Below are 121,896 nucleotides of genomic sequence, written 5' to 3' on the forward strand. Positions count from 1 at the left end.
ATCATGCAATGAATATTTAGTGATTTAAGTATTAAGAATACAGCCATAATCGTACTGTAATGGAACTGTAATTTACTTTTCTCTCCTCAATTTCTGTTAGTGCCTTTTCCCTTTTAGCTGCATATTTTGGCTTCTGTCTGAAATGTGCTGGCATTTCTTGGTAAAGTATTCATTTTGTGCTCCAATGCTGAAACTTTTGTAAGTGATACATTATCGATAACTAAAACCATAATGTGTGTACTTTCAAGAATACGTACATCATTCCACATAAATCGGACTAGATGGTATCTGAAATGTCAACCCTGGGGACACACACACACACACACACACTTCCAGGATCTCTTTTGTCATCATTGATGAGTCAGTATCATACACACACACACACACACACTCACACTTCCAGGATCTCTTTTGTCATCATCGATGAGTCAGTAACACACACACACACACACACACACACACACACACACACACACACACACACACACACACACACACACACACACACACACACACACACACACACACACACACACACACACACACACACACACACACACACACACACACACACTTACTTCCAGGATCTCTTTTGTCATCATCGATGAGTCAGTATCATTGAATTAATGCTTCTACACCACCTTACACTAAACTTGAGATCTGTTTGTTTGACAGGTCTGGTTCTGGAATCATTTGCTGCCATGCATACTCAAAAAACCATGCACTTGGGTTCTCAGTAGAAAATTCACATTTTCTGAGATTTGAAGTTATACTGAGAAAAATTAGAGCCATTTTTATTGGCTGCTTATCAGTAAACTGAATATCAGTTATGCGTTTGGTAATGAGTGCCTTAAACTGTTAGCTGTTTACTGTTTAGAGGTAAATTGGGTTTGTTGGAACCACATATTTACCCCAACTAAGTATAAGTTGGAAATACTCATTTCTGAGCGGTGGCAACCTTCACATAAACATACACATCTAGCATATATCTTCTACATTGTTTTCAAGGCTTTTTTTTTTTTTTTTTTTTTTTTGGGTCCGGTCGTGGGGCCTGAACTCTGAGCCTGGGCGCTGTCCCTCAGCTCTTCAGCTCAAGGCTAGCGCTCTACCACTTGAGCCACAGCGCCACTTCCGGCTTTTTTCTTTTTGCTTATGTGGTGCTGAGGAATCGAACCCAGGGCCTCAGGCATGCAAGGCAAGCGCTCTACCACTGAGCCACCTTCCCAGCCCTCAAGGCTTTATTTAGCGATTGTTGACTGACCGACTGAAGTTTTGAAGCCAGAAGGAACAACATTTAAAGTCAAAATGGTGAGAATTCTCACTTTCCAATAAGGAACTCTTGAGCAAGTTAGGTAATTTATGTTACCTTTTCTGTGGAGTGATTTGGATTTTGAAAATTGATTCATTTAGAGGTAGAGACCATCTGTCAAAACAGAAGTTTATTATAGGCGATCCCCAGAGAGTGAAATGGGGAAACTGGGAAAGTGGACAGGGAACAGACCCATAACCACATAACCACAGCACTAGGTCTTACTACATTTTGGTTGTTGATCCCAGAAAATTATAAAGAAATACTGATGTTGCTTCCTTTGAAAGAACCAACATTAAGAAAGCATATTACTGGTCTTTTTACGTTAAAAAAATTACTGTATATTAGAGTTTCAGAATACTTTAATTCTTTTTGGAACATCTTATTTCTTTAGAATAAGACTATACTACTCTTATTTGTATCACACTGCAAAGGAATTCAGTAAATTGTCACTTTTTACTTCTTTGCCCAAATGTATACAAATGTCAGCTCAGTTTTTATGTATGCATCGATACTGTTTCACAACATGGTTCCATGCATCTTGAATTGTTCTTCTGTTTGTTCACAGATGATTGCGCTGTACACTTAACTGTAACTTGGAGATGTTTCCTTGGTTTGTTTGCAGTCGCATTGTTCTGAGAATTGTGCTTTCACAGCTTCCTTGCACTATTCATGAGCATTAACACTTAGCATGGCAGTTATACATGACCACGGGACTAAATATGAATGGCGTGGGGGGGGGGTAATTAGGTGCTTTGAGATGATCCTATGAAAAATCATTTTTAACTGGTTATTCAAGGGGAAAAAATGCTAACCTTGTCGCTTTAGTATAAAAAAGTATATTTAACTTAAGCAGCTGGCAATATTGCTTCAGCATTTTTGCTGTACCAACCAGCACCCTCTCATAAGGGTTAGATAAGGGTAGTGTGTGCATAATGTTTATCGCAAGGACCTCTCAGATCAGTAAGGACAGTTCAAGTAGGTCTTCGGTATTTTACCTACCTTTTTTTCCCTTACAATGGATGTTCCCTTCCGGCTGACTAGTTGTTGAGGATGCCTTATTTTGTGTCTGTTTCATTTAAATGAATTGAGTATCCCTTTATGTACACTTAGGCACAGATGTGTGTATATATACATATATATGTGCCAGAAGTTGTATTGTGTTTCTATAAGGTAATTCCCAGTTTTAAGTTTTTCTCTGGCATGTGCAAACATTTTTATACATAGTGGTATAGAAGTAATGGAGGGAAGTGGATTTGGATTTTTTTAATATGTATTTGTGAAGTTAGTGGTCCATTTTTAATTTATAAATAATGTAAGCTTTTATGTTCTCATAAATAACTTAGTGCATTTTATTTTATAGCATACGTGTTTCAAGATTTTTGTATTTGACTTTTAGTTCATTATTAAGGGCTAAGTGTTTACTAAAATACAAATTTTTATCTTGCCTATTTAAAACTTTTTAACAATATTTTATCTGTCCTGGCAGTCTATTCAGCCAGATGGGTGGTTGGGCAGCTTCTTTGTGTGTTTATTTGTAAACATTCTTCCTATTTTCTGTTTTGTAGAACACAAGAAATTAAGTTCAAAATAATCCTAAATAGACCCTAAGTATGGATGTGCAATATTACTGACTAGAATGCAAAAAGTTAAAGGTACTTTTGTAGCAACACATGCTTATTATCTTTTATTTAAACATGAATACTTCCAGACTCGGATATTTTTGGGGGCTTTTAAAATTTGTATCAAACAGACTGACGGTTAAAAAGAAAATGTGTTTTTCCTGATAGACTACAATGTTCTTTTAACTCTTTAAACATAGTAGATAATTATGACAGGAAAATGGGATATGGTAATTCCATAAATTATTTTAGAGCCCCCTTGACAAGGTTAGCATTTTTTTTCTTGTAAGACAAAACTGGTCTCCTTTCAGGTAAGTATTCGGACTCTGAAACTGCAGCAGATGGTGAGATTTTCGATTCTTGGCACATTAAAAATAATTTTTAATGGCCCATTCTGATATTCCTTTCTTTTTCTTTTTAACTTGAAAATTTCAAAAAAAAAATAAAATAAAGTTAGATCTCACAGATATTTCTCAGATCCTTCCAATGGGATTCAATTTGTACACATGTTTCTGATGAGGTCACTGCTTGTTGTTATGATACAGAAAAGCCTGTGTCTATTTTAGGCATTTACTGTACATTTCTCCCGAGAAAAGAGTGAGATCGTGTCATCTCATGCTCCCCATCCGCAGGTCACTTCCTGTAGAAATATGGACTAACTTAAACCTCGTGAGTACTGATCTGAGCATCTCTTGCAGCCTCTAGTATAAGAAACACACCCTGGGATTTTATAAACTGTGGCATGAGTAGAAGGCGGGAAATGAATTTATTTCCTGAATTTGTAATGTGCGTTATTGAGTGTTTTAATTCTGATCCCTTTATGATCCTTCTAGAAGGAAGAATGGGGTGCTTTTCAGTCATCCTGTGAGCCTGGGGTCTTCAGTTTGGCCATAACAGCCTTGACCTCCAAAGAATCTGATAAGCAGTACATTTGCATAGTTGTAAATGGTATCACAGCATCCTCCGATTTTTACAATAGCTCTGTTGCTCAGCGTAACATCTAAAAGTCTAATACAGCTTTCCATTCTTGTCAGTTGATACCTAGCTTTCTACTCTTTGTAGAAAATACCAATCTTAATATCACTCCTTTCTAAATAAATACAGGATATAACCTACAGAGTCTTAGTAGCTATTGTAGTTTTGGTAGCTGTTGTAGTTTTAATTACTTTGGAAACAGTTTCAATACTTACCTCTCAGGAAGGAGGGTTTTGTTCTTACAGAAGCTAATTGAAATAAAATGCCGAAAGTGCAGTACTACAGGTATCATTCCCTTAATAAGATAGACATTTTTGGCAAGTCCTGTGGGTGATATTTATCTGGTTCTTAAATGGTTTATACTATTAAGTGGAGTTTTGTATGAAGAAAAACTACATTTAAAATAAAAATTTAAGCTCTCTGACACACTAACAATAACTTCTAACAGTATGGCTGTAAGGGCACCTCGCTTTAACTCACTTTGGAACGCTCGTCCCTCTTAACTTAGAAATTATCCCTTGTGTAGTTTTCAACTTGTCTTAACATTTTAAGTGTTCTAAATATTAATATAAATTAGAATATTAACAAAATACATCATAAAGCTAAAAGGCAAAGCAAGAAGTAATAAGCGATTTCCAAACTTCAGGCGCACCATTGTCAGTATCTCAATGTGTCTTAGACATAGTAATTCCAGGTTTAGGTAGATTTGCGGGAGGGGTGTTCCATTTCATTTCCAGAATAAATAAGTTGTGTTTTTCTAGATTTAGCCTAGAATGTCTGCTTAGGTTATTAAAGTATAAGAGAAAGCGATACCATAGAACTGAACAGAATTCTAACTCATAAAGGATTGATAGCTAAAAAAGCCATAGATTAAGAATAGATTCTTTATCTACCCTAATACACTGATACACTAGTGTCTGTATTAAGTCATTCTAATTTGGGGGAGAGTTAAGCCAAAGCAGAGTAAGCACAAATTACTAATAATAAACATAATATTTTCTCACTTTGCTATTTTATTTATTTATTTTTGCCAGTTCTGGAGCTTGAACTCAGAGCCTGGGCACTGTCCCTGCACCTCTTTGTGCCCCAGGCTCAAGGCTAGTGCTCTTGTCACGTGAGCCACAGCGCCACTTTGGCTTTTCCTGTCTATGTGGTACTGAGGAGTAGAGCCCAGGGCTTCATGCGTGCTAGGCAAGCACTCTATCACTAAGCCACCTTCCCAGCTCTCACTTAGCTAAATTTTAATGCAATCTGTGGCATGTTGTCCCTGGAAATGAGTTTTAGTGAAGTGAGAATACCTGTTGTTTACATCCCAAAATATTTATTAATAGCACAGATACTAATTTAAATTGTTTGTTCCTAGTAATAATATTTGTTTGGTTTCTCTCTGCCTAAGATAGAGGGATTTTATGACTTTGAAGAGTATCATGGGCAGAAACTTGGATACTAAGTATTTTATAGAAGACATTTTATTTTAAAAAATAATTTTCAAAATTTTCATCTCGATCTTTTCAAATGAAGTAAAATAAGAGTTTTTCCTTAGATAAGCTTTTTTTTTTTAAGTTGGATATAAGGTTGCTTTGTTTTCTAAGGTTTAGTAAGAAGCAAATTAATTTTCCTAATTTAAAATTTATACAGAATGATAAGAATCATTGAGAAAATGCAGAATATTTTATTGGCTTTATGCCACTTAGGGTTTTGTTTTTGTTTTTTTTTGTCCCCTGTCTGTCTTACCATAGACACATTTAGCTAAATAAGTGGTCCAGCATTTCCGTGGCATTTGTAACGCCCCTGTGTTTGGTACCCAGCACCAAATGAAAAAATCATTAAATTGGGGATTGACTACATCTGTTTCCTTAAGATAAAATTTGAGTATCTAGGAAAAAAAAGTATAACTTTGTTTTCAATACTCTAGGCCACGTAAGACAGATATTTAAACTAGTCATTGTTTCGATTTTGCTTTTCTTTCCTTTGACCAAGACTGTTCTTGAAAAGAACCTCTTACTGAAGAAGAAAAAAAAAAAAAAACTTTTCCCTGACAATTCTGTTAAACATCCAAACTTTGTTATTTTAGTATTAGTTCATACTTCCAAAATTATCAATCCCATTCTAGCATATGCTTATGTACGTAGTATTAAAAACACTTGAGAAGCCGGGCGCTGGTGGCTCACGCCTGTAATCCTAGCTACTCAGGAGGCTGAGATCTGAGGATCGTGGTTCAAAGCCAGCCCGGGCAGGAGAGACCGTGAGACTCTTATCTCCAATAAACCACCAGAAAACCGGAAGTGGCTTTGTAGCTCAAGTGGTAGAGCGCTCGCCTTGAGCTGAAGAGCTGAGGGACAGCGCTCAGGCCCAGAGTTCAAGCCCCATGACCGACCAAAAAAAAAAAAAAAAGAAAAACACTTGAGAAATGGAAATTTTATAATCTTTACAAATTTATTACAGGAGTTATTAAACTAAAATTTCCCATTTATCTTGCTCTCTAAATAGGTTTTATTAGTGTATCCCTTTCTGTAACACAAGGCAATTTCTCTATCAAAAGGGAGTAAAATTAGGCTTAGCTAATTATCAGATATCATACAAGGGACACAAACCTTGTGAGATCAGATTTGGCTTTGAAAACAATTTTATTAAAATCATTTTGCCTGCCAGACACCGGTGGCTCACACCTGTCATCCTAGCTATTCAGGAGGCTGAGATCTGAGGATCACAGTTCAAAGCCAGCCTGGGCAGAAAAGTCCATGAAACTCTTATCTCCAATAAACCACTAGAAAACCAGAAGTGGCGCTGTGGCTCATGTGGTAGAGGGTTAGCCTTGAGCTGAAGAGCTCAGGGACAGCGCCCAGGCCCAGAGTTCAAGCCCCATGACTGACAAAAAAAAATCATTTTGCCTATGTAGATGTAAGCCATTTTGAAGCCAAGAAAGTTTTACGATTGGTTTCACACTATGTGCGGATTTAAAAAGCAAATTATTTCCAAGTACATCACAGCGATTTTGATCTGAAAATACTTTTAAGTGTGCTGACTGCAGTTTACCTTTCAAAAAAACAATGTGATTGACCTATTAGTATTCGATAGAAAGTAGTAAAAGTTAAGATCCTTAGACATGGGCTGGGATGTAGCTCAGTGGCAAAGCGCTTGCCTAGCAAGTGCAACGTCCTGGGTTCGATCCCCAGTACCAAAAAAGAAAAGACAAAAAAAAATACAGTTAAAAACCCAAACAAGATCCTTAGACGTTTAGCTCTATGTTTTCACTGAATTTAAAGGTCAGTTGAAAAAAAAAGTAGCTCTGATGTAAGTACTCTGTGGTTTGTGTGGCAGATCTAAATGTAAAAGCAAAGTATGAAAACCCTGCTTCGTGTAGATGAAGCACACTAAGTTCCCACCACTAAGACCACACATTGTTTGCTGCCCTTTTCCCCAAAACTAGGAAAATGGCAAGTAAGATAGGCATGAACCCAGAAACATCTACTCCAAGACCTTAATTGACTACCTGAATTGAGCTATCTTGAGGGACCACCCTTGGCAGCGGTGATGTTAGAGAAATTAGAGCTGCCTCCTGCCCCGACTTTCTTTCATGCCTGTAGAAGAGCAAAGGAAGTTCCCGAGAGTAACGTTTTGAACTTTTGAATCGTCCTGTGTGTTCTTCACGTGGACAAAGAGTAGATGTCTCCTCTGGAACCCTAATAGAAGCCTTACTTCTGTGACGCCATTATGTTTACAAGAGAAAACATCCCTGAGGCCGCACACAGTCTGCTCCATTTCACAGATGAAGACGTTAGTTAACACTGCTGTTTATGTAGAACTCCTTTTGAATGCAGTGGTGGGTGATGCACCCCCAAAGAGCCGTCAGAGAACACATGCTTTTTTTTAGCCTAGAACCCATGGATTTTCTGCATGTTGTCTAGAGAAGTGGGTTCTAAATTCAGTGTAGAGAGTCAAGAATACCCTACAGGGATACTTTGTACAGGTTAGAATTGTACTTTATGTACCATGAGATTTTTTTGCTCTTAAAAGAATCACTTGGTTAAGGTTAGAAATTGAAAGTTATTTAGATTGGAGGTAAAGATAGATGTTCATGGATATATGCATTTTCTAAATAAAAGTAAAATATAATAGTTTAAATGTATATTTTCTTTAATATAGAAACTAATTTAAAGATTTAAAGAACCTTAGTAGCATGTTCTTCGTGTTTTCTGGAATTCATTTTTAAACGTGTTTGTTTAGGTTTTACTGCGATCACTGCAACCAACCCCATCTGGCTAGTAAAAACTCGGTTACAGCTCGATGCAAGGTATGTTAAATCTTAAAGTTGATTGGATCATCTTTCCCGTAACTCCAACACAAGCATCTCATATTCTTCCCTTTATTTGCTGCTGAATTTTTTTTTCACCCTTGTTTTGCTTTATTTTGAAACTTGGGTCTGCCATCAGAAGAGAAGAATATACTATGTATATGTATTTTTTTGTTTAGTTTTATCTTTTGCCCAGAAAGTGACACTTTGCCTGTACAGGTGCTTACCATTGATCTCTGAGCAGCTGACTAAGCCACATTGTCAGCTAGTATAGAGTGAAATCTTTGAGGATGATTGTTCAAATTCAGTGATCTTATGTGTAGAGAGAGCCCCGGTCTGCAAGAAAACACTCAAATATGTATAGACCTCATCTGTCCCTACCAATCTCAGTTATAAATAGTAATGTTCATTCATTCCACTAGGCTGTAGTGAGCACATACTACTATGTACTAGAGATAGATTAGGAGTCTTTGGGGCCAACCTTAATGGAGTATAGATGGAGTGGTTACTGAGCCCTTTTTTTTGGGGGGGGGGCTGGGAGCCTGAATGCTGTCCCTCAGTTGTTCATCTTAAGGTGAGCACTCTACCACTTGAGCTACAGCACCACTTCCAGTTTTCTGGTGGTTTATTGGAGATAAGACGCGATCCTCAAATCTCAGCCTCCTGAGTAGCTAGGATTACAGGCGTGAGCCAATACTGAGCCCATTTTAATCAGAGAAAGCATTCAATGTAAACAAGAGAACCTGAGAATCTGAACTGAAGGACCTTCGGAATGAGACCAAGACTTACCCTGCGGGTTGAACCATGTTACAGTATCATAAAATGACCAAAATGATGTTTCAGGATCCTACAGGATTGCTGTACAGCAAATCCAGGAAATATGTGGCTTAAAATTGTTCAATACGACTGGGCACATGGCTCACACCTGTAAACCTAGCTACTCAGGAGGCTGAGAGCTAAGGATCATTGTTCAAAGCCAGCCCGGGCAGAAAAGTCTAAGACTCTGATCTCCAATAAACCACTAGAAAAGTGGAAGTGGTGCTGTGGCTCAAGAGGTAGAGTGCTGGCCTTAAGCTGAAGAGCTGAGGGACAGCGCCCAGGCCCAGAGTTCAAGCCCACGACTGACTAAAAAAAAAAAAATGTTTAGCTTTCTAGTGAGAAAGGATCTCTAGTGACAGAATCTTATTACAGCTGGTCAGTCCACTAAAATAAGTGCATATCATAGACTTTGTATCTATGAGAGTGGCTGCTCACCGAGGGGGCAGGCAGGCAGGCAGTGAGAGAGCATTGACATAACAGAACCGCCTGGGCTCATTCACTCTGTGAGGCTTCTCATTTGTCACTGCCTGTGAGTGATCCTGTGACGTTACTCCCCCCATTAGTTTTTTTTTTTTTTTTTTTTGTCGGTCGTGGGGCTTGAACTCTGGGCCTGGGCGTTGTCCCTTAGCTCTTCAGCTCAAGGCGAGCGCTCTACCACTTGAGCTACAGCGCCACTTCCGTTTTTCTGGTGGTTTTATTGGAGATAGGAGTCTCACGGTCTCTCCTGCCCGGGCTGGCTTTGAGCCGCGATCCTCAGATCTCAGCCTTCTGAGTAGCTAGGATTACAGGCGTGAGCCACCAGCGCCCGGCCCCCCATTAGTTTTTGAGGAGGACCTGATGGAGTTGGGGGGAAAAACCATAAGGTGCACAGAAGTTAATTACTCTTCTTGTCTGAAGAGTATTATAGCATTTCCACCATTGTTTTTATTAAATGCAAAGGAAATGCCACCTAGTAAGAACTGGAAGTGATAGCAGTGTAAGGGATTGTCTTTGAACTTGTTTGCATTGTATCTTGAATTGCACTCAAAGTAGAGTTCAGAAAGGAATTTATTGGTTATTCATCTTACCTGAACCCCAATCCAGGAAATCAATACTAGTGTGTTTTAAGCTATTCACCTGATAACCATCTAATTTCACAAATTGGGGACAAAAGGAGGAAATCTAAAAGATGACTTACAAAACTGATTTCACTTCATGAGTTAAAAGGTAACTCACTCACGAGACATATTCTTTCTGCAAATTTCATCTATTAAAGAACCTGTAGTATACAACGTCACTAACATTTTTCCTCTTGTGGTCTTTCAGGAACCGAGGGGAAAAGCGAATGGGTGCTTTCGAATGTGTTCGTAAAGTATATCAGACAGATGGACTCAAAGGATTTTACAGGGGCATGTCTGCCTCGTACGCGGGCATATCAGAGACTGTTATCCACTTTGTTATTTATGAAAGTATAAAGCAGAAGCTACTGGAATGTAAGACCGCGTCCATGATGGAGAGCGATGAAGAGTCTGTGAAAGAAGCTTCAGACTTCGTGAGAATGATGCTGGCTGCTGCCACCTCCAAAACTTGTGCCACAACCATCGCATACCCACATGGTGAGAACGGCCGCGTTCGGGAGTGGATTCCGCTTCCAGAGCACTTGTGCTCTTGTGACCCCAGCGTGCCAGAATACCATTAGTTTCGATGTAGGAAGTAGGTGACTTGCACAAGGTCCGATCAGTATGAAGCTGAAACTGGAAGCTATTTTACACTGCTTAATGTTGACAAATGCACATACATAGTAGTTTCTGTCTTTAGATTTGAAGCTATTAACATAGTTTACTAATAGCTAAACAAATCAGGAATTTATCTGTGACATGTTGGGTTTTGAAGCATTTTGGTTTGCTTTTTTTTTTGGTTGGCCATGGGGCTTGAACTCTGGGCCTGGGCGCTGTCCCTCAGCTCTTCAGCTCAAGGTGAGCGCTCTACCACTTGAGCTACAGCGCCACTTCCGGTTTTCTGGTGGTTTATTGGAGATAGGAGTCTCATGGTCTCTCCTGCCCGGGCTGGCTTTGAACCGCGATCCTCAGATCTCAGCCTCCTGAGTAGCTAGGATTACAGGCGTGAGCCACCAGCGCCCGGCTTTGGTTTGCTTTATATACTATAACCTTCCATTTCTGTCGTCGTCTTTTTTTTTTTTTTTTTTTTTTTTGTCGGCCATGGGGCTTGAACTCTGGGCCTGGGTGCTGTCCCTCAGCTCTTCAGCTCAAGGCTAACCCTCTACCACATGAGCCACAGCGCCACTTCTGGTTTTCTAGTGGTTTATTGGAGATAAACCGTAGGCTGTTTTGCCGTAGACTTTTTCCGCAGACCCAGTCAAGGGTGGTGGGAGGAGGGTGTTTGGAGGTTTTGTTGTTATCATAACATGCAAAAGGAAATTTTTATTTTGCCCCCCTCCCACCATGAAAGGGTGGGCATCAGACTCTGCCTCAGACTTGCTAGGCAGTTGAACTCCACTTAATGTGAGCCAGGCCTCCACCCCCTCCATTCTTCTATAGGAATCTCCACATTCTTACCCAGCGCCCCAAATTGGCTAAAGTATCCTAATCATTTTAGTTTCTCACCGTGTAAAATGAAAGAAAGATTGGGCTGATACTGAGATGTTAGGATTTTTGCCTACTTGACCCCCAGACCGGGCCTCATAGCTGGCAGCTGATGTGTTAACAGGTTTTTAGCTTTGTCCACACGGTGTTTTACATTGGTATATGTTAAATTGGTGCAGATAGGTTGACAGATGAGATGTACTCTGTGTGATTAGGGAGTCTGTAAAGTAAAATGGTTTTACTTCTTTCCTACACAGAAGTTGTAAGAACAAGACTACGAGAAGAAGGAACAAAATACAAATCGTTTTTTCAGACACTGTCTTTGATCGTTCAGGAAGAAGGCTATGGGTCTCTGTACCGTGGCCTGACGACTCACCTTGTCAGACAGATTCCAAACACAGCCATCATGATGGCCACCTACGAACTGGTGGTCTACCTGCTCGACGGATAGCGGCACCGGCTGCCGCACCGTGAAGAGGGAAGACCGGAACGGCACAGCGGACCACGGGATCTCGAGGCCAGTGAGGTGGACGGAAGAGAAGTGGTTCGGGAACACGTAGCTTTGCCTAAGTGGAAGTTTGGTTGTAGGAATCAAGGTAACCACGCCACGTCACTCCGTCTCTCGGTAATGTGGAGACGACCCGCAGCTGCCTCCGGGAAATGCCTTTTGAAGCACTCCTTTCGCAAATTGCCATTTTCTCTGCCACGTTCACCAGATACGGTTGTATTTTGTTGGTTTATGGCATTCGGAATATAGTATTGTTTAGTCCACGAGCATCTCTCCACTCCTCAACCAAGCCATCCCTGATGACATACTGTACTGTAACTATCCAAAGATAGTGTTGACAGTCATAAATGTCTAACTTCGGGCTTTTAATTTCTCTGACGCTTTAACAACAATAGAGCCTCAGTATTTCTCATTTTCTTGAGAGAACCGGACATGGTATTTTAAATTCAGTCGTTTGACATCAGGTAGTCGCTGTTCTTGACAACCAATGAGATAGTGTCCGAATACCTTGTGTATTTTTAGCTTTAAAGTGTTTTGGTTTCCAAGCTAACAGGTGCTCAACGTCTGGCATACTGTGGACTCGGGTTGTTGACATACCAAACGCGCATGCTCATAGTTTGGGACTGTTGAATAAACCAGTAAAGTACTGCTTCTCGGCCATTTCAGTGACTCGAACGTGTCCTGATATCTTCTGATTTTTTTTTTTTTTTTTGGTACATGAATGAATGAAGTGTCTTTTCATTAATTTCCTAATCATAAACTTGAATTGTCATGTATCTATCATACCTTGGTAAAATTTACATAAAGTAGAAATTTTTACTGCTTCAAAATCTTTCTACTTGCTCACACACTAATTTGAATTCTGTCCAGGTCTGTATAGATTATACTGACCTTGTAGGGAAAGAGGTAATTTTTGGTTCTGCCTTTATAAGATAGTCATAATGTCTGAGGACAGAGTAAAGAAGAAGAGCAGCCCTCTGTTGTGTGACTCGACAGATGATGCACTTACCTGTCTGTAAATGACGAGAGATTTATTTTGTCCTAATTTCTGGCCTCAATGGCCTATAACAAAGATTTAAGTTGTTTGGCTAAATGCACTAACAAGATAAAAGTTTTTCAAGTTTTTGCCATTGGGTCAACTGCACCTTTAACTCTCTTACCTGTTTTATGTATGACCTTACAAAAATGTGCCGATAGACTTTTCCTATGATGTTCCTTTACTGGTGTATGAAACTGTGATTCCACTTTGCTCCTCATTTCAGTGTACCTTTAGTGATAACATTTTGTGCAATGACTATCTGAAAAATGACTCTGAATGCACTTGGGCCTTTTTTTTTTTTTTTTTTTTTTTTTGAGAAGAATCATGTTAAGGGTTTTTTTTGTTGTGTTTTTGTTGTGCTTTTTTTTTTTTAATACATCGTCATGTATTAGTCTGTTCATAAAATCTTTGAGTCTTAGGTCTGTTTGACATCATCTGCTGCTTGAAGTATTCCATGTACCCCGAAGTGCCACCCACAAAAAGGCAGCCTGTGTCATGGAAGATTCTCTGCTGTCACTAGAGAGGACTCAGGCCCCCAAACATCCTACCCAGACTTCCTTGTGATCAATAAATAACTGGAGGTTTTTCAGGTGCTTGCTTGGAATTAGAATATTCCAATGTATTTGGAGACCAAAGGCAAATTCAGTTTTGTTACCTTTGTGATTATTGATACCTTTTGTGGCAAAGATCCACTTTGATTTTTTTTTTTTTATGCCAGTGCTGGGGCTTGAACTCAGGCCCTGGGCCCTGTCCCATCCCTTAGCTTTTTTGCTCAAGGCTGGTGCTCTACCACTTGAGCCACACAGCTCTACTTCCAGCTTTTTGTTGGTTGAGTGGAGCTAAGAGTCTCACACCCTTTACTGCCCAGGCTGGCCTCAAACCACGGCTCTCACATCTCAGCCTCCTGAGTAGCTAGCATTATAGGCATGAAACACAGACAGTGGCTGTTTCAACATTTATTGTGAAGAGCATACGAATCCCCCTCCCCTCCCCCCCCACCCCCAGCCAGGTATTTTTAACTTAAATCTACCAAGGACGTTTGCCTTTGCAGGTGCCATTGCCACCGCCTTCCACAGTGCCACATGCTCTTGCGAGGCCCCCCATGTACCATCTGGGTTGAATGTAGAGTACTGGTACCCAGGCACTGACTTAGTGATAAGGTCACTGTAGCAGATGCATGCTGAGTGTCCTTCGAGGGCGAACACGTGTCCTCATCTGTGTGTTTAGCGGGAATGCAGTGCAGGACATTCAGCCTCTGAAAGCCAGTTACATGAACGGGCGGGAAGGAGCAGACATTCTGGAGTGAGGTCCGTTTGTACCAAAACCTCAAAGGAGTACTCAAGCTGCCTTCGTCATCCTTCCCCTGCGCACGATCTGCCTCGTGCCATAGTGGAAGAAGAACGTGACATACAGATGTTACACGTGAAGTTTGTCTCTCTAAAAGACTTCTTTTGAAGACATTTTTAATGGGTTCTAAGATTTAAAAAAAAAAAAAAAAAAACGCATTCTGGAAGCATTGTGCTTATCTGGCGCTGTATATTCTCTGCTCTTGGGTAATGAGGGGGCTTTTTTAGTGGGAGTCAGCACTCCCGATGGGATTGCATTTCTGTTACAGACTGGATTCTGTTTTCGGATCAGATTGAACTTACGCCAGTCCGGCCGGCCATTTGTAAGAGCATGACCCATAGAGCCACCCGTGACTCTGAACCCATTTCCTAAACCTGACAGATACCTCGCAGTGCTTTCGATTCCCTAAATGCCCAACGGCCCCTGGACATCCTTAGTGATCCTCACTGGGTAACTTGATGGAAGCCACCTTGCCCAATGGGACCCAGGTTAATTGGCAGCTTTGGATCCATGCTAGAATGTTTGGTTAGCTGCCCTGCCTGGGGTCTCCTGAAACCACATGTCCACGGGGCCAGTGCCAACAGCACAGGGTCTTCCAGAAAAATGAACATTTACCCTTCTGGGTTTTAGGCAATTTCACTGATGAAAAGTACCAGTTTAGCCAGGCACCAACGGCTCATGCCTGTCATCCTACTCAGGAGGCTGAGATCTGAGGATCACAGTTCAAAGCCAGCCCAGGCAGGAAAGTCCCTGAGACTCTTACCTCCAGTGACACCAGAAAACCAGAAGTGAGGCTGTGCCTGAAGTGGTAGAGTACCTGCCTTGAGCTGAAGGGCTGAGGGACGGTATCCAGGTCCGGAGTTCAAGCCCCACGACCAACACCCCCCCCAAAAAAAAAGAAAAAATCCAGTTTGAGTCTGAAGGGTGTAAGAAGTGCTAGAGATCTGTCCATTCCTGTTCCTTGTTGTCTTTTTCTTCTGCCCAGACCTTTAGTACCATAAGGGTCTCTTGTGCTGGCCATGGTCAGCCCAGTTGCCTCTAAGACTGATCAGGACTTTAACATTCCAAAGGGTGTGGGTATCTCCCAGGGATTCCAATTGAAAGGGACTTGAAGATAGAAAACGCAACTGTCTTTCTGTCCATTCACCTCTCTCTTTCCTTTGTGTAAAACTCCCGTTCATCTGTACGATTTTTGTGCTGCCCCTTTAGGAACCGAAAGCTCTGTGGCTTCTCCTTTCTCTGTTGACAACCCTGTTGAATGTGTTACCCGTGTATGTGAACGAGGCAGTTATGACCCATCTGTCATGCGTCACGGATGACGGTTAACTTGGAAAGAGTTGCTCATTTTTGCCCATTCATGTGAGGTTCGCAATTCTCGTGTTTATATACATGGCTGTAAATTATGTGCATTTGTTCTGTTTTTATGTTAACTGGCAAACTTTTACTTGAATTGTTAAAATTCAGAAAATTAAAGTATGCTTATGAAACCACGGTGATTTTTTTTTTCCCCAATAATGTCTCTTGATACTTCGGCAGCACACTAGCATTGTGCTAAGTGAGATGTTAGGTTAATTTATTGATCCATCCAGCAAGAGAGGTTGGGCGGATATTTTTTTGGTTTGATGTTTTTCTTTCCCCCACCCTGCTTGTGGGGCTTGAACTCTGGTCCTGGGTGCTGTCCCTGGCTCTTCAGTGTTCTACCACTTGAGCCACAGCTCCACTTCTGGTTTTCTGGTGGTTCATTGGAGATAAGAGTCTCATGGACGGGGCTGGGAAGGTGGCTCAGTGGTAGAGCACTTGCCTTGCATGCATGAGGCCCTGGGTTCGATTCCTCTGCACCACATAAACAAAAAGAAAAAAGCCGGAAGTGGCGCTATGGCTCAAGTGGTAGAGTGCTAGCCTGGAGCTGAAGAGCTGAGGGACAGCACTCAGGCCCCACGACCAGACCGGAAAAAATAAAAAGTGTCACAGGCTTCTGGCTGGCTTTGCACCGCAATCCTCAGATCGAAGCCTTCCAAGCAGTTAAGATTACAGGTGTGGACCGTGGGTGGTGCCTGACTGGTTTGGGGGGTGTGTGTGTGCGTGTGTGTGCGTGTGTGTGCGTGTGTGTGCGTGTGTGTGTACGTGTGTGTGCGTGTGTGTGTGTGCGTGTGTGTGTGTGCGTGTGTGTGTGTGTGTGTGTACTTTGTATCTGCCAATCATCTAATCTATCTAGTAATCCCTAGGTCATACAATGCCTCCCATATGGGTTGATCAGAAATTCTGGTTCCTGTGTGTATTGCACATGCTCACCGATCCTATAAGTCCAGTGTTGGTGGAAATCGGAATTTGGCCTTATGTTGATTTTTGTTTTTGTTTTTGTTTTTTCTTACGTGTCTCAGAATTGTAGCTAACAACAAACTTGACCTTGCTTGTTATAGTTTATTTCCAGTGTCTTCAAGTGCCAGGAGCAAGCGAAGCGTATCGAATGGCTTCCATTTCTCCATAGTGCCTGCTTTGGTGTGTATATATATATAAATATATATACCAAATCCATTCCCAATTTACATCCATAGAGGTCTGTTTATACAGCAGTTCTGTGAGATGTCCCCACAGCCTAGAGATGGATATATAGGGAATTTAGTCATAACTAGGTCAAGGGAAGATCTGTAGGAACTGGCTCTGTAATACCTACTTTGGAGACTGAAGAAGCTGAATATGGAAATAGGAACAAAATGAACTGTTAAAGCTAGCCTGCTTCAACCTGAGGCTGCTAGGAATCCACCAGGCTCTTCCTTAAGTCAGACTTAACACATGGTGCTCTGTTCTACCCGAGCGCTCTTAATTGTATTACCTAAGCCTCAGAAATGACTGATGGTGGACTTCTAGAGATTAATTCTTTTTTTCTTTTTTTTTCTTTTTTTTTTGTCAGTGGTGGGGCTTGGGTGTTGTCCCTGCACTCTTCAGCTCAAGGCGAGCACTCTACCACTTAAGCCACAGTACCACTTCTGGTTTTCTAGTGGTTTATTGGAGATCCTCAGATCTCAGCTTCCTGAGTAGCTAGGATTACAGGCATGAGCCACCGGCGCCCAGCTAGAGATTAATTCTTTTGAAAGATCTGGAGAGGTTGCTTGGAGGAAATAACATTTTAACTATACTTTGAGATGGATAGAAATTCTACAGGCTGGAGGCTGGGAAGGTGGCTCAGTGGTAGAGTGCTTGCCTTGCATGCATGAGGCCCTGTTCGATTCCTCAGCACCACATAAAAAAAGTCAGAAGTGCTGGGTATTGGTGGCTCACGCCTGTAATCATAGCTACTCAGGAGGTTGAGGATTGCGGTTCGCGGTTCAAAGCCAACCCCGGGCAGGAAAGTCCTTGAAACTCTTATCTCCAGTAAACCACTAGAAAACCAGAAGTAGGCAGGGCACTGGTGGCTCACGCCTGTAATCCTAGCTACTCAGGAGGCTGAGATCTGAGGATCGCGGTTCAAAGCCAGCCCGGGCAGGAGAGAACGTGAGACTCCTATCTCCAATAAAACCACCAGAAAACCGGAAGTGGCGCTGTAGCTCAAGTGGTAGAGCGCTCGCCTTGAGCTGAAGAGCTAAGGGACAACGCCCAGGCCCAGAGTTCAAGCCCCACAACCAAAAAAAAAATACAGGCTGATAACAAGGGGCCTTGAAGCAAATTAGATCAATGTCTTAGTAGGCTACTTGAAGAGAATTTTATTTCTCTCAATTTGACACAGGTAACTTCCTTAAAATTCTCAAACTAGGAGGAGATCCAGAATCCCAAACTTCACAGTAGCCCAAGAGTTTGTTGTATGCTGCCTGGCAGAATTTAATCCTAGACATCTGTTCTGTTTCCTGGTCCCCCTTTTTTTTTTTTTTTTTTGTCGGTCGTGAGGCTTGAACTCTGGGCCTGGGCGCTGTCCCTCAGCTCTTCAGCTCAAGGTGAGCACTCTACCACTTGAGCTACAGCGCCACTTCTGGTTTTCTGGTGGTTTATTGGAGATAGGAGTCTCATGGTCTTTCCTGCCCGGGCTGGCTTTGAACCGCGATCCTCAGCTCTCAGACTCCTGAGTAGCTAGGATTACAGGTGTGAGCCACCAGCGCCCTGCCCTGGTCCCCTTTTCTGAATCACCTCATACCCTCAATCATTTCCTTAGCAAAGATGAAAAACTCATTTTTTTTTCAGCCACTCCTTAATCGGCTTTCAAGATTCCCTAATTTTTTGCATCAATTTAACCTGGAGAATGTAATAAAAGTTCATTAGGTGTGTTCTTGAAATTAGCTTTAAACATGCTTTTTAAGCAAAAACAGGAAAGCTTAAACAGGGCTAAGAAGTACAGGACAAAACCTGTAAAGACTTACAGCAGTGTTTATAAAACGAGCCTGCTTAGTACACTCCAGGAAAAGCCAGAGGCTTTATCAAACAAAATCCAATGCATGCCTATTGCGGGCATCATTAGTAAGCACTGGTGGCTGATGTCCTCGTGGGCCAGTAGCAAAGGAACTTGGGCAGCAGAAAAGGGAAAGAACAGATTTCCTCGTATCCAGGAGTCTGGTGAAATAGGCCACGCACACTGAAACACGACGAAGGCTAGAGACTCTTCATGATGCTTTGGGTGACATCACCTGTGAATCTATTAGTTGCCGGCCAATCACAAGCCTTCCCTGCAAAAGTGACCCCCCCCCCCACCTCCCTCTTGCTGCAGAGTCTGATACACGGATCTAACGATGAAGTTCTCAGATACTGGTGCTGGTGAGATTCTGCAGATGGGAAGAGCCAGACCCACTCGGAAACCCAAGTGTTGTGACCGGCCCTTGTCAAGTGAGACAGGCCCCATTTGGTCCACTTCAGCATAAGGAATGAATGATGGGTACCACACTTCTCATCACTCAGCATCCCGCTCTGCTGCTGGAAGGGAGTGTGGCCACTAGGTGGCAGCAGTAGCTTAGATCAGGCTGGCCGGGCGGGCATCCTGCTGCTGGGCACAGCCCGGGTCTCTTACTCCTGTGGTTGCTTTGTCACCGCACCTACAGCAGGCATGTTAGCAATGTCAGGGATGTCATCCACCCAGACCGCCGTGTGGTTTTGCTGGGGCCCCCAGAAAGAGCAGATCCGTCTTGGTGAGGAATCAAATCTTTTTTTTTTTTTGAAACTGGACTATGGAAGAACATCATTTCCTTCTTTAGGGTCAAATAATACTCCCTTATCTGTACTCCAATCTGTATACTGTATTGTGATCCTTTGGTCATTCGTAGGATACCTGGGCTGTTCCCACAATTTGGTTATTAATAGTGCTGTGGTGAATGTGGGTCACAGAAGCAAATGCACTGGAAGCCGTTGAATTGTGGGGGATTGAGTTAACAAGTGGGTCAAGTTCATTGAAATATTGTTTGCCTGTATGAAATGCAGTGATGAAACCCCTTTGAACAATTAACATATAGGAACATAAAACAGGTCCTGTACAGGTTTTCAGTACTATTGGCAGAGTAGGGGGAGGATAAATGGATATTTATGACATGTCAAAATGAAACTGCTGTGTACAACTGACTGATGCTAGAAGAAATGTGGGAGCCAGCCCTGGTGGTTCATGCCTTAGCTAATCAGGAGGCTGAGATCTGAAGATCATTGAAAGCTAGCCCTGTCAGTCAAGTCCACAGACTCTTTAGACTCTTTATCTCCTATTAACCAGCAAAAAGCTGGAAGTGGAGCTGTGGTTCAGGTGGTAGAGGACTAACCTTGGGAGAAAATTTTAAAAATTAAGGCATGGTGCCCAGGCCCTGCATTCAAGCATCTGTACTAGCACCAAAAGAAAAAAAAAAAAGTGCATAGCACACAGGCCAAAATGTGATCAGTAAGCCTACATTCAACCTTCGAACTGCTTTTCCTCAAAATACTTCACAAAGACTGGAAAAGCTCATCCAAAAACGGGGGGGGGGGGAATATCTTTTCAGTACCTATGACTGTCAAGGGATAGAATCAGGATCTACAAAGAATATTGGTTAAAGACAATCCAATAACTCTCTGGACAAAAGTTGTAAATAAGCATTTCCCAGGAGAATAAAATCTAATACATGGTAAGTGTGTGTGGGAGGGGGGGAGTTTGTCTCAGTCCTGAGGGAGCCGTAAATTAAACTGCCGTGACCTGTTGTGTTATACATTTCAGAAAAAGAGCAAAAGTTAATCAGACAGTATCAATGGATGCAGAGCAACGGATGTTTATGCGCTGTGATGCAGGGCACAAACGCCGACACTTTGGGAGAAGATGTGTACTGTAGTACACAGTTGTAGGCATTAAGAACATACACACCAGCCCTTCCATTCCTAGACACAGGCCCCAGAGGAAGCCATGGCTCACATGCTTGCTCTGAGAACCACAGGAGAAATGCTGGCCACAGCCTGATTTCCATAGCAAAGCCCCAAAAACACTCTGCTCATCCAAGAACACGTGTGAATGGAGACATTCTCATGAGGGAGAATCATGAACTATGGAATCAACGAGGTTCACTCTCTGAGACTGAAATGGGAAACGGAAAGCAGACATAGAAAGTTCAAAACCTGCAAAACTCATTATTAGGCAATGCTAATAATGATAATAATGTGTTAAATAAAATGTTAATAGATGTGAAAGCCAAGGTAAGGCCACACACACACACACACACACACACAATCTGGTTGATAATTACGTTCAGCAAGGGGAAATCTTTGTCTCCTGGTCTATCACCACGTTGATGTAATCACTTCACTGCAGGTATTTATTGCTTCAGGTTCCTGTGCTTTGGGAATGTGTGCCCTTCCTCTCCGGGGACTCAGAGGCTACCAGGTGCTAGCTGTGGCTAAAATCAGCTTGAAGCCTTGATTTCAGAGCCTTGCAGATGGCAGTTGGCAGGCCTCAGTTCTCCCCGAGCTGTTGAACTGAGACTTTTGGATTCTTACGAATCCCATCCTCGCTTTCTTAGACGGGGACTTTTCCTTTTGGCAGCTCCCAAAATAGCCCGGCTGCTGTCCCTGAGTTCAAGCCCCAAAAAAGGGGAGGGGAGGGAACCATGAGGAGAGATAAAGAATTATATTCTTCTTCATTTGAAAACAAATTAAATCTAAATAAGTGTATTTACCATCAGGCACTTGCCCTTTAACATACGACGTAGTATTGTCGAGTAGATCCAAATTCGGGTTGTGTGTTAGTCACTTTAGGATTGAGTGGCCTAATTTAGCTAGAATGAGATCATGAAATTGAAAGCAAGAGGTTGAGTACTCCCAGATTTCCCTCCGCAGAAGAGTCTGTGAAGAAATATGGACACTGTGTCTTTGAAAACAATTCAGTTCTTACTCTAATTGCTGTGGTGACAAGCACCTGCTCTTTCTGTGCTCCTTAGCCCCTCTGATTTGGTTTTATTTGGGGGGGAGGGATTTCATGCTAGCTTCAGTGGTTATTAGCACCAAGGCCTTGTCATATCCTACAGGAAATCAAGGATCTAAAGTGACACTGTGTTTATGGGTGCAATTTCCGCTTCTGTTCCATGGAGGAGGAGGAGGAGGAGGTGCACAGAAGCACAGAAAATTCAGACATCAGCCTTCTTCATTAGTGCTCATTCATCTTTAGCAAGTGCTGGCTAGGTCATAGAGACATTCTGGCAGAGACTGCCAGAATTGAGAATTTCCTTCCACACTTCTTCATTGCATGTAGTGAAAGACCATTTGACTGCACTTAAAGATGGTGGAGGGCTACAATGATTCGAGTATATGGCATGTGAATTTTATTTCAGGGCGATGAGGGGTGGGAAGGGTGCTAATAAAGTATTTGTCATGGTAGGGAGACATTTTACTGGGGTTCTTGTGCCTTTGATCATCATCTGCCTGGAGCTAAATCCCCAAACAAGCGTCCATTTCCCTATCTCTCTTCCAGGAATGGAATCCAAACAAAGGCAATCAGAGCTGGCATGACAGTTTCCCCCTGTGGTCACCAGGGACCCAGCCCCTTGCCCTGCTCTGTTCCCTTCCCAGGATGATTGAAGCCCTAGGCATCCTCTTGGCCACAGTCTAAACAGAAGCCTCAGAGAGGGAAGAAAGGGATGGAGGGCCCAGGCGCTGTCTGTCCCCTTCCAAAGAGCTTAACCCCAAAAGTCCTGTCCAACAAATGCTCCTCGTATCCCTTCATCTCTGCACCCAGCCACAAGGGAGGCTGGGAAATTATAGTCTTGGAGCTGAGCATCATTCCCTGGAACAAAATAATTGATTATAAGAAAGGAACAGGGCTAGGTATGTGGCTCAGTGGTAGAGTGCTCGCCTAGCATGCATGAAGCCCTGGGTTCAATTCCTCAGTACCACATACACAGAAAAGGCTGTGGCTCAAGTGATAGAGCGCTAGCCTTGAGCAAAAGAAGCTCAGAGACAGTGCCCCCAGGCTGAGTTCAAGCCTCAGGACTGGCAGAAAAGGAAGAGAGGAGGATATTGGAGTGGCATCTCGCAGTTTGTCACTTAGCAAGCCCCGATCGTCGAAAGAACACGAAAGAACACGATGTACAGAGTCCCAGGAAGTGCATCTAACTGCCACCCCTTGTGCTTGGCATGTGAGGAGATGTCTTTAGCCAAAGTGACTTAACCCTTGAACTTCTCTTCCTCATCTGGACAATGGGGAAGAGAATGAGAACCCACAACCGAGGGTTGTCATGAGGTTTAAATAAGAAACTGTGTGCTGAGGCCATGCTGTGCCTTCTGGGTAGCCATCCATCTGTCCTTCTCCCCCTCAACCCACCTTCCCCTTAAGGACAGATGCAGCCTTGTCCGAAGGAACACCCGCCTCACACCTGTCCCTTGGCCGGTTGCTCTGTGGGAAGGATGCAAACACAGCTGGGTTTCATTTTTTCTGGGCGTTTCTCCACGATCCTTTCCAGCAGGGCCAAAACCTTGGGCACTGTGAGGTTGCTCTGTGGCAAAGCCCTGCCACTTGTCCAGGCCAGGAAAGATGCAGCCAGTGACTAGGCCTCGCTTCCAGACCCTTCCGGCACCGTTTACCACCAAAGGGGCTGAGCCTTGTTGGAAACAGGGCTGGGGGCGGGATAGATCCAAATATGTCATTCTTGAGCCACATAGCGGCCAGGGAACTACCAGGTTGAAAAGACCCAGAAGCCAACCCAGAGAATGGCTCAGTAACCAAAGAACCACACTACTTAAGCCTCAAAAAAAAAATGATTAAAATATATGGATGGTTTTAAGTCGGCTATAAAGGATACTGGAAGCTTATTATCATTTCCCTGTTTGCTTAAGGTTAATAGAGAATAAGTATTCTGAAGGGGAAAAAAAGAAGAAATTGAATAGAAGTCCCATGTCTACTGTGTCTTTATTGGATGGACTTTATTTCCACATAGTCAGAGAGAGAGCAGACAAAGTTTTACTGCTATAGATAAAATCACAGCTAATGCCAGGCACCGGTGGCTCACGCCTGACATCCTAGCTATTCAGGAGGCTGAGATCCGAGGATGGTGATTCAAAGCCAGCTTGGATACTTAAGTCTGTGAGACTCTTATCTCCAATGAACCACCAGAAAAGCAGAAGTGGAGCTGTGGCTCAAGATGGTAGAGCACTCGCCTTGAGCAAAAGAGCTCAGGGCCAGCTCCTAGGGGCTCAGTTCAAGCCCCAGGACTGGCACCAGAGGAAAGGGCTGGGGGAAGAGTGAGAGAATCTGTGGTAAAGCAGATGTAGAATCTGAATTTGGAAGCAGACTGCCTGACTTGAGTCCTGAGAACCCTTTCCTCATCTGTGCAATGGGCCTTGGCTTTGGGCTGTGAAGATCAAATAAAGGACACTGGGTTTAGTGCCAGCTGGCCACAGATTTCAGGTTCTTCCCTCCGCCTAGCTGCTGCTCTGAGATGCACTGTTGGGACCCTGGGTGGGGGGGGGGGAGCTGCCTCCTTTGTGTGTCCCCTTTGTGACCATCTGTCCAGCTGGAGGTGCCGCCTGCCATCTGAGCCCAGCCTGCCTCCCCTTCCCCCCGCCCCCCATGGAGGGCAGGACAGGGCCTCCTTGGCAACAATGGCCAGGGCACCTTGTGGGGCTCAGGTCAGGGCTGGGCTCTGTATGAGCCTGCAGGGTCCTCTCTCTCTCTCCCCCAGCCCAGCCCAGATGGACGCAGGGGCCAGGGGCCTTTGTGGGAAGGGCTGTGGAGACACCAGGGTGGGCGGGAATGGCCCTGGGGAAGCAGTCCCGCCTCTCCTTGTCTCTGTTGGAGTCCAGCAGAGTCTCTGCGGGGACAGTTCTCGCTGTGGCCATGGGGCTGTCCAGGCTGAGCCAGTGTGTGTCACCGTGAGGACTTTCCACACTTCCTTCTGTCCCTGTCACCTCTGCAAAACTTTGGGAAGAATTCATTCAGAAGTTCAGGGCCCGGGATTTTTTTTCTTTTTCCTGAATTTTCTCCACAAGGAGAACCGTGGGCTGATGCACGAGAAAGTAGGAAACTATGTCAAGAAAAAAATAGTTTCAAGGCTGGGAAGGTGGCTCAGGCGTAGTGCTTGTCTAGCATGCATGCATGAAGCCCTGATTCCTCAGTACCACATACACAGAAAAAGCTGAAAGTGGCGCTGTGGTTCAAGTGATAGAGTGCTAGCCTTGAGCTTCAAAAGAAGCTCAGGGACACTGCCCAGGCCCTGAGTTCAAGGCCCAGGACTGGCCAAAAAAAAAAAAAGTTTCAAATAAAAGGGGGTGAAGTTCCATGCTAATTTGCATATATAATGTGAGACTTTACACCTTTTTGTTGTTGGTGGATTTTGTTTGTGTGTGTGTGTGTGTGTGTGTGTGTGTGTGTGTGTGTGTGTGTGTGCCAATCCTGGGGCTTGAACTCAGGGCTTGGACATTGTCCCTAAGCTTTCTTTGCCCAAGGCTAACGCTCTACCTCTGAGCCACAGCTCCACTTGTGACTCTCCTGGTGCTAATCGGAGATGAGGCTCACCAGCTTTCCTGCCCTGGCTGTCTTAGAACCACAATCGTCAGATCTCAGCTTCCTGAGAGGCTGAGATGACATGCATGAGCCGCGGGTGCCTGGCTAAATGTTGTTTTAATGTTTCAAGATGGATGAAGAAAGACACACATAAAAATCACAAGTAAGCCAATTTGTCTTTCATGAAGAGAGAAGTGGAATCTAATGGGCTCTAGAAGAAGGCTACATTGTGCATTTGATCATCATTCACAGGCCCGTGAGGCGGACTGCATTCTCACCACACTTCTGAATCAGATCTGAATCAGAGTCTATTCAGCAGAATTCAGATCACATCTGCACCCAGCAGTAAGGGAGCCTAGGAAATGAAGGGGATGCGTGCAAATGATTGTACCAAAAATGAAATATGAAGAGAGTTTTAAGGAGATTTGGGGGAGCTGGGTGCCGGTGGCTCATGCCTGTAATCCTAGCTACTCAGAAGGCCGAGATCTGAGGATCGAGGTTCAAAGCCAGCCCGGGCAGGAGAGGCCGTGAGACCCTTATCTTCAATGAACCTCCAGAAAACCGGAAGTGGTACTGTGGCTCAAAGTGGTAGAGCATTCACCTTGAGCACAAAATCTCAGAGACAGCGCCCAGGTCCTGAGTTCAAGCCCCAGAACAAACACCAGCTCACATACGCACACACAATCCTGTGGTAACTACAACCCTGCCAATACCTTTTCTATGACATCATGCCAGTGTGTTAAGGTATTTTATAACCCAGCTCTCTAGGCCTCTGTGTGTGTGTGTGTGTGTGTGTTTAGTATATTGCCCAACACCGAGCTCAATGCTGATTGATGAATTTGTCTCTCAATCTCATCTGTCTTCTTTCTTCACCCCATCATTCATTTGCATGCAAATGATTCTGGTTCAGAATAAATGGAGTTGAGGATCCCTGGTTGATCTTCCCCCTCCCCCCCAAAAAAAAACCCCACCTCCAAGAATGATACAAATTACTTTTGGTGCACAACCCACCTTGTATTGTGTCTGGATTGAAACCATATGCTGACGCACTGATAAAGAGGACACCAAGACTCAGTAATTCCACTCCCAAGAGTGGATCTAGGAAAGCACCTGCACTGAAGTGCCAACGGCCCTGTTCAAGCATGCCCACTGCGGCCCCAAACTAGAGTCAATCCACATAACTGTGGTAGCCACAAGGGAAGATAAATTGTGTATTTTCCCTAGCAAACTTCTATTTTGTGGTACTGGGTTTTGAATTCAGGGCCTTCCTAGGTAGTTAACTTTACCACTTGGATCACACACACACACACACACACACACACACACACACACACACACACACAATCTTTTTTTTTTTTTTAATTGTATTTTATTTTATTTGAGAACATACTATACAGGGGGGCTACAATTACATGGGCAGGATAATGCATACATTTCTTACCAAGCATTGCAGCCTCCTCCTTTGTTTACCCTTCACTTCCCTTCCCCGCCTCCCCCCTCCCCCCACCCAATTTTACCCCCCTCCCCCCACCCAATTGTACCCCCCTCCCCCCCCCCACACCGACATTGTAAAGCTGGTTTTGACATGACATTTTGTACTTCTCATTGTTGCAACAGGTCGACACACACAATCTTTTTTGCTTTTAGTTGGTTTTCTAATAGTGCCGATTTCTGCACCACAACCCTCCTATTTACACTTCCCATGTACCTGCGAGGACAGATGTGTTCCGCCCTACTGAGAGCTTTTACTGGTTGAGATTGAGAGTCTTGTCAAATTTGGCCCTAGCCTCAAACCACAATCCTAACCTTTTAGTCTCCGAGTGGCTAGGATTGCAGGCATGAGCCACTGGCTCAGTCCCAGAGAACTTTCAGAGTCTCACAAATGCTGCAAGGTAGGGTTGTGTGTATGAACATGAGTGAGTCTTGTTGATTCCAAATAATGAACCCTAGAAAGAAGTTTACTACCTTTCCAGAAAGTTTTTTTTTTTTTTTTTTTTTTGGGTCCGGTCATGGGGCCTGAACTCTGGGCCTGGGTGCTGTCCCTCAGCTCTTCAGCTCAAGGCTAGGGCTCTACCACTTGAGCCACAGCGCCACTTCCGGCTTTTTTGTTTTTGCTTATGTGGTGCTGAGGAATCGAACCCAGGGCCTCAGGCATGCAAGGCAAGCACTCTACCACTGAGCCACATTCCCAGCCCTCCAGAAAGTTTTTTAAGTGAAATTAAATAATGTGATAGTTTTTTGTGGGGATGGGGAGAGAAAGAAGTACATAGAGTGCTCTAGGTTTCTGTTGCCTTCATTATGCTATGAATAAGTAAATAAGGGCCTGATTAATCCAATTCTGATCACTCAATGCTTTAAGTGAAAGAAAGGGCTGGAGAAAGATAGAGAAGGGGGGGCACAGGGAGCCAGCCTTCCCTCCCACTGGCCTTTGTCTATTCCTCTTGCTTTGTCTTTCATGTCTTACCTCATAAGCTTTCCAGGCTCCATGCTCTGCACCAGGCCCCAGGCCCAGGACTTGGACAGATGATGGACAGACAGTGCGCATCATTAAACGTTTGCGTTTTTTTAAAGGAAAAGGTCACTGGAACTTGCTAGAAATGCACTCTCAGACCAGAAGCCAGTGGCTCCCACCTGTCATCCCAGCTTCTCAGGAGGCTGAGATTGGAGGATCAGGGTTCAAAGCTAGCCCGGGGCAGGGGGGGGGGAAACCAGTGAGACTCTTTAATCTCATGGAGCCACAGAAAAAAAGAAAAGAAAAAAGCTGGGGAGCAGAGCTGCAGCCCAAGTGGTGGCCCCAGCTCCCTATCCCGTGCGCCCCTGACCTCTCAGGGAGGTGGACAGAACTCAGGGCCAGGGTCAGCGCGAGGAGGGGGGGATGGGGGGCGGGGAGGGGGCATTCACCTTCCCTCACTCCCTCCCTGGCCTGGGAGAAAGGGGGGTTGTGGGAGAGGTAGTGGGGGGTACGGGGGGTATAGCCAGGAGAGGGAGCTGTCCAGTGTCCCCCTCCCTCTCCCCCGGCCTGGTGCTCCAGAACCTTTGGGATGGATGGATGAATGAATAAAGAAACAGAAATGAATGAATGAATGGGGGAAGCCCTGGAGCGCATGAATGAACGAGCCAGCAGGGAGCAAAGGTGCGCGGCGGCGGTGCTGGTGGCGGCGCTGGGGCGCTGAGGAGGAGGCCGGCTCCCCGGCTAGGTGGTGGGGCTGGGACGGCCCGGGGCGCAGGACAGACGAGGGGGTCCTGGGGCACGCGGGTCGGGGGGGGGGTTCCGGGGACGCGCGGGTCGGGGGGGGGTGTCCGGGGGCGCGCGGGCCGGGCGGGGGGTGTCCGGGGGCGCGCGGGTCGGGGGGGGGTGTCCGGGGGCGCGCGGGCCGGGCGGGGGGGCGCGGGTCAGGCTTGGGGGGGCCGGGGGTGCGCGGGCCGGGCTGAGGGGGGTCCGGGGTCGCAGGACAGGCCGGGGGGCGGGGGGGGCGCGCGGGCCGGGCGGGGGGGGGTCCGGGGGCGCGCGGGCCGGGCGGAGGGGGCCGGGGGGCGCGGGCCGGGCGGAGGGGGCCGGGGGGCGCGGGCCGGGCGGGGGGGGGCCGGGGGGCGCGGGCCGGGCGGGGGGGGGGGCCGGGGGCGCGCGGGCCGGGCGGAGGGGGCCGGGGGGCGCGGGCCGGGCGGAGGGGGCCGGGGGGCGCGGGCCGGGCGGGGGGGGGTCCGGGGGCGCGCGGGCCGGGCGGAGGGGGCCGGGGGGCGCGGGCCGGGCGGAGGGGGCCGGGGGGCGCGGGCCGGGCGGGGGGGGCCGGGGGGCGCGGGCCGGGCGGGGGGGGCCGGGCGGGGGGGGGCCGGGGGGCGCGGGCCGGGCGGGGGGGGCCGGGGGGCGCGGGCCGGGCGGAGGGGGCCGGGGGGCGCGGGCCGGGCGGGGGGATTCCGGGGGCGCGCGGGCCGGGCGGGGGGGGGCCGGGGGACGCGGGCCGGGCGGGGGGATTCCGGGGGCGCGCGGGCCGGGCGGGCGGGGGGGGGGTGAGGGCCGGGGGGAGGGGCGTTCCCGCGGCCGCCCCTTCCGCGGCTATTGGACCCGTGGCCTCCGGGATGAGCTCAGCGGGATCGGCTTTCAGCCGCAGCCTGCGGGCCGGCGGGGCGGGCGGGCGGGCGGGCGGGCGGCGCAGGGGGAGGCGGCGGCGGCTGCAGCATCCAGGGCCGAGCCGCGGGCGCCCCGCGAGCCCGGCGCACAAAGGTCCCCTCCCCCCCTCGGGGTCTCCCCGCCCCCTCCCCCGGGGTTAGGGGGGGAGAGGGGGGGAGGAAGGCGATGAGCGCCCCGCAGACCGGGGTCGGGCCGCCGCCGCCGCGTGCGCCCGGGGCGCGGGGGGAGACGACGCCGGGGGCCGGCGGCCGAGGTGCGGCCCGCGCGCCCTGAGCGCGGGGACCCGGGCGGCCCCGCGGGGGTCGGGCTCCGCGCCCTCCCGACCCCGCCCCGCCCCACCCCGCACCCGGCCGGACCTCCGCGCGGTGCCGCTCGCCCCGCCCCGCCCGAGCGCCAACTTGGCCGGGAACGCTTCCCAACTCCGGGCCGCCCTGCCGGGCACCGCGACCCGGGGCCGGCGCTCGCCCTCCTCCTCCTCCTCCTCCTCCCGGGCCGTGTATGGTGAGTACCCCCCCCCGGGGGCTCCTGGGAGGACTTGGTCCCCTCCCCCGGCCGGCGGCCGGCGGGTGTAGGTGCGGATGGTGTAGGTGTGCGGTGCGCGCGGCCCTGGGAGTGAGGGGTGAGGGGTGAGGGATGGGGGGGTGGGAGGGGTGGAGGGGGGAGGAGGGCGGCTTCTGGGATCGTGGGTTCGAGGCCAGCGGCTGCTTCTCAGTGCGGTGCAGACGCGCGCGCTCTCACCCCGCGCACAGCCCCGCGCGCGCGCGCACGGAGTCACCCCCCACCCCCCACCCCCGGCCTGGGGTTTGGGTCCCACGCCGGCCGCCGGGTGACCTTGGGCCGAGCCAACCCCGCTCCCCGCACCCCGGTGATCCCGCGTGTCCCCCGCGCGCGCAGCACGGGGAGGGCGTGCGGGATCCCCAGCCCCGCACGCCGGGCTCAGCCCGCCGCGCGCGCACGCGCACACACGCGCACGCTCGCCGGGCAAGTTCGCGCCCTGCGCCGTGGACGGGGTGGGGGGTGCGGGGCATCGTTTTGGGGGGGTCGTGTGATGCGGGTCACTCGCGGGCGCTGCCCCTGGGGTTCGCTTCCCCGCCCGGCCGGGACGCGGACTCGGGGATGGTCCGGGCTCGGCTCGGGGCCTGGGGGGGGGCTTCACGGGGCTCCAGCCCAGGACCCCCCCCCCCCGCACCCCACCCCTCTCCACCCACCCCACCTCCCTCGGCCTCCGGACCGGCCGGCGAAGCCCGGGGCAGGGGTCGGGCCTGCCAGAGACAGGAAGGCAGAAGGGCGCGCCCAGTGGAAGTGGGCATGGGCGGCCTGAGGCCTGGGCACGGGTTCGAATTCAACTTCCACCAGCAGCCCTGGAGCCAGTTCTGTCGCGTTTCCCCAGCTGTGCTGCACTTCCGCCTCCTCCTCCTTCCTCTTTTTCCTCCTCTTCCTCCCCCTCCTCCTCCTTCCTCCTTTTCCTCTTCCTCCTCTTCCTCCTCCTCTTCCTCCTCTTCCTCCTCCTCTTCCTCCTCTTCTTCCCTCTCCTTCTTCCTCTTTCCCCTCTTCCTCTTCCCCTCTTCCTCTTCCCCTCCTCCTTCCTCCTCCTCTTCCTCCTCCTTCATCCCCATCTTCCTCCTTCACCCCTTCCTCTTCCTCCTTCCTCCTCCTCCTCCTCCTTCTGCTCCTCCTCCATTTGGGGTGTGAACCTAGAAGAGGTCTCCTCTTAGAAACCTGAGCCCTCCATCTTCCATCCCTCCCCCCCTCCTCTGCAATTTGAGGGACCTAATTTGGAGGCGTTGGGATGGCCCCAGGAAATGCTATTAGAAGGAGAATTTGGAGTACGCCCCTCCTTTCTCCCCAGAAGAGGAGACCCTCACACCATCCGCACCCCCATCTCTCCCAGGTTCCCCCCCCACCATGTCACCCATAACCTGCAACTAAATCCTGCAGTTTCTGTCACTCAGGCTGAAGGGGGAGGACATCCCCCTCCCCCCTCCTTCCTCAACATCCCTTCTCCAGTCTGGACCCCCCAGGGCTGTAATTCTAGCCACTCAGGATACTGAGATCCGAAGATCATGGTTCGAAGCCAGTCTGGGGAGGAAAAGTCCCTGTGACTCTTATTCCTAGTTACCAAAAAAGCCAGAAATGGAGCTGTAGCTGAAGTGGTAAAGGAGTAGCCTTGAGCAAAAAGCTCAGGCCTGAGTTCAAGGCCCGGGGCCAACATACACACACACACACACACACACACACACACACACACAATTAATATTAACACCCATGCCAAGGTGTCTCATTTTATTCAATAGGAAAATTGCATGCTAAACTTAGAAGATTGCATTTTTCAGACCTCAAAATATCAAGCAATAATAACTTTATTAGCAGAATCTTTTAAAAATGTAAATATGGCCAGGTGCCAGTGGCTCACTCCTGTCATCCTAGCTACTCAGGAGGCTGAGATCTGAGGATCTTGGGAGCCTAACAAAAGCCTGACTTTTTTTTTTTGTTTGTTTTTTTGGTTAGTCCTGGGGCTTGAACTCAGGGCCTAGGTGCTGTCCCTGAGCTTTTTCTCTCAAGGCTAGTGCTCTACCACTTGAGCCACAGTACCACTTCTGGCTTTTTCTGAGTAGTTTATTAGAGATAAGAGTCTCAGGGACTTTTCTGCCTGGGTTGGCTTCAAACCAGGATCTTCAGATCTCACCCTCCTGAGTAGTTAGGATGACAGGTGTAAGCCACCAGCTCTCGGCTCTGAGAGAATCTTATATCCAGTTAGCCAGCAAAAAGCCAGACAAGGAGCTGTAGCTCAAGTGGTAGAGTGCCAGCCTTGAGGTGGAAAAACTAATGGACAGTGCCCTTAGTTCAAGCCTAGTCTGACACAAGTGCACACATGCACGCACACCACACACACACACACACACACACATACCCCTCCCATCTGGTTCTTCTCATGCCCCAGCTTGACCCCAGAGGTGTGGAAGTTTTGCTTTTTTTTCAGGTATTGTTTTCTGATGACCAGAGTAACATCTAGTGGGCAAAGTTCATCCAAGGAGATAAATGAGGTTGGATAGGAAGATAATTGTGATCTTAATAATAGAAAAATGTCCCCAGAGGCCTCCCCAGCCCCATGGCTAGGTCTGACTCCTGGGACCAGCTCAGCCCAGAGGAGGCCACAGGGCAGCCCTCCGCCCAGAGGCAGCCGCAGGCCTGCAGTGGCCTCACTCGCTTTCTGGCTTCAGGACTCTTGTCTCTTTCAAATGACCTTGCAGAGCCTTCTGGCTTGGTCCCTGCCCAGCAAACCCCTTGCATGGCACCTCCTTGCTCCCTTGCTGGCTGACAGTTAAGCTTTTTTGGGGGGGGTGGGGTGGGGGTGGCTCAGTCAGGCGTGGGAGGGTTCCCATGGCAACAGAGGGAGCAGAGGCCTGGGGAAGCCTCTTTGGCCGGAGGCATTCCCACTTAGAACGGTACAGATGGCTGCCTTTGGACAGGCAGATGCAGGAGGTCCCCTGGTCTCTATTGTAGGCGAAAGTGACCCACATCTGCGCATAAACCCTTTGTTTAGGCCTTCCGAATCCATTCACTGTTGACGAGTACAGTCTGCACCCAGAGCATCTTTTCATTAAACAGCCCATTCCAGACCACTTGAATCACATCTCCTCTTCCAGCTTTTTGCTGGTTAACTGGAGATAAAAGTCTCAAGGATTCCCGCCCCTGCCCCCTCCTCCCCTAGCCAGCTTTCAACTGTGAACCTCAGATCTCTATCTCTTGAGGAGCTAGGGTGACAGGTGTAAGTCACCGCCTCAAAGCCTCTTTCCTTTATTTTTATCACCATGGATCCTAGTCTGTCTCCGTTGGTTTCAGAGTTTTCTTTCTAGTTCTTTATTACAGCCATTCACCCACGTGGTTACTACTGTGGTCTTAGTTTTACTGCCACTTTTATGTGTTTATGTCCTTTTTTTGCTTCAATTGCTTCTTAAAACAAAAGCTTTCAGTATGTGATGTTTTTACTCAGTGCAGAGGGCCTTATGAGCAGGTTTGTGTTTTATTTTTATTTATAGGGGTTATCTCTATAACTATATAGAATGAACTTCAGTTAAAAATATTTCTTTTGAGCCAGGATTTTATTCTGTGGCCCAGGCTGACTACTTAAACTTCAGATCATCCTATGTCAGTTTCCCAAATACAGGGATTACAGGTGGGCACCACCACACCCAAGCATTTTTTGTTTGTTTTGTTTTGTTTTTTAATTTCTAAGTATTCTTTTTTTTGGGGGGGGGTCGTGGAGCCTGAACTCTGGGCCTGGGCACTGTCCCTCAGCTCTTCAGCTCAAGGCTAGCGCTCTACCACTTGAGCCACAGCACCACTTCCGGCTTTTTCTGCATATGTGGTGCTGAGGAATCGAACCCAGGGCCTCATGCATGGAAGGCAAGCGCTCTACCACTGAGCCACCTTCCCAGCCCCTTATGTGGGTTTTTAAAATCAAAGTTGTTTAAAGAGTTTTTCTTCCATAGCCAATTGGTAGTGTTTTCCCATCCTGAGCCTTTGAACTCGGGGCCTGGACGCTGTCCGTGAGCTTTTGTGCCAGAGGCTAGCACTCTACCGCTTGACCCACTGCACTACTTCTGGCCTTTTTTATGGGGTGTGGGGGGGTAGATTATTGGAGAAGAGTCTCACAGACTATCCTGTCCGGGCTGGCTTTGAACCATGATCTTCAGACCCCTGAGTAGCTAGAGGATGACAGGTGTGAGGCCGCTGACCGCCCCAGTGAAAAGAGGCTTTTCCTCGATTGTCCAGTTGGTAGTGTTTTATGATTCCATTAATTCTGTGACTAGTTTCTTTGGGGGGGGGTATTGGCTCAGAAACTAAGCTTGGCTAGGATGACAGCACCCCTTATTATTACTGTCCCATGGGGGGTGGACACAGGGGTCAGGGACAGGGGGTGGACGGACGGACGGACGGCGGGGGTCGCTGGCGGCTCTAACCCAGGCCTCTGCTTCCCTGGCAGGAGCTTGGGCCCCGGCCGCAGCCCGGTAGAGGCTGTGGGGGTCCCCACCCCGTGGGGCTGCCCGGAGCGGGGACGGCGGCGGCCCGGCCATGGGCCAGAAACTGTCAGGGAGCCTCAAGGCGGCGGAGGTTCGAGACCCGGCGGGGCAGCGGCGCTGCCCCTCCTCCTCCTCCTCCTCCTCCTCCCCGGCGAAGCGGGCGGAGGCCGCGGCGGCGCGAGGCCCGGAGGCCGGGAGGCCCGCGCGGCTGGACCAGCTGCTGGACATGCCGGCCGCCGGCCCGGCCGTGCAGCTGCGGCACGCCTGGAACCCCGAGGACCGGTCGCTGAACGTGTTCGTCAAGGACGACGACCGGCTGACGTTCCACCGGCACCCGGTGGCGCAGAGCACCGACGGCATCCGCGGCAAGGTGGGGCACGCGCGCGGCCTGCACGCCTGGCAGATCCACTGGCCGGCGCGGCAGCGCGGCACGCACGCCGTGGTGGGCGTGGCCACGGCGCGCGCGCCGCTGCACGCCGTGGGCTACACGGCGCTGGTGGGCAGCGACGCCGAGTCCTGGGGCTGGGACCTGGGCCGCGGCCGCCTCTACCACGACGGCGACCACCGGCCCGGCGCCGCCTACCCGGCCGGCCTGGCCCCCGGCGAGGCCTTCGCCACGCCCGACTCGCTGCTGGTGCTGCTGGACATGGACGCGGGCACGCTCAGCTTCGTGGCGGACGGCCGCTACCTGGGCGTGGCCTTCCGCGGCCTGCGGGGCCGGAAGCTGTACCCGGTGGTGAGCGCCGTCTGGGGCCACTGCGAGGTCACCATGCGCTACATCAACGGCCTGGACCGTAAGTCGGGGCTGGCCTGTGCGGCCGGGCTGGGCTGGGAGGTGGGGGGGGGGAAGGGGGAGCTGGGCCTCAGTTTCCCCATCTAGTGTGGGGGGGCCCTGGGGGACTGGAAGCTGGGCCTCAGTTTCCCCATCTAGTGTGGGGGGGGGCCCTGGGGGACTGGAAGCTGGGCCTCAGTTTCCCCCATCTGGAATCCTAATGTGATGGTGTGGGGGGAGAGGGGGAAAATGCAGAGCTGGGCCTCGGTTTCCCCATTTGCAGCCCTGACTTCAGAGTGGGCTGAGGGATTCAGAGCTGGGCCTCAGTTTCCCCATCTGCAAGCCTGATTTTGTGGTGGTGGGGTGCTGGGGGATTGGAAGCTAGGCCTCAGTTTCCCCATCTGGTGTGTGTGTGTGGGCCCTGGGGGACTGGAAGCTGGGCCTCCGTTTCCCCATTTGCAACCCTGACTTCAGAGTGGGCTGAGGGATTCAGAGCTGGGCCTCAGTTTCCCCGTCTGCAATCCTGATTTGGTGGTGGGCTGGGGGCTTGGGAGCTGGAATCCCAACTTCGTTGTGGGCTGGGGAATTCAGAGCTGGGCCTCAGTTTCCCCATCTGCAGTCCTGACTTCGCAGTGGTCTGAGGGACGATTCCGAGCTGGGCCTCCATTTCCTCATCTGCAAATGGCAGTTTTGGGGGATCCGACTCAGCCGCGGGCAGACAGCCGGGCGGCAGTGGCTCACACCTGTCATCCTAGCCATTCAGGGGACTGAGATCTGAGGATGGCGGTTCCAAGCCAGCCCAAGGGAAGGAAAGTCCATGAGACTTTAATAACCAATTAACCACCAAAAAGTGACTGTTGAGGTGTGGCTCAGGTGGTAGAGCACCAGCCTTGAGCAGAAAGAGCTAAGGGAGCACACTCAAGCCCTAGTACTGGTATACACATACACCCACACATACACACACACACACACACACACACACACATACACACATACATGATAATATATGCGCTTAGAACCCAGTGGCCTTGGGCAAATCTTCGCAGGTGTTCCAGGGTGGTAGAGCATGACCCAGGCTTACCACAGCAGGAGAGGCAGGAAGACAGTCCCTCGGCCCCAGCATGTCAAGGTCTCGCACCCTCCCCTCATTGATAAACTATAAGCAATGACAACTATGATCGCTGTCAACCTACCGCGTGCGGCGTCTGCCTGTGAGCTGTTAGGGATGAACTGAAGGAGGAGGTGCGAGGCGGGGGCTGTGCCATCTTCCAACCCCTTCCAAGACAACCTAGAAATCTCAGTGGTGGCCGAACACTGGGCAGACTGCAGACAAGCCCCGATGGCTGCAGTCTGAATGCCGACAGCTCTGAGGGCTACTCTGATTACACGGGTGCAATTGAGCAATCGGGACAGAGCCCAGGTCCTTGGAAGGGATGGTTGGGAGGTGAGGAGGCTTCTGGGTAGAGGCCCAGGTGGCTACAAGACCCCAGTGGGATCAGCTGTGCAGGGGTGGGGCTCAGGCATTTGCAGACTTCGCAGACTTCCTTCTGCACCCCTGCTGGAAATGGGGCAGTGCCTCATAGCATTCCAGTTGTGCATTTTTGGGGGCACCTGGGGATTGAATTTAGGGCCTTGTACACACTAGGCCCTAGTGCTCTACCACTTGAACCACACCTCCAGCCCTTTTTTGCTGCAGTTTTCAGGTAGGGTGTAGCATTTTTTGCAGAGGCTATCTTTGGACCTCAATCCTCTTACTTACACCTCCTGCAGAGCTGGTATCATAGATGTGTTACAACATGCCTACCTTGTTTGTTGAGATAAAGTCTTTCCAAGTTTTTATCCTGTGGGGTGGCTAGAGACTCAACACCTGTAATCCTATCTACTCAGGAGGCTCAGATCTGAGGATCGCAGTTCGAAGCCATCCTGGGCAAAAGAGTCCCTGTGAGACTCTTATCTCCAATAAACCACTCACTCAAAAACACCAGAAGTGGTGAAGTGGCTCAAGTGGTAGAGCTCTGGCCTTGAGCACAGAGAGACTCAGGGACAGCGCCCAGATACTGAATTTGAGCCCCATGACCAACCCCCCCCCAAAAAAAATCTTTATTGTGTCAGTCTCTGCCTTCCCAAGTAAGCTGGGATTACAGGTGTGAGCCACATACCTGGCCAGTTTATTTATTTATTTGCAACTGCCAGCCAAATGAGGCCACTTGCAGACTCCTTTAGAGAGATAAGAAAACAGAAGAGCAACCCTTCAGAGAGCCCGACATGGGGTTTCCCCCACCCCCAGATCTGTTACCTCTGGGACCCACTCTTTTCCCATGCTCCCTTCCTTAGTTGAGGGATGGAAAGTCAGACTGCAGAAAGCACTGAAGGGCACAGTGTGAGCCCTGCCAGGCTCTTGCATTTGCTTGAGCGAAGAGTGGGCAGATCACAAGTCAACAGAAATGTGAGTGGCAGGCGGGGCTCTCTGGCAGCTCGGCGGTTGTTGGACTGTGTTGAAACAGTTGAGCCTCCTTGTAGCTGCTTCAATCTTGGCAAGGTTGGGTGGGTCCTGAGAAGAGCTAGTTTAGTTAACCCGTGGCCTTGTGGGAAGTGTCTTAAGAATCACCTCAGTCTCTGGCTAGGCAGAGCTGGCTTGTAACAAGGTGGCAGAGTGCCTGCCCAGCAAAAAGCATAAGGCTCTGAGTTCAAACCCCAGTTCCACCAAAAGAAAAAGGAAAAAAGCAAGCAAGCATGGTGATCAGATAAATCCCACGGTGAAAAGAAGCAATGAGCATTCTGTGTCTTGTGGAATTAGGACTGGAAAAGTGACTGGCTGGGGGTTGGGGACTTCCTTACCCCCACCCTGTGCCCCCAGCCCCATGGGGCTCCCCGGTCCGGAGACTGACAGAAGAGGGGCTGTGTCTCATGGTCTTTGGCTAGTGGATGAGGGGTGCAGGAAGAAGAGAAGAGACACAGAACAGCGGGAGACCCCAAACAGCTGTGTGAGTGTGTGTGTGTGTGTGTGCGTGCGTGCGTGTGTGTACACCAGTACTTGAATTCATGGCCTAACCACTGTCCCTTGGCTTTTTCACTCAATGCTGGCACTCGACCTCTTGAGCCACAGCTCCATCTCTGGCTTTTTGCTGGTTCCTTGGAGATAAGAGTCTCAAGGATTCTCCTGCTTGGACTGGCTTAAATCTGCATTATCAGATCTCAGCTTCCTAAGTAGCCACTGGCACCTAGCTTTCTTCTCTTTATTTTTATTTTATTTTATTTTATTGTGGGTCGTGGAGCTTGAACTCTGGGCCTGGGCCCTGTCCTTGCTCTCTTTAGCTCAAGGTGAGTGCTCTACCACTTGAGCCACCACTTCCGGTTTTCTAGTGGTTTATTGGAGATAAGAGTCTCACGGACTTTTCCTGCCGGGGCTGGCTTTGAACCGCGATTCTCAGGTCTCAGCCTCCTGAGTAGCTAGGATGACAGGCGTGAGCCACCGGCGCCCAGCCCAGCTTTCTTTCTTTTTTTTTTTTTTCTCCTTCCAGTTTTAGCCACAGTAAGCTTTTGAGGCAATGTGACTCTTGCTTCCGTTTTCTGAGTCTTGGCAAGATGAAGTACTTCGGATGGCACGTGGGGACAGCTGTGCCTAAGCCCTGGTCCTTGCCATTTGTTCATCCTGGCCTCCTACTCTCTGGGCCCTCACGGCCTCCCTTCAACCCCCGTTAAGAAGGACCAGACTCTTTTGTTGGTGGTGGTGGTCGTGGGGCTTGAGCTCAGGGCCTGGGCATGGTTCCTGAGCTCTGTTTGCTCTAGGGCTCAAGACTCTACCACTTTGAGCCACAGCACCACTTCCGGTTTTCTGGTGGGTTCATTGGCGATACCATGGACTTCCCTGCTCAGGTTGGCTTCCAACCATGATCCTCAGATCTCAGTGAGGATTACAGGCATGAGCCACAGGCTGAACGGCCAGCTTTTTTCACAGGACTTAGGGCTGACTTTGGGGTGGGGACAGGATGCCCAGGTATCCTGAGATTTCCTGTCTGTTCCAGCTTGTCCACCTGTACCACACCAGAGAAGCTCTATTTCCACACATCGTTCCTAGATGGTTTAATCGATCTGCCAACAAGTATTTATTGGTTCCCCAGCCAAGCAGAGCAGCCTGGCAGCCGCCCAAGGCTTCCGGTATGGACGAAGGCCAGAGAGAACACTCCACCAGCACGGCTCCAAGGACACCCTCTCCTTGTCCCAGCCCTCCTCCCACGCCGCCCAGTGGCTCCACAAGCCCCGCATGTCCTTCCAGCCTCCGTGAGGTCTGGATTTGACCTCTCCATCATCTGGCCTCTGTCTCCCCAGTAGCTGAAATCTAAAGTAGGAGCCATGGCCCCCGGCTATCTGGTCAGGGAATTATTAGATTATATTATAGACATCGCTCTGCATGTTGGCAGCTGTCTAAATACCAGTTAATGCGGCGTACCCTCATATGCTAATTAATAATGGTGTGTATTTATGATATGGGCATATTGTAATTTAATTTTTCAGATTACTATTTTTGGAATTCTTTTAAAAATGTGTGTGTGTGTGTGTTGGTGCCAGTGTGTGTGTGTGTGTGTGTGTGTGTGTGTGTGTGTGTGTGTGTTGGTGCCAGTATTGGGGCCTCCTTCTTTCTCTTGGCTTTTTCCACTCAAGGTGAGTGCTATGTCGTTTGAGCCACACCTCTTCTACCAGCTTTTTGTTGGTTAACTGGGGATAAGAGACCCATGGACTGTTGTGCCTAAGCTAGCTTGGATCTCAGCCTCTTGAGTAGCTAGGATTACAGCTGTGAGCCGCTGGTTCCCAGAGCATTGCACCTTAGTCTTCTTGGTATCCCATGGTATATCTCCCCCCTCCCACCCTCTGTGGAACAAAATATACAGAAAGTACTCATTAAACGCCTGTTTATGGTTTGGTGTCTTATCTCCTGAATAGCTTTTCCTTCCTCTACCGGGGCAGGCAGGGCGTCACAGTTGGCTGGCACAGAGGGTGCTGCCTGTCCTGCTTGAAGTCTGGCCTGTCCTGCTTGAAGTTCTACCTCTCCTCTGTCCCCACCCACAGGCCAGCTGGAGGCCGTGTGATGGGCCAGACATAGCAATTCAGGACCCCAACATTCAGAAGCTGCTCCTCTCTTGTTGTTCCCCCAACAGGAGTGGCCCATCATTCACAGAGGGCCCAACTGCTCTGCTCCCTTGGCTTTGGGGGCCTGGTAGGGAAGCTCCCACATTGAGCCCAAGTCCTGCCTGCAGCTGCGGCCTTTGAAATGCAGATGCCAGCATCTGGAAGGAGGACTGGTCAGGAGGGCTGTTGCTCTGGCCTCTTTTTTTTTTTTGGTCCGGTTGTGGGGCTTGAACTCTGGGCCTGGGCACTGTCCCTCAGCTCTTCAGCTCAAGGCTAGCGCACTACCACTTGAGCCACAGCGACATTTCCGGCTTTTTTTTCTGCTTATGTGGTGCTGAGGAATCAAACCCAGGGCCTCTACCACTGAGCCACCTTCCCAGCCCTGCTCTGGCCTCTTACATGGCCACCCAGACTCACTTCTGATTGATTAGCTGGGATCTCAGCAAGTCATTTCACCCTGGACCTTCCTTAGTTTGCTGGTCTAAAAGAAAGAAATGGCCAGGATCAGTGGCTCATACCTAGCTACTCAGAAAGCTGAGATCTGAAGATCATGATTCAAAGCCAGTCTGGTTAGGAAAGTCCAGGAGACTCTTAATCTCCAATGAATCACTCAAAAGCCAGAAGTGGAGCTGTGACTCAAGCAGTAGAGTGCTAGCCCTCAGTTCAAGCCCCAGGCCTGGCAAAAAAAAAAAATTAAAAAATGCATATATACACATTTATAGATAGATACACACTCACTGAGGTGCCAGGATCATGAATAATATATGGACAATATACAGAAATTGCCGCAGTACCTGATAAGACAATGTATAGACCATTTTGTTAGCTCTGACTCTGCTTCCCACAGACTAAGAAAATCACTGTTATTAAGGCTGGAAATAACAGTTGTTAAATTACAGTGAGAGATTTATTTTATTTTTTGTCGATCGTGGGGCTTGAACTCTGGGCTGGGTGCTCTCCCTGAGCTCTTCAGCTCAAGGCAAGTGCTCTACCGCTTGAGCCACAGCGCCACTTCTGGTTTTCTAGTGGTTTATTGGAGATAAGAGTCTCACGGAGGGGCTGGGAAGGTGGCTCAGTGGTAGAGCGCTTGCCTTGCATGCATGAGACCCTGGGTTCAATTCCTCAGCACCACATAAGCAAAAAGAAAAAAGCCGGAAGTGGCGCTGTGTCTCAAGTGGTAGAGCGCTAGCCTTGAGCTGAAGAGCTGAGGGACAGCGCCCAGGCCCAGAGTTCAGGCCCCATGACCGGACCCAAAAAAAAGAAGAGTCTCACGGACTTTCCTGCCCGGGCTGGATTTGAACCAAGCTCCTCAGATCTCAGCCTCCCAGGATGATAGCCGTGAACCACCGGCACCCGGTGAGAGATTTTTTTTTGCCCGAGGAATCCAAACCTCAGGCTTTGGGAGGGTATAATAATAATAATAATTATTATTATTATTGTTGTTGTGTTAATAATAATAATAATTATTATTATTATTATTGTGTGTGTGCACTCATGTGCACATGTGCACCAATACTGGGGCTTGCACTCAGGGCCTGGGCGGTCCCTGAACATCTGTGTGCAAGGCTAGCTCTCCACCACTTGAGCCATAGCTCCACTTCCGGTTTCCTGGTAGTTAATTGGAGATAAGAGTCTTGTGGATTTTCCTGCGCTGGCTGACTTTGAACCTTGGTTCTCAGATCTCAGCATCTTGAGTAGCTGGGATGACAGGCGCGGGCCTTCAGTGCCCGGCCCCAGAGTGCTTTTCTAGCAAGCCTTCCTCCTGACCCTGCATCTTTTGATGGCCCTGCAGCCAAGCTACCCGGGGCCCCCTCCACACCTTGGTCTGTGTCCACGGCCTCCGTTGGACATGACCCGCTTATGCCAACCACCCAGCAAGTCCAGCATGGGCCTGCCTGGCTCTGCCAGCCACGCCTCCACCTGCTGAGGCCAGAACACCTTGCCATCTGCAGCTTCTCCCTTCCCACCCCATCCCCGCTTGTCCTCATCCTCCCCAGCCATGGTGTGACTCAATTTCTCTATTGTCCTGGGGGCGCAGTGGGGAAGGGCTTCTGTTTGGGAAGGGATTCCCGCAAATGGAATCTGCTCTGGGTGACCCCTTGGGAAAGGCCTGACTCTGCTCCCAGCGTCTCTGATTCCAATCGCGTTTCCCCACCCCAGGCTAAGGAGCCCTCAGCCCATTGGCCTGCATGGGAAGATAGAGACTGGGAAGGGAAAAGAAAGGGCCAGCCCATGACACCTGCTAGGGAGGGACTTGGCTGTCAGGACCAATCCAGGCCTCTACACCGCTTACCCTCCCAGGTGTGTGCTGTGCCCACCCCTCCCATGGTCACAGGTTTTGGGCTTCTGTGTGCTGAAGTCAGTCCTCTGCTGCTTCCCCAACCCCCCTGATGGGCTTGGCTTAGGACTCAGTGGGGATGGGGGAGGTGCTGGAAGACAATGAGGAGAACCAATGGCCTGTGACATGTATTTGCTGACATCAGGCTGCTGGCTCACTTGTCTTGGTTAAGGAGAGGGGGTGCTTAGCCGTGAGTTAGGGTCTGGTCCGACACTAATACAGCTGCTGTCGGAGGCCTTCCATAATTCACAGGCGGGCCGAGCTGTTTTAATGGCTCTTCCTGGTCAGCTCTTCCAAGACTTGGGGGTGGGGGTGGGCTCCTTTAATGATTTATTTGCCAGGGGATGAAATTAAGCCCCGACAGCCCGACAGGGCCCGGCTGGCTCTCCAGGCTTCTCCAGCCTTCTGGGAGACTGCCTTCTATAAATAGAGCTCTGTGAGAACCCTGGCTCCATGCTGGGAGCCCTGATTTGCCAGGGCTGCCCCTGGGCTCCTGGGATGGCCCTCCCCAATCTGGCCCCCTCCCTTCTGCTGGTTCCCCAGCGCCCAGGGTACCCCCCCCCCCACATGGTCCTGCAGAGCCCTGCTCTTGTCTCAGTAATGTATGGAGACGCAGCTGTGGCTGTTGGGGTCCACTCACACATGCACACACGCGCGTGTGGCCAGGTGTATGTGTTAGCCCGGGGGCTTGAACTCTGTGTCCCTGTGTCGCTGTCCTTTTGCTTTTTAACAAGGCTAATGCTCTACCAACTGAGCCATATATCTCATTTGATGGATCGCTGGAGATAACTTTTCCTGGCCCCAGCCGGCTTTGAGCTGCGATCCTCCAATCTCAGCCCCATGAATAGCTGGACGACAGGTGTGAGGCCCCAGCGCCCGATGATAGGCTGTGCTTCTTAGTGGCTCACTGCCGAAGCACAGTCGAGTTCTAGAGCTTTCCCTCTGTGATGTTTCTTTCACAATGCCTGACTGTCCCAGAGCCAGAGCAGGTTTGCCCTGGGCTGTAGTGACACGGGGGTGCCTAGGCCTTGCAGGGAGGGGCGGGAACGGTGGCTGGCAGTGGAAAGAGGGGCCAGGGCCAGGCTGGGGTGCATGCTTGGAGGGGGCTTGGGAACTCTTTCAGAAGTCCAGAACTCAGAAGACGCTTGCAGTTTGTGAAGGCCTGTCTGCTCCACTCTCTTCCCTTCCCAGCCCTCCTGCATCTTTTCCATCCTCTCACACAGTGTGGGGCTCCCCTTGAAGGGCTTGGTTCCCTGTGGCCCCACCTCTGGGTTGGAGAGTTTAGTAATGTCCCCCAATTTGTCAGGACCTGGAGCTCAGAGTCTGATTGGAGCCACAGACAAATAAGGGAGGTTATTATCCATCAGCCAGTCACTCAGGGACTAAGTTTGGTTTTTTGTTTTTGTTTTTTTGGTTGGTCGTGGGGCTTGAACTCTGGGCCTGGCACTGTCCCTCAGCTCTTCAACTCAAGGCTGGCACTCTACCACTTGAGCCACAGCACCACTTCCGGATTTTTCTGTGTATGTGGTACTGAGGAATTGAACTCAGGGCTTCATACATGCTAGGCGAGCACTCTACCACTGAGCCACCTTCCCAGCCCCTCAGTGACTTAAGTTTTGAACACCTCCTGCATGTCTAGCACTAGGGACAGTATGATGACAATTTGAAGGAGATAGACAGGAAGAATAATAATTTAAAGACAAATGGTTATGGTCAAATCCAATATTGTTTTTAAGAAGACAGAATGAAGCCAGGCCCAGGGGCTCACACGTGTAATCCCAGCTATTTGTGAGCTGGAGATAAGAAGGATTACGGTTCAAAGCCAGCCCAGACCCCCCACCTCAAAAATCATAAGACACCCCCTTCTCCCTGCCACCCAATCTCAAGTAGTAAAATCCCAGGCATGGTGGTGTACATGTATCATCCTAGCTATTTGGAAAGTGTCAGGTCTGTTTGTTGACAAGCTCTCCTTGTCTGGGGACTTGGAGTCCTTCCTATAGCCCAGGCATGGGCCCCCCTACCCCCCTTGCTGCGTCTTTTCCACCTCTGTGGCTGCTTCCTGGAAGGTGGCACCAAAACCTGGTTCAGCTCAGAGGAGTCTCCTGGGATGGCAGGGCCGGCAGGCCGGTCCGGCAGCGTGCACCTGCAGGCCTGGGAGGTGCGCGGGTTGGGAGTGGTGCATCGGGGCGTTCATTTCTTCTGGATCCGACACGGCCACCTCTGTTGGCTACAGAAGGTTCTTTGTCCGAATGGATTGTTCAGCTGTGTGAAACTGGAGGACACTTTTTTTCCCCCCAGTCGAGGAGCTTGAACTCAAGAGCCTGGGCACCATCTCTGAGCTCTTTTTTTGTTTTGTTTTGTTTTTGTTTTTGGTCATGTAGCTTGAACTCTGGGCCTGGGCGCTGTCCCTCAGCTCTTCAGCTCAAGGCTAGTGCTCTACCACTTGAGCCACAGCACCACTTCCGGTTTTCTAGTGGTTTATTGGAGATAAGAGTTTCACGGAGAACTGGGAAGGTGGCTGAGTGGTAGAGCGCTTGCCTTGCATACATGAGGCCCTGGGTTCGATTCCTCAGCACCACATAAGCAGAAAAAAAAGCTAGAAGTGGCGCTGTGGCTCAAGTGGTAGAGTGCTAGCCTTGAGCTGAAGAGCTGAGGGACAGGGCCCAGGCCCAGAGTTCAGGCCCACGACCAGACCCCCCTCCAAAAAAAAAAAAAGAGTTTCCACGGAGTTTCCTGCCCAGGCTGGCTTTGAACCGCGATCCTCAGATCTCACCTCCTGAGTAGCTAGGATGACAGGCGTGAGCTACCGGCACCCGGCTCTGAGCTCTTTTTTTCTCAAAGCTAGCACTCTATCACTTGGAGCTGTTAGGTTTTTAAAAAGAGGTAGCCCAGTAAGAACGGCACCACGCACGTGGTATTCAGGTAAGAGGTAGGTTTATTCAGTAGACCTGCTGGGACCGGACCAGGTTGGCACTCCACGCGGCTGGAAAGGCCTGGGAAAGAGCTGGGAAAGAGAAGAGAGAGCTGGGAATGAGAAGCAAGAGCTGGGAAAGAGAAGGGAGAGATGGGAAAGAGAGCTGGGAAAGAGAGAGCGCTGGGAAAAAGAGAGAAAAGAGCTGAGAAGGAAAGAGCTGAGAAAGAGCGTCTGGGCCTGGGCTAGGCCTTATGTAGGGTATGGGCGGAGAAAGGTGTGGCCACATCAAATTCAGATGTGACCTCAGCAGATGCAGATGTGACCTCTTCCAGGTGTGCCAGTGGCCTAGGTAATGCAGGTACTGGGTGGAGACTTTACTGCCAGGAGGGTGGAGTCTGCTCGCCATCCAGGAGCGGACCTTACAGGAGCCACAGAGCTCTACTTAGGTTTTCTGGGGGTTCATTGGAGATCAGAATCTCCCGGACTTTCCTGCTTGGGCTGGCTTTGAATTACAGTCCTCAGATCTCAGCCTCCTGAGTAGCCAGGGTGACACTAGGGAGCCACCCGCAGGAAAACACTCGTGAACGAACTTGACTTCCCCAGTCTAGTGTTGGGTGTCAAGAAGGGAGGCAAGAAAGCAGGTCCTAGCAGGAAACTGGTCAGCCACAGGCCGTGTAACTCCAAGCCATGCTACCTCCTCTGTCTGTGCCTTGGTTCCCCCTCAGACAGTGGCCTCACAGCTCTCCGTACTTCTGTGGTCTCTGATTTGTTGGATGACAGACACTCTTAGCATCCAATAGGATAGCCACCGGCCACGTGGTAGCTGCTTAATTAAGATGAAATCGCGTTGATTAAGCTGAAAACATCCCTGCCTCAGTGGCACTGGCTGAAGACAAAAACTCCTTCTAGGCACACTGGCCGCCGCCGTGTTAGATGGTGCGGCCGTGTAAGGAACCTTCCAGGGCATGAGAGATCTGGGCAGCGCTGCTTTGGAGCCTAAGGGGAGACGGATGGACGGAGAGAGCAGGGGCGCCAGTCCACATTGGGTGGGTGAGGGGGCAATCCAGGGAGGTGGGTCAGGACCTGGAGACCTCAGAGAATGGCAGAGGGCCTAGGTGGGGAGGAGGGCTGATAGTAGGTATGCCAGGAATTCAGAGGGAGAAGGGCCTGGGGCCTCTGTGTGTGTGGGGGGGGCACCTTTGAGATGGCTGTGAGGGCCCAGAACTGCAGGTTGAATGAGCAGCAGGGCCTAATGGTCTTGAGCCAACCCTCCCCCTCCCCCCCCAGCCCCCTAGCCTCCCATGGAAGGAGAGAGATTATGGAGATAAAACCAAGGAAAGCAAGCCGGGCGCTGGTGGCTCACGCCTATAATCCTCGCCACTCAGGAGGCTGAGATCTGAGGATCGCAGTTCAAAGCCAGCCCGGGCAGGAGAGACTGTGAGACTCCTATCTCCAATAAACCACCAGAAAACCGGAAGTGGCGCTGTAGCTCAAGTGGTAGAGCGCTCGCCTTGAGCTGAAGAGCTGAGGAACAGCGCCCAGGCCCAGAGTTCAAGCCCCACGACCGACAAAAAAAAAAAACAAAAAAACAAGGAAAGCCCTTGGCAAATACAAGGCTTGGGCGGTTTAGGGATAACTTCACCCACCTGGTCACTCACCTGTGACTTCTGTCCTGTCTGTCTGTCTGTCTGTCTGTTGAGCCCTGGAACTCTCTGCATCCAAGCCGCCCCTGCCTCAGAGCGGGTGGCACCCTCCCTTTTCTCCACTGCCTGGTGGCTGCTCCTCAGCAGGACACACACTCTGAGACCCCTGGAAGGCTTTCCTTGTTCCTCACACATGGATCCGTCTGGCTGTCAGCTCCAACTCAGCCCCAGCCCCAGCCTCCCCCCCCCCCCCATGTATAAACAAACCCAGGGCAGAGGTCAAAGGCCAGAGCTGGGCTTCAGCTGGATGTCCCCTGGGGTGACTTGGCAGGAAGTGGCCTGCTGTCAGGTTTAGCACAGCCCCCGCCCTCCCCGGGTCTCAGTCCCTGATAGCCTTTTTCATCTGTACTCACGGAATGCAGGCAATGTTTCTGGCAGGTTTGGTTGATGAATCGCCTGCTGCAGTCCAGCCCCAGATGGGTTCATGGCTCAGGTCAGGATTCTGATTTTGGATAGAGTCCCCACCATAACTGGGCAGAGCACTGACAGGGGGCTCGAGTCTTACCACAGAAGCTTTTTCGGCCAGGAGAAGCTGCAAGCTGCCAGGGGATGAAGGCCATCCGTGGATAAAGCTTTCATCTGCCCTGCCGAGTGTCTCACACGTTAGAAGCTCCACACGTAGGGTCCTCACATCCTCTTTCCGTGAGGAGGAAGTGCAGGCTGTGACAGGCTAGCCCATCTCAGACTCCATCAGGTTCTGAATCTCCCTTTCAGGATGTGCTGACAGCCCTTTGCTTTCCCCAGCGCCTTCTTTTTTTCTTTTCTTTTGTCCTGGTCCTTGAACTTGGGCTCTATGCACTATCCCCGATCCTCTTTGTGCTCAAGGCTGGCATGCTACCACTTGTGCTACATAGTCACTTCTGGCTTTTTTCTGAGTAGTTTATTGGAGGACTTAACTGCTTGGGCTGCTTTCGAACCGAGATCCTCAGATCACAGCCTCCTGAGTTAGCTAGGATGACAGGCTTGATTGAGTCACCAGCACCCAGCTCCAGGGCCCTCTTGTGTTTGTGAGCAGCAGCTGTCTCTGACACATGAGCAATGCCCCCCATAGGACCTCTGTTTTCTTTGCCTGGTCTTCTTTAGATTTGGTTTTCAGACAAGATTTGGCCAAGCTGAGTGACCAGAGCCAGCATGGACTCCCTGAGCTCTCTGGGGCACCTGGCTGGCTTGTTTCATAGCCAAGGAGAGAAAGATGGCATGCCAGGTGCTGGGTGCATGGCTTCCTCCTGTGGGCACCATGCACTGTGTGTCTGAGAGGAGATGTCCTCTGTCATCTCCACAGAGCTCACTCCCTTCCACCCCAGGACTCCTGCGTGGTGCTCCTCCCTGTCCCAGCCCGGGACACGGAGAGGGCCCCAGTGCCGCCAGCTCCTTGTCCTCCCTCAATACCACAACCTCTGCAGGCCGCCTGGCGAGCCCAGGAGAAGCTTTTTGGTCAAGCAGAACAGCAGTGTCCAGGATCGACCCAGGAAGCAGCAAGCACAACAAACCCTTGCTGACTTTTTCAGTACTGTCTTTTCTTTAGTGCTGAGTTTGAACCCAGGGACTCATGCATTTCTAGGCAGGTGCTCTACTATTTGAGACAGAACCCCCGCCCCCCCCCCCCCCCCGCCTGCCCCAGTCCTCAGTATTGTCCTTTTCTGTTTTCTGTTGCCCTTTTTTCCTCTGTTACAGGCAACCTGAGGCTTCAGAAGGCTGGAAGCAGCTGCTCAGCCCTGAGCACTCCTCCTTCCATTCATTACTCGCCCCCCCCCCCCACACACACACTGGGCCTCTCTCCCCTCCCCCAAATCCCAACCCCACACCCCACCTTATTGTGCCCTCCTAGCAGCCTGGGTGGCTGCACTGGTCCATAAATCAAACTGTTCCCTGGAGACCTTTGACCCAAACCAGATGGCTGCCCTGCAACCGCCAGCTCCCAGCAAATCAGCTGCCAACTGTGCTTGGCCCTTCCCCCACTGACTCCAGCAGGCAGCTGCCCTGTCAGTCACTTCCGCGGGCAAGGAGGGGGTGGGGCTAGCAGCCTCTCGGGGCTGAGACCTCTCCAGTCTGTGAGCCCCTTGGATGGAGACAGCCCATAAACATCTCTGGAGGCCTTGGGGTGTATGCTTTCTGGACAGGGCCCAAGCTGGCAGGGGCTCCCATAGACAGCTGCAGATCAGATCATTGTAGCCATGGTGAGAGAATCCCTCCCTCCCTCCCTCCCTCCCTCCTTCCCTTCTTCCTTCCTTCCTTCCCTCCTTCCCTCCTTTCCTCCCTCCCTCCATCCTTCCTTCCTTCCCTCCTTTCCTCCTTCTTTCCTTCCTTCCTTCCTTCCTTCCTTCCTTCCTCCCTCCCTCCCTCTCTCCTTCCTTCCTTCCTTCCTTCCTTCCTTCCTTCCTTCCTTCCTTCCTTCCTTCCTCCCTCCCTCCCTCTCTCCTTCCTTCCTTCCTTCCTTCCTTCCTTCCTTCCTTCCTTCCTCCCTCCCTCCCTCCCTCCCTCCCTCCTTCCAAGCTGACACACTGCTGTTGGGGCCGCTCACTCTTAGACAGTTCCAGTGCCCATCTCACAGCTCCTGGCACACACTTCTTGGCCTGATGCTTCTTCGTCTTTCCATGGTACCCTAGGAACAGCCCCCGCCCCCAGTCCATCAGTCCGCGGGGTGGGGTGTGCATACCCCGGCCTTGGGAGGCACGGCCCGGGTGGAGCCCCTGGCGGTGTCTGCATTGCCCGGTGTCCGGGAGGGAGCCCCGCCCGCGCGGCTGTGCCCTGGGCGTGTTCTGGAAGGGACTTCCCGGCTGCGGGAGGCGGGGAGAGTGAGGCAGAAGCTTCCCTGCAGCTGTGTCGTCCGTGCTGTTTGGGCGGCTGCCCGCAGCCCCGTGGTGACAGTGAATGCCAGTGCATCTCGGGCTGGGGGGGGCTTCCTGTCCCGCCGAGGGCGGTGGAGGGGCGCAGGGGGCGGGCGCTCCCGGAGGCCGGCACCGCTGCCTGTCCTCACAGCTCTAGCAGACCCGCTGGCTTCGCCGCCCAGGGCCTGGGCGGGCGGGGGTAGGGCCCGGGCAGCGTCTCTGCCGGGGACCTTTGGATGCCAGGGCCCGCGACATCCCGGAAGCGGCCGGGACCTGGGACACCGCGCCCCTGTGCTCTGTGCCCTGGGCCTTTCTGGGCATTGCACCCAGGGCTCCCTGCCTGGACGCTGGGCACAGAGCCAGGGCGGGGCCGAGTGTAGGCGGGGCCGCCCCGACAGCCCTGGCACTGGCGGACGGGGCTTGGCTGAGGGCAGAGCTATGGGCGGAGCTAATGGTGTGGGCGTGGCTGTCTGGGCAAGACTAACATTGGGCAGAGCTGGGACCGTGGGCGGAGCTAGTGGTGTGGGCGTGGCTGTCTGGGCCAAGACTAACATTGGGCAGAGCTGGGACCGTGGGCGGAGCTAGTTATGTGGGCGTGGCTGTCTGGGCAAGACTAACATTGGGCAGAGCTGGCACCGTGGGCGGAGCTAGTTATGTGGGCGTGGCTGTCTGGGCAAGACTAACATTGGGCAGAGCTGGCACCATGGGCGGAGCTAGTGGTGTGGGCGTGGGCTGGCGCGGTATTGGCAGAGCTAATCTTACAACATAAGGGAGATGAGGCAGTGGTGGCAGACTAGCTTCCGAAACAGAAGCACCGGGACCCTAACTCAGAGCCTCTCAGACCTTTCCCTGGACCCGGCCAGCCAGAGCTACAGGCTGGCATGACTAAGGTCACAAGTGGGGCTCGCTACCCCCTGCTACGGCAGGATGTTCTCCTCGCTTCGTCCGGACCCCGTGTGGCAGGCACACTGTCCCTCTGTGCTCACTCGCCATCACTGTCAGTGGCCTTGGCTCCTGCCCGGCGGGCGCCTCTGCTCCCACCATCTTGTGTTCCCACAGCCTGGGAATGGAAGGAGTTCCCAGGGCTCAGCTCCCAGCCCCCTGTGATGGGAGGGCGGCTGGGCTCTGGGATCCACAGTCATTATATTTGGGAGGGAGCACGGGATGATGAGCTGGTACCACAGAGCAGGTCAGCCAGCCCCTAATCCAGAGATCCAGTAATTAAGGTAATGGCAGAGGGGAAGAAACACTATAACCAATCCAGTAGCGTTCCTCTTGCCGGGTTTTACCTATTCCAGTTAACGTGTCAGCAACCACAGCCCCAAAATATTAAACTACGAAATGCAAAATTGAAGGGATAAGTGATTTCAGTTTAAATCGTTCGCTGTGCTGAGCAGTGTGAGGAAATTTGTCTGGAATGGAGTTGTCACTTCGTTCAGTGTTTCCTTGGGAGCTGTCTTGCTCATCTGATCAACTGTCATGGTATCCCAGTACTTGGGTTCAAGTAGCTTTTCATTTACTGGCTAATGGCCCCAAAATGCAAGAGGAGGGATGCTGTTCAAAACAAGGGATTTCCTGTTTGCCAAGATAAGTCTGAAAGTGTTCCTGCAATCTCAGCTTCTCAGGAGGCGGAAGTGGGAGAATCTTGGTTAGAGACTGGCCTGGACAAAAGTGAGTCCCTCCTTATCTAAAAAATGAACTAAGCCTGGCGCAGGAGGTTCATGCCTAGCTACTCAGGAGGCTGAGATCTGAGGATCGTGGTTCAAAGCCAGCCTAGGCAGGAAAGTCCATGAGACTATCTCCAATAAACCACTAGAAAACCAGAAGTGGCACTGTGGCTCAAGTGGTAGAGCGCTTGCCTTGGGCTGAAGAGCACAGGGACAGCGCCCAAGCCCAGAGTTCAAGCCTCATGTGGGACCAAAAAGAAAAATGAACTAAAATCAGCCAGGTACCTGTGGCTCATGCCTGTAATCCTAGCTACTTAGGAAGCTGAGATCAGAGGTTCACAGTTCAAAGCCAACCTGAGAAAGTTGGTAAGGCACTTTTCGCCGATTAAAGACCAAAAAGTCAGGAGTGGGGCTGTGGCTCAAGTGGTAGAACAGCACTAGCCTTTAGCATAAAAATCTCAGGGACAACACCTAGGCCCTGAGTTCATCAAATCACTAAATGTTGACAAGGCTCTTTCTCCAATCATCTCAAATAAATGAAGTGGCCATGAGACTGATCGTCCGAGCGTTAAATAACAAAACTCCCCAAGAAGACTGTGATCACCTACTTGTCCTCAGCTCATGCCAGGGAGCTGGCACGTGGGAGTGAGCAGGGACAGCTCTGTGGCAGGACTAGATGGAGGAGAGCGGCACCCCACTGCACCACCAGCCCCTCCCCCCCAGGGGGGCCACAGCCGGAGCAAAGGCACTGGGGCTGGACATCACTTCCCTCTTGGGGGAAGGGAGTGAACACACAGAATTCTGGCAGGAGGGGAGTTTGTGGATGGATTCCTTGAAAGGGGGAGCTGCTATGAGGCCAGACTGTGACCCCAACACGTGGGACAGCCCTCTGGGTGGCTGCCATTGGTCAGTCCATAGAAACTCTTTGAGTCTGTTGTGCGCGCACTCCCAGCGCCCCCTCCGCCTGGCCCATGGTGAGTGTTGTTTTTGGCAGTTTGGTTCTGGCAGTCTGTGAACAGATCCCCCGTAGGGCAGGGTTGAGAGGCCGCCCCCTGCCCCCCCCCCCCCCCCCCCCCGGCCCCGTGGCCCACACACAGGTGGCCGGCGTGACGCAGGCAGCCGTGTCTGCGGACTTTACTTCCCAGAGTTGTGCATCCTGGGAGTCTGCGAGGTGGGGCTGCATGGCCGGCCTATCACAAGTGAGTCTTTGTGGGCCCTGGCGTTACGGAAAACACGGCCAAAATATTTCCCCTGTCGCTTTATGAGGTGCAGCTTGGCCCGTTCAAGCTGGGGGAAATGAAGTGTCACAGGGTTTGGGCCGGTGCAGTTTTGAGGAGGTTTGAACTGAAACCACACAACTTTTTTTTTTTTTTTTAAAGAGAATTCTTTACACTCCCTCCTCTCCCCAACCCCCCAACAGGCCTGTCTGCCAAAGTAGGGGAGGGGAGGGGAGGGCAGTGCATCTCAGTTCTAGAAAGAGACAGGGACGCTATAAGCCAGTGGCAGGTGTGGAGATCCAGAGACCAAGGCCTGAGCCCGGCCAGCCTGCCCGTGGGATGGATCGTGTCATACACACAGACAGAGATCCTGGAGACTCCAGCACCGCGTGGCGGAACAAGCTGTATTCCCCAAAGGCCCTGGAGAAAGGGGTAGATGGCAGCCTTCCAGAAAGAGCGGCCTCAAGGCTGAGAGGGTGCCCAGAGGGTTTCACAGCCCAGACGCAGGGCAGAGAGGAGACGTAGCCACTGAAGTTGGAAGGAGACGGCATGCTAATCCAGTAGCGAATTTAGTGCGCAGCCATACACATGGCATTTTTCTGGGAGCTCACCAGCCCTCCCCAGCCCCCCCCCCCCCGCTTTTTCCCCCCTCTCACTCCCCAGGGCCTGTAGCTGGATCTGCTTCCTTTCTGCCTGTAGTAATCACGGCTAGATAGTTACATGACATTATGCCAAACATTTCCCCCCAGTGACACACACACAGTCATTCCACTGAGCAGGGAGGGTTAGAGCGCGTCTATTGTTATTTATGGCCGGTGTTTATTGAACACTTACTAGAACTGAAGATAAAGCAGTGGTTTCTCCTTTCCAGTGATTTCTCCTCCACACAGAGTGGTCCTCAGTCCACTGTCACAGAGGGGCCATTTGGGCTCCGGAAGGAGAAGGGACTACATGCAGTTAATAACTGGCAGTGTTGGGCCTTTTTTAGCCTGGCCTAACTGGCTGACGGTCTGGACTCATGGGCGGGGTTGGAAGTCATGGAACTGGCAAAAGATTGGTAATTGGCATGTAACCCTCTAGCCACTATATTACATTCAGTGGTTTGCCTTTGAAGTGATCATCAAATGGACCATCCTGGTTTTATACGCTAATGATCGTTTGCGATGAATCACCCATTTTCTTAAGAGTGAATTCAACGCTGCCTGTGGCAACTCTCTGTCGCCACCTGGTGGCATAGTGGTGGCATAACAGGGATGTAATACACCAGGGCAAAGGCTTGGGCCTGGATGGCAGCTAGCAAGGGGCAAAGTCTTTCTTAGTTAGGTCGCAGAGCCAGCTAAAACAGCAGAGCCTCGACAGGACACGATGGCGGATGCCTGCAATCCCAGCTACTCGGCATGCAGTTCTTAAGAAGATTGAGATTCAAGGCCAACCTAGGCAGAAATAAATGAAAAAAGGGAAAGCCAGGGCTGGGAGGGTAGCTCAGTGGTAGAGCACTTGCCTTGCATGCATGAGGCCCTGGGTTCGATTCCTCAGCACCACCTAAACAGAAAAAGCCAGAAGTGGCTCTGTGGCCCAAGCGGTAGAGTGCTAGCCTTGAGCTGAAGAGCTGAGGGACAGCGCCCAGGCCCAGAGTTCAGGCCCCACGACTGACAAAAAAAAAAAAACATGTGAAAGCCAATTTCATAGAATAGGCTTAGCATGGTGTAACTCTATGTCTGTATTCCCAGGAATGCAGAAGGCAAAGATAGGAGGATCATGGTCTGAGGCCAACCCAAGTTGCAAAAAGAAAAAAAAAAGGCATGGAACTCTTAATTAAAAACCAACTGTAGAGGGCTAGGCACTGGTGGCTCATGCCTGTAATAGGAGCTACTCAGGAGGCTGAGATCTGAGGATCGTGCTTCAAAGCCAGCCTGGGCAGAAAAGGCCATGAAACTTTCTCTTTTATTTATTTATTTATTTATTTATTTTGTCGGTCGTGGGACTTGGAACTCTGGGCCTGGGCACTGTCTCTCAGCTCTTCAGCTCAAGGCTAGCGCTCTACCACTTGAGCTACAGTGCCACTTCCGTTTTTCTGGTGATTTATTGGAGATAAGAGTTTCACGGACTTTCCTGCCCGGGCTGGCTTTGAACTGTGATCCTCAGATCTCAGCCTCCTGAGTGGCTAGGATTCTTGGCCCGAGCCACCAGCACTCAGCAGCCATGAGACTTTTTCTTTTCTTTTTTTTTTTTTGGGTCCGGTTGTGGGGTCTGAACTCTGGGCCTGGGCGCTGAGGAATCGAACCCAGGGCCTCATGCATGCAAGGCAAGCACTCTACCACTGAGCCAACTTCCCAGCCCCGAGACTTTTTCTTATATGCAGTCAACCAACAAAAAGCTGAAAGTAGAGCTGTGGCTCACATGGTAGAGCACTAGCCTTGAGTTGCAAGACAGCGCCCAGGCCCTGAGTTCAAGTCCCAACCAAGACCAACATCCAAAAAAATAAAGCAAAAAAGAGTTGGGGGTATGGCTCAAGTGGTAGAGCGCCGGCCTAACAAGAGCGAGAAGACCCTGAGTTGGAAGCCCAGTACTGAAAAGAGAAATCCCTCAAAGACCCTCTCCTTGACAGCCCCTTCCCAGGCTTCCCAGTGGCAGGGCAGAGACAGGAGGAGACACGCTGCCTTGCCCCACACAGTGCGCAGAATCCGCTAAGCCCATTAGCCACGCTGGGAGAGCGCGGCGGCCGCAGCGTGCCTGGCGGGTTCCCGACGGGACACCCTTCCTCGCTGCACTCCACTCCTGCTAAAAAATCAACTCCTGTAGCATTCAAATGAGGCCGAAGGGGGCCACGGTGGGGAGAGCAGAAACACGGGGAAGAGCCCCGGGGAATCTTCTGGAATAGACACACACTGAGCTCAGAGACGCAGAGATGGGGTGGTGGGCCTCGCCCGGTTCTGGGCGTGCTCTCCTGGAATCAGAAATGCAGGCCGGCCTCGAGCCAGGTGAAGGAGTTGGTGGCAAGCTTCTGCCTTCTTGCCTAGGGGTCAGGAAGCCCCAGAGAAGGCGCGAAGGCCCAGAGAAGGCGCGAAGCAGACCAGGGGGGGGTCACCCCGCTATTCAGGAACCAAGCCAGGATCTGAACTCAAGTCTCTGCCTCTTCCATCCACTCTGTACCACAGGTCCCTCCCCTCCCCGTCTTCCCCTTCTTCTTCCTCCTCTAACCCCTCCTTTCCTGGGCCCCAGCATCCGGGTCCTAGTGAGTGGTCACTATGGGAACCGGGGTCTTCCATCAAAGCGTAGCCTTCTAGGTATTTTATTTGGAGCCCCAATTAAGCAAGGCCAGCTGGCAGATTGGGTGGGGGAAAGGAAGGGGGGAGGGCGGCGTGGGGAAAGTGTGTTTTATGGCCCCTGAGAGAGTGCTGGGGCTATTTATAGCTCCCTAATCGCTGTTGCTAAATGAGTCTTAATGCAAGTCCTGAGCAGGCGCACATTTTCCTTAAGGATGAGCATCTTCCTGGGCCTCCCTCTTACCTCCCCCACCTCCCCTGGGCGGGGGCGGGCCTCCGGTGTGCTGGACAGCCACCCTGCAGGCTACCTGGTCCTTCACCCCGCCTCCAGACGTTCACCTGCAGGCCTTGGCAGACCGGCCTTTGGGAATATGGGTCCTGCAGTTATTCTGCCTAGAACTGGGGTTCTGCCCTCCACCCTTCACCACCTTCTCCCCTGCCCTGCCACCAAAGCCAGACCATGAGCAACACCTGTGTAAACACCCATTTCTTCTACCCATCAGTATCTCAGGGGTAAACACAGCCTTCCTCACTAAAACAGCAGGGTTAGCTGTGTGCAGTGGTCCATGCCTGAAATCTCAGTGAGTCAGGAGGCCAAGGCAGGAGGATCTAGGAGGATCTTGGGTTCAAGGTCAGTCTGGGCTACCTAACGTGTTCCAGGCCTGCCTGGGCTGCACAATCAACTGAGACCTTGTCTCAACAACTGAACAAACAGCCGGGTGCTGATGGCTCACGCCTGTCATCCTAGCTGCTCAGGAGGCTGAGATCTGAGGATCATGGTTCGAAGCCAGCCCAGGCAGGAAAGTCTATGAGACTCTTATCTCCAATAAACCACCAGGAAACCAGAAGTGGCGCTGTGGCTCACGTGGTAAAGAACTAGCCTTGAGCTAAAGAGCTGAGGGACAGCGCCCAGGCCCAGAGTTCAAACCCCACAACCGACCAAAAAAAAAAAAAAAGAGCAAACAAACAGTAAATAAAGAAACGGTAATAAAGCAGTGAGTTAGCCATCACCCCATAGCTGACAGAGGAAGAAAGGCCAGAGTGATGGAGGGCACAGACACCCACAGACACAGACAGGCGTTGTCTCAACGATGCGGGTCTCTGTCATGCCTGTTCTGCCACCGAGACGAGTTGCATCCGTCAGGACCGGCCAGGTCTTCCTGCAATAACGCACAAGGCCACAGCTCACTGGCTTCAAACAACAAAATGTTTGGTTTGTCCTGTATGAGGTGCTCAGCGAGGTCCTCATTTCAGGTCCAGGATAGGAAGAGCTGGCCCTAATGGTCAGCTGTGGGAAAGAAAAGAAAGCAACGCTGATCCTAGCTCCTTAAAGTTCCTAGCTGGCCAGCTGGAAGGGTGGCAGTCCCCTCTCTGGTGTGCCAAGTCTGGTGGCCACACCTAAATCCAGGTGAGCAGCTGGCTGGAGGCCCGAGGCTAGACCATGGGAGCCCAGGCTGTCTACAGAAGCAGAGTCGCAGAAGAGACATGAACTCGCTCAGACCCATGGATCCAAAGGGACCGGGCAATCGCATCTCTGATGATTCACCAGCCATGGGTCAGCTTTGCCGACCACTGAGCCATAATCAGGTAGCCATGAAATGAAGACACTAAGTAGGACCAACTCCTTTGGCAGAGATGCCACCTGAAGGGACTCAATCGTAGTTCAGTAAGCACCTGGCTTCAGACGGCTGGGCGCTGTCCCTCAGCTCTTCAGTTCAAGGTGAGCGCTCCACCACTTGAGCCACAGCGCCACTTCTGGTTTCCTGGTGGTTCATTGGAGAGAAGAGTCTCACGGACTTTCCTGCCCAGGCTGACTTTGAACCGTGAGCCACAAATCTCAGCCTCCTGAGCAGCTCGGATGACAGGCGTGAGCCACCAGCACCCTGCTTACTGAATCTTTTAAGTGAAGGAAGGAGGGAGCTAGGGAATAAAACCATGCAAGGATTAAGCATACTCACTAGTTTTGCTGAACTAAAGGAAAACAAGCTCTCTACCGTCTCCTCTGGGCCCACTTCTGAGCTCATACTTGGAAAGGTCCAAAGCACACAATCAGTGCATTGGCAGGAGTGAGCCCCAGGGCTAACTCCTAGGGTCTTCCCAGCGGGATGGTGTGTGTTGGTCCTCATCCAGCTGAGGAACAGGACAGCGGTGCCAGTTGTCTGCGTGGCTGCCAGGTGCTTGCCCCAGCTGACCGTTTTCTTTTTTTTCTTTTTCCCTTTTGGTCCAAGACTGGGACTCAAACTCAGTACTTGATGCTTTTTGCTCATCGGCTAGTGCTTAATCAACTGAGCTATGCCTCCAGCTCCTCTATTTCTTTTCTGTGTTTCCTTCCTTCCTTCCTTCCTTCCTTCCTTCCTTCCTTCCTTCCTTCCTTCCTTTGTGGGGCTTGAGTTCAAGGCCTGGGTGCTGTCCCTGATCTCTTTGGATCAAGGCTAGCACTCTACCACTTTGAGCCACAGCACCACTTCCAGTTTTTTTTTGGTGGTTCATTGGAGATCAAGAGTCTCACAGACTTTCCTTCCCTGGGCTGGCTTTGAACCATGATCCTCAGATCTCAGTCTCCTGAGTAGCTAGGATGACAGGCGTGAGCCACGGGCTCCCGGCTAGGATGGCAGAAGGACTATCCTGAGCATGGTTCCATGGTGCTCCCCTGGAGTTCTTTGCACATCTTCATCTGCATCTTCAGAGAGATGCCAAGCGGACTCCTCAGTCCTCCTGCATCGATGGCGATGGCATTTGCTTCTCCCCCGCTCCTCTTCCCAACCCCCCCTGCCCCACTCCTGTCCTTAGTGATACCCCCTGTGTAAGTGAAGTAACTAGAGATCTCTCACGCCTGGGGGAAAAAATGGGGGCCCCACCCAGGCTCTGGGGACGCTCGCTGACCAGGTCATGTGACCCTGTCCTTGTCACAGCCTTTGGCTGGGGAAGCACTAAAGCCCGGCACATTCCAGATGCTTTCTAGATATGAGCCCGGGCCTCTTGGCGGGCCGAGATCCTGTCCACATCTAGTTCTGTATTGTCAGACGCAGCGTGGCTGCTGGCATCGCACACGCCTGTCCATTTGGCGTAAACGATGACGTGGACCAGCAGCTGAGCGGCAGAGGGGGAGGAGACATAGGTCAGAGAGGTGACGCCAGATTTCGGTCCTGACAGTACCCAGGACTGAACCCAAGGCCTCACGCTTGCTAAGTACAGACTTTACCGCTTGGGTCACACCTCCAGTTCTTCGGTTGGTTGAGTGTTTTCGCTCCCTAGACCCCAGCCTCCAGTGCAGGATCTTCCTGCCTCCTCTTCCTGAGTAGCTGGGAGCATAGACAGGTGCAATCACACCCGTCACATGCCGTCCTCCTTTCTTTTCCTGAAAACAAATAGCGTGCAGGGCAGATCTACCAAGTTCAGAATTCCACGCTGTCATCAGACACACGGGTCTGAAATTACCACAGAGGAATTTTTACCTTGTGACTTTGAATGGTTGATCTTTTTTTTCAAACTGTGAGCTGAGGAATGAGGAGAGGGTGGTGCGTCATGTCTTGGCCAGTCCTTCTGCTGGGTGGGATGAGACCAGAGGCCCAGGGAAACAGCTGGAGCCACCAGATCGCCGTGCCAAGACCCCCACCCTCTTCCTTCTCAGACAGGACCATGGTGAGCTAAATCTCTCCGCTCCCCTTCCCCACTTTATATTCATTTGTTTATTTCTGTGTCCATCCTGGGGCTTGAATGCAAAGCCTATACGCTGTCCCCAGCCCTCTACCACTTGAACCACAGCTCCACTTCTGGTTTTTGAGTGGTTCATTGGAGATAAGAGTCCCTCGGGCTTTCCTCCCTGGGCTGACTTTGAACTTAGATCCTCAGATCTCAGCCTGCTGAGTAGCTAGGGTGACAGGTGTGAGAACCTGGCTAAGTCCCCCTATTTTAAGGATGGCAGCCGAGACCCTGGAAGCCCCAGGGCTCTGCCGGTCCATGCAGGAGCTTAGAGATGCAGAAGAAGGACGATGAAGTGGAGAGCTCCCGCAGGGTTCCCTTGCGCTGTTTTTAGCATCGATCTAGACATGAAGCTTTGGCTCCACCAATTCTTCATCCAGATGACATTGTTGTCAATTAGGATGGTGTGCTGAGAGATCTTTTTAGAAGCACAGTAAGCAAATCAGAACCTTTCTTTTTTTTTTGGTCGGTCCTGGGGCTTGGGCTCAGGGCCTGGGCGCTGTCCCTGAGCTTTCTCCACTCAAGGCTAGCGCTCTTCCACTTTGATCCACAGCTCCACTTCTGGCTTTTTGGTGGTTAACCGGAGACAAAAGAGTCTCACGGACTTTCCTGCCCGGGGCTAGCTTCGACCTGTGATTCTCAGATCTCAGCTTCCTCCTGAGTAGCTAGGATGACAGCCGTGAGCCACCATAGCGCCCATGTGGGAACATTGTTTGAGGCTGACTTGCAGAGAGAAGTGGAGAGGGGTTCTATTTACGTGGCGGACGCACTGGAACACCTGCACGGCAGAGAGCTTTCAGGAGGGCTTTCTTTGCCCTGGTTACCACAGCCCACCAGGCCCAGGGGCCCCTAACACTCACTTCCCCTCTCTCTACAGCCGAACCCCTCCCTCTCATGGACCTGTGCCGGAGAGCCATCCGCTCGGCCCTGGGCCGCCATCGCCTGCAGGACATCAGCGCCCTGCCCCTGCCCGAGGCCCTCAAGAACTACCTGCAGTACCAGTGACCGGTGCTCAGGGCGGTGGGCAGCCTGCGGGGCTGGGGTGCCTCACAGCCCCCACCGCGTTGACCCCAGGGCCCGGGACGCCCGATGCCCCCAGGATACCTGCAGGCCTGGGCAGGAACTGTCTGATAGCCGCCCCACCCCCTCTGCCAAGTGCGGACTGCCCAGAAAACAGCCTAGCAGGCCCACGCTTCCCCAAGGGCCTGGAGTTTTCCTGCTGCGGGGGGTCGGGGGTGGGGAGGTGGGGAGGGGATCCTGCATCCGGAGCCGGCCCAGCCTCCTGGACCTAGGAGAAACCCCCGCAGGAAACGTGATGTGGCCTCTTCCCACCCAGGAAAAGTGACCAGGACAGCAGACCGCCCTGACCGGGAGGAGCTGGGGCCACTTCAAGACCACCCCCAGACAGTGGACAGAAGGGCTTTGGGGCCGCCTTTGACTCTGAACATTTGAACCTCTTTGAACGGTGTCTTCTTTACCTCCCATCCCTACCCTTCCCAGCCATTGGCAGAACCCTGTGATCACCCCCATTCTCCTCCATCCAGGAAAGGGGGGGTCTGACTCACGGAGGCACAGTGTAGCCCTTGCTTCTGATCATTTTAAGTAACATTGGAATCTTCAAAAGCATTTTTAAAAATTAAAAAAAAGGAGCCAGGTGCTGGTGGCTCACGCCTGTCATCCAAACTACTCAGGAGGCTGAGATCTGAGGATCACCGTTCAAAGCCAGCCTGGGGCAGGAAAGTCCCTGAGACTCTTATCTCCATTGAACCACCAGAAAACCGGAAGTGGCACTATGGCTCAAGTGGTAGAGTGCTCGCCTGGAGCTGAAGAGCTGAGGGACAGCACCCAGGCCCTGAGTTCAAGCCCCACGACAGACCAAAAAGAAAAAATAAAAAAAGAGTGTAGTGAGTCCAGAGTCCAGGGGAGGCCTTGTGACCGCAAGCCCAGGGGTGTTGGAGAACGGGGTGGCCTCTGACCGCATCCGGTCAGGGCGTAATCTTAGGGTGTCACAAAGCTTTCTGTGAGCCAATTATTATTGTTATTGTTACGTGTGACGTGTTTTATTTATCAGCGGGGAGGCAGCTAGCCACTGGAGGGGTGGGGGGGAGGGACGTGGGCCTCTCACAGGTCAGTGCTGCTGCTGCTACCCTCCCACCACCATCCTAACAGCGCTGTGTGGTTCCGAGGCCCCGCCCCCTCCCTTTCAACTGGAAATGATCACAGCATTGGGGTGCCAGAGGTCCCCCCCACTCCGTGTCCTTCCCCCTCCCCCCATGGCTGCCTCTGCCCACTTCACTGTGAATTTGACTCAAGAGCGAGGTGCGTTTCTAATAAAGTTTGTCATCCAACCTCTCTGCTGTTTACGAGGTGTTCTTGGGAGGAAAAAGGGGCCCGGATTTCCGCTTCTATCTTTGTGCTTCTGTCTGGGGGTCCCAGCCTGAAGCCTGGATCCCTCACCCCTGCCCCCAGTGAGTCTGCAGAGGCCAGGCCCCGAGGAGAGGTGTGCCTGTGTCCTGCCATGCCGGCCATGGTGAAGGAAAACCAAGTTTAAGCAGGGTGCGTTGCTCATACCTGCCATCCCAACTTCCCCAGAGGCAGAGGTAGGAGGATCGAGGTCTGAGGCCTGCTCAGGCTCAAAACGTCAGACTTATCTGTGACTGCTCTGCGGTTCTGTTCTTTGTTTTTGTCCCACTGATCTAGCTGACTTTCCTGTGTTCACTAATGTATCATCCTGGCCCCTGTAGCTTCCCGTCACATGGTATTGCTTCTTCATCTTCGCTCTTTAGAACAAAGGCTTAAGAGAATTCTGCCCAGCTGGCTTTCCCTCTAACCTGACTAAGCAGATAGTCAATTTCTCCTGAAGAGAAAAGTCACTTTGATTTCAATAGGGATTTCACAAAATCGATAGGCTAAGAAGAACCAACTTCATAACAATAGTGAGTCTTTTAATTTGTGTAAAAGCCATGTGCCTCTGTTTACTTAACTCCTCCTCTAATTTCTCTCAGAAGTGTCTGATAGTTTTTGTGGGCAAATCTTTCACAGATGGTGAGATTCAGCAGTAAGCGTTTACTTGGTGGATGCTGTTATGAACTTTTTAAATAGTTTTCATTTTGGATCAGTGTTTACTTACTCTACAGCATTAAACTTTTTTTCATATCTCAGCTTTGTTTCCAGTTAACAATGGTGCACCTGAATATTCTGGTGTTTTGTGGTAGGGGTGTGTGTGTGTGTGTTTTGTGCCTGTACCGAACAGGGGCTTGAACTCAAAGTCTGAGTGCTATCCCTGACCTCTTTTGCCCAAGGCTAGTGCTTTACCACTTGAGCCACAGATCTACTTTTCGTGGCTAATTGAAGATAAGCATCTTATGAACTTCCTTGCCCAGGCTGGCTTTGAGCCTCGATCCTCAGATCTCAGCCTCCTGAGTAGCTAGGATGACAGGTGTGAGCCACCAGCACCTACCTCGGGACTGGAGTTTGAACTCCAGAACTGGTGCTTGCTCGGCTTGCTCTCCCACTTGAGCCACACAGCGACATGACAGAAACGACAGCCACAGTATGCAGCCATCCCTTATTGGGTATTTCTTGCAAGTCTAGCCGGCTACATGGCCCTTTAGAGGAGAAAAAAAAAAAAGACAAATGAGAGAGGGCTGATGGCCTGGGTGCAAAGAGAGAAAATTACTTTCCATGACCCGAAATGAGCCCAAGTTGCATGCTGTGTCTGGGGCACTAACTTGCTTTCTTTGTTTAAACTTTTGTGGTACTGGCACTAGAGCTTGAACTTGGAGCCTGAGCACTGTCCTTTAGCTTTTTCCGCATGAAGCGTACACTTTACATGTGCATGATCCATACCTCTACCTCTGCCACTTCGTTGGTTCATTGGAAATGAGTCCCCGAGACTTTCCTGCTCAGGCTGGCTTCCAGCTGCAATCCTCAGATCTCAGCCTCCTGAGATGCTCCTGAGATTACAGGCTTGGATCTACTATCTCCAGCCTTACTTGCTTCGTCTTGATCTTCAAGATGAAGGTTGCCTGGTCCAACCTTAGTGTGAGTGGACACTGTCCCATGACAGAGGCTGTGGGCAGCTAGAAGGGGACTCCTGGGCGTTAAGATGCCCACAAATTTCATGACTGAAAAACCATGCACTAGGAACACACACACACACACACACACACACACACACACACACACACACACACACACACACACACACACACACACACACACACACACACACACACACACACCAGGCCACACACACACACACACACACACACCAGGCCCCTCTCGAAGACACCGTCTGTTTGGAGGTCTGAATCTTTGGCTTGGTCTTTTTCTGAGGGCCAGAAAGCTGGTGCACATGCACACACTGCAGTGCCAAGGCTGCCTTCACCTTGTATACACTCGTCCATGATTTTACTGAACTTCTTAACACCCCAGGGAGGCCTGGCTTTCCGTCATTCTGTGGGGTGTTGGCCCCCAGCTGAACATTCACGCTACAAGGAACCAGGTTTGAAACGGGAACCGCTAATGTCGCCTACCTTAATATCATCAGTGTTTGTCTTGATCATAAGCCATTTGAATTCTAGCTGCTGTGGGAGTTCCGGTCACCCTGGTGTGTTCTCGCTGAGGTTTTTAAATAAGACATCAGTGTGGCCACCACCATAGAGGCCTAGGTTCATTTACTTGCTGTTTTTAAGCAAACTAACTAGATGGTGAATAGCTTCTTCATCAATAAAGTTTTAAATGCCATTTATGGTGCACTTGAAAGGGTGGGGGAAGGGCGGGGAAATGTGTTGCTAGCAGCATTTGTGGGTTTTGTTGTTGTTGTTTTTTTCTGAGTCAGCATTGGGATTTTATAGAAAGCCCAGCATGTGGCCAGAGGTCACTGCCTCCGCCCCACAAAAAGGCCATTGTCACAGAGAAGTACCACTGAGGCACAGCAGGATCTCAATAAATTCCTGTTGGACTTTTTTCTTTTTCTTTAAATGGCTGTTAAAAATTTGACTGTTCCCCAGCCGGGCGCTGGTGGCTCACGCCTGTAATCCTAGCTACTCAGGAGGCTGAGATCTGAGGATCGCGGTTCAAAGCCAGCCCGGGCAGGAGAGACCGTGAGACTCCTATCTCCAATAAACCACCAGAAAACCGGAAGTGGCGCTGTAGCTCAAGTGGTAGAGCGCTCGCCTTGAGCTGAAGAGCTGAGGGACAGCGCCCAGGCCCAGAGTTCAAGCCCCACGGCCGACAAAAAAAAAAAATTTGACTGTTCCCAAACCTGGCTATGTATCAAAACCACTTAAACTATCAGGTTCCGGGGAGGAGGATGGTGGTGGGTGGTGACGGTAATCTCAACTACTACTAAGAAAGCAGAAGTAGGGGGATTGCAGTCTGAGGGCTGGCCCAGGAAGTTAGCTGAAACCTTATGTGAACAAAAAAGAAAAGAAAAACTAAAGCTAAGTGCTGAAGTGTGGCTCAAGAAGTAGAGCATCTGCTTAGCAGGAGAGAGAACCTGAGTTCAAACTCCAGTACCATCCAATACCAAAAAAAAAAAAAAGTTTCTGTTGTGTTAATGGCTGACAAGAGAAAGATGAGAAGCCTAGCTACACAGAAGGCTGAGATCTGAGGATCATGGTTCAAAGCCAGCCTGGGCAGGAAAGTCCGGGAGACTCTTATCTCCAATAAACCACCAGAAAACCGGAAGTGGTGCTGTGGCTCAAGTGGTAGAGCACTCACCTTGAGCTGAAGAGCTGAGGGACAGCGCCCAGGCCCAGAGTTCAAGCCCCACGATTGACAAACAAAAAGGGAGGGGGGGGGGAGGCTTGCAGTTCATTTGTGCTCACCTAGGCCGGAAGCAAAACTGACCCTATATCAGAAGTGACCAGTGCAAAAACAAGGGCTGGAGGCCTAGCTCAGCGGTAGAGCAACTGTCCCACAAGCACAGTCCTGAGTTCAACCCCCAGTACTGCAAAACCAGGGGTGCTGGGAAATTTGAGTGCAGCTAGCTCCTAGAACTAAGATAATGCCAAAGGTTTATTTTGTTTTGTTTTCCTTGTTGGTCATGGGGCTTGAATTCAGGGCCTGGGCACAGTCCCTGAGCTTTTTCACTCAAGGCTAACTAATACTGTAACTAATAATCACCATAGCACCACGTCTGGTTTTCTATGGGTTGATTGGAGATTAGAGTCTCACACAGTTTTCTGCTCAGGCTGGCTTTGAACCACAATCCTTAGATCTCAGCCTCCTGAGTAGCTAGGATGACAGGCGTGAGCCATCCTCACCCAGTCTGTCCCGCCTTTAACTTAAAAAAAAAAAATCGCTGACCATACTGGAGTTTGAACTCAGGATCTCATGCTTGCGAGGTAGGTGAGTGGATGAGTGCCTATGGACAGAGGAGGATAGATGTGGATAGTTGAATGGACAAAGAGGCGGCTGGCTAGATGGGTAGATGGATGGATAGACAAATGTACCAGTGAGTGATTAGTTAGATGGAGCAGTGAGGTGACATCAGAAGGCACCATCCTGATTGGGACAATCGCTTTCCCTAACCTGCACGCACCTGGAGGTCCAGACCAGATCTGCATTCCAGTGCCCGGCGCAGATCTGCTACACAGTCAGCATTCAAAAGTGTTTGTTGACCATACGCATCAAAAAGAGAACCAGCAAGCACCCGGCAGCTCCGAGAGCTCAGCCAGATCTCCAGGCCTCAGTTTTCCCCCGGTGTAAATCAGACGTGAAAACACCTGTCATGAAGATGGAGACCCCAGTGGGGCCGAGCGGGGAGAATGGGTTGAGGGGCCCATCCCACTGCGTGACAGATCCCAGAACCGGTATTCCCACTTCTAGATCAGGTGTGGCGCTGATCCCATCCACGTGGCAGGCTATGGAGCCAAGCCAGGCTAACCAAGGTTGAAGCTGAACAGACCAGAATCAAAACCCTGGCTCGGCCGTGTAAACTTGGGGAGAAACTCTGCTGTCTGAACCACCCGAAGACCTGAGGAGTGGATGAAACCGTGTGGAAGGCCTGACAATAGGGAGGTGATGAATGAATGGTGGCTCTCTTGGTTCCCTAAGCTAGGAAGTTTCAGAGATTGGACTCTTCTCTTTCTACCAATCATTCATTAGCAGGAACACTTGAAGTTCTGTGTTGGATTTGGAGCTTCAACACACAGAAGGAGCATTTCAATACATTGTAGGAATGAACAACTCATCAGTGTGGGGCGTCCCCCGCCTTCCCCCTGGTGGTGAATGTGGGTACCACAGGCTGACCATCCTGCCCACCTTCCATGCAGGGAAGCCTGGGCTCAGAGCCGACTCAATACTGCCATCTGGTGTCTGTCAGCATTTCTGCAGGGGAGCAAAAACCGCTAAGAAAAAGATTGGAAAAAAGGCTTGGTCACTTTTTCCCTAAATGTCAGTGGGCTGTTTGTTTGTTTTTTTAATATTAAAATGAGCGCTACACTTATCGAAGAGATTTTTTTTATGATGAATAAAAATAAAAGTTGAGAATCGAGGTCCAAAGCCAACCCAGGCAGCAAAGTCCATGAGATCCTTATCTCCAATTAACCACCAAAAGCCTGAAGTGGAGCTGTGGCTCAAGTGGTAGAGCGCTAGCCTTAAGCACAAAAGTTCAGGGGTGGCACCAAGACCCTGAGTTCAAGCACCAGGACTGGCACAAGAGAAAGAAAGAAAAAAGAGAAAAAGAAAACGAATCTACAACCCATGCCAGGCCATCCTGGGCTATCCATAGCAAGACCTCATCTCCAAAAATACTAAAAAGCTCTAAGCTAAAAGTCCCCATGGAGTTTCCTCCCCATGTACCAGATGTGCTGAGCTTGGGGAGCTCCCTCCTTGCTCCTTCTGAGAGGCGGGGATGGGGGGGCATTGAATGGGGACTTAGCATTTATGAGGTCTTATCACCACGTTAATAATGCATCTGAAGAGAATAAAAAAAAACCCTGTGCATTCAGATAGCTCTTAAAATGATTCCATTTTTAAAGGGCTATTACTTCAGAGTCCTGATGTCTGAGATGCTGTTAAAGAACAATCTTTTTTTTTCTTTCTTTCTTTCTTGAAGCATCACCATGACAACAGAGAGAGAGAGACACACACACACACACACACACACACACACACACACACACGTCTCCTGGGTGGGATCAATGACCAATCTGCCTACACAGAGGATTAGAATGCATGCAGCAGATTGGGAATTCTTCCTCTTGTTTCCCTTTGGCAAAAGCCCTGGCTTCTTGTCCAGACTAAGCAGGAGCCCTGCTCCATCAATACTCGCTGATGAGTCGTCGCCATTCATTAACAGGAACTCGGTCGGCAGACGTTTATTGATTGTCAGGTATGTGCGCGGCACTCTGGAGTCCTGGGGGGGGGGACATTTGTTGTCCCAGGCAGCAGGAGACATGAGGGGTTGACCTACCTGCACAGGTGACCCCGTTACCAAGGCCCCCAGTAAAGAAGCATAGCTCCCATCTGACTGGAGGCCTAGGACAGAGCTCAGCAAATCCACCCAAGAGCCTAAATGTTATGCGAAGTCAACCATCCAGATGCTGTCACTCAGCATCTGAGATTAAGAGTCTCAAAAAGCTAGGTTCCAGTGGCTCATGCCTGTCATCCCAGCTACTCAGGAGACTGAAATCTGAGGATTGTGGTTCAAAGCCAGCCCGGCACAGAAAAGTCCCGGTGAGACTCTGATCTCCAATGAACCACCAAAAAGCTGGAAGTGGAGCTATGGTTCAAGCACTACAAGCCTTGAGTGAAAAAGCTCAAGGACAGCTCCCAGGCCCTGAGTTCAAGCCCCAGGAACTAGCACATACACACACACACACACACACACACACACACACACAGAGAGAGAGAAAATAATAACTACTTCATTATGTTAGCAGGTAAAAAAGAAGGGGAAAGTGTGGGAATGTGACTTAATGAATAGAGTGCTTGTCTAGTTCTCTTAGGCCCTGGGTTCGATTCCTTCTACCACATAAACAAAAATAAAGAAAGCAAGCAATTATTTAGCTCTGCACACCATGCAGGAGATGTAAGAGGCTGGGGAGGAGGTGGGGGGTGTAGAGAGTTGCAGGTTCTGGTCTGTGGTTCCACAGGGAAACTGAGGCTGGACACAAACGAAATCAGAACCCAACTCATCCAATGTTCACGACTCCAGGTGAGACAAATGGCCACTCCACATGGCTTTGGGAACACAAGTTTTGAAAACTGCAAAGTAACCAAAAGGTAAAATTGTTTGTTCCTCTCTTGGGTGTTGTTTCTCTGCAGTCAAAAAATCCTCTAGCTCAGTGAAAAGGGTCCTGGAATTTCCAGGAGGCCTGGGTTCTAGCCTTGGCTCTTCTCCTGGGATAACAGGCCTGTATTACCATGCCCAGTGTTTTCTGTTGAGTTTGGGCGGGCGGGGGGGGGGGGGGAGAGGGGGAAGGGAGGGGGGAAAGGAGGAGAAGGAGTGGGGGTGGGGAGGGGAGGGGATCTCACCAAATCTATACCCAAGGTGGCTAGGAACTGTGATCTTCCCGATCTTAGCATTCTGAGTAGCTAAGAGGACAGGCCTGAATTCAAGGCTGTCTTCTAGCACCCATCTCCTCTGCCTTGGGTCCAAAGTAGAAATGTGTGGTAGTATCTGGAATTTATCTTTCTATTCACCCAAGTTTTGTAAAGCACTTAGGCTGTCTGCTCCAGGTATTGTTTTAGATAAACAGCTGTCAGCCTTTGCTGTCCTCTTAGGAGTTCTTTCTTTTCTTTTATACCAGTCCTGAGTTTGAACCCAAGGCCTGGGCACTGTCCCTGAGCTTTCTTGCTCAAGACTAGTGCTCTATCACTTGAGCCACAGTGCCGCTTCTGGCTTTTTCTGTGTATGTGGTGCTGAGGAATCGAACCCAGGGCCTCATGCATGCAAGGCAAGCACTCTACCACTGAGCCACCTTCCCAGCCCCTGGCTTCTTTTTCTGTGTGTGTGTGTGAATTTAGAGATAAGAGTCTCACAAACTACCTTGCCTCTGGCTGGCTTTGAACCACAATCCTCAGATCTCAGCCTCCTGAGCAGCTAGGATGACAGGTATGAGCCACTTGCCCCAAACCTCCCTTTTATGCTTTCTAAAAGTGATGTGTGTGTTCATCTAATTCTTGTTTCTTTCTTCCTCCCCTCTCCACCGCCCCAAGAAACATCTTTTAGCTGAGTTAAGAGTTTAGAGGACACCAATAATTATTTAGCTCTATGATTCATCGAATGACTGCAGATTTTTTTTTTGTCTTTTCTTTTTGGCTCTTATTTTTATTTAATGTGGTTATTTTGTGTTCTGTTCTTCCAGATTTGCCTTTCTAATTAAATTTCACCCAGATCGATGGGAGGAGAGCAGGCCTCCTCGTGTTCTGGGGAGCGGGGGCCACACAATCAGCCTGTGGGGGGGGGTCAGGGGACCTCAGCTGGTGGCCGCTAAAATGAATTGTGTATACATAAATAATAGACAGTAGACCACCCTGGAACTGGGAGGGGGAGACTGTGGAGTCTTTAAAATATGCCTGTGTTCAGAAGAGTACAGCATCTCCGAAAAGTAAACCCTGAGAAATGACCTTTAGTCTTTTGGTTCTTTGTGAGCTGTGGCTGCCAGAAGAGGATTGGAAATATAACCATCCTCCCTCCCTGCTCTCTCTCTCTCTCTCTCTTTCTCTCTCTCTCTCTTTCTCTGTGCCAGTCTTGGGGAGATCAAACTCAGGGCCCAGGTGCTGTCCCTAGCTTTTGTGCTCAAGGCTAGTGCTCTACCACTTTGAGTCACAGCACCATTTCCAGCTTTTTGGTGATTCATTGGAGAGATGAGTCTCATACACTTTCCTGCCCCAGGCTGGCTTTGAACCGTGAACACTTTCCTGCCCCAGGCTGGCTTTGAACCGTGATCCTCATATCTCAACCTCCTGAGTAGTTAGGATGACAGATGTGAGCCACTGTCTCAGCCGTCCCCCCCCCCCTCCCCCCCCCCCCCCCCCGCACTGTTCCATCTTCTGGGTGTGTCCTTTGCTATAGGAGTTGACACAAATCCATCATAGGTGATTGTTTTTAATCTTTATTTTTTTGTGTTCTTTGTATTTTTCTAAGTATCTACAATGAATGGGCACTCCTTAACAGAAGGCCATGGTAAGTGGAGTTTTATCATTTATAATGTGTTTATAATCTGGACATTTTGGGGAGAGGACACCATAGAAATATGTCCTGTGTGGGTATATATAGTGGTCTAGGCCTTTAGAACTTAGAAAATGGTTCCAGTCCCACTTCCAGAGGACAACCCGGTATTGCCACCGATTCCTTCTGTCTGTGCCCTGCCCTTCTCTTCCTCCTCTTCCTTCTCTTCCTCCTTCCCCTCCTCCCCATGGCAAAGTTGACTCTCTAAGGTAGCTGGGCAGGGCAAAGGAAGCTGTGCAAATATGTGCTCAGTTCCCTGGGTGGAAGGTAGCCACCTGCTCCTGACTGTCGGTAGTGGAGATTGGCAAATGCAGCAGGCACGGGTACTTCACACCTGTTATCCCAGCGACTCAGAAGGCTGAGATCTGAGGATTGTGGTTCAAAGCCAGTCCAGGCAGGAAAGCCTGTAAGACTCCAAAAAAGCTGGAAGTAGAGCTGTGGTTCAAGTAGTAGAGCACCAGCCCTGGGCAAAAGAATGCTCAGGGACAGTGCCTTGGCCCTCAGTTTAAGCCCTACCACCCACACCAAAATATTTTCTGAGTAGCAGGCTTGGATGAATGAGCCTGGGCCTTTTTTCATGAGGGGATTTGGATGATGTAGAAGAGGGAGATGTTGAACTGAACTTCAGATTGGGGGTCCTGATATTTGTCCTAGGCAGGGTGCGGAGAAATCGGGAGTCTAGAGAGGGATGGAAGAGAGAGTGTTGGGTGGGATGTCTGGATTCTAGGCTCTAGACAGCCAGGTAGAAGTTTTGGAACCCTTGAGTTTTTTGTTGTTGTTCACGGCCTCAGCTTTGGCCTGCACACTGTCCCTAAGCTTTTGTACTCAAGGCTAGAGCCCTGCCACTTGAGCCACGGCTCCACTCCTAGGTCTTTTGGGTGGGTCTTTGGAGGTGACAGTCTCATGGACTTTTTTTTTTTTTTTGGTCCAGTTGTGGGGCCTGAACTCTGGGCCTGGGCGCTGTCCCTCAGCTCTTCAGCTCAAGGCTAGCGCTCTACCACTTGAGCCACAGTGCCCACTTCCGGCTTTTTTCTTTTTGCTTATGTGGTGCTGAGGAATCGAACCCAGGGCCTCAGGCATGCAAGGCAAGCGCTCTACCACTGAGCCATCTTCCCAGCCCCGTCTCATGGACTTTCTGACCCAAGCGAGCTTCGAACCAAGAACTTAAGCTCTCAGCTTCCCGACTAGCTCGGAGCGGGCTGAGCTGTCTTTGTAGGAGGAATCCTGGCTGGATTTCCAAGAAATATCCCACAGATGCCCACTGAGAGCCACAGAGATCAGCACGTGGGAAGGGGATCCCCTCGATCCGGGGTGGTGGGGAGGGAGGGCCGCTTTGCCGGGCGCCCCCAGGTCATTGGGACCAGCTGCAGGGAGGCTGGGGCCTGACCCAGGCCGATGGGGTCCCAGGGTGGCTTGGAATAGGGGAGACAGGATGGTGGCAAGGGTCGGCTGGAGTCCACGCCCTCCCCCAGGACACACGCACCCACCTTGGCAGTGCTCTAGGCCCGATGCTGAGCCCGGAGCCCGCGGATCGGCTTTGGCGCCCATCAGCACGCTCCACGCATCCCAGGTCCCTAGTGGACTGGCCCTTTGGCGAGCCCGGTCCCGATAAGGCCCCGCCCACCCACAGGCCCTGCCCTCGCTGATACCACGCCCACCGGCAGGCCCTGCCCTATCGGATGCCACGCCCTCTGGAGGCCCCGCCCCCTCGAGGACGCCACGTCCTCCACATCCACATGCCCGCTCGTGCACCCCACGCCTCCCGTAGGCCCCGCCCCTCGCGGACACCACGCCCACCAAACGCCCCCTCGTGTACGCCCCGCCCCTCACTCTGGAGATCCCGCCGCGCACTGAGCGGCCTGGGCCGGGCGGCTCCGCTGGGTCCAGCCGGGCCTCGGGGGAGGAGCTCCGGGAGCCCGCGCGCTGGGGCGGGGCCGGGGCCGGCAGGGGGCGCTGCGAACCCGGTGCGGCGCGAGGCCCGAGCGCGCGGGGCCGAGCCGCCAGCCCGGCTTGCGGTGGAGGCGGAGCCCGGGCCGGCCGGGGAGTCCTCCAGGGTGAGTGCGGGGCGGAGCGGGATGAGCGCGGGGCGCCGGGGCCGGGGCGGCGGGCCGGGGAGGCCTCGGGCGGGGAGCGCGGGGCGGAGCGGGATGAGCGCGGGGCGCCGGGGCCGGGGAGGCCTCGGGCGGTGAGCGCGGGGCGCCGGGGCCGGGGCGGCGGGCGGTGAGCGCGGGGCGGTGAGCGCGGGGCGGCGGGCCGGGGAGGCCTCGGGCGGGGAGCGCGGGGCGGCGGGCGGTGAGCGCGGGGCGGCGGGCCGGGGCGGCGGGGCCGGGGCGGCGGGGCCGGGGCGGCGGGCGGTGAGCGCGGGGCGGCGGGGCCGGGGCGGCGGGCGGTGAGCGCGGGGCGGCGGGGCCGGGGCGGCGGGCGGTGAGCGCGGGGCGGCGGGCCGGGGCGGCGGGCGGCGGGCGCGCGCGGCGGGGGCGCCGGCCTGGCGGGGTCGTTGCGGTTGGCGCTGCGTGGCGGCTCCAGGCGGGCGTCCGGGGTGGAGGTGCGCGGGGGGGACGGGGGGACTGGCGCTAGGCCCCCGGTGAGAGGCGGGACCGCGGGGGCGGGCCGGGGTCGAGGGGCCGGGGCTGGGGTCGAGTCGGGGTCGGGGCCGCGACGGAGCCGGCTCCCTTGAGTCGGGTCTGACTGAACCCAACCACTAGGCGCTCTCCCCTCCTCCTCCCCCTGCGCCCCCTCCCCCTGCGCCCCCTCTTCCTCCTGCTCCCCCTCCTCCTCCCCCTGCGCCCCCTCCCCCTGCGCCCCCTCCTCCTCCTGCTCCCCCTCCTCCTCCCCCTGCGCCCCCTCCCCCTGCGCCCCCTCCTCCTCCTGCTCCCCCTCCTCCTCCCCCTGCGCCCCCTCCCCCTGCGCCCCCTCCCCCTGCGCCCCCTCCCTCTGCGCCCCCTCCTCCCCCTGCGCCCCCTCCCTCTGCGCCCCCTCCTCCCCCTGCGCCCCTCCCCCTGCGCCCCCTCCTCCTGCGCCCCCTCCTCCCCCTGCGCCCCCTCCTCCCCCTCCTCCCCCTGCGCCCCCTCCTCCTGCGCCCCCTCCTCCTCCTGCGCCCCCTCCTCCTCCTGCGCCCCCTCCTCCCCCTGCGCCCCCTCCTCCTGCGCCCCCTCCTCCCCCTCCTCCCCCTGCGCCCCCTCCTCCTGCGCCCCCTCCTCCCCCTGCGCCCCCTCCTCCCCCTCCTCCCCCTGCGCCCCCTCCTCCTGCGCCCCCTCCTCCTCCTGCGCCCCCTCCTCCTCCTGCGCCCCCTCCTCCCCCTGCGCCCCCTCCTCCTGCGCCCCCTCCTCCCCCTCCTCCCCCTGCGCCCCCTCCTCCTGCGCCCCCTCCTCCTCCTGCACCCCCTCCTCCCCTGCGCCCCCTCCTCCCCCTGAGCCCCCTACTTTCCCCTGCGCCCCCTCCTCCCCCTGCGCCCCCTCCTCCCCCTCCTCCCCCTGCGCCCCCTCCTCCCCCTCCTCCCCCTGCGCCCCCTCCTCCCCCTGCGCCCCCTCTCCCTGCGCCCCCTCCCTCTGCGCCCCCTCCTCCCCCTGCGCCCCCTCCTCCCCCTGCGCCCCCTCCTCCTGCGCCCCCTCCTCCTCCTGCACCCCCTCCTCCCCTGCGCCCCCTCCTCCCCCTGAGCCCCCTCCTTCCCCCTGCGCCCCCTCCTTTCCCCTGCGCCCCCACGCGCGCTGGGGTCCCTGCCTCCGCCGCCCCTGTTTGCAAACCGCCCTCGCCGGGACCTCCCTCTCACCCCGGCCTGGTCCCCGCCCCCCACCCCTCCTCTCCGGCGGCGGGAACCGAGGCTCCGGACCCCCGGCCCGCGGTGACCCCGAGCTGGCCCGGCTCCGGAAGGGCGGCGCCCGGCCTCGGGCTGGGGCTCCCGCGCGGCCGGCCGTGTAGACCCGGGGCTTTCGCCTTCTGCTGGGAAGAAAGAAGTGCATTTCTGCGGAGCGGGTCGCCCTCGCGCTGGCGGCGGCTGTCTGTCAGTCCGTCACTTGAATGCCGCCGGCTTCTGCTCAAGAGCCGTGGGTGCCCAGGGCAGACATCTGGGGGGGCTGCCGGCACCCCTCTCTCCATCCCCAGGGAGGGGTGAGGACGCACCGAGACCACCCAGAGCCAGTGCAGACAATCGCCCCCTCCTTTCCAGAAACGCACTGGGCCTGGGGTCCCGTCGGAGGCTGTTTGCGGGACCGGCCGCGGCGGCCTTGCTCTCCTGTCCCGCTCCCTCCCTCCCTCCCTCCCTGGTCCTCCGGAGGAGGGTGGAGGTGGCTATCTGGGCACAAGGTTGGAACTCCGGGCTGTGAGGACTGTGGAACTGCGTACACACCTGTGCGCTGCTTGTGCATGCACACTTGCCGCTCCGGGGCTTGAACTCAGGGTCTGGGTGCTGCTGTCCCTTAGCTTTTTCTGCTCCAGGCTGGCACTCCACTACTTGTAGCCAGAGTTCCAACTTCTGGCGTGTGTGTGTGTGTGTGTGTGTGTGTGTGTGTGTGTGTGTGTGTGTTTCATTGGAGATAGTCCCACAGAGACTTTCTCACATGGACTGGATTTAAACCCTGATCCTGAGATCTCAGCCTCCCTTGAGTAGCTAGGGTGACAGGCATGCTGGTCTCCCCCTCCCCCATCTAGGATGAGTTGAATATTCCTTTATTGCCGACTAGATGTGCCGGGATCTCTCTGAATATCCACAGATTCCGTGGCAAGGCCTTGTTCCTCTCTGTGCTAAGTGTCTGACTGCTAGGAGTCCACCCTTCTGGATCACAGATGGGGATGAAGCCATCTCTGGGATCTTCAGCCCAGCCTGGTACTACCCACCTGCTGAGTGACTCAGTGTTGGTTGAGTAGAGTAGATCCGTGTCTGTCCTGTAGCCATTTTCCCAGTCTGCTTCCTTAGCTTGCAAACGCTTATCTTTTCAGTTCAACAGAGTTAAATATACATGTGCGTATTGGTAGCAGGAACAGAATGAGTGGGGGGGGGGAGGGGAGAAAGAGGTCAGTCCACTGCGGGGCTCTGACAACTAGGGGTCTACCTGTTGTGGGGGACCCCAAGATTTCCAGGAAGGACCTGGCTTATGGGTCATAGGAGGGACTGAACCCCTGGAGAGCTGCTAAGGCTGCTTTGCTGAGAGGTGGGTGAGGAGAGACAGGGTCACAGAACCCCTTTGGCCACTTCCAGTGCCACTTTCCCCCACAGCAGTGGGTGTCACTGCCGTGCCTCTGCTGGCAGGCTGGGAGTTCCCCTTTCTTTCTGGCTTTGTCGTTTAGGGAGGGGAGCTGTGTTTGGGGACATGCTTCTGCGCTATAAAAGGCTGTCCCAGGAACGGCAGCCTGGGGGAGGGGGAGGCTAGGGCGCTTACCCCCCTCCCCCCTTGCGCAGAATCCAGGGAGGGCTGTAATTCCCTGTGGGTGAGGGGGACCCGTCTTGCTCCTGGCTCCCAGAGTTTTATCTTTCCTACATAGACTCTGTCCTCTGGACGGCTCTTACCCAAAGAGTGTTTTCTAGAAGAGGTTAATTAATGCCTGCTATGTTTTTGGGAGGGGGAGGGGGAGGGGGAGGAGGAAGGATACCACTGGGTGGTGCAGGTTGCAGGGGAAAAGATGGGAGTTTATTTCAGATCCTGCCAATCTTAGTGGGGAGATTTCAGCCTCCGCACCTGCTCAGGACAAGGTAGTTGTTGGGAGAAAGCCATTTATTTGCCTTTTGGCCAAAAGATTCCCCAGCGAAGGTGGGAGGGGTCACAGGGACAAGGAAGAAGTTAATGATTTAAAACAACCCTGTGGCCCAGAGCTGTCAGGCCAGTAATTCTAGCTCCTCTGGAGGCTGAAATCTGAGGACTGTCCTTTGAAGCCTGGCAAGAAAGTCGGGGAGACGCTTATCTCCAAATGATCACCAAAAACCCACAAATGGAACTGAGACTCAAGCCCTGGAGCTCTTGCTGGGTAGGTGTTTTTCCCCTGGAGCCACATATCCACCCCTTTGGGGCTTTAGTTACTGTTCAGATGGGAACTGTCATTTTTTTTGCCCAAGGCCTGCATCTGATCGTGATCTTCTACCTATGCTTCCTACACGGCTGGGGCCACAGGCACCCCACCACACCCAGCTAATCAGGTGAGATGAGGTCTCCCTAACTTTTTGTCCAGGTTGGCCTTGAATTACCAATCTCTACCTCCTGAGTAGCAGGGATTATAGATGTAAACTATTGTGGGGTGTGTGGAGTGTGTGTGGGGGGACTCTTTTTGTTACAATCTAGCTCCATCCCGGCTTCTACTGGAAACACATACCCAAAAAATCAAAGCTTGGGGCATTCGTGGTAGAAGGCCTTGGCATGAACTTGGTCGTTTTCTTGTTTCCTTATTCTTTTTGGCTCCATTTCCAAGGTTAAAAAAAAAAATGCTGTCTTCTTGAGAAAGAAAGTGTATTTTAGGCGGTGGCTGACGTCAGCAGGCAGGCAGATCTGAGCAAGGCCGACTGATCCTCATTCCCGAGTCTCTGGCGCCTCCTAAGTTCACAGCGTATGATTTTCGGATTTCTTTTGTGCCTCTTCCCCTGGTGTCTGCCCATGGTCTAGCCAGCGAGCTAGCAGCTGCCTTGCGGGTGCTGTTTTTTAACGATTCTGCTTACAGTGAGTAATTGCAGAGCGCTGTTCTTTTCACTGGCTTTTTTACTGGGGTTGCCAATTTAAGAAGGGGCGTTGGGCTTCTCAGCTGGATGCCGGACCTCCTACCTGATGCCCACAGGGTTTGTTCCCCTCCCCTGCTCCCCCCCACAGCACACACAGCTCCCCTTCCTGCAGCATTGTTACTGCTCACCCAGGGGCCCGGTGTCCCCCTAGCTTGTCTGGCAGGCCCCCCAGAGAACACCCAGCTCATTCCGGAAGGTTCGGCTTTTAGCCTAAGGATTCCTCGCCCAGTTCCAGGAGCCCCAGGGAGCTTTATTTAGCAGGGCTGCTCACTGCTGATCAAACGAATCAAAGAACGTTTCCTGGCTGAAATACGGTAGGCATTTACGTTTTGCTTCCACAAGGCCAAAAGGGCCTGTTCCTGACAGCATCACTGGTGGGGTGGCCGTCCTCTAAGAAGTGAGTAGGGAACTTGGGCTGCAGGCTGAAAGGAAGGGACCAGGAGTAGGTTGTTGGAGTGGGGCTGGCAGGGGGGGATTTTACAGGCCCAGGCTCTGAGGTGTTGAATTGCTGCCCTGGCCATTCCATTGGCCGGGGCTCAGGCACGTGATCACATCTCTGCCAGAGGCAGGCTGGGAAATGTAGTCCAGTGGCATGTCTAGGAAGAAGACAGGTGCATTCCCCTCCCAAAGCAGGTTTACCTTAGTAACAAAAGAGGCATGGAGGGCTGGGAAGGTGGCTCAGGGGTAGAGTACCTGCCTTGCATGCATGAGGCCCTGGGTTCAATTCCTCAGCACCCCATAAGCAGAAAAAACGGAAGTAGTGCTGTGGCTCAAGCACTAGAGCACTAGTCTTGAGCTGAAGAGCTGAGGGGCAGTGCCCAGACCCAGAGTTCAGGCCCCACAACTGACAAAAAGGAAAGAAAAGAAAAGAGGCGTGGAGATGCCTTCAGGAGGCGCTGGGGCAGGGCTTCTCCGCGTGTGTCCATACTGGTGCCTGCCTCCTTCCTTTCCTGTGTCTGCCCCCATGCCCCAAGGCTGGGGAAGTGGTCCAAGAGGTGGGGACTGTGGTGTCAGTGGGGATGTGTGCCCTGGTGCTGATTTGAGAGGCAGGTGGCAGCTGAGCTGAGTTGAAGGTCGGGCAGGAGAGGTGAGCCCCAAGCCAGGAAAGGGGGTTGTGTGTGTGCACAGATGCTGAGTTAGCAGCAGAGATGCTGTGTCCCGAGAGCCGGAGCTGTTCTCAGCTCCCACGCAGGTCACCCCGGGAGCCGGGCCCGCAGAGCCCGCGGGAGCTCTGCCACGGCCAGCCCAGCAGCACAGGGCTGTGGCGAGGGCCCTCACCTCTCACGCCCTGTCGAGATCCCCGGGCGCCCCCCCCCCCCCCCCGTTGTTGTCTGGTCCTTTGCCCAGGAATTACTCAGGCTGTAAGAATAGAGTCTGGCACTGTGGCACAGCGGCGTGGGTTGGCGTGGAGAGCTGGAGCTGTCATCCCTGTCCAGAGATTTGGCAGCGAGACTTCTGATGGAACCCGGGCCTAGAGCCCTGGGGTGTAGCTCTGAACCCCGCTTTGTGGAAATAAGATGTGGAGTTTGGCCCTGCTTCCTTAGCGGGGCCTGGGACTGCGTCACAATTCAGGTTCTTCCCCAAGTTAATATCTAGAGCAGTGCGCCCTGCGCTCTTCTTCCTTTCCATCGCTTTGTGTGCAGTTGATCTATGCCCCTAGCCCTCTGATTTAGGGGTTTTCTTTTGGGGGGCAGGGCAGGGAGTAGGGAAAGTCTGACACTTTTTTCCAGGGGTAGCCTTGGATTGATACTCTCCTACCTTTGCCTGATTCGTAGCTGGGATTACAGGTGTATGCTACAACATCCAGCATCACTTGTTGGGATGAGGTCTTGTTAATGTGTTTTTTTTAGTGTGTGTGGGGGGGGGATGATCTTCCTAACTATGCCTCCCAAGTAGCTAGAATGATAGGTGTGAATCTTTGAATCTAGCCAAAGTACAAACACACAAAATTGTTTTGAGAGTGTATTCTGGGATCTGAATCAGAAAACTGTTGGGTGCCCACATCTGGGCAGCTCCGTGGCAGGATGGCTTGTTCCATCCCGACGCCGGCCTCCCCCCCCCCCCCGCCCCCCTCCAGGAGTGAGAGCTGTTAACTGAACGTGTTTCGAAGGCATGGTGTTCCTGCCCATGGGCAGTGGTAGAGGTCCCTCGAGCGTGTGGCTCCCGGTCCTGGAGGCCCGGCAGGGAGCACAGGGCACCCAGGGCCCCCCTGTAGTGAGCTTCTTTAGATAGAATGCCACGTGTAGCCACAGCTCCCATCCATGCAAAACCCTGCTTCTGTGCGCAGTACAGGAAATGCACTGGCGTGCGTGTACACATGTGTACATGTGTGAGTGCTAGGGCTTGAACTCAGGACCTGGTTGCTGCCCCTAAGCTTATGTGCTCAGGGCTAGTACTCTACACTTGACCCACAGCGCCACTTCTGGTTTTTCAATGGTTCATTGGAGAGAAGAGTCTCACAGACTTTCCTTCCCTGGGCTGGCTCAGATCTCAGTCAGGCATGAGCCACCGGTGCCTGTTTTTTTCAGACCCTTTTTCTATGCCATTTGCCTTTCTAGTTCTACAGCTGCCAATTTAAATCTCATCTGCTCTCCTTGACGTTTAAGAAACTGTTTGATATAGTTTGCTTGCACAATAAAAATCTGAAAAGAAAATAGTAAGGGTTTTTGTGGGTTTTTTTTTTTTAAGTAGTCTTGTGGGAGGAAATCTATGCCAAGTGTGTGTTCCCCGCTCTGTGGGCATTCTTACTGCTGCTCTAGCTATTCTAAAATCAGGACACCGGTTTCAGATGTGGCTGCTGCTAAAACTTCAGAAAGTCAGATGGAACACACACTTCTTGCATAATGCCAGAGAAAGTAACTGAAGAGCCCGCAAAAGTGAAGATCTTGGCTCCATGGCTTCGTTGTTGCCGACTCTCTCGGCCCCAAGAAATCATCAGCTGCCTTCACAAGTTTAGCCTGGAATTGAGAGAGAGAGAAAAAAAAAAAAAACCCTCAAAGGAGGACGGTGGTTGGAACTTGTACTTGACAAATAAAAAAAAAATGTAAAGCTATTTCATGGGTTTAAAAATTACAGAAGCTAGGCTGGGTGTTAACTCGCACCCAGCTGTGCTGCAGATTGAGATTGAAGGGGTTGAAGTTCAAGGCTAGCTTAAGGAAAAAGCAAAACAACCCCATCTCAATAAGCTTGTATGATAGTATATGCCTGCAGTATTGTCTACACAGGAGTCAGAGGAAGGAGGATCTCATTCTGAGGTTGGCCTTCAACTTTATCTTAAAAACAAGTAACACAATTACTAAAAACAAAACAAAACCTAAAGAAAAAAATAAAACTAAGTTAAGCCAGGCATCAGTGGCTCACTTCTGTAATCCTAGCTACTCAGAAGTGAGGCTGAAGCCGGGCGCTGGTGGCTCACGCCTGTCATCCTAGGTACTCAGGAGGCTGAGATCTGAGGATCACGGTTCAAAGCCAGCCCGGGAAGAAAGAGACTCTTTAATCTCCAATAAAACCATTAGAAAACCGGAGTGGTGCTGTGGCTCAAGCAGTAGAGCGCTCGCCTTGAGCTGAAGAGCACAGGGATAGCGCCCAAGACAAGAGTTCAAGCCTCATGACCGATAAAAAAAAAAGTGAGGCTGAGTTCAAAGCCAGGAAAGTCAACGAGACTCTTATCTCTAATAAACTACTCAGAAAAAGCCAGAAGTAGAATTGTGGCTCAAGTGGTGGAGCGCTAACCTTGAGCAAAAAAAGCTCCGGGACAACACCTAGGCCCTGAGTTCAAGCCCCAGGGATGGCACAAAATAAATAAGGGCCTGGCTCAAGAGGTAGAGCACCCGCTGTCTAGCAAGTACCAAGACCCTGAGTCCAACCCCCTCCCCCACACCCCCCTCATCCCCTGCCCTGTATTGCCAAAAACAAAAATCACAACTCTGCAGGTTATTAGCCTGAAATTCTTTTTGGAAGGAAGCGATAGGGAAGCCGTCCATGCTGCGTAGTTTGTAAACCATGTCAGATGTGGAATCGAAGGCTGGTTAGCTTCTGAGCGGGCCACGCACTGCTGAGTCTTAACCGTCAGCGTGACACCACGCGCTTTGATCGCTGCATCTCCACACCGGAGCTGGAGGACAAGGCTCTAGGATAATGGTTCGGCGGACACAGGCGGGCCCTCTGTGCAGCTCCTAACAGAGCCTCAGTTCTATTCAGGCCTTCTTTGTTCATCCTTCCCACCTGGGCCTCTGCCAGGAGGTAAAAGCAGTCTTTTTTTTTTGTCGGTCGTGGGGCTTGAACTCTGGGCCTGGGCGCTGTCCCTCAGCTCTTCAGCTCAAGACGAGCACTCTACCACTTGAGCTACAGCGCCACTTCCGGTTTTCTGGTGGTTTATTGGAGATAGGAGTCTCACGGTCTCTCCTGCCCGGGCTGGCTTTGAACTGCGATCCTCAGATCTCAGCCTCCTGAGTAGCTAGGATTACAGGCGTGAGCCACCAGCGCCCGGCTGTAAAAGCAGTCTTGATAGGGTTCACTCGGTGGTGGTGGTGCTGTTGCTGCTCCAGGCCTGGTCTGTGATTGACTTGGGCCTGGACCCCGGCCGGAGAGCCCCTGGGAGAAGGGCAGGATGGTCCCTTCCACCTCCCACCACGCGTGGCAAGGACACTGGGGGGCGTGGCCGCCATCGGGTGGCCCTGAGACAAGCAACCTGGGGTAGGACAGGTTGTGGAGAGTGCAGGCAATGGAAAGATCTTGGCTTCCCAATGGTGTGTGTGTGTGTGTGTGTGTGTATGTGTGTGTGTGTGTGTGTGTGTGTAGAAGTTAACTGGACTTTTCTGCCCAGGTTGGCTTAGAACTTTGATCCTTAGATCTCAGCCTTCCCAGTAGCTGGGATTACAGTCTTGAGTCACCGGCCCCCAGCCTCCAGCGAAGTCTTTGAGTCCCTGAATGACCCCACTTGGAGGCGTGCTTCTAAGCTGCGTGGCTTGTTCAGGAGAATGTCAGGGGTCTTGGGGTTAACCGGAGTTTTTCTGTCACCTCCTGCCCCATCATCTTCCCAGACATGTGAATAATATATAAGAGCAAACAGCGGAGTTCACAAAGAACAAAGGCTCCTGTGATGGAGTTCTCGTTCTTGTCTTATCTAAGCGTGGCGTCCAGTCTGGTGAATCAAGGCCCCGCCAGGGCTGCCTGGGCAGCTCAGAGTGTGCCTGTAACCACCCCGCGCACGCGCTCTGTGAGAATGATCGTGTCCAGTGGCTGAGCTGGTCTGGCTGCCTTAACAGAAGCAAAAGAATGACGCTTCAGGAAGGTCGTAGAGTTGGTTGTCTTCCAAAGCAATCGGAGCCAGTGGGCCAACAGGAAATGAGTGTCATCCAGCGTTCCTGACCCTCATCATCAGCTCAGTGCTTCAGAGGATAGGGGAAGAGAGATCAGGATGGGAGCTGGGCTCTGGTGCTCATGCCTGTAATCCTAGCTACTGCCCCAGGCAGGAAAGTCCGTGAGACCCTCATTTCCAATGAACCACCAGAAGTGGTGCTGTGACTCAAGTGGTAGAACACCAGCCCTGAGCTCAAAAGCTTAGGGAGAGTGCCCAAGTCCAAGTTCAAGCCCCAGGACCAACACACACACACACACACACACACACACACACACACACACACACACACCAACGGCTCAGACTTTGGAAACTTCTAGTCACTTGCATTAAAAACAAAACAAAAAAACCCATGGCATTGGCATGTTCCTTTTCCATTCAGAAGCAGTGTCTCCCACAGTATAGTGGGAACTGCGCATTCACTTGGACTCTTCAAGATTGGGCTCTAAAACGTTTCTTTGAGCCGCTCAGCTTTACTGTGGGGCTCACTGGAGTTAGCTGGGTTTTCTGTTGGTCAGTGTGTCAGCAGGATCTTAAAGCGCTTGTCAGAGTCCCGAGTTTGAGGTCTTAACCGTGTGGGTTTGGCACAAGGGACCAGTAGCACCATGCCTGGCTGGCATCTGAGGACGGAGCACCCCTCCAGGTCCAGCCTGGAGTTGGGAAAGCAGTGTCCCCATGAGTGTTTGGGGCAAACAGATGTCTGGGGGTGAAGGGCCTGCGGAGGATGGCGCCGGCGGCTCACGCCGGTCATCCCAGCTACTCAGGAGGCTGAGATCTGAGGATCATGGTTCAAAGCCAGCCCGGGCAGGAAAGTCCATGAGACTCTTATCTCCAGTGAACCACCAGAAAACTGGAAAAGTGGTGCTGTGGCTCAAAATGGTAGAGCGCTCGCCTTGAGCAAAAGAGCTGAGGGATGGCGCCCAGGTCCTGAGTTCAAGTCCCAGGACCAACATACAGAAAGAGTCTAAAAGAGGACCACCCAGAAACCCAGGAGAGGGAGCGAGGGCATCGAATGTCTGTAATTCATCAAATGAAAAATTATAGTCAGGCAGAAATGACAGGAGTCCAAATATCGACAGTGGTTTAAGCAGCATTAACACCAGCCCAGCCATCTGGCTCCCCGGCTCCACCCTCCTTGTTTTTTACATCTAAGACCTAAATATAGACACTTTCCCCAAAAAAAGGCGGATTGAAGAACCGTGGACACTGAGCAGAGACCGGCACATGCCGCCCGCTGACGGGAGAGACCCGATCCCATAGAACTTCCCGGCCAGGAGGGCCAGCAGCTCCCGGGTTTCAGTCAGTTCACCTTGTGCTTCTCCCACGAAGCTCCCAGCACTGAAGCTGGCTGAGACGCAGCAGCTGGTGTCCTTGCTTGCCATGGGCCTGTGGAGTGCTGGCCAGTTCCTCATGGTAGGGGAAGACTTCACTAGGAGCCATCCGCTGGGCGCTGGGCTGGAGCTGCATGCCATGGGCGGCTTCATTCGCCTGGCTGGCTGTCCAGCCAGCTGGTTGTTTGAAGAGCCCCTTCTGGGGCTGCTTGCTGGGTTCCAGCACACCAGCCCGCCCCCCCTCTCATGCAGCCTCAGTAGTCTAGGAGTAGCAACACAAAATGAGCCCCACAGCTGGGCGCTGATGGCTCACGCCTGTCATCCTAGGTACTCAGGAGGCTGAGGTCTGAGAATGGAGGTTCAAAGCCAGCCAGGACAGGAAAGTCCCTGAAACTCTTATCTCTAGTGAACCACCCAAGAACTGGAAGTGGTGCGTGGATCAAAGTGGCAGAGCGCTTGCCTTGAGCTGAAAAGCTGAGAGACAGCGCCCAGGCCCAGAGTTCAAGCCCCATGGTTAACCAACGGAAAAACAAACAAATAAAAGAAGACAAGCATGCGTATAAGTCTTACTGTTGCAGAATCTTCTCCCCATCAGCTGGCTCACTGTAAAGGGATCAGCAAGGTGGACGCAGTGGCACCGGCTACGTAAAAATGTCAGTGGCGATCATCACCGCCTAAGCGGAGGAGGGAGGTCTGGAACGTGTGGATCTGAAGGATCATAGTTAGAGTCCGCGGACTGAAGGTGTAAAGGCGGCAAGAGGCCCTATCCTTGTGAGCCAATCCCTGCGAAGACTTCCTTGTCAGGCACATTGTAAATGCTCAATAAACACGCCTCCGACTTTTCTGTGGAAATGGCATGTCTATGAGTCGTTGGTGAACACAGCACTCGAGAACTGTTCTCTTCCTGTGGGAGCCATGACACTTGGACTCAGCAGAGGGCAAAGGTAGAAAACATGTTAACTGTCCTCAGGGTTGGGGATCCCTGCCTCTGTTGGGGGCGGGAGGAAGATAGGCTAACTGGACGGTGTTCAGCTGACAAGGTGGATTGCTTTCTCTCCCCCCGAATACTTTTGTCATTGTTGTTCTTCACTTCTGCTCTATTGGCAGGACGGGCGCGCGCTTTGAGGTGAAACCATGAGGAGAAAGTAGAACAGAACAATAATGCTTTTCCGCAATCGCTTCTTGCTGCTGCTGGCCCTGGCTGCCCTGCTCGCGTTCCTGAGCCTCAGCCTGCAGTTCTGTGAGTCCAGCGGGGGGCGCGGGCGCGGGCCCTGGCGTGGGAAACAGAGGCCCCCAAGCCTTCGCTTCTGGAAAGAACAGACATCTGAACACCAAGGCGGGTGGGGGGGTGTGTCTTTGTGCTATCGGTGCTCACGGAGGATGGTTGCAAGCAGGAGTCTTAAACTACAGAGCGAAGAAGTTCTGGTCCGCTCTGCCCTCCTGGTTGTGAGGATAAAGCCCAGGCCTCCCCCCACGCATTCTACCTCTGCACAGATTCCGAAAACGGCCTGGTGATTGCCAGGCTCTTTCTGTTTTCTTGTTTTAGTACTGAGATTTTTGAACTCAAGGCCTCACACTTGCTAGGCTGGTGCTCTGCCGCTGAGCCGTGCCTCCCTCCAGCTGTGCTTTTTTTGCTGTTTTTTTTTTTTTTTTTTTTGAGACCTCAGTCTCCCTTCCTGCCTGGGTACGTGCTTGAGCTGGTGACCGGCTTCCAGTTAGAGCTGGGATGACAAGTGGACAGGCCCCACATTCAGCTTCCCTCCACGATGACAAGGGTCTCACAGACTTTTCCTGCCCAAGCTGGCCTGGATTTGCAATCCTCCTTCTCTCAGCCTCCTGAGTAGCTAGGATTACAGAGTGACCCACCCGCACCCAGCTTCTAAGGTAGAGAGGGACCTTGAGCCACCCACAGCCCACAGATGGTGGGCCCCTGGCTGGCTGCTCCTTGAGGGTTGCGGGTCTGTGATTTATGTTCAGTCTTTCAGGACTAGAGTCGCTGAGGCCGGGTCAGGAAGATGGGTCACCAGTACTGACCTTCCCCTAGGCCAAAGTTCACTGGTAAAGGGGACCCCGTGGACCTCTCGCCATCCAGCCTCCTTCACCCAGACCTCCGAGCTCAGGCTGCCTCTCAAATCTGTGCTGTCCCCATGCATACATCCCTCCTGGTCCCGTGGCTGGCCACGGTGCCCTGTGACCTGTGCCCCCCCCCCCCGCCTGGAGCGCGGCCCCTTCCTCCCGGCCATGCCTGCAGCCCTTGCCTCTTCTCCAGGAACATCATGGCTCCCAAAGGTTCCGTGCGTCAGTGCTGTACGTCAGGGCCTCCCTGCCCCCTTTCCACTAGCCCCACAGAGTCTACCCCTCTGATTCTGCTGTTGGAGTGGAGTGAAGGCAGCATGTCCTGGTTCCCTCTATTTCCCAGAAGTCCTTGCTGCTCTAGCTCATGGCGGCCATCTCCTGGATGTTGGTTCAATGAATGCATCTCAACCTGTTCTTCAATGCAGGCTGAGCCTACTTCCCCTTCCTCTGTTGCTGTGCACTTGAGGCTGAGAAAGTGTCTGCGATGCTAGGAATCTTCTTGTCTCTGCTGTCACCCGCCTCCTGTTTCACCATTTCACCCCGATGGGTAGGAGACAAGGGCTTGGCACCCATCACTGCCCGGGATAGCTCTGTGGGGAGGTAGCCTTTCCGTCTCAGGTCGGGTGACAGAGACAGAGATACAGGTGACCCTGAGTCAGTGACGGTGAGGCTCAGAGGTGGGATGGGCACTGGGCAGTGGAGGAGGTGGTATGAAATGCAGACGGCTCACAGCCAAGCTTCCTGACTCCAGGCACAACCCAGAGTCATGTGCCGGGTTGTTCTAATGGTGACGACAACTAAAAATCCTCATCTCAGGTGGGGTGCCGGTTGCTCACGCCTATAATCCTAGCTACTCAGGAGGCTGAGTGCTGAGGATCACAGTTCAAAGCCAGCCCAGGCAGCAAAGCTGGTGAGACTCTTATTTCCAATGAACCACCAGAAAAGAAAACCAGAAGTGGAGTTGTGGGCTCAAAGTGGTAGAGTGCTAGCCTTGAGAAAAAAAAAAAAAAAAGAGCTCAGCACCCAGGCCCTGAGTTCAAGTCCCACAAGTGACATCTGCTCCCCCCCCCCCCCCCCGGCCCCCGCTCCACAAAAAAAATAATCCTCATCTCATCCTTCCAGAATTTGGAAAAAGAGGTCAAGAGAAGCAGACACATGAGGTTTAAAAATATTTCAGGTGGTTAATGAACTGTTCAACAGGAATCTTTTATCCCACACCCTTCCCCCCTCCCCTGAAAAAAATGTGGTTTGACGTTCAGTAGTTTAATTGTGTGTAGCTTTTCACTGGACATTTTTCATGCTTCGGGCAGTTAAGGGAGTCACCGGCACCTAAGTTTTCCCCTGAGACCCCAGCCGCTCCGAGGGACGTAAGTGGATGTGTCGGCAGCGTTGCTGCTGCAGAAGCTCACGCCGTGCCACTGAATGGCCTTGTGTGTCTTTGCTTATATAACGCCTCTGAAAGTACCTCTGTCTGAGGAGAGCTTTTTTTTGTAGGAAAGAATTTGCAGGGTTAGGTGAGGCTGGCGGGAGCTGAGCTGGTCATTCTTGTCCCGATAGGTTAGGACGGCGAGAGACCAAGAAATGCATGTTCTTTCTGCTCTCCTGCTTCTAGGTAAAGTGTAACTTCCTCTTTTTTTCTTCCCATTTCTATAGAAATTTCGAGTTCAGTTGCTTCCTTTCATTGCTCTATTCATTACGCTTATTATGATTTTTTAAAACCACTCATTCATAATGTAACATCTTTTTACCTCTTTGCTGAAATATATGGACTTCTTCATTTCTCTTGACAGTGTTCAATGCCAACCGGCACTGATAGTAAGGAATATCTGAGCAGTATCAAATACAACTTGCTTTTCTTATGTGTTCAGTCAACAGTATGGTTTTGTTTTTCTGGGATGAATGTGGATTTTATTTCATCTGATTGGTAGTTGTTTTTGTTTTTTTTTTTAATTCTTTTTTCTGTTGCTATTTGAATACACAAAGGCTATGACCAGGGTTATGATTCATTAATCAAGTCTTTGAAATCAGCACATTTCTTCTTCTGGGTAGAGAAATGCGTGTGGTGAACCCACACATTTTTATTAAGTGCCATTATCTGTGCTTACCGTGGCTTACCATGGGCTAATTGCATTTAATGAACAATCATCTGTTTCGTGCATCCAAGCCTTGCATGTTGTTGTCGTTGAAGAATGTACAAGTGAAAGGCGGCTGCCCAGGCCAGAGGAGAGAGCCAGGGCGGTGGGGAAAGACAGATGGATGCTGTATCGTTATTTGGGGTTTCTGCTTTTTGGGCTCTTTTGCAATCACGACTTCCCTGCTGGCCCCCTGCCGGCATTTCTTTTTCTTTTTTTCTTTTTTTGTTGGTCTTGGGTCTTGAACTCTGGCCCTGGGTGCTGTCCCGCAGCTCTTCAGCTCAAGACTGGCACTCTACCACTTGAGCCACCACAGCACCACGTCCGGTTTTCTGAGTGGTTTATTGGAGATCAGAGTCTCACGGACTTTACTGCCCGGGCTGCCTTTGAACTGTGATCCTCAGATCTCAGCTCCCTGAGTAGCTAGGATGACAGATGTGAGCTGCCGGCGCCCAGCCCCTGGCATTTCTTCAATGCTTGTTCTGTGCTGGTCTCTCTCTGTTGTGCTGGTGTGGCCCACATGGGGGCATTGGGCATGTAGGCTGTGAGAAGGTGGCCCTCCCCACCCAAGACCCTGGGGGTTGCTGCTGCTTCCTAACAGACTTGATGGTCACCGTGGTTCGAGACCTTTAGGGAAGCCCTGGGCTCGGGGAAACTTTTCTTCCATAAAATGATTGTTGTTCCACTATACAAAGAGACTTCTGGGAAAACTGTTGGCTCATGGAAGCCTCTGTTTCTTCTTCTGTAAAAGGGTCGGTTGGTGTTGTTGTGCAACATTGGTGTAAGGGCAGAAAGTTTCAGGAAACCTCTTGATCCATATGGACCCATAGCTCACATAAATTTATTTTTTTAATTTTAATTTTACTCATTTTTTATTTGCCGGTACTAGGCTTGAACTTGGGGCCTGAGCACTGTCCCTGAGTTTTTTTTTTTTTTTTTTTTACTCAAGGCTAGCATGCAACCACGTGAGCCATAGCTCCACTTCTGGCTTTTTGGTACTTAAAAGAGATAAGAATCTCACGGACTTTCTTGCCTGGGTTGGCTTCGAACCACGATCCTCAAATTTGAGCCTCCTGAGAAGCTAGGATGACAGGCGTTAACCTCCGGTGCGCAGCTCCTCACAGAAGCCTTTCAAGACCTGCAAACTGGACAGAGTCCAGGAGGCCGTCAGCGTTGGCAGCAGAAGCTTTTGAGATAGGCAGCATCCATTCCCTTGTTTCTCACAGGAGCTCACTGACGGTGATGGGCGTTCACCTATACAGCGCACACGGCACCCGTACCTGGGGGTTTCCCGGTTGGGCAGCACCCAGCTGACCAGAGGGCCAGGGGTCGGTGAGAGCCACACTGGGCTTCCACGTCTCAAGGTGGTCATGGAGACATTTTATCATGCACGTGGCAGAACTTCCCACCAGTCGAGGCCATCCCGAGGCAAAGTGGGAGTTTGGGGTTCTGCAAGTTCTAGAGTGCCCCCCGCCAATGCCAGAACAAACTGTGATTCCTTAGCACACCATGAAGGAGAAAGAATTCCAGAGCTGTTAAAAAAAGTATTGTTACTATGAAAAAATAACACATACTATCTTATATAATATATACAAATGCTGTCTATGTTTATCACTTTATTATATAAAGTTACGGGGCTGTACAGAGGGGTTACAGTTACATGCGTCAGGTAACGAGTGCATTTCTTTTTTTTTTTTTTTTTTTGGGTCCGGTCATAGGGCCTGAACTCTGGGCCTGGGCGCTGTCCCTCAGCTCTTCAGCTCAAGGCTAGCGCTCTACCACTTGAGCCACAGCGCCACTTCCGGCTTTTTTCTTTTTGTTTATGTGGTGCTGAGGAATGGAACCCAGGGCCTTATGCATGCAAGACAAGCGCTCTACCACTGAGCCACCTTCCCAGCCCCAATGAGTGCATTTCTTTTGGGACAGTGTCGCCCCTTCCCTCGTGTTCTTCCGGTTTCTCCTCCTGTCCCCACCCACAAGTGGTATAGTTCATTTTCCACATAAGCTCTGGTGAGGACCACTGCTTCATTTGTTTGACGTTTGTCCCTCTGTTTCTGTGACCCCCTTCTCCTCCCAAAGACAGATAAACAAGACAAAAAGAAAAAAACAACAACAAACACAAAGAAAGAAGTCTCGTTTCCATTTCCTGGAGTTCATTTTGATACAGATTATGCTATGTGATCAGATGCTCGTAGGCGTTGGGCCTTTGTGCTCCTCCCCTACGAGCATCCTCCTTTGGTCTCACTGTGTGTGAATGCCTGGACCCCGTCTGTGTACATTCAATCCAGCGCCGATGGTCTCTCGGGGCTTGGCTTACCTCACTTCACATGCTCAGTTCTGGGCCCATCCATTTCTCCAGGGCCCTCTGATCAGATGACTGGGAGTTGGGAAGAAGAGAGACGAGGTGGCCGGGCCTGGGAGATGGTTTAGCCCATGAAGAAGCGCTATCCCCGATCAATGGGAATTTATTGAAGGGAAAGTCAGAAAAGCTGGCTGACATTGGAGAGCACTTGGCCAGGGCGTGTGCGCACACACACGTGTGTGTGTGTGTGTGTGTGTGTGTGTGGTCATCACCGGCCTGCTTTCCTTGCAGTCCACTTGACCCCTGTGTCCTCGGCTAAGAATGGAATCAACGGCAAGAGTCGCAAGAGAATCATGGCAGACCCCGTGACCGAGCCCCCCGGGGCGGACCCCGTGTACGAAGCTCTCCTGTACTGCAACATCCCCAGCGTGGCTGAGCGCAGCATGGAAGGTAGGGACGGTGGCCCTAAGCTCCCCCCCCCCCCCCCCCGCGTGGCTGCTGCTTGTGCCCAGGACGCCCTCAGGCGCTGGGGTGAAAAGCTGAACGGCCGGGGCCAAGATGCTGCAGCGGCCACTAAGGCTGCGCCTTCACATGGGGTTCTGGGGTTGTAGTGGCTGGCTCTCCAGCTCCCTGTGCGTGAGGATGTGGGGGTGTGAGGGATTGAGGAACTGCTCTGAAGAGCCCGCCCTTGAGACTTGGGCAACAAGGTGGGGAGGGGGGGTCCCAGCCAGGTTCCTGGGGCTCACCCCAGCCACTCCACATTCCGAGGTTGTTGTAGGATCTGCCCATGGCCTTGGGGGTGTGGGGAAATGCCATTTCTCTGGTTGTGCTTTCCTTGGCTTTTCCTTGCTTTTCCTTGATTACGTCCATTGTTTGTGCCTGGCTGTGTTTCTGGAAGGGTTTAAACCAGGGGGCATCTTTGCATTTTATTTTATTTTATTCTGGTCCTGGGGCTTGAACTCAGGGCCTAGGCTCTGTCCCTGAGCTGCTTCTACACAAAGCTAGTGCTCTACCACTTGGGCCACAGCACCACTTCTGGCCTTTTCTAAGTAGTTTCTTGGAGATAAGGGTCTCATGGACTTTCCTGCCTGGGCAGGCTTTGAACTGTGACCCTCAGATCTCAGCCTCCTGAGTAGCTGGGATGACAGGCGTGAGCCACGGACACCTGGTTTAGGGGTTCTTCAGTCATCCCATCCCACCCAGCCTAGTGGCTCTGCCCACAGCTCAGACCCCAGGACAGGGTCACTGTGACCTCTTCCTCCTCCTCCAAGGGAGGAACCTCTTCCCCTCTCCCCCCTCCTCATCTCCACCCCACCCTCCTCCTTCCCTTCCTTCTTCCCCTTCCCTCCTTCCCCTCCTCCTCTTCCTCCTCCTCCTCCAAGCTATAAGCCTCTTCCCCCTCCTCCTCCTCCCCCCTCTTCTCCACCCCCCTTTCTTCCCTTCCTCCCCCCCACCCCCTCCTCTTCTCCTTCCCGTCTCCCCCCTCCCCCTTCTCAGGCTGGTCCCACTCCCTGCAAGAGTCCCCACCTGCTGCGCCACTGGTGGCCCTCTGCTTCGTCCCCAGGTCACGCTCCCCATCACTTTAAGCTGGTCTCGGTGCACGCGTTCATCCGCCACGGGGACCGCTACCCTCTCTACTCCATTCCCAAAACCAAGCGGCCCGAGATCGACTGCACCCTGGTGGCTGACAGGTAAATCGCACGCGTCCTGAAACCTCCGTCCTCAGCCCTCTGCCAGGCCCAGGTGGGGAAGGGCCTTCAAGACTGCCTCCGGCTGCTGGGCCTCCCTGGGGGTCACCCGCAGCCTGTGTGGAACACCCCGTCCACCTGCAAGACCCGAGGCTCAGAGATGAGGACACCGGGCAGGCTCACCTCCAGCCCGGGCCTATCCGGAGCCCTTCTCCCCCATCCTGCTCTTGAGACATTTGACCCAAGTTGCGGGGGGGGGGCATGGCTTTAATCCAAGTTCAGGGAACAGCAGGCATGTCCCTGGATCTCAGGGAGCCCCCCCCACGTGTGAAATGGGGGTGGCTACACAGAGGTGAGGTGAGGAGAAAGAGACCAGAGGAGGGGGTGTGCACAGATCCAAAGCTGAGCTAGAGGCCCGCCATTAATCTGTCGGGGAGTAGAGACAGCCTGGTCTCTAGGATGTCGCAGAGTATGGAAAAGGCCCGGCCCTGTGGTGAGAAGCTCCGTCAGCGATGAAGGGCCAGGCGCCCCTCCCTGATGTCAGTAGACTAGGGCAGGAGATGGAGAAAGCCCAGTGGGGAAGATGTTACTCTGATGGAATGCTGCCAGGGGCCAGCCGCCTGCATGGTGCCAGCCAGGCTGGAGCTGGGGAGGAGGCAGGCAGGGCCCTGACCATTCATTCCAGGACTCAGGCGAACTCTCAGTCTTCCTCTCTCATTTAAATAAGAGAGAGAGCGAGAGCACCACCATGTGCTGGTGGCATACATCTGTAATCCTAGCTTACTTGGAAGGCTGGGAATGGGAGGATCATGGTTTGAGGCCAGCTGGGTCAGAAAAATTCATAAGACTCCCCCTCTTTCCCCCCACCCCTTCAATCCATAGCTGGGCACAGTGATGTGTGTCCATCAGCCTCGCTATGATAGGAAGCCAAAAGCAGGTGGATCGACGCCCATGTGTGCACCTGGGCAGGAGGAGATAGCCTGTCTCAACAATAATTTCAAAGGGGGGGTGACTTAGTGGTAGCATGGCTATCTAGCAAGCGTAAGATCCTGAGTTCAAACCTAGTTACCCCCCCACACACACACAAAGACACAGCTATTTGTTATCTATTCTGTATTTTTTTTCTTCCACAACTCTTCATCTCGCCCATGAAAGCTGTAATGAGCACGCTTTAGATGTCGCGGCATCATTAAGCAGTCAGCTGCCCTGAGAACCTGCAGGCCCCGCCAAGCACGTTCAGGGTGAGCTCCATTTCTAAAACCGGCCGCATAATTTCCTCTGATCCTCACCAGTCGCCAACCTGAAATAAGGGTCTGGAACAGAGTATGAGAGCGGCGTGGATGGCTAGCCCCGGCTGATGGGAATTTGTATTGGCAAGCCTCACTGTCGGTCTGGATATTTTATTTCTGAGTTTATAAACATTTATGTGCTTCAGCCTCGGGCAAAATAAAATAATTCTGTTTTTATGGAGAAAGACAATTCCCTGAGGCCATTCAGGGTGAGTTATTAATCTCTGCTGCCTGCCAGGATTAGCATCCTCTGATGCAATTTTTTTTAAAGATGGATTTTTTTCAGCTTTATGTTTTTGAAAGATAATAAACTCATCTTGGGCAGTGTGTGTGTGTGTGTGTGTGTGTGTGTGTGTGTGTGTGTGTGTGTGTGTGTGTGTGTGTGTGTGTGTGTGTGTGTGTGTGTGTGTGTGCGCACGCGCGCCAGTCAGTCCTGGGGCTTGAACTCAGGACTTGGGTGCTGTCTCTGAGCTTTTTTTGCTCAAGGCTAGTGCTCTTCCGCTTGAGCCACAGCTCCACATCTGGTTTTTTGGTGGTTCATTGGAGATAAAGGTTTCACGAGGGCTGGGAAGGTGGCTCAGTGGTAGAGCGCTTGCCTTGCATGCATGAGGCCCTGGGTTCCATTCCTCAGCACCACATAAGCAAAAAGAAAAAAGTTGGAAGTGGTGCTGTGGCTCAAGTGGTAGAGCGCTAGCCTTGAGCTAAAGAGCTGAGGGACAGCGCCCAGGCCCAGAGTTCAGGCCCCACGACCAGACCCAAAAAAAAAAAAAAAAAAAAAAGGTTTCATAAACTTTCCTGCCCTTGATCCTCAGATCTCAACCTCTTGAGATCTCCTGAAATCCTCATGAGCCACCGGTGCCCAGCTTAGCAGCCATTTTTAAAGGATTACTGAAATTGATTAGGTTTTCAGACATCAGGATCAGCCACGAGAACAATTTGCCTTTTTGCTTCTTTCTCATTCGGCGTCACATGCAATTTGGATATGAACTTAAGTTCTGCTGGATAATACAGACATACTCATGGGCTGTTGCGTTACTTTGAGGAAATGTGTGTGTACTCGTAGGTCATCTTCATTATCAGGGGAAATGTTGTATGTGTGACTAGAGAGGTCAATTATATCTTGACTTGTCATAGTGCCTCACAGTAGAAACATCATAATCTGACTCCATAAACGTTCTTTTTAGCTGTTCCTTAGCCCACCCCACATGAAATGAGATATTGTATGTGCCAAGTGCAGAGCAGCTAGAAGACAGACCTTGAGTATCTTATTCAGTTAACAGTTTTCCTCAAGGAAGACTCATCCCCGAAGGTGCTGGCTGAGACCTGCCAGGTTTTCAGGGCAGCTGACTACTTCATGCAGGCGGAAAAAATAATATGTAGAAAGGGGTGGGACAGGGCTGGGAAGGTGGCTCAGTGGTAGAGAGCTCGCCTAGCATGCGTGCATCCCTGGGTTTGATTCCTTGGTACCACATACACAGAAAAAGCCAGACATGGTGCTGTGGCTCAAGTGGTAGAGCACTAGCCTTGAGCAAAAGAAGCTCAGGACAGTGCCCAGGCCCTGAGTTCAAGCCCCAGGATTGGGAAAAAAGGAAGGAAAGAAGGAAGAAAGGAAGGGAGGGAGGAAGGGAGGGAGGGAGGGAGGGAGGGAGGGAGGGAGGGAGGGAAGGACAAGAAAGAAGGAGGTGTGGGGGAGGAAATGGAGATCAGAGTGACTGAGGTAGGGGAGGGAAGAGGCAGGGCCAGACACAGTGACAGGCGTGCAGGCTCTCTGAATGCAGCCAGGTGCAAGGGTAGAGATGCTTTTGGAGTTGCCTTTGAAGCGCTGGCCCTGTGGCTCTGGAGGAGACAGACGGGAGGGGCAGGAAGACCAGTTGAAGGCCCTGTAGCCCAGGAAGTGACGTGAGAAGCAGCAGGTGAAAGGATTTGCAGGCTGAGTGGGTAGGGGCAGGGGAAGCGGGCACAGGGTAACCCCCAGCCCTGGTGCCTGTCACTGCCCCGTCTGCACATCGCCTTTACAATAAAATTTAAAAAAAAAAGAAATTGATGGAGCTAAAATAAAACCTGTTCTGGTGGGCAAGAAAGGCCATGACGCATATGGGGTTTGCTTGGTGAGGCCAGGAATGTTCTGAAACCCTCTGATGACTAATCCTCCGGTGTCTCCTCAGGAAGCCCTATCACCCCAAACTGGAAGCCTTCGTTAGTCATATGTCGAAGGGATCTGGAGCCTCTTTTGAAAGCCCCTTAAACTCGCTGCCTCTCTACCCTAACCATCCTCTGTGTGAGATGGGGGAACTCACGCAGACAGGTACGTGTGACCACTTCCCCCCCAACCTTCTGTTCATGTCCGCTCGGAGCCAGTTCCCCGGGGATGGAGCCCAGAGACCCCAAGGTGTCTAATTGAACATCTGCTTTCTGCAGGTTAAAAATAACCTTTCAGAGCCAGGTGCTGGTGGCTCACGCCTGTATACTCCTTGCTACTTAGGAGGTTGATATCTAAGGATCGTAGTTCAAAGCCAGCTTGGACAGGAAAGTCTGTAAGACTCTTATCTCCAACTAACCACCAGAAAACCAGAAGTGGCTGTGTGGCTCAAAATGGTAGAGTACTAGCCTTGGTCAGAAGAGTTCAGGGACACTGCCCAGGCCCTGAGTTCAAGCCCCGTGACTGGAGGAAAAAAATGCTTTCAGGTTTGAGTGCAGTGGTGCATACCTGTAATCCCAGCTACGAGAACATGAGAGATAAGGGAACTGAGGTCTAAAATGAGGCAAAAATAAAACCCTATCGGGAAAGTTAACTGAAGCAAAGATAGTTGGATGGATGGCTAGATAGATAGATAAATAGACAGATACTTAAAAGTGTGGCTCAGATTAGAGCACCTGCTTAGCAAGTGTGGCTCTAAGTTCAACCTCCAGTTCCACCAAAAGACAATCATTTTTTTTTTAATTTTATTTTATTTGAGAACATACTGTACAGAGGGGTTACAATTACATGGGCAGGATAATGCATACATTTCTTACCAAGCATTGCAGCCTCCTCCTTTGTTTACCCTTCACCTCCCTTCCCAGCCTCCCCCCTCCCCCCCACCCAATCATAAAAGACAATCATTTTTAAAAAAGGATTTAAAAAAAAAAAACAAGAAACATTCCTGAAGATAAATTCCAAAAGACAATAAAGTAAAAGAAAGCACCTGCCATCCCATCCAAGAATCAGACCCTGACTAGTAGTTTTTCTACCTATGTGCATGTTTACTTGTGCACGTGGACACACACAGGCGCACTCACGCACACAAAGTAGTAGCTCACATGTAATCTTTTGTCATCCACTTGTCACACGAGTTATGTGGTGAATGTCCCTCTCTGTAACTCACGTCCGCGGATGGAGGCGTCCGGACACCGTGTGCCTTGGGCTTGCCCTCCAGCCAGCCCCTGTTGCCCTGTCTTCTAGGAGTCGTGCAGCACTTGCAGAACGGCCAGCTGCTGCGGGATGTCTACCTGAAGAAACACCACCTCCTGCCCAACAACTGGTCTACCGCTCACCTTTACTTAGAGACCACCGGCAAGAGCCGCACCCTGCAGAGCGCGCTGGCCCTGCTCTACGGCTTCCTCCCGGACTTTGACTGGAAGAAGATTTACTTCAGGCACCAGCCCAGCACCCTGTTCTGCTCCGGAAGCTGCTACTGCCCGGTGAGAAACCAGTACCTGGAGAAGGAGCAGCGCCGTCAGTACCTCTTACGGCTGAAGAACGGCCTGCTGGAGCGGACCTACGGCGAGATGGCCAGGATCGTGGACGTCCCCACCAAGCAGCTGCGCGCCGCCAACCCCATAGACTCCATGCTCTGCCACTTCTGCCACAACGTCAGCTTCCCCTGCACCCGGAGCGGCTGCATCGACATGGAGCACTTCAAGGTGATCAAGACTCACCAGATCGAAGACGAGAGGGAGAGGCGGGAGAAGAAGCTGTACCTGGGTTACTCGCTCCTGGGCGCCCACCCCATCCTCAACCAAACCGTCGACCGGATGCAGCGAGCCACCGAGGGCGGGAAGGAGGAGCTCTTCACCCTCTACTCCGCCCATGACGTCACCCTGTCCCCCCTCCTCAGTGCCCTGGGCCTGTCGGAAGCCAGGTTCCCGAGGTTTGCGGCCAGGCTGATCTTCGAGCTCTGGCAGGACAGAGAGAAGCCCAGCGAGCACGCGGTCCGCGTCCTCTACAACGGCGTCGACGTCACGTTCCACACCTCCTTCTGTAGGGACCACCACAGGCGCTCCCCCAAGCCCCTGTGTCCTCTAGAGAATTTGGTCCGCTTTGTCAAAAGGGACATGTTTGTGGCCCTGGATAGCAGCAGTACGAATTATTTCGAGGCATGCCACAGGGAAGGAGCGTGAAAGGTACTCAGCAACAGCACTGGGGGCCAGTGCTCACATGCCAGGCAGGAAAGGGGTCTGCTTGTAGTTTGGTTTTGAAAGGTTTCAAAGTCTTGATTTTTTTTTTCTTTTTTGTACACATGTGCCAGTCGTGGGGCTTGAACTCTCCTTCTTTTTGCTCAAGACCAGTGTTCTACCACTTGAACCAAAGTTCCACTTCCAGCTTTCTTCTTTCTTTTTTCTTTTTTTTTTTTTGTCGGTCGTGGGGCTTGAACTCTGGGCCTGGGCGCTGTCCCTCAGCTCTTCAGCTCAAGGCGAGCGCTCTACCACTTGAGCTACAGCGCCACTTCCGGTTTTCTGGTGGTTTATTGGAGATAGGAGTCTCACGGTCTCTCCTGCCCGGGCTGGCTTTGAACCGCGATCCTCAGATCTCAGCCTCCTGAGTAGCTAGGATTACAGGCGTGAGCCACCAGCGCCCGGCTCTTTTTTCTTTTTTTGAGTGGTTAATTGGCGATAAAAAGTCTCATGGATTTCCTGCCTTGACTAGCTTTGAACCATGATCCTCAGATCTCAGCCTCCTGAGTAGCTAGGATGACAGATGGGAGCCACTGGCTCTGAGTCTTGGTTTTAAAAGGCTGTAATTTGGTACATGAGCTATTTGGTACGTGAGCTATTTGGTACGAAATGGCTAGTTCACAGAGCAGAAGAGAAGGTACTCGATCCCAGCCACACATTTCTTAGAATGCCAGAATAATCTCTAGTACCCAAAGTTGCCAATCCAAGTTTGTATTCTTATAGCCTGCCAAACCAGAGAACCAGCAAACCTCAGCCACAATTTTCTTAATCTCGGATGCTTTTACCTTTCAATGAAAATTTTGTCTAAAACAAGGATTGGCACAGTTTTTTTCCTTAAAAGATCAGGTAGTAAAGATTTTAACCTGCAGACCAAAAAGATCACAGACAATCTCTGTCGTTAACCACCCAGCTCTGCGGCAGTAACCTAGCAGCCCAGGATGAGAGTAAAAGCTTCAACGTGTTTGTGTTCACAGGTTGAACCAAAAGACTAGTAAGGCCAGTGTTGGCCCTGAAAGGCTGAGATTTGCTGACCTGGTTTTGAAACCAGTATCTACTACCAGTTGCACGAGCAGCACTTTGTAAACCAGTCGACTACCAAGAATGGGTTAATGGTCCATCTGCTAGAAAGAGTTTGATCACACACGGAATCAGAGTGAACCCTAGATGATGACTAATGAAATACTTGACGTCCATCGTGATCATGGTACAGGATTGTTTCACGTACGTTTCAGGTATTTGTCTGCTGTAGTCTATCTGCTGTATAGGCTGAAATTTTTGTATTCCATGTAGTATTTTTATAGTCTAGGAAAATATTTTCAGGGGCCAGTTTTAGATGTGTTCTTATACCTATGGTAATATTTAACTTACTGTTCGGTGGGTAAAAGGAGGCCAGAAGCTGAATTCAAGCACTTTCCACCCCCCCCCAAAATCAATAATAATAATGGCGTATTCCTTTTGACAAGCCCTAGAATTGAATCAATTTTTAAACCATTTTCACCAGTTGTAAATGGCAAATTCCGATTGATTTTTAGACACGTTTTTAGAAGAACTTTGTTACTAGAGAGTTAAATAATCTTTCTAAGGTATTTTATATACTAGAACAGTTGTAATCGAATCTGTGGTCTAAATAATGGTGCTAGTTCCATCAGAAGAAATGTAATGTTTGTGAGTGCGATTTTCCAAAACGTTGGCATTCCAACCTCTTCATTCTTGTCCAAGTGTGACATTTGAACACGTGTTTCTATAAATAAAGTTTTGAAGAAATACTTACCCTGTACAGCTCATGGTGTGCACCTGTGAGACATGCAAATTCTTCTCAAGTGAAAACATTTTTTTTTAATTGATCTTCAAGATCGATTAAAATTGAAGATTGAATTCTCTCACTCGAGCCTTTCCAGGTTACAACCATGAAGACCATCCTAGAGGCAGAGATAGGTGGATCGAGGTCTGTGGTCAGCTGAGGCAAAAGTGTGAGACCCTATCTAAAAAGCAAATTGGAAAGAGCAAAAGTAGTTGGGGAAGAGGGTGTGGCTCAACTGGTAGAGTGCTTGCCAGAAGATAAGAGGCCTGAGTTCAGTCCCCAGTACCACAGGGGGAAGAGGGGGAAGGAAGCAGCAATCACCCTAAGGTGACCAATGGTACTTGCAATAAGTACAAAGATGGAGGAGTTGTAGGTAGACTGTAGTCGTTGGTGTATCTCCTGCATGCTCAGGAGAGAGGAAGATACTGTCAGTGTCCCCGTATAGGCGGCCAGATTTTCAGGATCTCTATCAGCGTCTCAGCCCTCACTCTCCATCTGCTCTTCCCTACCAGTGGTCTTGGAGTGTGTGATATTCCCACAAAAGGAGAGCCTGAGAATCACCCAGACTAGGTTTAGATCCAGGTCTCCACCACTTTCCCAGGTGGGAGACTTTCCGCAGAACACCTAGAATTTCCATGGGATCCTCATCTGAACACTGGGACAGTGGCTGCCATGACTGTATCCACGACACTGTAGCACATGGGCGTCTCCATGTGCTACAGAGCCATTACTGCTCCTGTGTGACTGTTCTTGTCGTTGCAGCGGGCCACTGGAACCCACCTGCAGGCACTCGCCCTACTCTAGATGCAACTAGGAGATAGAACTCCTTGGGTGCACACTTTTCCCTTGGGGGTTGCAAAGATAGAACTGGCTGAGTTCTGCTGTTTGCATTCAACGTTTACTATAAACAAGTATTACCCAAGGAGCCTCATCCTTTTACCCATCTTCCCTTACTGGGCTGTGTAATGTCTTTGTGTGACAGGATTGTCCATTCTGAAAGGCTGCTGGCCACAGGGTTCTAACAGAGGCTTTAAGCTGCTGATCTGGCCCCGCCTGGCCCCTGGAGAAGCAGCCCTGGGACATGGCACGCTCCTCCTACAGAGGGAGGGCCCAGCACCGCCACTAAAAAGCTAGAACACAACTAAGGCCTCACCCTAGGCGGAGCCACACCTGTCTTGGGTAGGCTCTTTCTGGAACAAGAAGCCCTTCCAGGGGACCTTGGCCATACCTGGGGCTCCCTCACGCCTGAAGTGGAGGCCTTGGCCACCAGGCAGGAGGAGGATGTAAAGGGGGGTGCCACATTATTCCCTAGAGCCACCGCCACCAGATCCCTGTTCTTTTCCAGCACACTGAAGGCCCCCTCTGCTGGCCCCAGAGGGGGTCAGCTCTTCTCCCCACCTGTGTCCAGAGATGTAGCGCACTCCTGTCCAGGTGGTAGGACAGTGACAATGATACAGTGACGTTGGTGGCCAGGGTCCTTTGCTCATCTGGAATCTCAACACTCCCACTCCTGCAGTCTGTCCTCATCCTAACACCCCAAGATGGATAGCCTGGGAGACACCCCCCTCCCTGAAGATCCTCCCAGCCTGCCTTAATGGCAGATCTCCCAACCCAGAAACGCCTCCAGGCCTGCACAAGGCCACAGGCTCACAGAATAGAAGTGCGCATGGGGGGGGGGGGGGGGGGAAACGTGAGAGGAAGCGCGAACTACAACTCCCAAGTGCCTCTTGGCTAGGACTCCATTTCCCAGAAAGCCTCACTACTTAGGTTTTCGAAAGCGAAAGGTCGCGGGAGACGGTACTTTTTCTTCTTCTTCTTCCTTCTCGAAGTTTCTGCCTCCAGGGGTCGTTCATGAGTCAAAGAAAACCCAGCGTTTGGAAGGAGGACTGACCGCAGCTTGGCGCCTGCGGGCACAGCTGGGGCTGCAGGGGGCGAGCGCGGGCCGTGGGGACAGGTAGGGGCTGGAGCCCACGGGGGTGACCCGTCCGGTTGAGGACCCCCTCCCCCCAAAGCCTGGATTCTGGGGGTCACCAATCCCCTTCCTAACCGCCTCCACTCCCCGTCACCCCTGACAATGGCCTCTGTGGGCCCCAGGCCCCATTTTCACCTTTTCCTTGAAGAAAAAGCTAGTAGGCCCCTGTCCCCCCTGACCCCCCACACACACCCCACACACCCCACCCCTCAACCAGGAGCAGCTGGGTGCGGTGGGGGCTCTGGAGCTTTGGGAGGAAGAGGGAGGGAAAAGAAATGGAAAGGACGAAGTGAACTAAAGAGGTTGCTTAGGACCTGTGAGGGCCGGGGAGCCCCTGCGTCCTGCCAGGGTTGGGGTGCAGGGGTGAAGGAGTGAGGGACTGAGGCCTCAGGTCACTGCTGCGGGCCCAGAACAAAGAAATTCGTGGTCCCAAGCAGGCAGAATTGAGTTTCTGCATGCGCGCACACACTCCGTAGTAATGCAGCTGTTTTCTAAACACCTCCTGTGTCTGTGTGTAGGTCCTGGTGTTTGAACTCAGGGCTTGCGCCCTGGTCCCTGAGCTAGTGCTCTATCACTTGAGGCACAACTCTACTACTACTACTTCTTTTTTTTTTTTTTTTTTTTTTTTTGCCGGTTGTGGGGCTTGAACTCTGGGCCTGGGCGCTGTCCCTCAGCTCTTCAGCTCAAGGCGAGTGCTCTACCACTTGAGCCACAGCACCACTTCCGGTTTTCTAGTGGTTTAGTGGAGATAGGAGTCTCACGGTCTCTCCTGCCCGGGCTGGCTTTGAACCACGATCCTCAGATCTCAGCCTCCTGAGTAGCTAGGATGACAGGCGTGGTGAGCCACCGGCGCCCTGCTTTACTTCTTCTTCTTCTTCTTTTTTTTTTTTTTTTTGGTAGTTAATTAGAGGTAAGAGTCTCATAGCCTTTCTTTCTTGCCCAGGCTAGCTTCGAACCACATTCCTCAGGTATTCTAAATATTTAACCACAGTCTCCCACCTCCTTTAAGGAGCTACAGCCATCAGTAACTTCTACCAGGCAGATAAAAGCGTACAATACAAACTTTGCAGAGTTTCTCCCTGTCCTTTCCTTTCTCTCCAGCTGGACCTGTAGAAGTCCCTGCAAACCCTTTTAGGAAATCTACAAAGTCAGAACTTTGCACAGCAAATACTATTTGCTTTTCTTTTCTTTCTTTTTTTTTTTTTTAAAGCTGTGTTGATATTTACACTTAAAATGGTGTAAAACTGTTGGGGCTGAGAAGATGGCCCAGTGGTAGAGTGCATGAGTACCTGGGTTCAATTCCTCAGCACAACATAAGCAGAAAAAGCCTGAAGTGGCGCTGTGGCTCAAGTGGTAGAGTGCTAGCCTTGAGCTGAAGAGCTGAAGGACAGCTCCAAGCCCAGAGTTCAGGCCCCAGGACCGACCAAAAAAAAAAAAACCCCAAAAAACTGATACTTTACCTCCTAAAGGGAAGATATCAAAAGAATATCTGGAAGTATTTTTAAAACTACGTTTAGAGCTGGATCCATTATTACTCAGGAGACTGAGATCTGAGGATCATAGTTCAAAGCCAGCCCAGGCAGAAAAGTCTCTGTGAGACTCTTATCTCCAATTCACCACTCAAAAAGCAGAAGTGGCACTGTGGTTCAAAGTGGTAGAGTGCTATCCTTGAGCAAAAAGAGCTCAGGGACAGCTCCTGTCCCCTGAGTTCAAGCCCCATGACTAATAATAATAATAATAATAATAATAATAATAATAATAATAAATTTAAAAAATCAGAATGGAATGTGGAAGTAGTTCTTTTTAAATTTTCTAATTATTTCCTGAAAACTAATTTATCAATTGGTCAATCTATGATAGTTGCTTCTTTTGCCTATTTAGAAAGTTTACAGCCTATCACATTGAATAACATTCTTTGAAGTTTCTTTTATTTATTTATTTATTTTGTCAGTTGTGGGCTTGAACTCTGGGCCTGGGCGCTGTCCCTGCATTCTTCAGCTCAAGGCGAGTGCTCTACAGCTTGAGCCACAGCACCACTTCTGGTTTTTCTAGTGGTTAATTGGAGATAAGAGTCTCACGGACTTTTCTGCCCAGGCTGGCTTTGAACTGTGATCCTCAGATCTCAGTCTCCTTAGTAGCTAGGATGACAGGCGCTAAAGAATTTGTTTTAAACATTTCTACAGATTATTAGTTGGCCAGCATATTAAAATGTCTAATGGCATTGTTTTCCTCCAGTCCTGGGACTCAAACTCATGGCCTAGGCACTGTCCCTGAGCTTCTTTTCCTCAAGGCTAGCACTCTATCAGTTCAGCCACAGCTCCACTTCCGGCTTTTTCTGTGTATGTGGTACTGAGAATCGAACCCAGGGCTTCATGCATGCTAGGCAAGTACTACCACTAAGCCACCTTCTCACCCCCCCCCCCATGACATTTTAAAGAATACTAGTAAGTATTCTTCAAGAGACATGGTGTCAGTTCTATTTGATAGAAGTCTTGGGATGTGGACAGGGGGACAAGATTTATAAAAGGTAAAAACCTGAGTCCAAAATACATAACTAAATAGAATATACACAAGCAGTTCACAAAATCAGAAACATAAGTTGACTGATAAGTCTATGACAGAGTTTCATTACGACAAGGGCACCAGAGAATAAAGCAGTGAGATGTTTATTTTTCGAAGCGCCTCTTGCAACGGGGTTGGGTGAAGAACACTTTCACAGAGTTCAGTGTTGGGGTGAGTAAGGGAGGAGATATTTGGTTTGAGGGAAGAGGAGGAGGGGTGAGGAAGAACTTGGAGGGACTGGGTGCAAAGGGGGAGATGATAACAAATGAGGTCCATTAGAAGTGACTAAAGAAGCTTGCTAGAGAGAGGGACAGGTAGGGAAAGGTGGCCGCCCCCCAACACACACACCACTGAGACTACAAAGGTACATGCAAACAACTGGCTTTCAGTGTAGTGACCTAGGCCCCAGCCCAAGGCCCAACAGGGACCTGTGAGATTGAGCAAGACCCCTGGGCCTGAGTGAAGTTGGTTAGCAAACAGGAAGCACTGAGTTTTCCCAGTGCTAACTGTGCCTGGCAAAGTTCTCCTCCTCCTCCCTCTCATCTCGGCTCCCTTAGGACACCAATCCTTTGCTTCTTTGGCGCCTCCTTAGTCTGAAGCCCCTGCTGGTCTCAAGGGTTTCTGTCTTTTCCTTGTGATCCTAAGACACAGAGTAGACAGTTCAGCTGCTGTTGAGAGGAACTTTTTTTCCCCTCTGTTAAAGCCCAAGAAGCTTCCCCCACAGTGGGGTGAGGGCCAGAGCCTCTCCCTCCTTCCTTCTTGGTTTCAAGTGGGCATTCCTTCACAGGAAGCAGAGAGCCCCGAGCTTGCTGGCTTTCCCTGCGGTTCATCGCAGTTTCCCACACAGCGAATCACAGCGCAGCCAGAGAGCAAGAGTCTGCAGGGCGGGCATGTTACAGACAATGAATTGAGTCTCATCAGAATGTGTATGTTGAAGTTCTGAAATGAGGCTGTGAAGGCAGGTCCTAATCCAGTATAACGTTTAACTGTGCCCCTGCTCATTTTCACTTTTTGTTCAGGAGATGGGACACCATTTGGCTCTTATACCATCCTGAAAGATGCGGGGTTCAGTAAATTGATTTGAAGGTGGGAGTGTCAGGTGACCCAGTAGTTACCAGATCTTGTAATACTGCTCAGGTATTTAGTTCTGGGCTTTGTAGATTCAGACTTTTTTTTTTTTTTTTTTTTTTTTTGGTCGGTCGTGGGACTTGAACTCTGGGCCTGGGCGCTGTCCCTCAGCTCTTCAGCTCAAGGTGAGCGCTCTACCACTTGAGCTACAGCGCCACTTCCGGTTTTCTGGTGGTTTATTGGAGATAGGAGTCTCACGGTCTCTCCTGCCCGTGCTGGCTTTGAACTGCGATCCTCAGTTCTCAGCCTCCTGAGTAGCTAGGATTACAGGCGTGAGCCACCAGCGCCCGGCAGATTCAGACATTTTCATACTGCTTCTAGGTAATGAATTCACTGGTTAACAAGAAGACAAGTGCTGGAGTTGGGGGGGGCTACTCTGGAGGCTGAGATCTGTGGATCACAGTTCAAAGCCAGTTCGAGCAGGAAAGCCCATGAGACTCTATCTCCAATTAGCTATTAAAGGTCTAGAAGTGGAGCCGTGGCTCAAAAGAGGTAGAACTTTAGCTTTGAGCAAAAAGAAGCTCAGGGACAGGACCCAGGCCCTGAGTTCAAGCCCTAGAACCAACAGAACAAAGCAAAAACAGGAAGACAAATACTCATGGTAGCTGTAGACAATTTTCAAGAGCCGTGTGGAAACCAGGACAATTCCACTTTGGGAAGGCATTTTGGTTTTTTGTTTTATTTGTTGATACTAGGGCTTGAGCTCAGGGCCTCAGCTCAGCTTGCTTGCTGAGCTGGTGCTCTATTACTTGATCCATGCCTCCACTAGTGCTATTTTTTTTTTTTTTTTTTGCTGGTTAATTGGAGATGAACGCTGATGGATTTTTCTACCTGGGCTGGGCTGGCTTCAGACTGTGATCCTCTGGACCTCAGCCTCCTAGTTGCTAAGATTACAGGTGTGTGTGAGCCACTGACACCTAGCAAGACCTGTTCTGTAGAACTCAGTAAGCGCTTTCCCTCCGTTTGTTATGGAATATTGGATTTACTCTGCTCTGAGGTCCCCAGGAAACGTGCATCCGAACCCCCAATTTGTCTCATAGTATCTAGGCCACAGTAGGTGCTTTAAAAAAAGAAAAGGTCCCAGGAGAACAAATGATTGATTCCTTCTAGTGACTTTTATATGGGATTTTCCTTCCAGATGGATCAGAAGACCTGTCAGTTACCCCAGCCTTCCCAGTGCTGGAGGCAGTGTTATGGTGTGGGTCTTGAATGGCTCCCCGGGACTCATGGGGTGGGGCTGGGCCCCAGCTGCTCTTTCTGCTAGGAGGGGGTTGAGCCTTTTGAGGTTTGGAGTCTGGTGGTAAAACACATGGGGAATGTGCCTTATGGAGGGCCTGGCTTTGGCTCTGCCTTGCCAGAGATGTGGGCTGGAACTTAAAACCCAAATCAATCAATCAACTTATTCTCCTTTGATTTACTTGTCTCAGGCTCCCCACCCCCCCCCCCCCCCGCCCATGCTAACAGGAAGCTGAGTAACAGAAGTTGTCATCAGTATTCCTCCTTGGCTCCTCCAGACTCTTTGGGGACAGTCACCCTTCACAAGCAGCCGTCCATGCTGTGTGCCTCTGTTTTGTCTGATTTTATCTACAAAGAGGCCCCTTACCCTTACCACACACAAAGCCAGAATCCGGGGTGCACGCTCTCTGGCAGTGTCAGCTATCAGCAGCGTGTTTCCCGTAGGTTATGGCATTTCTGCACTGTATCCCCTGGCCCTGGCTCAGGATGTTTAACCCTTCTCACTTATAGCTCTTCACACCCCTGTCCATGGACTCCGAACTACCACAACCTAGACGGTGGGCCCAGTTCTGCCAGGGCTACCTTAGGCAATTGAATGGAGCCCTGTAGACTACCCCAGGTGAGTGAGGCAGACGATATTGCCAGAACAGAGAGCAGGGGCACTCGGTCTTTAGAAGTTAAGAACAGCGAGGCAGGAAATTCCGGAAGTTGATTTCTAGGCAAGTGCAGAAAGCCATGGGTCTCAATGGCCTGAGCGTAAGCTGTGGATGCTTACAGAGCACTACAGACCAGAAACGAAGGGGCGGAGGCCAAGTGTGTGCCACCTGAAGATTCTTCTGCCAAACGAACCATAGTCCACAGAGCCAGGTTTCCACATTGCCTTTTCCTTCCCATAATCTTTACCTACATGGCCACCATCACTCAGCGTGAGAGTCCGGAGCAGTAGCAATCAGCTGGTCTCTGGGAGTTGATCCACAGTGTGTGTGCGGTCAGGTGGATTTGTGGGCACGTGGGTGGTGAACACACCTGCACGGGTACCACGCACATTCCCGGTTCCCACAGCCTTGGGTTATTCTCCCTATGATTCCCTCGCTCTGCCCAGCCACCTGCCCTGACTTATTTGCCTCCAGTGCCCTCACTTTGCAGACTTAGCTTCTTATTAACTAAACCGTTGCACCACTCACTCTGTAGCCTCAAATTAATTTGGGTTAATTCTTAACTGTTTCCCTTCTGTACATTTGCCGTGCCATGGTTGGCCTTTATCTGATGTTCCCCAATTTCCTGTGCATTTGCGGTTTTCTATGGGAGCTCTTGAGCCGGGGCCTCACGCAGACACACCATATGAGCGTGGGCACGTTGCATTTTCTAGGAGACTTCTGCTGCCCAGAGTCTCATCCTGCCGATGCAGACACTCGCGCCCAGGCTTCCCAATGCTAGACGAGGAATGCCCACCCAGAGCCATTTCTTGGGGAAGAGAAGAACCGTTGATAACAGCCAGAGCCCCCAAAGAAGACTACAACAGCCAAAGGTGGGTGGCATACTTCCCTTCCCACCCAGGAAAAGCCTTCCAGGGTGGTTTATTTCCTTTCCCATGAATTCCTTGAAACAGAAAAGAGGGGAGGGTTGTTGGTTGGCAGGCCAAACTTCCTAGAGACCAAGAGTTTATCTGCTATCGACTGGCCTGTATCAGGTGTAGTGGCTGACTAATGTCTGATAAAGGGAGGGAAAAAAAGAGGGAAGTAGGGTCAGGAATTAAAAAAAAACAAACAGAGGGAAGGCGGGTCAGGAAGAAAAAAAAAAAAAAAACATGGAGGTCCATGGAGACTGGGCATGGATGCAAAGAATGCACTTGTTCTTATTCGGAAATGCTGTGATGATAAAAGGTGGTGCTCTCCTGTGCGGTAGCACACTCTCACTCTGGAATCCAGAAAGCAATACGCGCCACTTTGTATAGCCAGCTGTTAGCAGACAGCAGAATAACATCAAACATGTCCTCTTTGGAGATGACATTCCAGATCAATCCAACACCCCAAAATCAGATCATCTGGTCTGCATCAGTTACCAAGAACCAGTTAGAGCCTGGCTGGTGGCTTATGCCTGTCATCCTAGCTACTCAGGAAGCTGAGATCTGAGGATCACAGCTCAAAGCCAGCCCAGGCAGGAAAGTCCATGAGACTCTTACAATTAACTACCAAAAAGCCGGAAGTAGAGCTATGTGTAGCTCCAGTAATAGAATGCTAGCCTTGAACACAAAGGCGCAGAGATGACACCCAGACCCTGAGTTCAAATCCCAGCATCAGCACCAAAGGAAAAAGAAAAAGTGAATTCAAGTAATCAAGAATTTCAATTTGGGGGCTGGGAAGGTGGCTCAGTGGTAGAGTGCTTGCCTCACATGCATGAGGCCGTGGGTTCAATTCCTCAGCACCACCTAAACAGAAAAAGCTGGAAGTGGTGCTGTGGCTCAAGTGGTAGAGCACTAGCCTTGAGCTGAGGAGCTGAGGGCCAGAGCCCAGCCCCAGAGTTCAACCCCCACAATGGACAAAAAAAAAAAAAAAAGAATTCTAACTTTTGGTCAGCAAACAGGTGTTTTATGGATAAATACAAGCTGTTTGTGGAGGTGATAGAATGGAATAGACAGTTCTGTTTGGTGGGTAGTGAAGGTCAACTAATCACATCCAGTGTGCAGAATTTCCTAATATCTCAGCTTCCTAACATTGAGAGAGATTAGCTACATGGCAATTCAGCTAGTGCTCAGAGGCATTTAATCATGGGTCAGTCCAGGAGGATGAAAAGGTTAAAATAGTAAATGTCTTAGTATCAGTCATTTGTTTATTTGAGATTGTGCAGCTATACAATTCAGACCCAGAAAGCCAGCTTTGAATGAAATGAATGTTGTAACAGTGGAGATGAAGGGGAGTGAAACAGATGTATTTTTATAAACTCCTTAAGATAAAGATACAATTTCTTTCACAACCCAGATGGAAACCTATTTAAAAGTTCTTGGGCCGGGAGCTGGTGGCTCACACCTGTAATCCTAGCTACTCAGGAGGCTGAGATCTTAGGATTTCAGTTCAAAGCCAGCCAGGGCAGGAACATCCGTGAGACTCTTATCTCCAATAAACCACTAGAAAACCGGAAGTGGTGCTGTGGCTCAAGCAGTAGAGCACTATCCTTGAGCTGAAGAGTTCAGGGATAGCACCCAGGCCCAGAGTTCAAGCCTCACGACCGACAAAAAAAAAAAAGAAAGTTCTTGGGTCACGTACCAGTGGCTCACGCCTGTCATTCTAGCTACTTAGGAGGCTAAAATCTGAGGGGCACAGTTCAAAGCCAGTCCAGACCAAAAAATTCTTGAGATTTTTATCTCCAACTAATCACAGAAAGAGCTGGAAGTTGTACTGTGTCTCAAGTGGTAGAGTGCTAGCCTTGAACACAGAGAGGCTCAGGGACAGCGCTCAGGCCCAGAGTTGAAGCCCCAGGACTGGGAAGTAAGGAAGGAAGGAAGGAAGGAAGGAAAGGAAGGAAGGAAGGAAGGAAGGAAGGAAGGAAGGAAGGAAGGAAGGGGAAGGAAGGAAAGAAAGAAAGAAGCTCTTAATGTTAGGCAAATTCCCTATGGTTTTGTGTTACCTTATGTAGGGGTAAATACAACACAACCTAGGAGAGAAAATAAACACATCTCCAAAGCAAATCTGTTGAAACCTCCCCTCTGTACCAGCTTTTCCAAGATTACACTAATGAAACATAGGCTTTAGTGAATTGAAGGGCTCCCCAGGTAATTGAAGTGATCAGAGTCACCATGAACACAACTGTACTTAAAAACAAGCAAACACCCGTTGGTAGGATAGGTAGTCAGTGGCTGGTGACTGGCAAGAGGAATACACACATAGCTGGGCATGGTGGCACACACCTATAGTCCTAGTTACTGGAGAGGTGGAGATGAGGATGATCACAGTTTCGCCAGTGCTGACAAAACAACCTACGACACCCCATCTTAACCAATAGGGGTTGGGATGTAGTAGTGCACCCTCATCATTCCAAGTACTCAAGAAGTGTAAATAGGAACATTGTAGTTCAGGCTGGCTCAGGCATAAATGTGAGCCCTTGTTTGAAAAATAATGAAAGCCAAAAGGGCTGGGGACATGGCCAAAGTAATAGAGCACCTGCCTTCTAAGCACAAGGCCCTGAGTTCAACTCCAGTACTGCAAAAAAATAATAATAACAATAACGAGAATAGTTGCTTAGTTGCTGTGGACTTTCTGACTGATGCTTTCTGCATGCAAACAAACAATTTCACCTGGGGCACAACACCAGCAAGCACACTGGGCATCCAAACCCCAGCCAGAGGTCATTTTTGCCTACTTTTGACCACTTGTAGTGCTATTGATCACAAGGTTGCTTTCCTTCAAATAAAGAAAAGTAGATTTTTAAATATATTTAAAAGGAAATTTTGTCTAGAACTCCTGACGATCATCCATAATAGGTATTCTTTGGAAAACATTTTAGTAGCAAATTAATACGGAGACTATTTGAAAATGAGCTCTGTGAGACAGAGAGACACATTAAGAGACAAGGCAGAACACTTAAAGTCCACGGGAAAACCTCAGGGGGTGGGGAAATCATAGTCTCAGATTAGGGTTTGCTCTTTGTGACTTTATTTAAGAAGCAAGTTAATGTTTACACGACATTGGACTTCAAAGTGCAGGCAATAAGGAGGGAGGGAGGAAGAGGGATTAAAAGAAGAGAGAGAGAAACCGGTTCTGTGTGTTTCCTCCCTGCTCCTCCTCACCTGTGGAGAGGCCGAGGAGGGGGCGGGGGAGGCCAGGCCACTGGAGGAACCAAAATAAAGGGAGAATGTCTTATGGGGTGCAATAATTTTTTTTTATCAAACTGCAAAACTTTATTATGTTACGATACATATTCATAGCAGGTGTCTTGCACGCATGTGCTCAACCTGGGGCTTGAACTCAGGACCTGGACACTGTCCCTGAACTTCTTTTGCTCAAGACTAGCGCTCTGCCACTTGAGCCACAGCGTTACTTCTTGCCTCTGTTTCCACTCCGTTATGGGACCCCTTTCAGCTTTCTCCCCATACCATACCCCTCCTTGGCTGTCCGTGCTGCACCCGAGCTCTCCTTCCTTGGAAAACCTTCAGAGTCCTCCAGACAAGCCGTTGGGGGCCCTTCCAGCCTCCTTCCCGGGGGTCTCTGGAGCCTCTCCTCCCGCTGTGCCCCACCCTCCCCTCCATCAGGCTTCACTCTGGTGCTGCACTCAGTCACTCCTAGATGGCTAAACACAACAACTGTAACTGTGAACAAAAGCATGGTCCATTTACGCAGCAGAAGCTCTTCACGGAGGGCTCAGCTCACAGGAATCCCCATGCGGGGGTCTGGAGATTCTGTCCCTCTGTCCGTCATGCCACTCAGTGACAGGAATTAGAGAGCTGTCTTCATCATGCTACGGAAAAGAACCAGTACCTCACTCCATCCCATTCCTGCCTCAAGTCCTTCTGCGATGTAGTTCATTTATCTGTTGGTTTTTCTTTCGTTTTTTTCTGTTGTGGTGTTAGGGCCTCAAACATCCCCCCCACCCCCAAGCCCTGTGAGTGGCCTGCAGGTAGTGACAGGCTAGTAGATGCCTTCCTTAAGGGTCTTCACTTGCCTCCGGATGAAAGAATGCTTCCATAGTCTGAGTATTGTAAAGTGCTGGCTTTTCTTTTTTATTGGTTGGTCGCGGGGCTTGAACTCTGGGCCTGGGCGCTGACCCTCAGCTCTTCAGCTCAAGGCGAGCGCTCTACCACTTGAGCCACAGTGCCACTTCCAGTTTTCTGGTGGTTTATTGGAGATAGGAGTCTCACGGTCTCTCCTGCCCAGGCTGGCTTTGAACCGTGATTCTCAGATCTCAGCCTCCTGAGTAGCTAGGATGACAGGCGTGAGCCACCGGCGCCTGGCAGTGCTGGCTTTTCTTATTTAGTTTTTAAGAGCCAAGCTCTGGACGAAGCGCCTTTGTATTTCTGGAGTGGAACACGAAAGTTGTTATACACATTGGTGCTAGCTAACCACGATGCTGAGAGGGTGTGCCACGGTTGAGAAAGGGGGTGAACAAAAGTGGGAGACACAGAAAGCAGCTCATTTCCTGGTTGTACAAAAGTGTGAGTCACGAGATGCTGGCATATTTAGCTGTGTTAAGAACTTGCTGGGCATGGTGGTGCGGCCTGTAACCCCAGCACTAGGGAGGCAGAGCGGAGAGGATCATCATGAGCTCCAGCCCATCCTGGACTTCACAGCCAGAGCAACACAACACAACCAACAAGAGAAAAGGAGAACCAGAAAGTCACAAGGATTCCCCTGTAGTCAGTGGCTACAAGGCTCCCTGCAGATAGCAAAATCTGTCGGGTGCTGGCCCCTAACAGGAAATGGTGCCGTAGTTGAGCCTCTGTGATACGTTAAATCACCTCCTGGTTGCTTTTATGCCGGTGTGGTGTGAACGCTACTGTGCCGCATTGTTTAGGAAATAATGCCAAGGGAAAAAAAGCTTTATTTGATGCAGATGTGATTTTTAGTATTTTGATTCTCAGTAGATCTGGAGGGCTCCCTGCACTACACTGTCCGTTCCTTTTCCTCCGATCAGACAGCCGTGGGTACCATCTGTTTTCCCCATCGGAGCAACTAGCTGGGTGGACAAGCAGAGTAAGGCAGAAGTACGTCTCCCGAGGAGAGGGGCAGCCAGGGCCCGGCTGCTCTGAGAGCCCCATTATCTTGTCTGGTGGATGAGGTCGGCCGGGCCGCACCTCAGCTGGGGACGGAGCCCGGCCTTCCCATCAGAGCTGAGTCACTGGTTGCTGCTGACGTGGCTGACGTGCACTGCTCACCAGTGCCAGGCCCGCACGGTGCCTTGGCTTTGGCGCCTGGGGGACATTCCCAGTAATTCTGAGCCCCATGCCCGGAAGTCATTGCAGTGGTGCTCACCCTCACCCCTCTCCCAATTCCCGGGGAACCTGAAGACCAGATGAGAGAGGCCCCTAGATGTGGGTCTCCTCTGTGGGCAGTAAGGGTCCCGGGCGACGGGACAGAGGCCTTGGTTGACACACGCAGGGAGGCTCCATCCCTCTCACTCCAGAAACCAGACAAGAGACCCAGATGGAGAGAGCCGGCTGGCACGATGGCATCACCATCACATGGTGCTGGTGAGGGAACCGTGTCTCATAACCATCTTCCCCACAGAAGCTGGCAGAATTGGCGCCCTGCTTCCGGGGCAGGCCCGCAGCCGGTCCCCACCGCCCAGAACGCACTGCTACAGCAGTCGCTGAGCTAGTGCATGTGCACAGGCCTGTGTGCCTGTGTGGGTGGTTCTAGGAAAGCCTGGCACGTCCATCCATTCCATCCGCTCTCTGGGGCCTTTGGCTGCAAACGCATCATAGGAGGCCCAGACGGGGGCTGAGGTAGGGCCAGGAGAGTTGGGCCTTGCTCTTGTACGGTGTGAGCTGAAGAAGAAAGTTCTAAGACGCCCTGATTTGGTCTGGAGGCCGCTCTCAGGGCCCTGACCGCACGCGTGGTGAGCACGTGTCCTTGCCAAAAAGGAGCCTTCTGGGAAGGCCTGTGAGTCAGGGCCCCTGGAGACTTGGCTGGGTGACTTGAGATGAATCACCAGGTTTCCTGATGCCCACAGACTAGATGGAGATGAAGCAGCCGCTGTCAGCAGCCTGGCGGCTCGTGACCCTTGGGGGAGTGAGCTGACGTCAGGGAAGTGTGTCGCCAGCGCCTCCCCAGCCGGCCTTAGCCTTTTATGCAAGTCCATGTCCCAGCAGCAAGTCTTGATGTCTCCCTTTTGCTCTTTCTTTTCTTTCTCCTCCTAGTGGGATTTTTTTCTTTTCCTCCCCTAAGTTAAATCACTGAGGGTTCTCAATGGTGTTGAAATGAGTTGCGTTTCCCCTGCCTTCCATTCCCATTTGTAGTATCCTGTCACTCAGCCAGATTCCTAGCAGAGCAACCTGAGCACAGTGCACAGAGCAAGGACTTCTCCATCCCCCCCCCCCCCCGTCCTCCCCACCCTCTCACCTCAGAGTCCCGAGTACAGACAGGGACACTGCCACCAAGAGTGAACTTCCGTGTAGAGCGGTGAGCATGGGAGGCAAGGCATTGGGATCCCCACTGGCGCATACCATGTGCCGGAACCACATTTTCCTATAATATCGGTTAGCTATGAGAAAATCCCTCAATTAAGGTTGTGGCTACCAACCCATCATTATTGATAATAGTGTACTTCTTTATCTATTGATCTGTTGAAGTCATAGTCACTTTCACTAAAGATTTAAAATGCCTGGATATTATCAATACTTGTAATTTCCACCATCCCCAAGTTTTAAAACAATGGCTCAAGTTTTACTCCATATGGTCATATAATAAATGTAATGGAAATAGTGCCTTACAAGGCAATGGCTATAGATTGTAATAAGTTACTTCCGTATTCTAAAAGGAAATATCCCAAACTCACTATTATATAGGCACTGTCCCTAAGCTTCTTTTGTACAAGGCTATCAGTCTGTTGCTTGAGCCACAGCTCCATTTCCAGCTTTTTGGTAGTTTATTGGAGAGAGGAGTCTCATGGACTTTCCCTAGCAGGTTGGTTTTGATCCTCAGCTTTCAGTCTCCTGAGTAGGCTAGGATTGCAGGTGTGAGCCACTGATGCCCAGCTTCACATTCATTCTTGAGCTAAATTGCATACTGATTTCTAGCAGTAATATCATCAAGGAATAATCTAGCAGTACTTACAGTAAAAAGAAATACTTATAACAACTTCAGAACTTAGAAGTAATCGTGTCTTCCTCTTGAAGTAATTTTTAAAAAAATAATTTCTTGCAGTGTCTTTCCTGAACCGTTGCCTAAAATCCTTTCCACTACGGATTGTAAATTCAGGCTGTCTGTATGCGGAGGGAGCACATTAGTACACTCTCTCCAGAGGGCAGGGCTCTCAGCCAAAACAAGTCACACCAGCTACCACCTCCTGTCTTCTACCCCTTCCCCGCCTTTCCCAGGCTTAAGGGGCCAGAATAGTCAGAGGAGCACAGACGTCTTAGAGCTTGGACTTCACACATGGGGCCTGACCCTGTTTACCTGTCAGGAGAGTACCTAAGTGTCTGATAAAAGAAAGCAGATTAAACAGGCTTAGTTTCTCCTCCCCAAGAAGTGTAGCTGGAGCCAAGAGGTAGAGTACTAGCCTTGAACAAAAAAAGCTCAAAGACAGCACCCAGTCCCCGAGTTCAAGACCCAGGACTGGTGTGCACGCACGCACACACACACATTGGAAGGTAAATGTGGGTTGCCAAATTCAGCAAGCATAGTCAAAAGAATCCTTGACAGAGAAAGAGAGGGATGGTCTTGAGTTTAGCCAGAAAGCCTGCCATCTTTACGGTGTGTGGACAAACGGTCTAAAGGTGTCACATGGCTGCCCTTCCACTACAACACCACAGGGTCACCTCTGTAATGTTGATTACGGGAAGGGGTGAGGGAACGGGGGAAAATTCTTACATGTTTTATTATATTGTTTTTATTTATGGGTATGTACTGTTTGGGGATCTTTAAAAAGCCATTTTAAAAGCCGTGAAAGATTAAAAAGAGAGCAGGCAGCTTGAAGCGTCATAACATGTGACTCAGTAGTGCAGGGCCCTGGGGGCTCAAAGCTCCTCTCCCCCCTCCCCCCCCCCCAGTGCAGCCCATGGACTGACTCCCCCAGACCGTTTCCTTCCAGAGCCACTAGGGGGAGCACTGTGGCCCACGGACAGGCACAGCCTGGACCGCCTGTGTTCCCCGCAGCTCCGGCTTAGATAGATGGTCTTTGATGATGGAGGTGATGACCCTTCACCATGAGGCATGAAGAGCTATTTGTCTTGCAACTGTTTCTTAGCTATGATGAGGGAAAGTAAAATGGTCTTTGCTTTTTTTTTTTTTTTTTTTTGGTCCAGTTGTGGGGCCTGAACTCTGGGCCTGGGTGCTGTCCCTCAGCTCTTCAGCTCAAGGCTAGCGCTCTACCACTTGAGCCACAGCGCCACTTCCGGCTTTTTTCTTTTTGCTTATGTGGTGTTGAGGAATCGAACCCAGGGCCTCGAGCATACAAGGCAAGCGCTCTACCACTGAGCCACCTTCCCAGCCCTGGTCTTTGCTTTTAAAACATTCTTCCCACAACATCAGATGAATCATACCACTCAAAAATCCCCTTTTGGGGCTGGGTGTGGGGGGGAGTGGGGAGGAATGAGGTCGAACCTGTGGACCATCTAGCCTGGGAGGAGAAAAATCTAGTTCTCCGGTCTCTTAACCTCTCCGATTCTATGTGTAATGGAGTTAGGCCTATATGTAATGGAGTTAGGCGACAGAAGCTGAGACTGATTTCCAGTGACTGATCCACTAGCTTTCCCAGGACAACTGTGAGAACCACCTCAGGGGGGCCATCCACCTAAAACCTGCCCTCTCCTTTGAAATGGTAAAACTTGGCACCTCTCTGTGAATGGGTAGCCACGGGGGTGTGTGGGTGAGAGGCTCCCTGAGGAAAGCCCTTTAAGGCGCACCTATTGTCTCTGAGGTCACCTATTGTCCTAATTAGGGTAGGCCTAGGGACATCTCCATATTTTAGTATACTAAATAACACCCACTTAGCTACCCAGAAACATTGCCTAAGGGGGGCGGGAGGCTGCTGGCCAGCCACGCCCATCTCCCCCCACCCCCCAGGAACAAAGGCAGCCCATAAAGGCTTCCATTTTGAGTCTGTAACTCCCCTTTCCTGTACTGGACAGCCAGAGAAAATCTCTCTCTCCTTCTCCCCCCCCACCCCACCTTTCTCTGTGTCTCTCTCTCCCTTCTCTCCCTCTCCACGTTAACTTGGTCATACTAAAATCCTCGCTAAAACTTTCGCCTTGTGAGGCTCACTGATTGTGAGCGATGCCTTTCACACGTGCAGCTTGAGGGCCTGTAGTTTTCCAAGGAAATCAGGAAGCTGTGGGAAGCCTGGACCACTGACACCCAAGCAAGCAAGCAGAGCGCCGAGGCTTAGAGAAGCCCTGGCTCAGGTGTGGTCCAGGGGCCACAGGCGGGAATCCATCTCCCCACATCCCTTGAAATACCACCGAGGCCTGCACCCTGCAACGAAGAAAGCAGATGACGAGAGAGGAAGTGAGAGGTCCCCCAGAGGAACCCCTCTTCTCCCTGCTTCTGTCTTCTAGAGGGCGGGCCTTCCTGTGGGCTGTGTCCCTGGGGAGGCCTCGGTGAAGCTGTCTGGGACTGTTCCGGAAGTAGGACAGGCGGCAGGGGAGGGGAGGCGCAGGAATGTTCTCCTGGCCTGCCGGCCGCTGGGTGCTGTGAGCAGGCCTAGGGAGAGGAGGGCCTCCGGACATCAAAGGTTCCTTTTGTCCCTTGCGAGTGGCAGGGCAGCCCTGCGCTGGCAGTGACTCAGGCCTGGCCCTGACGTCACCCAGCGCCCAGCCACTGGTCTCCCTCTGCAGCCAGGAAACCGGCCGGGGAGTGGCCCTCACAGCTGCAGCTCATCTCAAAATAAGGAGACCGGCTCCCCATCTCCCCCACGGCACACCTTCCTTTGCTTTTCTTCTTCTCCTCCTCCTTTTTTAAGCCTGGAGGAAGGTTTGACTTGTGTATCAACTCTCCAAATGTAGGAAGCCAGAATGAGTGACGTCACTAGCAAACTATGTGGAACTGATCTTGACCTGAAGTGAAGGACCCAGAGCCAGAGGCAGCTGTGGCCCCCCCGAGCCCAGGGAGTTGGCAGTGTCTGGGCTGCCCAGGACCCAGCATCTTCTCCGAGTAAGTGCAGGCCCACCCGTGGCCCCTCGCTCAGGCCCATACTGTGGTGCCATCTTGCTGCCTAACCCAAGGCCCACAGGCCCAGGCCAGAGGGGGGAGTGGGGCTACCTGGGAAGACCCTCTAGATTCTTCCCTAAAGGGACCTGAACTCCAAAGGACCAGAACCAACCAACACACACACACACACACACACACACACACACACACACGAACACAAACACACATACGCACACACGTGCACACACACACACAGGGACACTCAGGCTGCAGCCCTGGGGTGGGGTGGGGAGTGGCCCACTGGTGCCTTTTCCTGTCACCCTCCTGTTTGTCTGTCTTTGTCTTCCTGCGCTAGTATACTATTGCCAGCTGCCAAAAGGTTTGCTCACAGTTCTGGATGTTTGCTTCCTGTAACTTCTACAGAGCAACCAGACATAAATATCAACCCTGCTCTAGACAGCGTCTCAAACAGTGTAACATAGCACCCTACGCCATCCAACGGTGGTATTTTCACACTTAATTCTGGTAAGAGATGGCAGCCCTGATAGGCAACTTCCCCAAGGCCTGTCCTGGTCCTGTGGTTGGCAGCGGTAGATGGAGCTCATCCTCCTCTCCAGAGGGCTGGCCCATGCCGCCCTGTCTGCCATGATGTTGCGTACCACACATCAGGATGGCCCTCTCAGCTTCAGCTAAAAGCTCTGAAGGCTTTGGCAAGCCCATCATATTCAGTTTGGGGACATGCCTCAAGAAATTTAAGTTCCCATAAAAACAGTATTTTTAACATGTACATAAGAACTGCAAGGCACAAAGATAAAGAATAGCTCCCTTCTCCTGACTTCTGAAGGTATATGCTGAGTAAAAGTCTAGTTTTTGTATAGATTGCTGCATAGGGTACATCTGTTCTTCACAAATTCTGAATCGAAATGATTGAGGGCATACTTTAAGAGGATTTTAAAAGTAATACGCAGGTGTGTCACTTACTGGAATGTAGTGGCAAATTTGTGACCGAAAACTCTTTGAGATGAACTATACACTCTGATATATGCATTGTAGGTCTTAGGTTTTGTTGTTGTTGTTTTTAATAGGTTGGGGTATTTTGAAATGAGGCTTTGCTGTACTGACATTCTTCATGCTGCAAGATCTGAGTGCTGTGACCACAAATGTGTGAGTGCTATTTTCCCTTTACATTTGATGTCTACTTCTACTTATTTGCTTTGTAGTAAGATTTTAAAGAAAAGGGAAAAGGGCAGAGACTTCTACATACAACAGTAACAACTGCATGAAAGAGAATGCATGTGGCCAGGCATGGTGGCTCACAGGACAATCCCAGCTACTCAGGAGGCAGAGATCAGGAGGGTCTTGGTTCAAGGTCAACATTAGCAAAAAGTGACACGCCTATCCTAACTGACACATGAGGTATGGTGGAACACACTTCTCATCTCAGAGAGGCAGAAATAGGAGGATTGAAGTCTCGGGCTGCTCCTGGTGAAAATGTGAGACCTACATGAAAAGCAACTAAAGCAAAAAAGCGGTGGGTGGACTGATATGTGTCTCAAAGCCCCTGCCTAGCAAGCTTAAGCTCTTGAGTTCCAACTCCAGTGCCACAGGGAAAAAAGAAGAAGAAGAAAAAACAGAAGGTATAACAGACCAAAATGTACAATGGCTAAAACACAATAAAAGTTTATTTCTTGCGCATGTCACAGGGCAGGGCAGGGGGCAGCTGTCTCAGATGCAGAGCTGGGGCTGTCGCTTTCCTGGTATTAAGGAAGCCGGGGTTCCAGCTGCAGTGCCACAAAAGAAAGCAGATAACAGTATCAACAAAAAATTCACACTCACATGTTGAGCTATTTATTGAATAATGTGAGGAAAGTTATAAACCCTTCTAGCTCAGACAGTTCTCACAGTCACCCCGGAATATCTTGACTCCTCAGTGGAAAAAGGAAAGATACTGAAAAGGAGCACTTGGGAGGTTTTGGTTTTGGTTTTGGTTTTGGTTGGTCATGGGGCTTGAACTCTGGGCCTGAGCGCTGTCCCTCAGCCCTTCAGCTCAAGACAAAATGCTCTACCACTTGAGCTATAGCATCACTGCTGGTTTTCTGGTGGTTTATTGGAGATAAGAGTTTCACGGACTTTCCTGCCCGGGCTGGCTTTGAACCACAATCCTCAGATCTCAGCCTCCTGAGTAGCTAAGATTACAGGCGTGAGCCACAGGTGCCCGACTTGGGAGGTATTTTATGACTGGAAAGTGTTACCATCTTCTACCTTTAGCCATTCTCATATTCTATTGGGTAAGCATCAGTCACATGCCCATGCTTAACCACAAAGCTGTCTGGGAACTGTAGTTCCTGAGGGGACAACCACTTCCCAGTAGCAACTATGGAGAGTTTGTGGAGAAGAGGTAGCTTTCTCTGGCTCAGATATAAAGGAATTTGGACATGCTGAAAGGCAAGTGTGGAGTAGTAGAAGTATCGAGGAACGGGGTGCTGGTGGCTCACACCTGTAATCGTAACTATGAGTCTGAGGGCTGAGAATTGAAGTTCAGAACCAGCCTAGACAGGAAAGTGCATGAGACTATTATCTCCAATCAACCACCCAAAACACACACACACACACACACACACACACACACACACACACACATATCCAGGGGTTCCCTAAACTGATAATCTAGATATCCTCTGTGTGCACACGCACACACACACACACACACACACACACACACACACACACACACACACACACACACACACACACACACACACACACACACACACACACACACACACACACATATCCAGGG

At 51.2% G+C, this 121,896-nt stretch overlaps 3 protein-coding genes across 12 annotated transcripts in view; all 3 read left to right on the top strand.

Annotated features, from left to right (window-relative positions):
- The window catches only part of Slc25a36 (solute carrier family 25 member 36), a 24,606-nt gene extending 8,624 nt beyond the window's left edge, over positions 1 to 15,982 (top strand). The window contains exons 5-7 of the mRNA XM_070005523.1: positions 8,134 to 8,200; positions 10,325 to 10,614; positions 11,859 to 15,982. Of these exons, the coding sequence (XP_069861624.1) occupies positions 8,134 to 8,200; positions 10,325 to 10,614; positions 11,859 to 12,052 (551 nt within the window). The 3' untranslated portion in view covers positions 12,053 to 15,982. The remainder of the gene's footprint in view (positions 1 to 8,133; positions 8,201 to 10,324; positions 10,615 to 11,858) is intronic.
- A 13,901-nt stretch (positions 15,983 to 29,883) lies between these two features.
- On the top strand, positions 29,884 to 62,436 carry Spsb4 (splA/ryanodine receptor domain and SOCS box containing 4). Its single transcript, XM_070005524.1, has 3 exons — positions 29,884 to 30,043; positions 34,530 to 35,360; positions 60,978 to 62,436. Exons 2-3 carry the CDS (start codon positions 34,619 to 34,621, stop codon positions 61,103 to 61,105), a joined length of 870 nt encoding a protein of 289 aa, XP_069861625.1. The 5' UTR covers positions 29,884 to 30,043; positions 34,530 to 34,618; the 3' UTR covers positions 61,106 to 62,436.
- A 10,788-nt stretch (positions 62,437 to 73,224) lies between these two features.
- Pxylp1 (2-phosphoxylose phosphatase 1) lies at positions 73,225 to 100,365 on the top strand. Of its 10 annotated transcripts, none has more exons than XM_070005525.1 (8): positions 75,378 to 76,110; positions 77,093 to 77,246; positions 77,335 to 77,415; positions 85,786 to 85,918; positions 91,480 to 91,638; positions 92,753 to 92,879; positions 96,331 to 96,470; positions 97,608 to 100,365. In XM_070005525.1, the coding sequence occupies exons 4-8, from the start codon at positions 85,840 to 85,842 to the stop codon at positions 98,543 to 98,545; spliced, it is 1,443 nt and encodes a 480-aa protein (XP_069861626.1). In that variant the 5' UTR covers positions 75,378 to 76,110; positions 77,093 to 77,246; positions 77,335 to 77,415; positions 85,786 to 85,839; the 3' UTR covers positions 98,546 to 100,365. The 10 variants fall into 10 exon arrangements, with proteins under 10 accessions (XP_069861630.1, XP_069861626.1, XP_069861629.1 ...); XM_070005526.1 differs by lacking the exon at positions 75,378 to 76,110 and adding an exon at positions 76,908 to 76,974; XM_070005528.1 differs by lacking the exons at positions 75,378 to 76,110; positions 77,335 to 77,415 and adding an exon at positions 85,274 to 85,622 and having other exon boundaries at positions 76,904 to 77,246.
- Positions 100,366 to 121,896: the final 21,531 nt, after the last annotated feature.

Source organism: Dipodomys merriami, unplaced genomic scaffold (assembly GCF_024711535.1).
Source record: "Dipodomys merriami isolate MVZ:Mamm:240054 unplaced genomic scaffold, mDipMer1.0.p SCAF_68, whole genome shotgun sequence".
Classification (NCBI taxonomy): domain Eukaryota; kingdom Metazoa; phylum Chordata; class Mammalia; order Rodentia; family Heteromyidae; genus Dipodomys; species Dipodomys merriami.

Coding starts and splice junctions, on each gene's coding strand:
- Spsb4 (XM_070005524.1), top strand. CDS start 34,619: ATGGGCCAGAAACTGTCAGGGAGCCTCAAGGCGGCGGAGGTTCGAGAC. Junction 35,361..60,977: donor CTACATCAACGGCCTGGACC/GTAAGTCGGGGC, acceptor CTCTCTCTACAG/CCGAACCCCTCCCTCTCATG.
- Pxylp1 (XM_070005529.1), top strand. CDS start 85,840: ATGCTTTTCCGCAATCGCTTCTTGCTGCTGCTGGCCCTGGCTGCCCTG. Junction 85,919..91,479: donor GAGCCTCAGCCTGCAGTTCT/GTGAGTCCAGCG, acceptor CTTTCCTTGCAG/TCCACTTGACCCCTGTGTCC. Junction 92,880..96,330: donor TGCACCCTGGTGGCTGACAG/GTAAATCGCACG, acceptor GTGTCTCCTCAG/GAAGCCCTATCACCCCAAAC.